The 144,179-nt window shown below is 39.7% G+C and overlaps 1 protein-coding gene across 1 annotated transcript; it reads left to right on the forward strand.

Annotated features, from left to right (window-relative positions):
* The first annotated feature begins 3,386 nt into the window (after positions 1-3,386).
* Positions 3,387-118,060, forward strand: RSPO2 (R-spondin 2). The gene is made up of 5 exons (XM_055800985.1): positions 3,387-3,927; positions 63,719-63,907; positions 73,410-73,553; positions 74,589-74,777; positions 116,931-118,060. Exons 1-5 carry the CDS (start codon positions 3,834-3,836, stop codon positions 117,038-117,040), a joined length of 726 nt encoding a protein of 241 aa, XP_055656960.1. The 5' UTR covers positions 3,387-3,833; the 3' UTR covers positions 117,041-118,060.
* Positions 118,061-144,179: the final 26,119 nt, after the last annotated feature.

The raw sequence follows: 144,179 nt of genomic DNA on the forward strand, positions 1-144,179 counted from the left end.
CCTCACGCAATACTGAGCTTACCTCCAATTGCCATTTGATCCAGGACGTAGGTCTCCATCACCCAAATTCTGTGCTTTCATACCATCTCCTTGACAGCCCATCATGCTTAGAAAGAGCTCTTGATAAATACTTAAAAAAAAGAGTTAATCATATTCCTTTAAAGTTGTCATAGTCCTACCAAAGTCTTGAAGATGCCACTCCAGCTCAGCCGCCTGCCTGTTACAGAACAAGTGTCTGTCTGCAGATGTTCCTGTTGGCTGTTCCTTGATGCAAATTGCATGAAGATATCACAAGGAAGTAGCTATGTTGTGTACTTACGTGGCATGATAGGATGCTAACCCATGGCTAGTCCTGCTAGGTATTATGTGGCTGCGTGTGGGTGGTCTAGCCTGCCTGGCTCAAATGGGACATGAAAAATCCCAGCCAGCTCCTGAATCATTGACTGCAGGCTTCCTCTGCAGAGCTGGCTCCCACCTGGGCTACTGCCTCCCCCATTGCATACAGGAAGAACTCAGTGCTGAGGCTTAGTCCTGCTCTTAAAGTCTAGGAATTTCACTTGGAGATACTTTCCTCGTATTTATTTTCCAGGTCTGAGAGACCTTCAGAGGAGCCCAGTCTAAAGAAGGGTGACAGGCAATCCTTCCTTATGAAATGGCAAAATGTCCAAGATCTGTTTCCCCTGAAACCCAGTACAACATTTTGAGAGACCTCAGCCATCTTCAGTGTCAGTAGGGCACCTTTCTGAAAGTTCATTTATACTTTTATATATTTCAGACACATCCAGAAATGGAGTTATATTATTAGGGAGGTCCTGATATGACTGTTTACACAAAGGACTCCAAGACTCATCTCCAGATAACAGTTGTAGACTCAAAGTCCCATGGATATGGGTTTGCAGACCTGAAAACAGTAAAGGAGGTCAGCTCCTGGAGTCCTCCCAAAGGTTTAGTTAGCACCTGGGTTTGAATTCCTCTTCCTCTTGTAGTCTGATCTCTCTCTCCCTTCCATTGCAGCTTGAGAGGATCTGTAGGCTGGTGGTACACTTTTTATGTCTGCATCAGAAAATTGTAACCATGTACTCTTAAGGATGCTGCCTGTGCAAAAAGGCTCAGTCTCAGCTACAACCTGTCACATGAAGTTAGAGTGGATATGGGGACTACACATCTTGGAGAACTTCACTTGCCAGTAAATGCCCTCCACTAAAATAAATTATAGTCTCTGTCGCAACAAGTTTTATATATATATATATCTCCTCTGAAAAGTTTCACTGTGTCAGCAGATTGAGGAAGAGAAAACCCACAAACCACATATATACATGCCTTATTTTCTGCACTCTTTCCCATAGCATCCACTCCAAATCCACCTGGTGACCACTGGCACTGAGCTAGACTGACCTTGACTGACCTAGTTCTTAGGCCTGTGTTAATTAGTTGACAGGTCACGTGTCTGTAATTCTTAGATTATGACAACACTGAAAGGTACAAGTGCTCTGGGTAGCACAGTGGGATCTCATACACTGTAACCCCATAATGACAATTATAATAAAGTTCTGATATCAGAAGATATTCTTATATTCTGTAATGTAACTTTTAAAAGTCTTTAAATTTTATACTAGTGATCAGACTAGTATAGTACTACTACTGTACAGCAGGTAAGTGTGAAGAAGGGCAGCCCAGGGATTACAGCACTTGGAAAACTCAGGTCCAAGTTTTGACACTGTCTCATACACTCCTTTTGATTCCAGGAAAATTATTTAGCCTCTTCGTAACTGAGCCTTCTGTCTGGAAACTGAGGATACTGATGCTTTTCTGCTTCAGAGGAATATGATAACAATAAATACAGCCAAAATTCTGAGGTCTCAGGATGGTATGGTAAATGCCATACACTCAGACTTCATTTAGCTGTGGTCAAATTGTTCCAGGCCATGGATGAAAAGCCAGCTTGAGTCTAACACGATTTGTTAGCTCAAGCATAGCATCACATGAATGCAGTTACGCTCTTTTTAGGCTCAGCTGTGCTCTGGAAAGGGTACATCTGCTTTTGTGAGAACCTAGCTGGCTCCATCCCCAGGCAGCTCAGGTATTTCAACAACACATGCCCACAAACAGAATGGTTGAGGGGGAGAAAGGAGGAAAAACACCCAGCACAGAGCCAGCCTGGATCCAGTGGGGTTTATGGGACCTGGCTTTGTGCCAGACCCACGCTACCTGCCCAGCTTCTGCACCTGCTCCGGGATGCCCTGGGTCCTGTGGGACTCTAGGTTGGGTACAACGCGTCCAGCACCGCAAACAGGGAGCCCCAGGCTGTCAGTACCTGCAGCGCTGGGGAACAGGCTGTGAGTGAGGAGCAGAGAAATCGAGTGACTCCGTGGGGTCAGTGTAGCTGATGCTACGAGGAGTTAACATTCTGGCTCAGGGCTAAATTCACCTGGAACCTCTTGAGTGCTCCCTTGTTTCAGCCTCACTTATCGGTGCTGTTGGGGTTCCCACTTTACCAGGTCTACGATGGTTTTGCCCAGTGGAGACGTGGCTTGGAACAGCTGCAAACCACTCGCTGAAGTTGTGCCTTAGGACTTCAGTTGCCCTCTTCCCAGGACGACGAAAGTGGCGCTTCAGGGAAGAGGCTTTGGAGCACGCGAGATCAGATTTTAGGAAGGCAGAAAGAAAGGAGGGGGAAATTAATGGATCGAGGTCTTCAAACCAGCGATGGAAAAAAGAAATACCGTTAATTATCGAACCCGACGGGAACTAAAAGAAAAAAAAAAAAAAAAAAAAAAAGAAGAGGGAGAGGGAGAGAAGCGCGGTGGACGAGGTTTCCCAAGGCTATAGGCAGTGCAGGGAAACGACGAGGGGACTTTGCGGGGAGAGGGAGAAGCCCGCCGAGGCAGAGCCTGCCGGCAAAAGCCTCGGCGGCTGCCGCGCCGGGGGGCGCGGGGCCGGCGGGCGTTAGGGCCCGGCGGGGGTGCCGGCGCGGCTGCGGGCGGCGCTATGGCCGGGCGGCGGCACCTCTCGTCCCGCAGCACCACCTACGGCCGCGGTCCCGCGCCGCCGCGCATCCCCACCGGGCCCGCACGGCCCCGCCGCCCGCGCCCCCTGCCCGCCGCATAAAAGGAGCGGGCGGAGGCGGGCGGCTGGTGGAGCCCGGCGCGGACACCGCCTGCATGTGGCCGGGAGCCCGAGCCCCGGCGGCCACCGCCGGCCCGCGCCCGCCCGCGGGTGGCTGCTCCCGGGCGCGGAGCCGCTCTCCGGACCCGGCGGCGGGGCGGGATGGCGGCGGGGCCGCGCCGCGGAAGGTAGGGGGGGCGGCTTCGCCCCGCCGTGCCCGCGACCTGAGCGCGTGTGGGCGGGGTGCGCCCCTGCGCCGGGATAAATAGCGCTTTCCCCCCGCCTGACAGCCCGTCCCCGGGGCGCACGGGGGTGCCGAGCGGCAGCGCTCTCCCGCCGCCTGCGGGGGAAAGTTGGGGCTCTGGCTGGCTGCGCTCGGGGCGCCCCGCTCCTGCCCCGGCCTGGGTTTTCCATTTTTCTCTTTTTGTTTCTCGGGGAGAGCCGGAGAAGGGGGAGGACCAGGAAAGCCAGAGGCCAGGCTTTCTCCCCGCCGCCCCGTCTCCCTCTCCCTGCAGCGCCGGGGGGATGCTGGAAACGGCTGTGAGTTCGCAGCGCCCGAGAAGGGCGGCGAGAGGCGTGTGAGCTCCTGCCGCTCCCCGCGGCAGCCGCTGCCCCGCGGCGCCCCGCCGGCCCCCTCTTCCCCCGGGGCCGCTCGCAGCCCCGCACACAGCCGGCCTCTGCCGCCCCTCGCTGCCGCCGGCGGGGGCTGCCCACCCCAGCGGCCCAGGATGCAGTTTCGCCTCTTCTCCTTTGCCTTGATCATCCTGAACTGCATGGATTACGGCCACTGCCAAACCGGCCGCTGGAGACGCAGCAAGAGAGGTGAGCAGCGCCGGCCGCTCGGCCGGGACGCCCGCCCGGGGCAGCGAGCGGGAGCGCCGGCGGGGCAGGCGGGCGCTGCGGCGGGCTGCGTGCCCGCCCCCTCCCCGCGGGCGGCGGGGCAGCGCCCCGGCAGGTGTGGCGTCCCCCGCTCCGCGCCCGCGGGCTCCGGGCCGGCACACGTGGGGCGGCGGCGAGCCTAGGGGGCGCGGGGCCGGGCCGGCGTGGCGACCGCTCCGCGGGGCTGCCCGCCCGCCGCCCTGCTGCTGGGGAGGGCCGGGCCGGCGGCGGGAGCAGCGGCGCGGGCGTGAGCTCCGGCGGGCAGGCACCGGGAGCAGCGGCGCGGCCGCCCGCCACCCGCGCGGGACAGCAGGGGACGTCGAGCGGCCGGTGCGAGCCCGCGGCCGTGCCCTCCTGCCCGCGGCGCCGGCACAGCCAGGGCTCCCGCCGGGAGCCGCCCGCCGCAGGACGTGCCCCGCCGGCCCGTCGGCCGCAGCAAGCGGTGGCATCGCCGACTATCGCCGTCGTACCTCGCCAGCCGGCTTGCAGCAGCCGGGGGGTCGCCGTTACCCGCGTTGTCCGGGCTCCCGTGTGCGTGGGGCGGGCTTTGCGGCTGCCTCCCGTGGGCCGTCCCCGCCGGGGCCGTGGGACCGCAGTTCCGAGGCGGAGGGGCGGCATCGCCCCCTCTCTCCGGCGGGGCTGGGGGCTCGGCCCGCGGGGCAGCCGCAGCGGCGGGGCCAGCCGCGCCTGCCCCAGCCCCGGGGGGCTGCTGTGCTGCTGCCTCCCGCTGCAAGCGTGCATATCCCTGCGAGGAAAAGGGGGGAATTAAAAAACAAACAACAAAACCAAAAAGAGAAACGATGCGTTAGGGTTTAAGCTGTTCTGCTGAAACGCTGGTGTCGGGATTACCAGAGTTCAGGAGTCGGAGCGGTGAAATGTGCCAGTACAGCACCCATGTGGCCGAAAAGCTTACTGCAGCTCTTCCCTGGCTGTCAGCGCTGCCTGGGGGGGTTCTCTTTTTTTTTTTTTTGTTCCCCCCCCCCGGGTGGAAGTACACCTTCGGTATAAAACGTTTTTATTATCCGCATATTCTGGGTTACTTTGCTATCCCTTTTCCTATTATTTTCTCGGCCGTGTCTTATCTTACCTTTTCTAAAGTTCGCTCAAAATCAGGTGGGTCAGCTGCTGAAAAATTCCTGTTTCTGAAAGAATTGCCCTTCCAGTGCAATTATTTGGAAGGAGAGGGAGCCAGCATCTCCAGTGTTAAGCTGCTACAAATAGTAATAAAGCTGTGAAAGTAAAATAGTTTGCACACTCATGCATATGTCACCTTCACAGTAGGTACGAATAAAATTGTAAAGCAACTTAGTTTTGATGGTTTTCCAACAGATGGTTTCCAGAATTTAATTTTTGTGTGTGTGGCTAAAACGATAGCAGACCTTTAAAGTGACCAGACTATCTGTGCTAACAAAGGGTATACTGTGTCTTTAATTAAATGTGGAACTACTTAGAGTGCTGGCTAGACAGCGGAGGGTGATAGTGGTATTTCTGCTTTACAACAGAGCTTAAGGATTGCATTGTGGGAGTACTGAAATGAATAGACATCTAACTCGAGTTGTGTGAATTGTCCTCCTACAAAAACTTAAGCTGGTTTTAATTGATCTCATGTTCGCTGATTGATCTTAGACCATTTGTTGTGCTTGTTGAACAGTTGGCTTTTCCAAAGGAGATTGATTTAAATTAGTTTTTAGTTTAGTTATTGGATAAATACCGTCAGTATTGACAGTTGACTTACTGGCACTGTTTTGTGCTATCACCTAAGGGTTTGGTTTTGCACTTTGAAGAATGCAGTCTTTTTCTGTTAATAAGTCTAAAGAAGTACGCATAGCCAGTTCTAAGCACTGAAAGCAAAAGCTAAGAACGTATTCAAACTATAATAGACGCTTGCCATGACACATGCAGTCTGAAGTAATGCTTTCATACAGGACTTAAAATTCCAATAATTTCACAATTTTTCCATATCCCATCTGCAAATAATCAGGCATTCACTGTGGGGTACTGGCAGTTAAAATTTCTCTGGCATTCTGTTTTGTCTGTTACATGATCTCAGATGCTCCATAATATCATTTTCTTAATGAAATAAAATTTTTGGCATAGGCTAAGTCTCCTGTGCGGTAGAAATCAATTGCATTCAGTCTGGAATTACGGGCAAATATCATGCGTAGCTGTGTGTGTGTGGTTTTTTTTTTTTTTGTAAAGCAGCTAAATGCACAATAAACTTTAAGTATATATGCCTGTATTGGAGTTTGCATGGATTTGTAGCTGATGGAAAATGCTCTACTACACAAGAGCTTAGTAGATTTGGGACGACATTCCCAGATTTCTTCATTACCTTCCTACTTCCAACTTCTTCCCAAACCAAGGCATGCAATATTGCAGTAGGAGTGAAATGAAAAAAAAATAAGGTTTAGAATGTGGTCCCTACCTGGCACTGACTTGTGTTTTGTTAGTCAATGTTACTTCATTAAGAATTCTTTGGTAAAAGCATTATGATCAACAGATTATTCTAATTCCACTGCTGCTTTTAGTTACTTTTGCAGCTCATTAGAATATTGCTTTGCCTAGTTGGCTCGGAGCAGAACCTTACTTCCCTTGAAACACCCCAGCAAATTCTCCCTCTGGAAGTCTCTGTCCTGAGCAAGTAATTATGATTATTTGCCTTTCCTGCAGAAGCTATTCTAAAATGTGTTTAAGGGCTATATAGCTTAAAGGTCAGTGGTGTAATCTCACAGCTGGTTTAGCCTAATACCAAAGCACCTCCTTTCCCTTTCTTATTTATTTGATTTTTCATTTATCTTGGATACCCACTTGTTAATTTCAATGAAAAAAGAAATTAATTCTTCTCTTTAGCAGCCAGTATGAACAGTTTCATGTCTTAGCATTTCACTGAATATCACGGGACACATGAAAGACCAGTCACTTTTTTCCCTTGTCTTTGAGACATAAGAAGCTTTTCCCAAAGAGTACCACAAATCAAAGTGGGAGTACGTAGAAATGAAATCTGTCAGCATTGACAGAAAAGAATACAGGGTTCTTCATTGTAAAGAGCTGTCAAAAATCAGAAATTCCCTGAGGAAGAAAAGCCAATGTGACAGCAGTGCCTGCATTGATGGGAAGACTCAACTGTAGTGCAGAGAGGCTCTCTGGGGCTGGTGAGACCAATGCTGGCATAATGAGAGACGTGAATGGGACATGTTCACACTGGGAAACTGGAAGTTACCTATATCCAAGAACTCAAAAACTGTGGGTGTCAAATACTTTTTTTTCTTAGCTCACATTCAAGGAGTATCGTAAGAGCTAAGCTGCACATGCATCTCCTGGATGCTCGCACTCTGTGTTAGGCATACATAAAGGAAGGGGTTATATCTGTAGCAATAAGTGAATAGTAACTGCCAGTGTGATGACAGAAAACCCACAGTTGGAAATAGGAAGAGTGCCGGTGGAAGGGAATCTCTGCGAGTGCTTCTGAGAGCTCAGCATAGCTCTGTGTATGGTGTTCATAGAAGTGTGTGTATATATGGAGGAACACAGTAGTGGGAATCAAAATTATGTCAATTAAAGCTGCATCATATTAATGTTTAATGGGAGTCTTGACCACAAACCAGCTATTAATATAGGAAGCAGTCATATGGTTTTTCAACTAGAAGAAAAACCTGTTCAGATATTGGGGATTGTGATTTAGCTTTCCTAATTAAATACCTGAAATAAGGATAATCTTGGAGCCTGTCTCAGCTGGTTTTTGTGGTCAGGCTTTGGGAAAGAGTGATGATTTGAACATTAGGGAAAAGGAACCTGTGCTGGAAATAATTGATTGAAGTAAATACCACATCTGCTTTTACAAGGACTGTACTAACTTCAAAAGAGTAATTTACTATCTAAAAAGTGCCATACTACAAAGAAGATCTTAATTGTCCAACAGTACCCAAATATTTTACCTATTCTATCCTCCTCTCTCTGAACTTGAAACATGTTTTACATTTGGAGGAGGGTTAACTTTTTTCTGCAGGTTAAGGCTTGAAATCTTAGGAGGAAGCTGTACTTTGAGACACAAGTTTTCCTCAGGTGTTACAAATTCTGTTACAAGATTTTAATGTAAAAGAACTGAGACATGTTAACACTTTCGGGAGTGATTTCCCAGATCAGTAGTAAAGCTTTGGAGGGTAGCTTCTGCTCCTCAGCCCCTTACTGCTTAGGGTAGCTAGTTAATAAACATTATTTCTATACACATCCTTACTAAAGCAGTAAGAATATCCTAACACTGTAACCACTGAAAAGTCAAAACTTTAAAACTCTGGGCTACTTATGCCCTATCATCTGGTAAGGCTGGGAAAGTTTCTTAAACTAAAATGGCAGCAGAAGTCAAAACTTCTCTGTGAATGACTGAATACCGAACTAGCTAATAATGCAGTGTTACTGGGCGTAATCCATGCTCAAGTGGCTGTTGAAGATTTGCAGAAGAGATGCTCAAAATGCCAAGAGCAGGTTTCACCATGAAAACAGACACCTAAGTTTGGGTGCTTGATTCAGTTTCCCAAAGTAGGTTTCTAGTGCTGTTTGTGATGCGTAAAAGATACCCTTCTGGCCCTGGCATGTACATGACCTTCCTGAGCAACTGGAGGCCAGGCAGGGTACCCTGGAGCAAGTCATATGCATCTGACATCCTTAGGTGTCCCAAGGCCTGTTACAGTGGAGACTGAAAATGGGGAGCATGTGCTGGCACAGTGTTGCTGTATTTATGCTTTTCCTTGCCTGTGTCCATCCCCTTTAGCTTCCTTTACAGGTTGCTTGGGATTAGGATACTGGGCTAGATGAGTGTGTCTGGTCAGACGTTGAAGTCTATGCCTATACGCTTTTGCATTAAAACCTGCAGGAAGTTTTATGCGGTGATGAAGAACTTAGATTTGTATGCTTAATAAACTTGGCTTAACTTTGTTTTCTCTTTTTTTTGGGAAGGGGTATGTAAGTTTTTCAAGGTTTGGCTGAAACCTGTTACTAGAGCAGCTCAAAATGCATAACAAATACCAAAAGTGAGTCTGTATATTTATATCGGGAAGCTAAGATAACAGCCAGAATGCAGTTTCTCACTTCACTATGTCATTTACAATATACAGGCCAGCATAATTACTATGATAAAGTATGTTAGCATGGTGTTGTTTACATAAGCTGCTTTTAATGAGCAATATGACATTATTTAAAAGCTGGAAGATGGTAAGAGGTGTTCATTATCAAAATTGAAGGCATAAAGAAATAAAGGTTTTTCTGTAAGCTGTTTATGTGTTTTCTTTCTCTCACTGATTCTGCCAAGACCCTGACTATCCCATGGAGGTCTGCATTTTATTTCTGATCCTCTAGCTATTTTTTTTAATACCTAGAAACCTTACCTCACCATAGATTAGAGGGCACTATCTAGTCAAACCTGCAGACCATCACAGGCTGCAAATTTTACCTGCTACACTGTACATCAAACTCAGAAGTTTATAGCAGACTATAACATCCCTTTCAAAAAATGCTCCCTTGATTATAAACTCCAGGGGTGGGATTCATGTGACTACATATAATTGTCTGCAACATGAATGTCTGGATTTTCTTCTATAATTGATGCAGTGCTAGTTGATACAATCCATAGAGGTGCTGGCACAATTTAACTCATCCTACGGTAGGCACCTGTCTGATCAGATAAAGTATACTCCAAACTTGGGAAATATAAAATAAGATGACTCTGTTACCTCTATCTAGAATTGTGGTGTAGTCCAGATGTGTGCATCTTCATTGTTAGCTCCTGAAGTAAGCTGAAATCACCCGCAAATGAGAAGGGTTCCACCATATCCAATTTTCTCATCTATATTAAGCTTATGTGTTGGTGCAGCTCTTAACTTTAACAGATATGGTTCCTGAAAGTTATATTTTTTCTTGTGTTACAGATTTATTTAGTTTCAGGTATTTTAAAATACTAAATTAAATTCCTCATGCATGCCCTCTCATTTAACCTCAAAATTTTGTTCAGGTGTGGTTGGAGAACCTTCTGTATTTGTCTAGGCTCCAAGTATTTGCTAATCCTGTTCTTAATGAAAAGCATGACTTCATACATGTTGGCTGCTGATAATGCACAAATATAACAGCTTTATCCTTTCATTATGGGCTGCTTCAGACATGAAAATTAGGTGCTGCCATAGTTTGTGTACTCCTTGTCTTTGTTGTACTTATTTAGCAGATGGAACGCTTAGGAAAATGTCAGGTGCTGCAAAATCACTTTGTGCATGCAGGGTAGATCTATCACTTTTGGGGATGGTAGTGTTGGATTTAAAGCCTGTTCCCAGGTAATATTTTGTGTAGGGCATGGAATAGGCTTGTGGTATGACTTTCTTGATACTTGAATGCTAATCTAACTTAAGAAGTGGTCAGGTCTATCTTGCTTCTGAGCACCATTAGGCAGATGCAGAGTTTGGGTCATACAGCTATTTCTTCTATCCTACAGGATGGCTTTGTCCAGCTAGCTCCATGCAGAAAGGCCACCTATTGACCAGGGTTTGCTGTTATACTTGCTGAACTTTGTATATCTGTGGGCAGTAAGGTAACTTGTAAGCCTGACTTGAAACCCAGCTGCATCATGCTATTCTCTCTACGTCTGGCTGTTCCAGCTTTCACAGTGTTTACCATGAGGTGAACCATCCTGTCCATTTTCATCAATACTTTTTCAAAACTCTGAGGAGAAATGAAGTTGGAAGGGATCAGGGTGGCAGTCTCTCCAGTGTATGCCCCAAAGAGGCAGGTGACGGTGCAACAATGTCAGACACAGGAGAGGCAAGAGTGAAAAAGTGAATCTGACAGACACTCTCTAATAAACGTCATCTTTCCAGTGCAGTTTCTGCAGTGGAGATGGAAGGTGGGAAGGAAGGATTACAGGAAACTGATGTTTGCACATAATCCTATCACAAAATACTTCACGGATTTGAAAGTCGATGTTCTGAGTGTGGAGATGACAACTGTAACTCCTCTAAAATGATGGAGTATCATGATACTTCCCCTGTAGATTTTCCTCTGAGACTACAAGAATTTGAGACTTTAATTGTTGTCCTTACTTTGAGATTGCTCCATCTTAGCACCTTGATTTCGAAGCTATGCACATCTCTGACCTTTCTCTATCAAACTGTGGTCCATAGAGCAGGTGCTATAATTTTCTGGATGTCTACAAGTCACGCTGCGTCATCCTTGTGTTTGTACTGAAGCACTCTTAAATGCAACACTCCAATGAATTTGTATAGCTTTGCTTTAATCTTACTCTATTTTGATGCAATTGTTTGTTGCTTAAATGAAAAGTTATAATTTCAAATTTCTTTTTAGTTGGTACCATGCAAACGATTGATGATTAAATTTCCTGAGCTTTCCTCTTGGTTATGGACTTCAATGTACAAGCTGTGAAGAGGAAAAGGATGTAGAAAAAGGACTAAAATTGTAGCATGGGGCAGAAAGGTGATTTATTTTTTTTTTAAAGGGAAAGCAGAGAAGCAACTAGTATTGTAGACAGTTTGATTATGTGGCGAAGGAGAGTTTTTTAATATCCCATCTGCCAAAATCTGGTGAGCAGTGCAATAAGTGTTCATACTCTTTTTTTACTGTAATAGGAGAAATATCTTTTGATAGCAGGTAGTTGCAAATCTTGGCATCCAGTAATGAATCAGTTATATATTTCTTTTCGAAATACCTATTTCAGTAGAGGCAAGTACTTGATCTATCTGTAACTGTTCTTTTATGAGGGAATAGAATTTATACCCTCTGCTCTCATTCCTTTTTTGTTTTTATGGGATGTTTGTATGACTGTGACAAGGAAAGTGTAAGTAAATACAGGTAATATTTAGGTGAGGCATGCAGTTCTGTAATTATGTTTCAAAATAAACACTTAATTGAATTATGAATGTTAATTGAAAAGGGTAATAGCAAATCTTATATATGGATACCAGAACCAAAATATTGTGAAAATCCTTCTAATATGATTTTCTGTTTTTAAAAATTTTTTTGCTCTCTAGGATTTAAAAAAATCAAGATAATTTAGAGCATATGGTTTAGCAATTATGAATCTCCAATTTACCTCGTGGAAACTTTTGTCTATTTTTTTTGAGAATTGTCAAGATTTTCTTCATCTTGATGACAAACAGAGCCAAACATAGATGTAGTGGGACGGAGGAAGGGACCTAGAAGATTGGTAGTGTTTGTGATGCCAGCTTTTAGGAATTGCCTAAATTGGTGGGGTTTTGTAGTCACTGAGCAGTTGCATGAACAATAACTCCCAAGTAGACCATGTGCAGCAATTAAGACAATATCTGTGCCTTTTTATATATTGGGAGAAACTTGTACTACTTTACACTGCAAAGGGACAACAGTATTTGTGTTAGAGAACTGCAGTGGTGTGACAAAATATAAACTTCCTGCTCCACACTCATTATTTTCTTTTTTGAGCTGAAATGCTGGCTGAAATATGTTACACACAAATATACACTCTGCACAAATGTATGGTCTTTTCAGCCGTATGGCTGCCACCTTTGAAATACCAAAAAAACCCCAAACTATCCACATCAGAGAAATGGCTGTTGTGCATGCACAGATTAAACTGCACATGTATAGTAGTGCTGACAACACCCAGCGCGTCCATACTAAGAGTTGCTGGGCAAGTTGGAAACCACTGAAACAGCAACTATGCTTCTCAAAGATAGGTGTTACTGATTTGCTCTTGCTTCTTTCTTGGATTGCTCAAAAAACCCCACCCCAAATAATTAGTAGATATGATATGTTTTCATTATAAACCTACTAATTTACCTAGTGATTCCACTGACAAGCACGTATCTATGACTCTTTTGAATGGGAATTAAAAGTTTCATCTTTCACTTTATCTATACTGAGATGGTACTTAAGGATCCCAACTGAGGTGAGACCCTGTAGCACTGGCCCTGCATAGACAATAACATCTAAACTAAGGCTGCCAGACCAGAATCTGTTCCAGATTTCCATCCACTGGCAGAAGAATTCTTTGCCTTTTCATTCCAGCTAGTTCAGACCTGGTTTAGGTCTCATTTTACACAGTGCATGCTAATAATGTGATGGACACAGATTCAGTTTTGACTCAGCAAGAGCAGCTGTGCGTCAGCAGGATCACTGCAGTGCACTCAAGGTGCGTTAGGTTATGTTCACAGCACGACACCACAGCAGCTACTTGGTTTTAGTTTGCTTAAAGCTATTGACAATTATTGCAGAATACTTGTGATCTGAGATGCTTCACTCTTGCAAGGGCCTAAACCCAAAGAACATTTTGTAAAAGGTTTGCTTATTTATCTACCACTGAATTACATGTTTTAATACTTTCATCAGGAGCATTCTCAGGAGGTAGTTTTATGTCTAAAAATTGGTCTCCTGTCCTCTCCAAAATAATTAATCTTTTCTCCCCTACTTTTTTGAATGATCACTTGTGAGGAAAGTTGACTTTCTGAGGGACATCTGAGGGAAGGCACCTTTTGGAGTAGGGTTGCTGTGTGCTTTTGCTCTTGTGAACTACTGCTGTGGCAACAGCTGATGACAGGACAGTTCTTCAGCTTGGGGTCTTTGCCTGGGACATCAAAAATATACCTGGCCTGCATGTGTGTGTCGTGGTTGATTTTGAAGATGTTCAGCAAATACAGATTGCAGGTTGGCGGATGGCCTGTTTTGTCTCTGTTGCCTACCTGACACGGTTCGGTGCTGGGAGGTCTGCCTTCCTGGTAAAAGGGTACCTTCAGCAAGTCAGAAGGATTGTTTTTGTTAGTCTTTTCACATGTAAAACTTTTGATTAATATGTGAATGGCAAGGGTAATAGGAAAGAAATCCTTCTTTTATGTAAACGTCAAGCAGCGTTCCAGTGTGAAGTGCTAATATTATGACAGTATGGGAGTTAATAATGGAACCATCGGAATGAAATGGTGCTTCCAGACAGGTGCTTTGGCTTCCAGCTGTATTTCTTACAGCACTACTCCAGTATGCTGGAGTGTTGCAACTTTGATGGTGCTGAGATCACAGTACGTCATGGTTCCTCTTTTTAGCTGATGAAACTGCAGAATTACAAGTGCTTATCATAACTCTTCTATTCAAACTCACATTTTGCTGAACTTTACCTGTTGCCCACAGTATTCAAAGTTTTTTTTTTGGGAACTGAGTTTTAGGAAACATTTGTAGCTGTAGTTGGGAAGTAAAATGAGAAATATCCCTGACATTTTTGTAGTGTTTAAAATAATAATTTTTTTCTTTAAAGCTTTGATTCAGGTTCACTGTGTTTTGTTTATGGTTTTTTTAATATAGCTTGTTGTAGAAACAGGAAACTATGAACTGCTTCAATGCAATACGTGTTCTGTGAAATTGAGAAGCAAATCTGAAAAATCTTTATTTAGTTGAGCAGAACCTGTAGGTCACCTAGTGCTACACAGTGTGTATTTCTACCACTGAACAGGTGTGTAGTAGTAGAAATACATACTTTTTTTGAAGGGTTCAAGTAAACAAAACTGACAGGATAGGAGAGGAAGAGGAGGCACAGAATAACCTTGTGATTAACAGTTTGGGACAAAGTTGGGTATCTGATCTTCAGTGTTAGTTCTCAGACTTGTCTGCAGTCACTGGATTATGTAGCTTCTCTGCATTGAGGGCATGTACTAGCACAAAAAAAAAAAAAGTATTTCTTTCATTTCAGATAGCGGAGTTCAACCTTACCTCTATCTATCTCAGCAAGAAAGTAAAAAAATTTCCTGTTATTTTCCCATATTTGTGCCGCACATGCTCTATCAGTTGCTCTTTTGCATGATCTCTGTCACCCAATACAGAGACTTCTATATTGTGTGAAAGGGAATCTAGTTTTGTTCAGCTTTGGATACAATAAGAGAAAGATACTGTCTGTTCTGCTAAAAATGTCATGCCTCTTCTGCCAGCAGTATTCTGGAAATCACTCCCCGTCCAGGGAAACCTCAATAGACTGGAGGAATCAAAAGGAACCTCACTGATGTTCAACAAGAAGTGCAAAGTCCTGCACCTGGGAAAGAACAACCCAGTGCACCAATATATGCTGGGGACCACCCAGCTGGAAAGCAGCTAGGTAGAAAAGGCTCTGGGGGTCATGGGTCCTTATGTTGAACATGAGCCAGCAACGTGTCTCTGCTGCAAGAAAAGCTGATGGTGTTTGGGGCTCCATTAGGAGGGTTGTTGCCAGCAGGTGAGCCCTCCCCTCTAGTCAGCATGGGGGAGGCCACGCTTGGGTTATTGTGTCCATCTCTGGGCTCCTCAGTACAAGACATGGACATACTGGAGAGAGGTCAATGAAGGGCCCCAAAGTTCATTAAAGGACTGGAGCATCTCTCCTGTGAGGGAAGACCGAGAGAGCTGGGACTGTTCAGCCTGGAGAAGGCTCGGGGGGGATCTCCTCAATGCAGTTGAAGGGAGGGTGCAGAGAGGACAGAGCCAGGCTCTTTTTGGTGGTGCCCAGTGACAGGACACGAGGCAACGGGCACAAACTAAAGTATAGGAGGTTCCCTCTGAACATCAGGAAACGTGGTTTTTTTTATAGTGAGGGTGACTGAGCACTGGCACAAGTTGCACAGAGAGGTTGTGGAGTCTCCCATCTTGGAGATACTCAAAAGCCATCTGGACATGGTCCTGGGAAACTGCATCTAGCTGGCCCTGCTTGAACAAGCTAGTTGGACCAGATGACCTCCAGAGGTCCCTTTCCAGCCTCAACCATTCTGTGAAAGGTTTGGAAATGTATCAGATACCTAGCTTGTGCTTGCTTGGTTTTTAGGAATAGTCTGCTGTGGGGAAGAAACATAGTGTCCATTCCCTTTAGGAATCCTTGAGATACGTGACTGAATCATGTGCAGCTGCAATCACCTTAACTTGTTGGAGTGCTGAGATCAACCCACAGGAGCTTACTGGTATTTAGCAGTGACACAGGACTTCCCAGCTCTGTCACTTCCCCTTGACAAGACTCCCAGCCTAACAGAGGTCTTGAAATAGCACCTGCTCCACCTCTTACTTCCCTCCTCTCTCCTATTCACACTTCCATGCAAAAAATAGCTGACGATGCAGTGAAAATGAAAGTTAAGAGGTAAAATCAAGGGGAAGATGGAAAACTAGGTTTGTCTGGGTGATCTGAGCCATTTAAAGTTATCATAAAAATAAGGTTCTATATCATGCTATTTTTGCATCATATGAGTTCCTTGCTGCCCCATATTTTTTTTCTTTATAAATATTTACAAATACCAGGGAGTGCATTGTGAATGTAATGATTAAGATACTAGACCTAACTGGTCTCACTAATTTTGGTGTAAATCTAGGGGTAATGTCAATCTGTTTCAGATATAGTATATGTTTCTGAAGTGATGTTTGCTCTGGTGTATTGTCTCATGCAATATTACTGTAAGATCCTACAGAAGGACTGTAAGCCAGGCACTTCTTTTTTTTTAAGAGCTGTAGTTCACTTTGCTAATGCTGTATTTACAAACTCTTTGTCGTTACTTCTAGTTCTTTCCATCAGACTCCTCAAAAATCTTCCTGCTTCCAACTTGTATTTCAGTTATTGTAACATTAGCAGTGGCATCAATACGTAGGGTTTTTTCCAGCTTTTGGAAAAAGTTTGAAATGTGACTCTATTAAACCTGAATCTGAAGACAGACTTGGTTTCATATTATTTTCTCTTAATAGCTTTCCAAGCAGCTGCTAGGTGAAACTACTGCATATTGAGCCTAGTGTAATATGAGGCTCATTGGGTAAAATAACATTAGTCTGTGCTACTTAAACACACTCTGGAAGGCTTAAGGAGGAAAGGAAGGAAAATATTTGAAGAGATCAACTGGATGTGGTCGAATACAAGTAATGTCACCTGAGAAGGATTAGAATTTGCCAAAGCTTGACCTGAACGAAGACCTCCATTTAAGGCTTGTGTTCCTACAAGATCAGCTGCGGTAGTTTTTCCATGCACAGTTTTCTACCGGCAGTCATATAGTGAAAGAGTCCAATGATTTACTTGGCTTCTGTGTCTCAGCTGCAGTAAAGTTGTTTTTTTTTTAAAAAAAATAATAAAAAAAATCCCACTTTAACATTCCTTCTACTTATTAGCTGCAGCTGGCTTTTTCTAATTACTAAAGTCTTAACATTTTTTTCATCTACTTTCTGTTGCCCTTATCCTAACTGTGGGCTCAGTGTGTGCACTCTAGCTGATAAACAGCTACACGTGTAGTTTATACACTTAGATGTGGACAGCTTCAAAAAATACACGCATTGACTCTTCAAAATCCAGAAGACCCAGTGGAGTGGTTAGTAGCAATGGTACTTTATCCACCATGGCCTTTGTTTTCTGATGATGTGGGGTTAGCAAACACAGTGCCCTCATATTCTTAATAACACGCCTACTGTGATGGTGTCTTTGAAAATCACTTATTCTTCTGTTTTGTGATTGCATTTTGGAGTGCTTGGGGCACTTTCCCATGCACCTCTCTGGAGTAAGGTGTGTCTCCTATAGGTGTAGGAATAGAAGAGTCCTGGAGTTATAGGGTTATAAAGGCCTGAGTTCTTCCATAAGGTGAAAGAGAATGAGGACTGGGAATACTTGGCACCTCTAAAAAAACAAGTCACAAGTGACTTTTTACTCAAGCCTGACAAAGAATTGTAATAGGGGTAGAAGCAAATGAAATGATCAATTCAATTGTGTCCACATCACGTGACTCGGTGGATGTTCACCACAGCAGGTTACTATGGCCATTCCTGCTAGATGTAAGGTTTGACCATTTCAGGGCAAAGTACGAAATACTTTTATATGGAAATAAAGAAAAAAATATGCTTATTAAGTTTAGAGTTTTCCAGAGGAACTACTTCATGTGATACATCACAGACTGGGAATACTCATAATGCAGGGATGAATTTGCCTTCACCACAAGGGTTTCTTACACCTTTCTCTAAAGCGTTATTGACTGCTGCTGAAGGGAGCAGTGCTTTTGCTCAGTATATCGATTTCCATGTAAAACTTTCTTTACAAAGCTTCTTTTTCTACAAAAAAAGGTAATTGATTATAGATTTTCCTGAGGTTCAGCTTCTGGGCTTGAGCTTTCTTCTTAAAAATACCTCAAGTCACAGTTAAGCTTAGCAGATATGTAATGAGAAAAAGCACACCATAAAATGCAGTATTATGGAGGAACAGCACGTCTCTTGAGACTTGTACTGAAATGATTCAATGTCAGAACTATTTAGTGTTATCCTTCTCTTGCATTTACATCTCACACCGCTAACTTAGGAAACTGTGACTAAGCATTTTGTTTAGCCACAAACACAGCTGACTTGTTTTTCATCGCTGCTTGTTGCCATGTTAATTTGTTTCTTGATTTTGTCATTCATGCTTAGTTGTAACAGAAACGCTATCTCCTCTCTACTTGTAGAAACCATGTAGAGATACCCATGATATTCTACTATATGGAGTAATTTCTCTTTTGTTGATGTATGTTTAGCCAAGGAGAAATCTGATTAGCTGAATGCTCTTGATAGTATTCAAGTACATCCTAGAGCTTTGCATTTGCTGTTTGATGTTCCATTTTACAGCTTTACTTAAATGCTCTGCAGGGATTGTGGTTTAGTGGTGAAAGCATGAAATTTGAATCCAAGGTGCCTGGTTCGCTTACGAAGAGAGCTGGTCAGTATGTTTAAAACCAGATCCTTCTACCCTACCACCCCCATAATAGGTTTTTACATGTGTCTGCAAATAAGTTTTGTCCCCCCCTCTCTTTTTTTTCTTAAATAAATGTTGAGCACTCACAGCTTAAGCAGGCATTGCAAGTCTTTCTTACACTCTGGGCCTCGGTTCCTCTCGTGCAGAGGGCAGTGTTCTATCATTGTGCGGTTTAAATTATACCAGTGATTTGCATGGCTAAGAGGTCCTAGAGTGTTAATCTCTAAGAATGTATGGGGTTATTATGAAGCGTAATAAGCACATAAATAAGTTTCCTGTCTCCAAGTTTATTGACTGAGCACACACCTGCATGTAAAACATTGCATCCATGCCAGTGATCTAAGATTTAGAGTGTCGGCTGTACCTGATGTGAAGTCTTCTGTGTTCTCATGTGTGTCAGAGGAGATAGCAATACCTTGTGACTGCATCACTGCTCTGTAGTGTGCAGAAATTACTGCTGTTTTTTTTCATTACAAGATACATGTCTGAAAAAATGCTTAAATGGGTTTTTATTCTGACATGTTTTCTTAACATTCAGATGCAATGGATGGAGCTCTTCCTTCGTATGCAAGTATTTACAGTAGGCTAAATTAATTACTGTAAGAACAAATTATATATGCATTAAAAATGTTTTATTTCATACCAAAATAAGATAATGATATCAGATTTTGAAAATTACAAGAGGCTTGAGGCACCTCAGACTTGAGCTGTGAAATTAAGATGTTTGAGAGACCTGTATTTAAAGATACTTAGCTGAACACCTAACTGACTTTGACTGATCTGAAAATGGAACCATAGCTTTAAAAATGTAAGGCATTCCCAAAATTAAGAAATGCATATTTCTTGTATTAAGGATATTTTGAAAAAGTGTATAGCATATTTTTCTTTACCTCCTCAGAGCTGCCAGTATCTTTCTTTTAATGCCAGCCACTTATTATTCAAATTACAAACCTAATCTATGTAATGTGAGCCAAGTGGCTTTTAGTTTTTTATAAACATAATGATGTGGGTTTTTTAAGACTGTATTTGCATTCCCACAAAATAACAAAACAAACAAAAAATCAATAGCTCCTTGCTAAATAATAAGTTTAATTTCTGCTTGAAATGTGCTGAATGCTAAGCACCCAAAGTGCATAGGTAAATGTAATAATTTTTTTTTTAATCTATCTTCTTTATGAGGGAACTCTGATTTGGTTTTTAAAAAAGGCCTATAACCATTAAGTGTCATTCTTTCAGGATGAGACCCAGCCTGCTGTGACTTAGGTAGATCTGAAATAGAGAAGCTGTTTCATTTAATTCCATTTTAATGGTATTCCAGCAAGATGTGGAGAAAAGGCTATACATATATAAACAGCAAATATGCTTCATCTGTTCTAATTCAAGATTTCTAATTCTCATCCATCATCATCATTGTTTGATGTCTCAAACTCTGATGCCTTGGGCTGAGAACAAGGAGGATGACAGAAGATTTGGTGGATGTTTTGAATGTGGTAAGTACATGCAGGATGTAAAGCACAGGGCTGTTGGATTGAATTAAAGTGACATCCTGCAGCTAAGTGTATATTTTTGTAGCGTGGAGTTGTCTTTTCCATACATCTTTCTGTAACTCGGATGCGTTCATATGTGGTAATATATGCATATTTCTAGAGTTAGAATTTTCCAATCTGGTGTTTCTCCACTATGCTCAAAGACAACCTATTCTGCTCTTCTACCTTCCTCATTTCTAAGTGGATTCCTTTGCTCCTCCTACTCTGTCATCTGCAGCTTTGGCATAATTTTTAGCATGTAGTCTTCCTTCATGTTTTTCCCAAGTGTATATAAGCTCTTTTGTCTTGCCTGCAATTATGACCTTATTGCTGAAACTTCCACACTTACCGGGAATATCACATACTTCCTCTTCCCCAACCTCCAAAATAACGTCTTTATTAAAAATGGTTTTATTGGTTGGTTTTTTTTTGGAAGAAAACTTTGTAGGACATTTTGAAGTCTTTTAAAATGTAGTAATTTGAGTTTTTTAAAGAACTGCATGATTTATGGTTTTGCAATGATCATGTTCAGTTTTATTAAAGATTTAGAACAGGATGACTGCAATAATGAGCTGTCTCAGGGTACAGAAGACCTATTTTCACTTCCCGACTCTCAGCCTGTGTGACCATGGTGAAGTTGTTCAGTCCTCCTCCTGTCTCTACCTTCTTAATCTGGAAAATGGGACTACACGGTTGCTCCTGGCATAGAGCTGTAACAGCACTACAATGCTGAAGACTGCACATCTGAAAGAAGAAATAAATTAAATTCTGTTATTGTTTATCCAATATGTTATTTGGAAGCTTTCTCCATAAATGGAAACATGATGGTCAAAGCCTCATGCCTGGACTTCAGAGCTGTACACTTCTATTTGTTTAATGTAAGTTCTTCAGGACAAAGATATGAGGAGAATTTGGCCCTATGGAATGAATGGCTCAACCTCTGTTGACTTGAGTGGAACGAGAATATCACCACTGGTTTACAAGTGCCAGGTGAAACCCTGTGACAGTTGGATAACAAACTTTGCTTAACCAGTGATTTTCCCAGGCTCTGGTAGGACTGTGTTCCTTTGCTTATATGCCCAGTACTTTCCATGTCTTAGGTAGATTATAATGAGGCCCTAGGTACCTTAGAAGTAGCTGTGGTGAGTTGGAAAACAGGCTGTTTCCAGCACAGAGCCGTACTTGTTACTAATGCTCGATAAAAGTAAGAGAATAGGATTTCCTTTAGGTTTCTGAATTTTATTTATGCAGCGCAGTCTTAGCATGTGAAATCTTATGGGCATGAATGAGATTAAGTAACATACAGTCTTGTTAGCATTGTTTCAGACTGGCAATAAACAAAGTGTGCCCTTTCCAGTCTCTCGGCAGATAAATGCTTCACATTTTATTAGAACAATTTGGCTCCTGACATGAACTGTAGGCCCATTAATCCTGTAATATAGTGAATAAGATTGGAAAAATACAGGATGTAAATATGTTCTGCATTATGCACTTTAATACCAACCAGATATATAGTGTGCATTCTAGAACATGGTAGTTGGAATGTACTAGGCAACTAGCAAATTGTTGACAAGTCTCATCTGCTATTGGTTTATGTTGGGGTTAAGAGCAAAAAGCCTTAAGAAATTTCAACTGTTTGACATTATATGTTGATGCCTATCACATCTTGCTGGACAGAGCTTAAATAGATAGGGCCAGTGGCTTTATTACCTTCAGCTTGGTATTCTTCATTGAATCCAGAAACAAGACAACTTAAAGAATATGTGAAGAGTTTGTCAGCAAGCCTTACAAAAGAAAGACTCCTCTAATTATGAGAATGGTTACATTTTTACATTGGGTATAATAATAATAAAAAATTAATTCTAGTCAATGAAGCAGTAAATCCAAGCTCTTCTATTTATACCGTGATGTTTTAATTTGTGACTGGTTTTCCTTCTGAAATTTAATCTGAGAGTTACTCACATCACTTAAGAAGTGGGAAAAAATAAAATCCTATTGATACTATAGCATGTTCTACAAGAATCTTAGAAGTCCTAATCATAATGGTCTCAGTGGCCATACGTTCAGTAAATTACTTTGTTAGTTACTCAATGGGGAAAACTGACCTCCAAAAACTGAGCTCCGAACTGGAATATATACTCTAGCAAATAGCCTGTGTATCTTCTCTGTAGCCCATCTGTAGGGGACATCCATGTGGAAAGGAAGCCTGAAGACCTTTGAATACAGATTTTACAGATTTAAATTTCCCATGTGATCTTTTCTTCTTGGATTGTCAAGATGCTAGGCTTCTGCTTGAAATTTGTGAAGGACAGAAGATTGATCAAGGACCTTCATTATGTATGATGTTTCAAAATTTTTTGAAGTCTGGAATTCCAGAAATGGACCCACAGTGTACTGCAAAGTTTCATATTACGTTGAAAGCCAGCACATTTTTTTGGTAAAGTTTTCCTTTCTTCCCCATGGAGTTTGTCCTGATGGTATTTCAGTGTGTTGGCTTCCAAGTTGGACTTTCAATATGTTTGTGTAAGTGAAAGGACCATCCCTTTGTAAGTGGAGGAGACATTCTTTTGTGACCACCTAGTTAATGCTTAATTAATTACTTAATAAGGCTGCAAAATTCTGACATTGCATTAGTGTATTGCCATATTGCTTCCTTCCTCTTCTTAGAAGACAGTATAGCAGAAATTTCAGATCTTCAATAATGGCACTTGTAAGAACATGTTCAGTTCCATGGCACCAGCAACTGAGTGGTAAAAGAGGCAGTGAAAGAGAATTTGTAGCCTTACTTTGTCCCATTCTTAAGCCTCACATCTTTCCTTTAGGACTGAGATCACTATGCTTCCACAGCACAGAGATGGTAATGTGGAAAAAAGAGCAAAGGAACCAGTGTATTAATTGGAGAAAAACAAAGAAGTGTTTTCCATTGGTGGGGGAGGATAGGCAGAGAAAGAGGAAAAAACCCTCCTTTTCATGAAAAGCAGACATCTTTCATAGAAAGTATCATTTAGTAAAAAGAAAAATAATTGCCAAACAAGACGTCAGTGTAGAAGCTTACAAACAGCCATAGAAAACAGTACTGAATTCCTTGGTAAGGGATTTTGGGGTGCAGTTTTCATTGGGTCTGACTAAGTGCATTGTGATCTTTTTGGAATGAGACTTCATGGAAATATACTAACAGCCTGTGCACAGATTCAGAAAACATTCCTGCATTTGAAGTGGTTTAGCAAAATTCATTTATCCATTAAATCAAGAATTGTGTTTAGGCTGCAGGACCTGATGGCCCACATAATGTGCACCGGGCTCCTAGCAGTCATATGTAAACTGTCTAATCACTCTCAGCTGTGTTATAACAAATAATTGGAAACTTAATATCTACCAGCAGTGGTACCTGTGTCTGTAACAGTAGTAGACATTCCTCTTACAGTTCCTTAAAAAAAAGACAAGATCCCTCAGAAAAAGTTGTTCAGTTTTCTTTAAATTATTATTTATTTTACTGCTACCTTTAAAAGCTGCTGTTACAGCTTGGCTGCCTGTTCTCCATGTTACATTGTTTTCTTTGAACAAAAGCCAGTCATTTTTTGGCAAGTACTTTGACATTTGAACAACTGTCTTAGGGAGAGATGCATTTATGTGTTGGTTGATACATTGATGATTTTAACAGGTTGCTGATGCAGTGGAGGACGGTCCAGAAACATTCCTTTATACAGAGGTCCTTGCTGTGAACCGTGCATTGTGAATCCCAAGGCATTGTACAGTGGGCAACTCTCTTGTCCACTGTGTTGACTTTCATATAGGTTAAAAGACCAGCAAACCCGTCTGCAGTAGCACTTGAAATTACTCCTTGCTCACTTTGTGTGCATAGGATGCAAAAAATGAAAAAAATTGCACCCTATGTTCTGTAGAAAGATCGTTTCTGTTTTTGTAATGTTACGCAATCTATTGGAATTTTCCAGATACTGAACATGAGGAACCCAAATCTGCTGAAATGCATTCCAAGACCTGGGAGAGTACCCTGAGGGGAGGGTTGTGGTGGTAGATAATATAGCTGTGCAGTCCTTTCAAAAACGGAAAGGACATGTTTATGTGAAAAATTTTGAATAGTTGAAGCAGAGTTGTAATGAGATCTCTTGAAAACTATCATTATGTACACTTTCATTTTAACTGAAATATGAAATGAGAATTTTTAATTTTTTTTCTAAATGGCCATGTCTAAGCAGATGTAACTATTTTGGTGTTCTATAGTTAGCCCAGTAATTTTGCTGATGATTACTTGGCAAAGAAGCCAACAAGATGAGAATATAGAGAGTACAGTGACTCATCTGAGAACATTTGCTGTGTGTTACATTTGATTGTTAATTCTTGGTGTATAATTGCTGTATGAAGTATTCCAGGTTTTCTAACTACAGAAAGGAGATAGTGTAAGAGCTGGTTTTCAAAGGAAAGCCTTTTCTTGGGTTCACATAGAGATGGTCCTTCTCATTCCCATTCAGAATAAAGCCAACAAGGCCAAAATAGGAAGGAAAAAAGCTGCAATCGTGTAGCTGTAAAGATGCAGGTGATAGTACCTGCTTGATAAAGCATTTAACTGGGAACCTTACATTCAGCTAATTCTAACTTCAGTGTTGTTTGTAATTTTTAACAGGTGCTTGTAAGTATTACCTGCAACATCTTCCAGGACGCGATCACCACCTCTTGGTGTCCTCCTGAGCTGAACCAGGCTGGTGATGGGCTCAGTGAGACACAGGTCTGCTCATCAAAGAACCTCGCACATCCTTAGCTTTGTGGCCTTGTAACACTACACAGGCCAAAGGCTAGCACGTGAGAAGAACAGGCAGTCGTAAATGGACGGGCCTTTCTTCCCTCCCGTTTTCTTCAATGTGTTGACTTCTAATGGCCAGCATGTGCGTGAGATATTGTATTTGTGGACTCTTAGATTTCCTTAAAACTCATGGCAAAAGCTCACACTTTTTGGTGTTAATGTCACCATGTTAAATTGTATGCGGTGGTCACACGGACTTGAAAGAGTTGAAGTTTTCAGGAAGAGGAGTCAGTTCCTTTACTCTCATTTGTGTCTTTGAAAAATCTTTCATCTTAACTACTTGAGAAGCTTACTGAACCTGGTGGTTTTTGCATTTTAACTGCATGTCACTGCAGTAGAGGGATGAGTAAAGATAAATGGGTTTTCCTGTGTTGCTTTCTTTTAGTTACTCTGTGCTGTGAAGTTTTTGACTGACAATCGATATATGTGCAAGTGTAAGGCAGCTATATTTTTCTAAATATCTCTTAAGCTTTACTTCCTTGCTGTTCGTTATTTGGGTAGGATGCTTTGCAAGAAGATAGTCCCTTGAATGTGCTCCCTGGTCCTTGCCTCTTGGGATATTTTATCATAGCTATGATCTTGAAGTAAGGCATATGCAAGGGATTTTATAAGTTCATTATGAATTCAGGAAGCACGTGTAAGGCTCAGGATGAATTGCTTTGATCAGGAAGTCCAATAGAGCATAAATAGAGAAAGGAAGGTGAGAAAAGGTGGTCCTGGTCTAAGAGGGCAGCGTGTGACACCAAGAGGAAGGAATAGTGAAGGTGGCAGTTTTTATTATGGAAGGAAGAGGAGCTGAGTTGATTAACTTCATGTGTGGGATTATTTTTTAAAATATTTGTTTATAGAATTAAATGTAAATTCCTTACTTGAGAATATTGTGGTTACGTATGGTTATGCATATGTGACAGAAGATAGCAACGTATACATTTAAAAAGAAAAAAGAAAAGACAAGCCATTCAAAATGTTGGGAGATTTACAGGTAGAAACGCCTCTTCGTTGACCTTAACAACTGCTAAATTGTGTCCCTGGCTTATTTAGTGTCAAAATTATTCACCTTTCATCATATTAATGTTCTATTTGTTACCGTTTGCTGAAATACAGCTCTTGACATTGTTTCAGTTTTAGATGCTGATGACAAAGTTTGTGCATCTTATAAATTGCATGCAATGTGTAGAACCCTTATTAATTGGTGGTGGAAGTTACAATCCATATTTTAAATAAGTAGCATAATACAGCCATTCAGAATTACACCACAAAAAAGAGAGAGGTTTAATGGATTCCATATGTCTGCTTTTAGAACTGGTTGAGAAAAACTTTGCTATACCACATAATGGTAAACCATCAGTGCTATAATGTCTTTGGGGTCTTTTAAGAGCCTTCTTTATAGACACTCTTCTGACAAAGATTGATTCATTAATGGATTCAAGCCAGCAGTATTATGGTTTATATTGTTACAATAAGTAGGCATCAGTGTTGGTTACATTGTCACTTTAAATTCCTGAAAACTGAAAAGCAATATTATCCCTGCTCTTGAGGAAAAACTGATTTTGAACAACAGGCAGCTTTTCAAGTACATCACTGGCATTTTAAAGCACTTGTTTCAATGTATACCTTAGTTTATACTCTTTCAGAATGAAGAATGAAAGAGTAGATGTATATAGGAAAACAGGGATATAGGATGCAGTCTTCCTGCACCAGTGATAATTTTTTATACAAAAATGTTAATAACTAGTTTAAAAAAGCTTTTTCATGGCCAAACATTTAAATAAAGCAGCTCTATTAATAATTTTTAAGAAACTAGTGTTTAAGTAGTAATGGGTAGTTAGCCTAGGGCCATATTATGCAAGCGGTCTGATTGCCTGCTTCACCCCCCCAAAAAACCCAAACCCCAAAAACCAAAAAAACACCCAACAAAAAACACCAAACACCCCCCCCCCCAAAAAAAAAAAAAACCAACACCCAAACAAAAACCAACCCAACAAAACAAAAAAACCCACTTATACTTGGGAGTATTTCCAAACCCAGTGACTCTACATGCATGCTGCCTGGCCAAGCCACTCCTTTCATAGTGAAAATCAGATCACTGTATAAGCGTTCCTGTGGGGAGCACGTTAAAGAAATCTGTAGCAATCCCTCCTTCGTTTCCACCCCTTAGGCACAGGCTGGTGAGGAATGTGCATACTTGTATCATGTTGGAGGATGCGCTGCTTCCCCATTCAGGCCTAACTGGGTCTGCTGCTGTGGATCAAAACCACAAAGCAGCACTGAGACATCTGCAAGAGGGGGGACAGAAATTATCGTCAGACCCTGAGCTGGGAGTTCTGGACACTTGCATAAGCATACCCTAGTAAGACAAGCATGTTTTGGTAGAAAATATAGACTATGACTCCATTAAAAGTGCATAGGCAGGTTTCTAATCTTCTGGGTTTTCATTATATGTCTTAAAATGACTTGTGCTTTCCAGTAAAGTGTGTATAAATCTGTGTGTTTTAGTGTGTGAGCACATATAGGGGAATTACTACATACTGTTGAAGTTCTTACTATGTTCTCTCTAGGTCTTTTAGGTTTTATTTCCTTTAAATAAAAAATTCTAGAAAAAGAATACAGAAATGATCTTTTGCAAGACTTAGAAAAAAATAAATTTCAACCTTTCTATTACTTTCATTCACATTTTTTTTCGTATTGAAATTCCATGAACTATTTAGATTTGCTTAAAAAGGTAGACTGACCTTGAAAGAAGCTGTTTTACTACATGTAGGTGACTCCCTCAAAGTCATATTCAGAGCAGGCAGTTCTTCTGTTTAAACGAACAGACCCATGTTCAGGTGCGTTTCCCACTTCCATAGTCCACATGGATAGTCACACTTCATCTCGGGATTGTTGCCTGTGTCTAGGTGTGGTGGGCTGACCTCGGCTGGCTGCCAGATGCCCACCCAACCACTCATTCCTCCTCCTCCTTGACAAGATGGGGGTGGGGAAATGAGATGAAAAAGCTCACAGGTTGAGATAAAGACAGGGAGATCACTTACCAAACTTAATGTTCTTTTGCTATATGGGAGTAATAGCAGTGGGATCCATTTTTAAGTCTGGGAGAGACAGAGAAGGTATATGGACCATCCTCTCGAGTGGTATTGCAGCATTACCTCATGATAATGAAGTAAAACTTTTTCTTCAAAACTTATCAGAATTGTTGATATTTCTATAAAGCAAAATCTTAAAAGTTATCCATGTAAAACAGTTCATGCATTTCAAGGCTGTTAACACAAACTGACTGCAAACTTAGACAGACACTTCTATTTTTCCTTTATGGTTGTGGTGGCTTGATTTTGGGTTTTTTTTTGCTTGTTTGTTGTTCCCCCCCCCCCCCCCCCCCCCTTAAGAAAAAAAAAAGAAATCCAGAAAGAAATCCTATTTTTTCCTATTTTTTGCTCTTTATTTATCACAGGAACCTGTGACTTGAGTATTTGGGATCACATTATCCCACATCTTAAAGTGTTGGCAATGCTGCCTTTTGGAGGCTCTGCTCTTTGGCACCAGCCCTTTTCTGAATGGCAACTGGAACTAATTAATCTACCAGGGCTCGTCTACCAATGCATTTCACCAGAAAACCAGATTGCTGCTGGAAGGAAGGGAACGATATAACTGTCAGAGAAGGAAAGGAGAGCTCTCATCTCATGGCAGTTTGTTTTTAAGTCCTCACCTCTGTTTTCCTAAAAGGCTGATAATTAATTAATTTAGTTGCTCATCAGCCCACATTTTTTCATAAAGAGGTAGTTACTGTGGAAGCAAACATCCGTTCGTTATTTCAGATGTTGGGATTTAATACATGCTGGCAGTTACCTTCTGCACATATGTAATACATTCTAGCTTTTTATAAGGCTGTTGGTTACAAATAGCTTTGAAATAACTACCATGCCTTCCAGCTATAAAATCCCATAATAATTATTCATTATATCACCATCATTTTTATTATGCTAAAAGGGATTCCTCCACACCCCCTCCCACAGCAGAATAATGTTGTAGAAGGGATTTCATTTGCCTGCATTAATTCAGGATTGTTCACCACCGCAGCACAGCTATATCGTCTTTGTTTTAGGGGAAACTGAATGGAGTGAGACAGCCGCTTCATGAAACTCCAGTAATTGGATTCATGTTTAAATAATGTGTGGGCAAAAAGACCCTTCAGCTTCCTAGCTTAATTCTTTTTATTATCTGCATGTAATCTGAGTAGGTTCTAACTAGGAGTTCTCTAAGAATTAGGCTAGCTGGCTTTATAGCTATAATTTAGGCATAGTTATACATACCTCTGACAATTCCCGCTTCCTGTTACATATTCAGAACATAAAAGACAAGGATGTTGAGATGGTAATTAATTTCTGAAAATGAATTCTGATTCTTTTAACCCCTTTCCCCCCAAATTTTAAAAGTACTTCTGGGGCTTAGGGCCATTTATTTTTGTTTTGTTTTGGTTTTTTCTCTTTTACATTTAAGACTACCAGAAAAAGTCTGATCTTTAACTTAATTTTAATGTGGTATATGCTGTTATAATATCCAACTGCTTAAACATATTTTAGGCTTTAAAATGCGCGCAGTTAAACTGCTTTGGTTCCAGGGCATCTGATTTAGATACTTGTGCATTCACTTCTTAAATAAAGTGAAAGCATATTGTCATACAAGATTTCTTTTTTTTATTCCTTCATTATCTGATCCTTATGCATTTGAACTTGGGCTTCTGTGACAAAGACACAGTTGTTTGTCTGCTGATTGGATTTCACAAAAAGCTGGTGTTCAGAGTGCCTCATTTCCTATAACATAACAGTACAGTAACGCTAAATGCACATATGTACCAAAAAGCATTAAACCCCAGAAAATCCCCTTAAATCTCAAAGCTGGAAATTCAACCACTGAAAGGTAATTGTACTGAAATTTAAGCCAAAAGTAATTTTCTTACGTGGTTAAGGAGTTTTAAGTGTAATGAATAAACTGTCATAAAAGGGGTCTTTAGTAGCAACTTCAAAGAGATGGTATGTATTCATGTGCATTGAATGATCATAATTCCCAGTCAAATGTACAGTGAAAAGATGTTTTCAAACATCTTGTGAAATGATAGGCAAAATATCCTTCATTTTACTTCAGCTTCTCAATCCTTTCTGTTAGATATTTATGTAAATGATATATTTTTGGAGCTGTTACCTAGTGAACAGGTATTACTGGCGAGCATCTGCCTGCCTACCCCAGAAGTGTAACGCCCTTGCCTCATGCAGGTTGTTACAGCAAATGGAGTACAAGAATGTCACAGATTAAAGTTCTGAGAGGGACCCATTTTGCTTAGCTTTCGCTGTCTGAAGGTTGGATGCGGTCTGGCTTAGCCAGTAATCAGTGAAACAAAATGGGCATCTCAGTAGGAATGTTCAGCCCGTATAGCTTTTACGTTCTTCTGTAGTCAGTGGGAGAGGATGAGCATCTCCAGAGGGTAAATTACCTTATCCCAGTGGGTTGCCCTAAGAGTGAATCCTCGAGGTTTTAGCTGGTGAAGTTAAGTGAGGTGAATCCATCCCTGGCTTGCGAAATATCATAGCTTGTTACTAGGGCATACTTATTTGTGACTTGAGAATGATCCAGGATGTCTGTGGTGGAAATGAAATCATGTTTATTATGAACTTTAGTAAGGCAGAGCATTTATTTTACTGTAGTTGAACAAAATGTTTTGAACTGTGAATTTGTGAAAAGAAATACTTTTGTCAAGACTCAGAGTCCTTGCAGGTTGGCTTCTGTCTGGGAAGTTCTGGTAGAGTCTGAGGAAGTTTCATTGAATTTTTTGAGACAGTGTTCCATTATGGGATGATAGCAGAAGGGATTATGGTAGCAAAAGGCTTTTAAGATGAAACTTAAAAGACTTCTGACAAGTATTTTACCTTGTACAACATGCACAAGGCCTTTCTTAATTCCTGTATTTTCGGAAACTTGACTTCACAAAAGTATATTGTAGTCAATGCATCCTGGAAACCGTTGTGTGTGCAAAGTTAGCACTGTTCCCGTGGGTGACATCCCTGTTCTTGCAACTGCCAATGAGCTGATTGAAATGCTTACCAAATAAAGAAGTCTGCTTGTCTCCAATTCTGTTAAAGCAGCTTAGAAGCTGAAAATTTTTCAGCAGTGTTCATGGAGAATATTGCCATGGTATGTTAAATTTCAAGATTGCCTAGAAAGCACTTTAGGATGTTCTGCCAAGCTTGTAATGTTGGTATGTTCACTTGCACAGCAACATTAACCTCTCCATAGTATTCTGTATGTGTAAATAGGTTATATGTTTTCTCCGGTTCCAGTCTGGCTCTGCATAGTTACCATCCTGAGCATTTTTTTGGTGGGGGTGGGTGGGGTGGGTGGAGTGGTGGTTTGGCTTTTAAATTGTTTTGCTTTTTGGCACTGGTGTTTGACTGGCTTCTGCCTTCTGTTTAATTCCTAGATATTTTTTTCTTTGCATTGTAGTTAATGATCTTTATCTCTAATACTTATGTTTGTGGTGATGTGTTTGTTTTAGAGTTTCCATAGTGTGCTATCATTTGTTCTTTGTATCATGTCATATGTTCACTTACTGACTAAGAGAGCAAAGAGGAATAAGAAGAAAAAAACAAACCAGAAAGTATATGTATTTTTTTTCCAACATTTGTAGTCAACACAAAATACATTGTGGAAATCACAGTTGTTTCAACAGACTCTCAAAGCTGAGACCTGGGTAAAGTTTATAGTTTCAATAGGACTCAAGGGAACATACATTTTCTGCCAACTCTAAAAAGACTTGAAAATGTGTCGAAATCTTATATGTATTGTGTTTGTTTTGTCAGCATAGGCAAGTGCTTCTGTGTGGCCCCTGCATTTCTTTATATTCTCTACAGCTGAACTTGTAGGTGGGTTTTATGTCTCCGGTGTCGATCAAAGGGAGTTTGTAAAGTGCTTTTTAAAAGTGCTTTAAGAGTTGGTCTGACTCATGTTTCATCGGTTTTAAGAATTTATTGAAAATATGTCCAGCAAATTAATTTTTATTTCTGTAAGGAGCTTGAATTCAGTTTCTTGAGTGTTAGATTCCCCCCTGCCACTCTCACCCACCCCCTACTGCAAAAAATAGGATATTCCTATGATATTAATGTATAACTTAAGTAGAAAATAGAGAATTCCCATTTTATGTTCTGATTCCTTTTAACTGAGTGTGTAATTTTTCTCGTGGTAAAGTTACTGGCCATGTGCAGCTGAAAATACTTGCATGCACCTGTACATTAAGGTAGGATTTTTAGAGTGGTATGTATGGTGTTGTAACAACTTGTAACACCTCATTAGATTAATTACTTCATTTGTGCTTGTTTTTATTTTTTTCTTTTTTCTTTTTTTTTCTTCTTTTTTTTTTTTTTCTGTAAGTCTTTTTATTCCAGTTCCACAAACGCATGTAATTACTGTTAGACCAGACTCAGTACAGCTAGGGAAGGGTTAGGGCATTCTGCTGGACTGCTTCAGTTGGCAAGTACCCATTCTCTCCTTGCTATTTGATGTTAAGTGAAAGAACAGTGTTTGATCTCTGGGACATGGCTTGACTGAATGATTTATTGTCCCAGGAGTGCTTGTTTGATGCCATATATTGTTTAGGCTGCCCTACAATCTCACTTGGAAAGCTACTTTCCATACTCATGTTCCCAAACAAATGCAGATTTCTACAGATGTAACTGATTTTTAAATATCTAGGCAAACCAGGCTGGTTTCAAGACCGCTGGAAGTCAGGACTATCAATATACTTTCCATTTTGACCATGGTGCAGCTGTTTTCATACAATTGCTTAGCAAGGCGGGTTATGCTAGTGATGGATCCCTATCCCTACAAGCGGAGCTGAGCAGAGCGCAGCCTTGTCTCTCCAAGATGGTGCCGCCTTCAGAAAGGTTCTGTTCTTAGTCTGTGAAAATACTCTGCACAATCAGTATGTAAAGATGGGACATCTCACAAAAACATACTTGCAACTGCATCACATTTGTAAGCAGATGTTATTTTGTGGTTTATAAAGTTTAACTTTTTTTTTTCTCCAGCTGTATGCCAGAATCTTGCATTTGCGCGCTTTCTGGATACGGTCAGAAGTCGATGTATCAGTTTAGCAAAAAATGGTCTGTTCTCTCGTGTATTTGTGCCTAGTGTTGCCAAATACACTTGGATACATTTGGATGAGTTTTTTCACTTTTGGATGTATTTTTTGTTTGTTTTGACACGTGATATGTTGAGATTGCATGTGCAAGAGCAGCAGCCAGAAGGAGATGAGACTAATCCTTAGTTTCAAAGACTAAATTAATATAGTAATTGCTTTTAGAATCTCCAAACTGCTTTGTTACTAAAGTCATATGTTTAACTCTTTCCCTATTTCAATAATTACATTTTTATTTAATCATCATCTCCATTTGGGACCGGGGAAATTTGAGAAAGAAGTGATTTGGGGTATTGCAGTAGGAGCTGATGTCAGTCTGAGCTGATGTCAGTCTGGGCTGATGCCTGCTTTTTTTTTTTTTTTTTTCATTTTTTTGGTGTCTTTAGTCATACTGAGTCATAGTCTTTTCTTTTCTTAGAAGAGCACTTCTCTGATAGCAAATAGTGGAGCTGTTCAGCTACAGAGATTGAGAGTATGTGTGTGTGCATAGCTTTCCTTTCTGGGCATTGCTTTCTCAAATTTATATTAATTCCAGTTTCGAAGGACAGCTACTTTTCCTCACACTCTTGTATTGCATTGTCAAAACGTTTGTACCAGCAGATGGAGAACAATTAAAAAAAGGCAAATCGACTAGATGATCCCTCCTCTTTATGAAAGGTTACGTTTTCAGAGGTTTTCAGAATATACAACTTCATGTTTCTTGTTCTAAATCTCACTTCAGCCTATCTGGTTAATTTCTGTTGGCTGGAAAGTGCAGAAAAGGGCTTTGGGAGAGATTTCCCGAGCTGCAGGAACTTTTGAGGAGAAACTGATGAATGGGCAGAGATGTTACAGCTGCCCAGGAGGACTCACAGTAGCACTTACTGTGCATGAAAGACCCTGGTAACTCCCTGCCTTTCCAGCTGTGTGCCATCATGGGCATCTTCCCCACAGGGGTGAAAAACCTCCAAGATTTCTCCAAGCTCTGCTAAGTGTGATCTATCCTTTTGTGTACATCAAACTGATGATTCCAACTGCTAAGCTAGAGAAAAGGTTTGGGATTAGCATGTTTGCGGTTCATAGTTTCAGTCTTTCTGCTTTGGTTCCAGAAAGCTTCCCTCCCCACCCCTCCCTTCTATTTTGAGGACTTTACAGGTAAAATACCACAAGGGATCTAATGGTTAGGTTTTTATTTAGCCTGGTCCAGTCTTAACCACTGGGCATGTGAACTAGGTCAGTTTGGGGTTTGTTCTTGGGAGACAGCAGCAACAGCAGCTCAGGGCAACCTTGAGCTGTCTTGGAGGCTGACCTTTTCCATTCCTGTCTCTTTTCCCCCTCTGATAAACAGCAGCTTGCAGTTCTGCTGACTCTTCTTTCTTCCACGCTTGAAGAAAACTGCAGTGCTCAGGTTTCTCCAAGGCCGTGACGTTGCCGGTGGCAGATGCTCCCAGCCCAGCTGTGAGAGCGGCAGCTGGCTGTGCTGTGCTGGCTGGTTTGTCTCCTCCAGGGAAAAGGCACTTAGCCAGATTCAGCTTGTTAACTTCCAGCTGGATCTTACTAGCTAGTCTGTCCCAACAGTGTGCAGAACTGGCAGCTGACATCTAGGAGGTAAGCATGGAACTGCGAACTGTTAGAGAACAGAAGAAATTTGAAGCATGTCTTAAAGTATTGACTGGACTCTTACAGCACGCAGAAGTCATCGAGTAATCAGTTGTCAGTTCTGCATCTCAGCTGGGTTAGGTAGGACCTGAAATCAGTCTGCACTGTGAAAGGAAATACTAGAAAACTCCTTTGCTGTCTTTACCTTGGTGTTTATTTTCTCTTCCCTTTCCTATGAAAGCTTTGTTCTACATCCACTCCTCTGCACACCACCTTCCCCGAGAACCTTTCCTTGAAGCCTGAGGAAGTGGTTTAGCATTGGATACAGACGCACGCACACAGACACACACAAGCGTAACATCCCATCGTTAGAGAAGGAGTGTGACTTCCTGTACACAGCGGGATTGATGGGGGTGGGAATGGCACAGTTGCTTAAAATGCAAACAGCAGAAAGGCAAATCCCCAATATATATAAAATCTCTATAATTTAAATGACTAAATCACCTGATGATAGAAAATATTCCACTGGTTCAGTACAGTCTAAATGCATAACCTGCAGCCTTTCAGACAACTTGGACTGCAAAGACAAGAAAGAATGGGGCAATGGGTAGTGAAAAAAGGTAGTAGGAATGGCTTTAAACATCTTACTACTCAGAACTAATGGCCATTATACCGTTAATTAGGAATAAAGAGGGGGAACCTAGCTGCAGCTTACAAAATTTCTTTGTTGAAATGTAACCTAGGCTTCCTTGTTTCTGTATCTCTGCTTCTCATTGCTAATATGCATCTTGTACAGTAAAGAACTGATGTAAAGAGCTCAAGTCAAATGCATCCTGGCCTGGAGTAAGGTTCCTTGTGGAACTATTTCCTCTGATGGAAGAGCTGGAATAACATGAAAATGATGTGAATGTGATGGACTAATTTTCCTTTTTGAAGGTTTTCTTTTCTATACTTCCCCCATACATGTTCTTCCCCTGTAAAACTGTGTTGCATGCTGATCTCCTTATGAACTTGTGGAAATTCCTTTTGTGTGCTCTTCATGTTCTTACATGCCCTAAGACCAGCCCAGCTTGTGGCCTTCTGGGGTAAAAAGTTGATGTGACCTGCTTCTCTGCTACAGAACACATTTAATTAGATACTTGGGCATGAATACTTGAGCATCTTGGTTCCAGAGGTGTTCCTAATCCTCTTTGCACCTAATCAGTGAATGTCAGCCTTTCCACAGGGGTCCATGCTATGCTAGGTGGTTGTGCAGGGGCTGCAGGAGGACCTGGTAAGCCATCATTTGGCTGGAAGTTTCCTTTACAAGGAAAGGAAAAGTATAAGCTGATGGTGGTACAACAAAGAGTGTTCTGGTGGGCCAGTCGGAAGCCTTAGAGATCTTTTTCCCTGTAGCAAACTCGAGTGGTACCTGTGACACCAGTAGGAGCAAACGTGTGAGAAAGACCACATTCATATTTAAATAGAAAGGGAAAGGGAGATACCAGAGTGATCCTGCATGAACCTAAAATAGTGTTTCAGCCTACACATTACCAACCAAAGCACTTCTTGCTTCTTCGCCAGCTATTTAAAGAGAAGTCCATTCTTGAAAAGAAGTGGCACTGAAAGTACCATGTCTTTATCTGAGACCCCATCTGAGCCTCGTGGTTGCGCAGATTTCTAACAGCACAGCTTGGACTGGAAGTTATGACAAGCTTTTCTTTCTCTCCTAATCACTACATTCTACAAAAAGGCTGCCCCAGTAAACACATATTGTTCTGTATTCCTTTTCTCTTGTGTTTTTTAATATGATAAACTAAGTTTTACCCTTATGTAACCTTGTATGCCTACAAAATTTTATTTAGATATCCATGTTCCTAAAAATAATACATGAATGAAGTGTTCCAAGCAGCAAACCGCAGCTTCCTGAGGTAGTGGTGGCTGTAGTGCAGTTTCTAGTTCAAAGATTTTGTTTTATACGATATAACATTGCAGAGTCTACATCCAGTTTTACAGCATTGCTTTGCTGTGCACTGTTTGTTTGTGTTCCTTTAATGATACTTGGATGCTAAGCATGTGTCATTAGTTGGCTAATATAACAGAAGATTGCTAAGGCATATGTTTTATAGTATGTGTGCCCACTCCACTGCTTAACGGGGCTGTTTAACCTATACGTTGTTTCTAGCCTGCAATGATCAAAATACCGCTCACTCATTTTTGTCATATATTTTATCACTTATGTACTGAAAGTGCACTTACTTTTGCAGAATATATTTAAGACTGAAAGTTTGGGTTTAGTACTCTGACTCTTGGTACAAATTGTTTTCCTGGTGTCTAAAGCCCTGCTTGCTCAAATGGATAAAAAAGGATCTGGCTGAGATTCAGTTGCCAAACGTGTTTAGAAAAGGCATCGTAAATGATAAATAATGAATTTCAAGTTCATTTGTCTGGGACAAATCCAAGCATAATATGTGTTATATTCCAAAATTAATTCAGCAAAATAGGGTGGGGGAAGTAGAGGGGGGGAAGAGTCAAATAGTCATTTGGCAATACCAAAGTACTTAATTCTCTGATGAAGTTCTTGATATTCTAAAACATTTCCATCTTTTGGACAGAAACCATACACAACTCTAATTACTGGCAATAAAACTAAGGGTTTAAGAGCTATGAAAGTTACAGTTGGAGGAAACTATAATTAAGGCTGGCAAGACTCTGTTTCCTTAAGGAAACAGAGCTCAGACAGCTTTTAAAAGGAGATGGTAATTATTTTTCCCATTGAACTTCTCTGTATTGATAAATTCGTGCTCTCTAGTCTTCAACCAGTAAGTTAAGCAGCAAAGTATATCCTAAGTAACTCCTTAATTTGTGTTTCCTAATGTGCTGTTTCAGCTCTAAGATGATTTATCTAGTAATAGTTACCGTTTCTTCTAATTGTAAATCAGGATTCTTCAATTCTATATCTTATATCTTTTGCTGAGAAAGAGAGGTGTAGGACAAAGTAAAATTAAATGGATATGGTTAAAAGATAAGCTGGTTCTAAAATACTGCGCTATGTATCACTGCCTCATGGCCTGTCTGCTTCCAGTCAGCCAGGGAGACTCTGTCACTACCGAATACAATAGCAGAAGATAAAGTAATGAAATAAATGTGGGTGTGCATTAGTATTGCCAGTCAGCAGATCATTACATGCAGCCAAGTCTAGACAATCTTGGAATTACTGCAGAAACCACTGGTGTATAAATCCCTCCTAGTCTGGTGGGCTTCCCTGGGGCAGAATTTTGTAGCCAGGAAAGATGCTGTGGAGGCTGAAGCTGGGAGTGGTGTTTGCTGCAGCTCCTGGGCTCTGGGGCTCTCACTTTACTGTGATGTTCCAGTGGTGTCGGGGCTTTGGCTGCCCAGGTAGCTTCCCAGGCACTGTGGGGAGAGCAGGCTGGTGTGTCTTGGTGCCAGTCACCAGGTTGTTCCCTTTAGCCCAATAAATACTTTGAAAGGGCATAAGTACCTGGGGAGCCCTGGGGATGCTGGTTCCAAAGTACCTGTGTTCTTGCTCCTGGTGCAATGAAATACTCTTGTCAGGTGGGCAGAACCAGAACTTGGTTTATCTTTGAAATATTTATTCCTACTTCATTCTACACTGGAATGAAAACTGATTTTGAAACAGGAAGACATTCTGTGAAGTAGGATTATATTTTCTGCATATCCTTTTGAATGAGAACCATTTTTGTACCATAGAATTTTTGAATTATTTAGGTAGATTATGTAGTTAGGGAACAGAATACTTTAAAAATCTGTGTTTACAAAAAAACATCACACTAGTGGTGTGGAAGTACAGCATAACATATAAAATTCCATTCTATTTTATATAATTTTCTAATAAACTCCCTTCTTCACAATTATTATTGAATTGGCAGATTAGTTGTTGGTTGAAGAGTCAAGCATTTGTGGGGGTTTTATTTGACTTTTGATGAGGCTCTAGCATATAACCAGTTCATTTAGTAAGTGAATGAGTTTATCTTTGAGTCAACTTCATCAGAAACTGGTTGTCCCCTGTTAGAACTGCCTGCAGATAAATTCGTTGCTGCAGTGCTGTGAAAAGGATGTATGGTCACAGCTCAGTGTCCAGATAGAGATGGGTGACAAGTGGTGTCCCTCAGGGGTCTGTATTGAGACCTGTGCTGTTTAATATCTTCATCAATGACATAGACAATGAGATCAAGGGCACCCTCAGCAAGTTTGCAGATGACACAAAGCTGAGTGGTGCCCTCGATGTGCCTGAGGGATGGGATGCCATCCAGAGGGACCTGCACAAGCTTGAGAAATGGGCCCATGTGAACCTCATGAGGTTCAGCAAGGCCCAGTACAAAGTCCTGCACCCTGGGCTGGGGCAACCCCCAGTATCAGTACAGGCTGGGAGATTGACAGCATCCCTGAGGAGAAGGACTGGGTGGGTACTGGTGGATGAAAAGCTGGACATAAGCCAGCAATGCATACTCACAGCCCAGAAAACCAATGGTGTCCTGGGCTGCATCAAAGCAAGTGTGGCCAGCAGGTCGAGGGAGGTGATTCTGGCCCTTAGCTCTGCTCTCATGAGACTCCCTCTTGGAATGCTGTGTACAGCTGTGAAGCTTTCAGCACAGGAAAGACATGGACCTGTTGGAGCGAGTCCAGAGGAGGGCCAGAAAGATGATCAGAGAGCTGGAGCACCTTCCATTATGAAGACGGGGTGAGAGAGTTGGGGTTGTTCAGTCTGGAGAAGAGAAGGGTCTAGGGAGACCTTTAGAGGCTTTCCAGTACCCAAAGGGGCCTATAAGAAAAATGGGGACAAGCTTTTTAGCAGGGTTTGTTGTGATGGGGTTAGACGAGTTTAAATGGGGGTAGATTCAGATTAGATAAAAGGAACAATTTTTTTACAAGGGTGGTGAAACACTGGAACAGGTGGCCCAGAGAGGTGGCAGGTGCCCCATTCCTGGAAACATTCAAGGTCAGGCTGCACAGGGCTCTGAGCAACCTGAATGAGTTGAAGATGTCCCTGCTCATTGCAGGGGCTTTGAACTGGATGACCTTTAAAGGTCCCTTTCAACCCGAACAACTTTATGCTTCTATGAATGTGTTCATGCATCCTTCTGTTTGTTTTTCCACATATGAATTAAGTAATCTTTAAAAGCTAATTTAAAATGAATATGTTTTACAGTGCTTGCAACGAAGCAGAGCTAAGCATAGCACAATGTTTTTGAGCAGGTATATGGCACAATTATGTTTTCCTTGTCATCTTTGGAGATGAAGGAGGCAGCTGTTCAACAAGGACCATAGTGGGAAGTTAGGGAAATCTGTGTGTTTTGGCACCTGGGATTCTTTTTCAGTTTCTAATTTTTACATTTAAACAACCCTAAAAAGGTACACAAAATGTTAACACACAAAGTGTTAAAAATACTTTCCAGGTCACAGATCTGGACTGGTGGTGTTATGGTTCCTGCTAATATTTCTGAAGTTGGAAACCTGTCAGTGTTTCCGTTTGGAGAGAGGGAGCTATAACTGTCTATAAAAATATGTTCCCAGCCAAAGCATGCGATGTGAGGTCGTTGCTGAAAAGCAATTAAAGTCTGGCAGCTTTGAAATTAGAGGCACATCAACAGGACTGGGAAATCTGCTGCTTTCTGACTGTGCTGCACTCCTAGAAGTCAGGAAATGTACAACGATAGGTGTCTGGTGGCTGTTTGGGGTCTGCTTTTATGGGTCGCCCTGCACAGAATTAGGTCTGGATGGATGATTTTGGTTTGTGTAGATGTCTTTGCCATTAGATTTTGTTGTGCTCTGGATGTAATTTCATAAATTGTGCTCTCGGTGGATATTTTAACACCTTCTGTCCATTTCCTAAGTCTTTTGTGCGATTGGTCCTTTTCCTCTGGTTCACCACAACTTTAAGTAGCTCCAGCACACTCTTCCAATTTACGACGTCTTCCTGACTCGCCAGCTAGACTCCACACATAGCCTTGGTGCTCCGGGAAGGAAGACTTGGCATCAAGTGAGTTTTGGGTTAATGAAAGCCTGGAGTGGGAAGTTATGAAAATCAGATGGTTATAGTAATTGTAAGAGGCTATACACCAAGTTTAATAGCTCCACGGGGAATGGTGATATATGAGGAGTGTAGGAGGAGAGAATGGGTATAGGAAGGTGTCTTGCTGTATTTATCTATATCCCTCTTCCCCCTCTCCTTTCATTCCCTCGTTGCAAGATATTTTGTATCTTTTTGCCAGAATCCTAGTCTGACCTCACTGCCCTGCATTACCCAGCAATCCCCCCGAAAAGCTTGCAGAGAGGGGAAGCTGTTTCCAACATCCAGTCTTTGGCTGCAATGAAATATGTAAGCCTGATAATCACATGTGATTATCTCTCTTGCATTTTCCATGGTGATTCTAAATCTTCTACTTTAATTTTTATCTTGATCAGATACATATCTGTTCTATTTCATGTTCAGGCAGATGTAAGGCAAGGTTTTTTTAGTGGAAAACAGCCGCAGACTTAACATGACCTTGTATTTTCATGCGGCCCAAGCTCAGGGTCAGAGTCAGGTGGGCCAGTGCTGGTGCTCAGGTGGGAGGGAGCAGCTGGAGGCAGGTGGTCTGTAAAGGGCTGGCTGTAATCACAGACCTGCCGTCGCTGGCTGCCTGTAAGGACCAGCAGCGGAGGCAGCTGTTGCGAGCCAGGGGTCTACAGCTCCACGCGGCGGTTACTGGCAGTCGCTGTACATACAGGGCTTGGTGCTCCCATCCTTCCCCTTCGTGGAGGTGATGCCAGGTCCTTGATCTTAGCGAGCTGGATCATGCTGTCTTGTCCCATGATCCCAAATGTAAGGAGACCCTGATGTTACTTATTAGGCATGAGGACACTAAAATTGAGGAGCTGCCTCATGGTTAGGGTTGTGCTATATCTGGATGATTGTAATATTAGCTGCTGAAAACCAGTGTTTAGGAAACAGTTAATAGTACTGCATTGAGACATGGTGATTATATTTTGAATTAAATCAAAAGATAAAGTAATCTTGAAAATATAAAAAAATATTTTTTTAAGATAAAGTCTTTTCTCTAGGACTGTCTTGCATGCATTCTCTGTCATTCAGGATTCATAGAGTTAAAAGGTGCTTGTTTGTTATGTTGGCTTTGCAAAGCCAGCATTGTGACAAAAAATGCTTTAGATTCCGCTTGCATATTTAAAGAATAATGAAAAAAAAATTGCACTGGAAACCTAAATTCTGCCTTTATTTTACAACTCCTTTTAATTATGAAGGCCATGTTTTTTAAGTGGTTTAATAGAAAGCATATTGAGTACAAAATCTCTGAGGGAGATATAAGCACCTTCCATGACATGATTTAATTAGTTGTTTTCTAGGGATGGTTTTGGCAGAGAATATGTATGCATGTATATATGTGTGCATGTACACATTTACATGTGTGCAGCTCATAACTTGAGCAAATTTTGTTCTGGAAACCCTTGAGGCACAAGTGTGGAACACCACAATGTTGGTTTTACAGTTATGTTTTGGAGAGGAGCTGTACTTTGAAGAATATTCCAGCTTTTATTCCATTTTTAAAAAATGTACTTCAGGTTAGGATAGCCTGTTTTCTGTATGCTTCACAATGTCAGAAAATAATAATAGACAGAAAAATCCACCATAGAGATTATGTGAGTAATTTGAAGTTTCAGTTTAAGTAGTTAAGTATTTAAATATAAATTTAAATATCTATGTGTTTAATGATGTTTTTTTCAGATGCAAAGTGTCATAACTTCCTATAAATTTGCTTCTTGTGGTAGAGATGAAAAAGTGCTTATGATTCTCAGCTGCAGATTTTTGTGTCACAAATACCTCCTAAAAATCTTAAGGAATTACAAACTCAAGTAAATGTGAGATGCAAAGTGAAAGATGCATTTAAATATTTTGCTTTGTTCCTGTGCAATAACTGTGAAGAAAACAGGTGTACTAGTGGATCATTTGCATGTACTCTCCTTCTCAGTGCATGAGCTTACCTTAGTATACACAATGAAGTAAATTTGTTCTTGGTTATTTTTGCTTCTCATGTTACAGTCCAGACCTGTCCACACCAAGGCTTCTTTTTACATATAATTATGTGAATGAAGATTTTAATTTTTTTTTTTTTTTGAGACTCTAGTATGTGACTTTGGACATATACATATGCGAGCATGATTACACTGCTGATTTTTAGGGGGCTGTTGTTAGATGACATTATGGCTAGGATATTCTTTACTCAGGTGATGCGTTTGGGCTCTCCAGCGTCTTTCCTAATAGTCCAGTTCTTGAAAACCTTTTGCCTACCTGTTTTCTTTTATCTAAGAAAATTAACTGTATGCTAGCCAAAACCAGGACATTAAAGAAAACACATATCATCTGCTTCCAGGTGGAAAATATATTTTGTTTCTTCCAGTTAATTAGTTCTAGTAAAAAATCTAGTAATGGGATTGTAATCATGATGTGATATAGCAGGCTGAGTTAAAGACCATAGTTGCACCAAGGCTGTAGTGCACAGTCCTTCCTTTCTGAAAAATTATCAACCAATATTTATCATTCAGAAAACTGTACAAGGAGACTCAAAATGGGAGTGGTACTGGAGGAAGTGATGCTTTGATGTTAGCCAGCACTCTTGGATCCCCCCTACCTTCTAGAGTCCTAACCCATGGGATTCCTCCGAGTAGTTCTTTGAAGAGGCCAAAGTTAGCTCTCCTGAAGTCCAGGGTTACAATCCTACTTATTGCCCTGCTTCCTCCATGCGGGATACTGAACTCCATCATCTCATGGTCACTGCAGCCAAGGCTGCCCCTAACATTCACATCCCCAAACAGCCCTTCTCTGTTTGTGTGTACAAGGGCCAGCATTGCTGGACTATGTCTGTTCTGAGATAGTGAAGTGCCGTTATCTCAGCTTTAAGAATGAGGAATTCAAAGCAAGAAAACTAAGTTATTTGCCCAAGTAATGAAAACAACTGTGGCTGAATTATTCCTTGAACCTAGGTGTGTCTTATCCTAAGCTGAGGGCTCCCTTGAGTAGTTCATTCCTCCTCTGAGGTACAGCCTTTATAATAAAGGCAATAAAAAATAAATTTATCTACTTAGCGTATCCTATTTTTTTTTTAAGACCTGGAAGGACTGTTATATTACCGATTATTATTACCTTTTACTCAGTTGCACATAGTTTAAAGGCCCAAACTGACACAAAGCACTTCAGTTCACAAGTTACTACTAACTATGTGTCACAGACTACAGCAGCTGCAAAACACCCCAGTTCTTTGGAAAGGCAAGACATTAACTAAATGAAAATTGCCCAGGCAGTCCCAGCAGGTAAACTGTGCCACATGCTGCAAGTCTGTGCTGATTTAATGGAAGAAAATTCCTTTCTGAATGTAATCCAATAACCAGCTTGACTCTGAATATATGGTGGCCATATACAAACTAGGCACGAGTTTTGATCTAGTGTGTTACTTGCCCCTAGTTATGGACAGTCCCTGATCATTCAGAGGAAGAAAAATTTTCCCTCATTCTTGGGAAGCTATACCTGCCAGTTGCATGTTAAAGTCAGTTAGCTTGTCAGGTGATGACTGGCTGGGCCCTGAAGTATGAAGCTATATGTCCTAAGAGGCATGAGGCTACTGAGGGCAGCCTGGGCATTTGTGTCCTGGCTGGGATCAGGAGAGACACACTGGCCATGTTTACGGTAGCAAGAAATGAGGTCCAGTGAGGTGCATCTGTATAATTAAACAACTAGTTCTGGGGACCTAGTGCTCATGCTTTACTAGGGGCTAGCTACTACTTTAAGGGCTTTAGTTTGGCCTAGCTCTGATCTGGTCCCATGAACTGGATTCATACTGTTTGCTGAAGACTGTTAGGTGTACGCTTGGTGCATATGTTCCAGTTCTGGTTAATTTGGAGGAAATGGAGCTCCAGGACTGCTCTGGAATGTAAAGCAGTCATCCATTTTCCCCTGAAATTGATGTCAGGTGAATCAGTCTGTAGTTCCCTGTTTGGTACATAGGCTGTCCTCTGAGCTGTTGGGCTTTCCTCAGTCTTCAAGCATTTATTAAACAAAACCTAAAATATTTTTAGAGGGACATATTAAGTTAATGCACTTAGCAATTGACTAGCAGTGGTAGTTGCCTATTTTTTTTTAAAAAATTTTTTTGGCAAATGGTCTTGCATAGCTTCCTTTTGTATGGATGGCAAACTTTTGATTACAGCTGTGTTAGCTCATTGGGTGGATACATCCTGCTTTATTCCAAACCTGACATGTAACTGTTAGGCTCTTTTGCTTTCTCTATCTGTTATTTTACATGTTAGAAATATGGTTTGTTATTCTGGTGTCTATTCACTGTTGAGTTTTGGGATTTGAAAGTTTAGAGGGGTGGGGTTGTTTTTTTTGGTTGGGTATTTTTCATCCCTTTAGGTTATTTGCCAATTATCTCAATTTTTTAACTTTCATTATTTGCTATTTATGTCTTGGTTTTCCATCCTTTGAAGCTATGCTTTAATACCACTTCCACATAAGTTGGTGTTTGGTTTTTTTTAGTCAGAATGATCTTTTTGCCCTACATTTGTTTTTGTTTTGTTATTTGTGGTACTATGGCTTGTTATTCATCCAGTACAATATCCTTGAACAACTCTTCCCAACATCTAATTTTTGTTTCCAGTCAATTATGCTAAGTAATTTAAGCTTGGCAGATTTGGCCCTTACAATGTTTCAATTAATCTTGTACGGTGGAAATGTGTCCAGTCCAAAACTCACAGGTACATTGTCAACTGCTGATTTTTGATCAGTGTTTACCTACTTTTTGTCATAAAAGTGAATCTAACCTTGAATTACCCCATAATAAGCACACTAAGGTAGTGCTCTTTATAAATACAAAAAGACCCCACTTTATTAAAGAAACTCTAGATAACATTCTTTAAAAGCTCATATCAGACATATGTCAGATTTCTTCAATACCAAAGTTTCCTGGGATGCTATTTTTTTTTCTGGTAGCTGATGGCTAAGGAAGAACTGATCCTGTTGTCTTGGGAGGGCTGGAAGTCTACCAGTACTAATGTTTTAGTTTTGTGAGTGAGCTTTATAGGCTGTGGAGTTGCTGTTCTTCTGTGTGTGTGAGACTCTAAAGGGTAATTGCTTGTCTGATGCAGAATATTGCCCCCATCACTGCTTATCAGAGTCTCACCTCCTGGAACGAGAGGGTGTAGGTGGGATTTTCAGCATTTGAATTTACAGCCTTTTCTCCTCAGCCTTGGTAATACAAAGCAGTTATCCCTATCCGAATTCTCATTTTAGGAGTGTGATAATAAAATCTCTGTTCTAATGTCAGACTAGGGGAGGGTGGCTGGTCCTGGCGGGAGGTCCTCTGCTCACAGGAGCAGGAAGTTGCCACCTGTCCTTCCGGAACATCTCTGCTCTTTTCTAAATAAAGGTATCTCTGGGGGGAACTTTAGGGCTTTTTGGACAATGGTGGATGTTGTGTTGTGCTTTCCTGAATTTCCTCTCATTTCAGATGAGCTGCATTGCTATCTATAGGTCTTTTCTTCTGATGCCTTTTTTTTTTTTTTTTTCTCTTAGGATGGCTCACTTTTTGTGGGAAAGGATACTTCTAGCTGTGAAGATATCCTTTACGTTCCCTTATTTGCAATTACAGCAGATTTCCAAAATGCTTTATTTCTATTTCATTCATTGAAACTTGTTGCCTTCCTTCATGGGATCTCCAGTGGAAAGACAAAACTACACATCCAGAAATATTTCCATATCCTTGTGTGCTTTGTTTCCTGTTCCTCCTCCATCAGAAGTGCATTGCACATTATGTAGCTCAGGCTGTCTCCTTCAAGCAAGAAGTGAAATCTTGATACTGATATACAGGTCACAGGACCACAGGGTAAGCGGGTCTGGAAGAAACCTTCCAGACAGGAGATTTGACCTCCCTTACCAATCTCCCGCTCAAAGCTGGGTCAGGTGTGAGGCCAGACCAGGTTAGCGTGGGGCTTTAACCAGTTGGGGCTTGAAATGGCTGTGCCTTCCTTTACCTCTTCAAAACTGTTGTGATGCCACCTGGAGTCCTGGACTTACTGAAAGTGGGTGGCTGTTGGAGTAGCCACAGCATCTGTCTAGCCTTGCATTTCCCTCCTGGGCCAGGGGAAAACAGTGTCTTCTCTCTGCCTAGTGCTTCAATGGAGTTGAAATGGATTCAGCCCCAGTACCCTACCTGGGACCTTGTAAGCTCTATGGGTTTTCTAGCGCAAACATAATAAACAGCTACTCTGACAGCTGCTGTAGCCGAGGAAATGTAGTGCTGTGTCTGCACAGTACTCAGGTGAGTTGACTTGTCATATCTACCTGGAGACTACCAGCTTAGTCCTCTGCAATACTGTGGGGACCAATTTTACTTCTGTGTGGTCGAGGCTTCATTCTCAACCTAATGCCTAACCTGAAATTCAGGTTGCCTACATCAGGCTCAGGCATCTGGCAAATCTGCTTGTACAGACCCCCGCTGTAGCTTTGCTCAGAACCAGCTTTTGCTCAGTGTAAGAACCTGTATAACATTTCTGCTGCAAAACTTATGAGACTGTGAATATAACCTTAAATGCATTTTAAATTTTCCCTCTCAGCTCCTTATATCTGAGGCCATTAAATCTTCCAGACTATTCCCAACTATCTGAACCTTACAATTCTTCATTCTTAGAGGCTACTGCTTTCTGTACCTTCCAGTTTAATAATATTCTTTAAAAAAAAACAAACAAAAACCCAAACACAAAAGACTCCTCCATTTACATGCTGTTCAATATTTTTGAAGTCTGGTATTTATGAAACACTAACCAGTGTGTTGTTCACTGCTTTATAAAGTGGAGAAATAGGGCATGTTCTTCACTGTTACAGATTTACAGTCACAGTCAAATATTTATTTGTTTAGCATTTCCTTTACATGCCAGTTCCTGTTGTACAATAAAATGTGATGGTAAACAATAGTTGAGCAGTAGTCGTTAGTTTTGTGGTGCCTGATAAGGCAATGGAAATAACTATATATTCTTTGCCTCTTTTACTTTGTTGAAATTGCTGTACAGATTGTCTAGCTTCAGAGTCCAGATTTGATATCTATCACTTTTAAAAAATGTTTAATTTAATCCTCCAGGAAGTGAAAAGAAAGACTTGATCTCCTTCTCTAACTACTTTTTGTTCTCTTCCTCAATCTTTCCTACCTTTTTAGGAATTGTTCAGTGAAAGTATGAGAAAGCAAAGTGAAATATGCATCATGCATAAAGTCTTCTTGTATGTCATTGTACTTTGTGTCTTAAGCAGAGTGTTCTGGATCTTCACCTCTTTAGCTTTAGTGTTTCCAATAATGTTTTGTCTTCAGCAGTTTGGGTGGATCTGGGTTTGGAACTGTGTTTTTGTTGGAATGCTTCTACGTTGGATCCCTGCAGTTTTCAGTGCTTGGAAAAGTTATAACTTAAAATAGAAGACAAAGTAAACATGCCATCAAAGGGGAAAAAATTAAATCTCTGTTTATTCACCTGCATGCTAGAGATGAATCTTATTCACAGCAGCTAGCTGAAATATTCTAGATATCAAAAGGCTTGGAAAAAAATGAATTTGTTTAAATGCCTGAGACTTTGTTCCAATAGGATTTGTGTCCCAGATGTTGATTTGCAGCAGCAATATGATGGATGAAACTTGCTGTTGAATAGGCCATCAGATAGTGGCACACAGAATATGAACATGAGGAAAATACATTTCTCCACAATTTTGTAATTAAGAAATAGGCTGTGAGAGCCTGTGCATTTCTGGATTACTGTAGCACCGGAACCTGAAACAGGAAGGTCTGAAACTCATGTTCAAGTGACTTTTAACCACCTAAGAGGTAGAAATACACTGCCTTGTGAACTCCACTGACCAGGCCTCCCCCCAGCATGCTGTTATGAGGAAGGTAAAGGAGTCACTGTTTTTTATTTTTGTTTCTTTTAGCAGCTTGCACATTAACAACATATATAAAAAGTTGGTCCAAGGTATAGTAAGTCTCTGTAAGGAGCATGACTATTTCTTCTGTATTAGAAGTGGAGCTAACAGCTTATGTGTGAGTGTCTGCTCATGCTTCCCAACACAGTTTATTTTTAATGGAAAGCAAATAAACTTCCTACTTGAAATAAGCTAGGGAACATGAGTGTTGTCACATACTGTATTCCTTGCTTCCTTCTTCCTACAACTAAGCCCAGAAGAAGCTCCTCCTGTGCCTCATATATAGGTGAGATATAGGAGATAGAAGTGAAAAAAAAAAGATAAAGCCTCAACTGAGGAATGTGATTTTAAAATGTCTGTTTGGGAGGATACTGCGATTGGCTTGAAAATTCCCGATTCCTTCCACAGAGGCTTTAAGGACAGCTCTGAGCATGTACAGAGCTGCTGGTGCCGAGTAGCAAGGCTGCACGGTACTCACGCTCTCTTACACTTCACCGCCTGCAGGCTAGCTGCCACTGGTGGGTGGCAGAGTGGTGGCCTGGTGGGGGGGCAGCTGGAGATGTCCCTTCACTGAAACCAGCCTGCTGTGCCACTAAGGCAAAAGAGCCCTGCCACTGCACGAAGGGCATGCTGGAGGGAGCTGGATGTTGGGGTAGATCCTAGGGGCAGAGCAGACTGGGGGTCTGATCTCTGTCCTATCAATTGATTTATGCCGTTTTCATCAGACGTAATTTATCTGTGCTGTTACCAAAGGCAGGGACTTGCGGTGCTTTGCTTCCACGTCTGAATTGCTGGGGTTTGCGGTACAACCCAGAATTTTTTTCTTTTTAAGTAGGAATTTTGGGGGATTTCTATATCTTGTATATCTATATACAAGTCTATATTTTACTCTATAGACTTGTAAGAAGCTGAAAGTGTGATTAATGTAAAATCTAAATAAATGAAATTGGACGACAAGTTATCCTTCAAAAGTATTGCATGTTAAAAACCCTCTCAGATTTTATAGTTGGAGTTTCTTGAGGTTTCATTACATGAAGGTACTGGCATTTAATCAAATTATCTGGGGCTTATAAAGTATCCTAAATCATAAAAACATCTGATAGAAGTTTATTTAAAGCTTATATCGTGGATATTTTTACAGAAACTGAAGATGCTAGATAAGATAAAGAATTTTGAAATTTGGAGTAGACAAAACTGCCCACAGCTGTGCAAACAGTGCAGCGATGGGCATGTATTGGCCATGTTTCAGTACTGCTAGACTACAGGGTGCCTAAAAAAGCGTAACTCTAGTGACTCATAAGCAGGTGAAACAGAGGTCATCTTGGAGGGACTCTTCTCAGCGTGATAACAACTGATGAAGCCACTTACAAATCAACAATTTGAATGGATTAAAGGAAATGGCTGGTCCATTTGTTGGTGTAATGCAATTTCTTACTATAGCTGAAATGGATTGGCCTATAAATTAAAACTCAGAAGTGGGATTGGCAACATGCACATGAATTTGCATCACGTAAGATGTTTGAACACCAAATCTAAATGTTGGGGGGAGTGGTGGTGGTGGGGGGGGCTAGGCTTCAAGATACCGAACCTGTGAATGGTATTTGTGAACCAGTTGGTTGGTAACGCTTGGTTGTTGGTTTCTTTTTTCTGAATGGGCTATGTAGCTGGTCTGTATGCATGAACACAAGGGAAAAGGACTTTTTTTACTATATTTTATTTTATTTTACCTTTTATTGTGTCTGCATGCACTCTGTGGCTGAGGTGCTTGAACCTTTTATCCCCAGTGCTTAGTCTCTGAGTGTTGAATTACACTCTGCCAGTAAGAGCAGGAAGACCTAGGGTAAAACTGGTGAAAGTCTGAACAGCAAATAGCAATAAACCCCAATATTCCTAGGACATTTGAACAGGGAGTGGGGCACTTTCTATTTTTGTACTTTAATTTTAGGATGGCAGGTGATGGAGTGTAGAGAAATTATAGAGGACTGTATGAGAAGTTTATTTGTGAAGAGTTGTGAGAGAGGAGGAAGAAGCAGAGAGAAGAGAAAGAAAGTGCGCCCTGGATGAGGAGAGACTAGGAGAAGGCAGCAGAGGGACTGGCATGAGGCATATGTTGGTATGGTAAAAGACCTTGTTGCAGCCGGATAGTTTGGAGAGTGCTGTGACAATTGGTACCCCCCTGTGAGGCCCTTCAGATTATGAGACTGAGTGTAATGAGTGGTGACAGCAGTGATGGCTGTGCTGAGGGATGTTTGAAGTTTTGAACAGTGACAGCGGTGCCCAATATAGCAGAGACAGGTGGGGATAGCCTGTGATCCAGATCACATTGAGATAGGTGGGAAGAGCCTGGGGATCTGGATCAGACACCAGTAAAGGTGAGCCATTGGGATCAAAGAGAAGGAGGCCTGACTGCCGTGAAGCTGAGACTGAGGGTAACGGGCGATAGCGGCAGAGTACACAGCCAGATGTGGCAGCAGCCCGCAGTGGCGGCGGGTCCAGAGCGTGTCCGGCCGGACAGTGGTGATGGCTGTGCTGGGGGAACGCGCGGGAGCAGCACGGTGCCGCGGGTGGCTCACACTGTTGCTGCTGCTGCTTGGCCTGGTGGTATTCTTGCCAGTGTTTATGTGCTTGTTGAAGGTGTATCCAGTCATAGAAGAAATGAATGACCACAAGGATATTGAGAAGCTTGTTGGAACACGAAGTAATGTATTAGTGCTGTTTTCTAGATCTGCTGCTGTTGAAAGCTCACTCAGGTTACTGTCTGATGTGGCCCAGGAGGTGAAAGGGCAAGGTACTATAAGTTCATCAGAACCTCACTCTGAAGAAAACAAAATCCTAGATGTCAAGAAAGCAGATAAGAAAGGTGATCAGCCCCCAGAAGCTGAAAATCTCAAGATAAAATGGAAGAAGGGGTATGTGTATGAGTTCAGGGACAAGTCTTGACTGTATGAAAAGTTTATTTGTCAAAAAGTTGTGATGATTGTTAAAAGCATATGCACGAAATGCTAAGAAGAAAAAAAGAGTTCAGGGACAAGTTGTACAGACTGTATGAAAAGTTTATTTGTAAAAAGGTTGTGATGATTGTTAAAAACATAAGGTATGAAATGTTAAAAAGGAAAAGAAAAAAGAAAAAAAAAGGGAATTGTAGAGGAATTATAGAGGACTGTATGAAAAGTTTATTTGTAAAAAGTTTGTGATGATTAGTAAAAACATGAGGTATGAAATATTAAAAAGAAAAAAAAGGGGGGGAATTTAGAGGAATGAAGCTGGGTTAATTAACATTGATAATATACAGCTGTGAGCTGGCTTCAGGGGCGGTGGGTTGGCTGATGTAGATAAGGTGCAGCTGTGGCTGGTTCCTACTAAGTGGTTGGGCAGCCAATGAAGGGAGAGCAGTCAAGGAAGAGAGAGGAGGAAGAAGCAAAGAGAAGAGAGAGCATGTGTGCTCTGGATGAGGAGAGACTAGGAGAAGGCAGCAGAGGGACTGGTGTGAGGAGTATGTTGGTATGTGATGGTAAAAGACCTTGTTGCAGCTTGATAGTTTTGAGAGTGCTGTGACAATGGAGTGGTGTTTGTTACCTGCAACAGGTGTTCCGTGTTTTTTTTTCCATCTGATAGCCAGAGAAGACTTCCTATGCATAAAATGTAAACTGTTGACAGCACTGGATTTTTGGACTAGAAGGATGAATACTGCCACTGGGGAACGTTGGGGAAATGGAAGAGGTCTGAGCAACCAGACTGAGGAAACATTGCTGCCCCATTTTCAGGGAGAGAGGATATGCCTCCCAAGGCTCTGAACAGAGAGAAGTTGTGGAAGAGGATTCACGTCAGAAGGAGGAAACAGCATTCAGTAGTGTTGAAGGCAAGTGAGGACTGGTAGGCTGTGAACAACAGACAGAAGAGGACAAGGGGAGTTAAATGTTACCAGCTGACAGCAGGTATCCAGAAAATAAACTATGAGAAATGCCTTTAAAAGCTCCAGATGGTTGAATGAAGAAAGATGGCTGAGATACCTCTTTGACTGGCAGTTCAGCCCAGCTGTAAAGAAAGTCAGTAATGTTCTCAAAATATCTAAGCAACCAAGGCATCCTGAGACCAGCATACATGTAATTTTATCAATAAAGTAGGCTTCTGAATTGGGTAGTCAGTATATTTTGCTGATAATGCTTGTAGTCACTAAATATTGCAAAATATCTCAACATTTAGGTGATTTCTTGAGACTTGCCAGGGTGCTGAAGGAGAATAATATCTAACTGATTTTCACAGTGATTGTCCCTACCATGGTGGTAGGGCAAACAGTGCAGAAAATTCTGAAATTATTCAGCTGGATAGCCATGCCTTTAAAGTAAAATATTTTGATTTGGAGGTAGAACTCTCTTTTGAATATAGAAGGAATCAAGACAAGTCTTCTGATGCCTAGACTAGAATAATCAGAAGGACATTATATCAATAATAAGAGAATGAAAGGAGCTGAAAATGAGAGTAGCTTAAGCATAAAATTATGATATTTAAAATATAATTAAGACCTCCAAAGGAAGTGGAAAAAATGGTTTCATAATAAGCAGGCAAAATTGTTCTTTTACGAGCGTAAATTTAGTGAGATTTACACCAAATTCATTGCAGTGAAAAGCTACCCTACAAGTTAGTCTATCTTCAGAGGAGGAGTGGGGAACTTGGGCTTTCTGAGTTGTGGACAACTTCAGAGAAAATGACCCTGAATGGTTGAGGCCCATTGTCTTGAGAAAGATAGGAATGGGTGGCAAGGCTATGTTCTGTGGCTGAGGACTAGACTGAGGTGGACAGGGGGATTCCTGGGTCAGGGAAACCTGAGCAAGAGCTGAGAAACCCACCAGGAGCCTGCAGCTCTCATGAGCAAGGCTGACATGGCTTAGGCCTTGCCAGGAGCAACCACAGGAGATAGAAATGGCTGTGGGGAGTGCTATGACCAGGGAATGGTGCATCAGCCAGGCATGGTGCCGCAGTTTGTGCAAGGAGGGCTGTGCACCCTGCTTGTAGGCCTGCAGCTCAGAAGAGTGCTCCAGTTGTCTGCCAGGATAGTAGGCACTTGCCTCAGAGTTAAAGTCAGTGTGTCTACAGAGAAAGCCCCTGTGAGAAAGGAAAACTTCCCCTTGGTTGAGGAGGACCATGTTAGAGATCACTTGAGCAAACTTGACACACACAAGTCCATCGGCCCTAGAGGAATGCACCCTCAAGTGCTGAAGGAGCTGGCAGATGTTATTGTCAAGTTACTCTCCATCATATTTGAAAGGTCATGGAGAACAGAAGAGGTGCCTGAAGACTGGAGGAAAGCCAGTGTCACTCCAGTCTTCAAAAAGGGCAAGAAGGAGGACTCGGGGAAACTACAGGCCAGTCATCCTCACCTACATCCCTGAAAGGTGAGGGAACAGCTCATCCTGGAGGCCATCTTGAAGCACGAGGAGGAAAAGAAGGTTATCAGGAGTAATCAACCTGAATTCACCAAGGGGAAATTATGCCTGACCAACCTGATAGCCTTCTATGATGGAGTTAGTGGCTGAGTAGATGAGGGGAGAGCAGTGGATATTGTCTACCTAGACCTCAGCAAAGCTGTTGACACAGATCAGGCTGAATGGCAGAGCACAGAGAGTTGTGATCAATGCTGCAGAGTCTAGTTGGAGAGCTGTAGCTAGCGGTGTTCCCCCGTGGTTCAGTGCTGGGTCTGGTCTTGTTCAACTTACTCATCAATGACATGGATGAAGGGACAGAGCATACCCTCAACAAGTTTGCCAATGATACAAAACTGGGAGAACTGGCTGATTCACCAGAAGGCTGTACTGCCATTCATCGAGGCCTGGACAGGCTGGAGAGAGTTGGGCAGGAAGAAACCTCATGAAGTTCAACAAAGACAAGTGTAAGGTCCTGCACATAGGGAGGAACAACCTCATGCACCAGCACAGGCTGGGGCCTGGCCTGCTGGAAGGCAGCTCTGCGGAGAAGAACCTGGGAGTCCTGGTGGACAGCGAGTTGCTCGTGGGCCAGCAGTGTGCCCTGGTGGCCAAGAAGGCCAAGGGGATCCTGGGGTTTGTTAGGAGAAGTGTGGCCAGCAGGTCGAGGGAGGTGATCCTCTCCCTCTGCTCTGCCTTGGCGAGGCAGCATCTGGAGTGCTGTGCCCAGTTCTGGGCTTCCCAGTTCAAGAGAGACAGGGAGCTACTGGAGAGGGTCCAGCAGAGGGCTACAAAGATGATTTGGGGACTGGAGTGCCTCCCTTATGAGGAAAGGCTGAGAGAGCTGGGCTGACTTAGCATGGAGACGACTGAGAAGGGATCTTATCAAGTATCTTAAGGGGATGGGGCCAGGCTCTTTTCAGTAGTGCCAAGTGACAGGGCAAGGGGCAGTGGGCACAAACTGAAGCACAAGAAGTTCCTTCTGGACATGAGGAAGAACTTGTTTACCTTGAGGGTGACAGAGCACTGAAACAGTCTTCCCAGAGAGGCTGTGGAGTCTCCTTCTCTGGAGACATTCAAAATCCACCTGGATGTGAGTGCGCAGCTTGCTTTAGGTAAACCTACTTTAGCAGGGGGTTGGACTGGATGATTTTCAGAGGTCACATCCAACCCTGACCACTGTGATTCTGTGATCTCCTGTGTAACGCCAAAAAATGGCTGCTTCCTACCCACAGCAGCGTGGTACTTGGTGAAATGTTGTTTTTGTTGTAAAAAAAAAATAAAAAATTTACATAACCCATGAATGTTTTGGGAGAGTAACATCTAGGAAAAGTAGAGACATTATATCAGTTCTGCATTTGGCACTGGTACAATCACTTTTCTATTGCTGAGGTCTTTTTTTGGTGTCCATAAGCCTGCTGATAAAATGGTAAGGGATTGATCAAAGGACTGGATACTTTGCCTTGCGGTGAGACATTCTGGAATCTTGTTCTGTTTATCTTACCCATGAGAAGGCTAAGACTTGACCTGATCAGAGTGTCTGCATTGGGGGAAAAAAACATTGCAGAACTGTTAACAATCTGGCAGGCAAAGATATAAAAAGGTCCAGTGGTTGCTATTTGAAGTTTAAAATTCCACTGCAGATTTTCAACAGTGAGAGTGATTAGTCCCTATGATATCTTCACAAAAGGTTGTGGTGGTTTCCTTACCACTGACAACTTAAAAATCAAGATTGAATGGTTTCTTAAATGATATGCTTTAGTAAAGCACAAGTTCTGTGGCTTCTTTGTACAGGGCATTGGGCTAATTGTTCATAAAAATCCCCTTTGACTTTGTGTCTCTTAATTCTCTTAAAGACAATGACTAGAGACAAGCTAGTAAATGTTTTTCTTTCCTTTTTTTTTTTTTGTTATTCAAGTTTTCTGTTCAAAACTTACTTCTGATTTTACACAGCTTTAGTGAAAAATAGGTATCTTTCTTGGACATCTTCTGTTCATAGCCCATCAGATGTGTTTTAAGTATAATGAGCTTGCAGTCTTACAATGTTAATACATTGGTATACAGTGTAATATTGGTGTATCTGTAAAGCTGTATTCCTTGTTCCATTCTTTGGTACCCTAAAAACGTATGCCAAGCATGAGTGTGTTTTAGTTGGTTTTATTGAGATGTGTGGGATTTCTTTATAGCATTAATTGAATTCAGGATTATGAAACATAGTCTTTCTTCAGTAAGTGCAGGTTGTAGTAGTCTTTTAGTTGCTTCCTTCCTCTGAGTCCTCTCTGCACACCTCCTGTTGACAGTGAGAAGTGTCTTGGAGACATTCCTGCTAGATCTGAACTAAAATCCAATACCAGCATTTAGGTGGCTGCAGTACCAGTTATGGCAGGAGAGCCATTAAGCTGGCCATTGTACCACTAAGCCCAGTTTCTGACTTTAGAGTGTTCAAAAAACCAAAGACTGCCAAATAGTGACACGATGACCAGGCAGCAAGTGATATTAGGAATGTAATGAGCATGTTAGCCTGGCCTTCTAAAAATATAATGTTTAGGTAATAATTGTTTCTACCGCTTGTTTCTCTGCCAGACCCGTCTCTTTCTCCAGTTGATTTTGGATTCATTTGTCCATTTCAACCTGTTTTTTACAGAAGTGTAGAAATACCAGGTTCTTGTGGTGAGCTCAAGCACCAGGTTCAAAAGAGGTTTGTGACACCTAACGAGTGGATATACAAGGAAGACGTAAATTAGTAGCAGTTGTTGTGGTATGGGCTGTAATCAAGAAAATCAAATCCTTTTAGTTCTCTTGCTTACTGAACAATCTGTATTCTTGTGGGAAACATGCTAGATTCATTTTGTACTGTTAAGTCTCTTGTGTTTTCAAATAGTCATAACAATTCACTTAAAACTGCTTCAGCAATATGGCTTAAATACATTTGATCCAGACAAGAGTTAAAGTAATTAGCTGACATTTGATTTTAGTTGATATGGATCCAAACCATGAAACTTTGAACACCCTTAGAGTTCAGAAGTGTTTCTTTCAGTGTTTGGGTACTGGTCTGTGTTCTCAAGTAACCTTTTCAAAATTGGCAAATTTAATCCCAGATTTAAAACAGAGCAACATAGGGAATCAAGTCTGAAAATGCTTTTTCTTTAAATATAGAGATGCTCTAGAGTGTAGTTGTAGAAGTGGCAAGCAGAAGGAATAGAAAATGCATTACCCATATAAAGGTGTGTGTTTGTGTCTTTGTGCGGTGTTCACACCCGCGTACATACTTCTGTGGCTGCACAAAACATTGCTCCTGCTGCAAGGACCTTACAATCTTAACAGACAGGCAGGGAAATCATGCACTTTGAGACCCAGAGGATGGTGCTAACTTAGAGCATGTGTGCATTTGCAGTTTTATGATGTGACGACAGCAGCGCTCTGACACTGGTTAACATTTGCGGGCCTTGTGGAAGGAACAAGTTTCCATAGGGATTTGGCTGCCATAGGGATCTGGCTAAAGGAAACCTGCCCGCCTGGCACACAGAGTTGAGGAGGGTGTTCCAGGCAGGGTTGAAATAGATATGAGTAACGTGATGTCTTACATTGCGTGTGGTGCGGCTGGTAACTTGGAATGTGATTGACCATGTTTTGTAAGCTTGTTATTTTTTCTTTCTGTCTAATAGAGACGGAAAAAGAAGTTATGAAGAAATTCAAAGGGAAGTGTGTAGATGTTTCTGCTGAACATAGAGGCATTCATTTCTTCCTTCAAAAAGCAATTATATGAGAATTGAAAAAGCTGTATGTGATAAGAATACATGGTATTTGCTATGTTAAGAAACCAAGATGGAAAGGGAAGACTTAGGGGCAGGGCAGATTTTGTAGGATTTAATTATAACCTGTGAATATAGGGGAGAACATACACAGGGGAGCCTGCGTACAAAGAGAGAAAGTTAAGTTGGTATCTTCAAGATGGCATGCCTATGTGACACCAAAACCAGTGCTACGGTATTTGATTTGTTAAAGTATATGTTCAGTGTTCAAGTAATTTAGCAGTAGAGCATCTCATGATTTTCCCTGCTTTGGGATAAGTTGAACTGACAGATCACAGAAGTCAGATGCTTCCCATGAAGCTCTGAAAAGAATATAAGCAATGACAAAGTAGAAGAGTACCGATTCTGTGGTATACACTTCATAACAACTTACTGTCTGCAAAATACCTGGAAATTATTCAGTTTGGTGCCTAAGCAGCACAATGGGAAGTTTTCAGATTCATTCATAATGTTTACTCTCTGTATTACAGTGTAGTAATCGTATTATCTCCCCCTTACTATTGTATAATTCTTCAGTGATCTCTTTTTTTTTTATTTAATGTGGTAAAGAAAGAAAATAAAAATATATGATGCTTTTATAGATTTTTTTTTTAAACTTAACAACTAGGAGAGCAAGAAGGAGTCATCACTTTGTGACCATTAACTACGTGACCATCTCAAATGCTGTTGTCACAGTTCAATGTGTGAGTTAAATAATCATTTAAGTAAAAATACATGTGTCGCATCTACAGTACCTCATATTTGAGTATTTCAGAGCAGTTTACAAGTTTTGATGAACTGAATCTCATAGTGTTCCTATAAGAGGGAAAAAATTACAGGCATAGAATCTATAAGTCATTTGTTAAGACTGCTCAGGAGATAAAGGAGAGTCTAGATGTCATGGTTTGGGAAACCTACAGAGAAGTTAAGATTTTGGGATAAATATGTACAACTTAAAAATTTACTATATTAATGAACTCTTTCATATATCTTGTCTTGACTTTAAGCTGTGAAAGATGTGCCATCCATCTCCTAAACAAAGGATAGCACAGGATAATGGAGGATCATTTTCTGCTGTTAGCTCCTTTTCATGTGAGAGTATGTTAGGAAAGAGCTATGGCTGAAGCCCAGAGAAGTAAACATAATTAAATTTTTTCTGCAAAACAAAGGGTTATCAACAAAGACATCTTACCAGAAATAGAAAAAAGAGGAATTTGAGGAGACTAGCATGTGGGAAGTTGTAGATAAAGGAAAGTTGGACAGTAGAGTCAAACTGAGACACATTTTGTAACCAAGAAGTCTGAATGTTAATGGGGGTCAATGAGGGAAGGTGGACATGAGACCTATGCGGACACTACAAATGTATCTGCTCCAGAGCCTAGTCCCTGCTCCCCAAGCCACACTATTGAAAATTGTACAATGGCTTAGATTGGAAAAGACCTTTAAAAGCATCAAGTCCAACCATTAACCCAACACTGCCAAGTCCACCTCTAAACCATGTCCCTAAGTGCCACTTCTACACGTCTTTCAAATACCTCCAGGCATTGTGACTGAGCCACTTCTCTGGGCAGCCTGTTCCAGTGATTGACAACTCTTTTGGTGAAGAATTTTTTCCTAATATACAATTTAAACCTCCCCTGGCACAACTTCAGGCCATTTCCTCTTGTCCTGTCACTTGTTACTTGGGTGAAGAGACTGACATCCACCTTGCTAAAACCTCCTTTCAGGTAGTTGTAGAGAGCAATAAAGTCCTCCCTGACCCTCTTTTTCTCCAGACTAAACAACCCCAGTTCCCTCAGCTGCTCCTCACCAGACTTGTGCTCTGCACCCTTCACCAGCTTCGTTGTCCTTCTCTGGACATGCTCCAGTATCTCAATTCTTTCTTGAAGTGAGTGGCCCAAAACTCAACGCAGTATTCAAGGTCTGGCCTCACCAGTGCTGAGTACAGGGCGACACTCACTTCGCTAGTCCCTCAGCCTTTGTCACTATTCTTCCCCCAGCATCCAGCCAAGGATGGAGATTCTCCTTAGCCCTCCCTTTGTTGCTAATGTATTTATAGAAACATTTTTTGTTGTTCTTTATAACAGTAGCAAGATTAAGTTCTAGCTGGGCTTTGGCCCTTCTGATTTTCTCCCTGCATAACCTCATGACATCCTTGTAGCCCTCCTGAGTTGCCTGCCCCTTCTTCCAAAGGTCATAAACTCTTCTGTTTTTCCTAAGCTCCAGCCAAAGCTCTCTGTTCAGCCAGTCCCATCTTCTCCCCTGCCAGTTCATCTTTTGGTACATGGGGACAGCCTACTCCTGTGCCTTTAAGACTACCTTCTTGAAGAACGTCCAGCTTTCCTGGACCCCTTGGCCTTTCAGAGCTCTCTCCCAAGGGGCTCTACCAAACAGTCAGCTAAACAACACAAAGTCTGTTCTCTGGATGTCCAAGGTAGCAGCTCTGCTGAACCCCCTCCTTACTTCTCCAAGAATTGAAAACTCTTATCATTTCATGATCACTATGCCCAAGATGACCTCCAACCACCATATGACCCCCAAATCCTTCTCTGTTCACAGACAGCAGGTCCAGCAGAGCATCTCCCCTGGCTGGCTCCCTGACCAGCTGTGTCAGGCAATTATCTTCCACACGTTCCAGGAACCTCCTAGACTGTTTCCTCTCTGCTGTGTTGTATTTCCATCAGACAGCTGAAGTCCTCCGTAAGATCAAGGGCTAACTATTGTGAGATTTCTCCCAGCTGCTTATAGAATATTTTGTCTGCCTCTTCATCCTGGTTGGGTAGTCTGTAACAAACTCATACTGTGGTATCTGCCTTGTTGGCCCTCCCCCTGATTCTTACCCATAAATGCTCAACCCTATCATCACCATCATGAAGCTTTAGACAAAACACTTTCTAATGTACAGGGCTACCCCACTGCACCCCATTCCTTGCCTGTTCCTTCTGAAGAGTTTATAGCCATCCATTGCAGCATGCCAGTTGTGAACAATCTCATTGTGTTTCTGTGATGGCAACTATGTCATAGTTTTCCTGCTGCACAATGGCTTCCAGCTCCTGTTTGTTGGCCATGCAGCATGCATTGGTGTAGATGCACTGCAGCTGAGCTGTTGATCCTACCACCTTTTTGTGGGGAGAAGCCCTAATTCCTATGTGACCATTCTCGGGGTCTTCCGAGGTTTCTAAACGCATCAATAACGCTTGCATTTTTGCTGCTGCATGGATCACCATCCCCTACCTCCACTGAGATGGCAGATCAAAGGACCTTGCCAGCACACCATCCCTCAAACACTGGTGTGCTGCTCTCAGATTTACCTCTAGTGAGCCTAGTTTTATCCCTTTCTTCCTTCAAATCTCATTAAAGCTCTTTCAATGAGCCCTGCTAATTCCTGTGCAAAGATCCTTTTCCTGCTTTGAGAGGTATACCCTGTCTGTTGCTAGCAGAACTGTTGTCCTGTAGCCATCAGCTATACCCATATATATATATATATCCTTTAGCTATATGCATATATATATATTTCCATATATACAGAAGCCTTTAGCTATATCCGTGTTGTTCAGCAATTGGCCTGGCTCTAAGTCATAATCATATACATGCTGTATATGAGATGCTGACTTCAGCTGATTCAAACTCCAGACCCCACTTTGAGTGGTGAATAAATTCAGGCATCTTGCATCATTACTTTTGCTTTGTTCCTGTTAGTTCTTTTGTTGTAGTACAGGCTTCTCTGAGGAGCCTTGAACAAGCTGGAGGTACAGATTTACTAAGAATGAGATGCAAGGAGACTAAAAGAGGATTCAGAAGTCTACAGGATTGCCCACCATGTGTTAAGCAACAACTGCTTTGGAGTACGTGGTCACTTATTATTTGATGTGGTTACAGATATGCAATCCCTGCCAACAGTGAGATGAGGGATGCATCCAGGCCTAGCTCATCATCTGTTTGTTTCTCTTCTTGTATGTCTTTGAAGATGGGGATTGTGAATAAGAATAGTTGCAGGATGAACTGTAGGAAAAATTATATCTGAGGTCTTGTGGGAAACAGGAGATGGGAATCAGTTTAGGGAGTATAAGGCGGTTGGTCTGGTAAGATGTGTCATTGCAAAAAGGTTAACAGAGAGCCAAAGAATCGGACATATACCATAGAAGGTAAGGATGCTCTTCCCATCTCACCATGTGAGCCTGGTGCCGGAGGATGCCAGCACTCAGAAAGCGTCCCACTGACTGAGCTGTGCACACCAGATCACTGAGCTTCTCCTCCTGCCTGCCACCCACTAGGATTATTCTGACTGGAGTTTGGATGCTGTTGTGCTGAACTTGGTTTGGCATGGGGGGGGAACGGGAGCAGAAAGGGAGTGGAAATGTGGTGTGCAGATGTGTGAAGGTGAGAGTAAAGCTTATCAGCTACTAGTTCCAGAGGGTGGTGGGCTTTTCCTTTTTTCTTTTCCTGGCTCTGCTGGTAAAGCCATCCATTGAACAATCTCTATTATCCATCCATACGAGATGAAGGTACAAGAGTACTATGTTAGGGTGTGAATACTTTTAAATATTTTAAAATATAACAATTAAGCACAGTCTTTGTCCTTATGGCTAGCTGCTATCAGAATGGCCTCTATTAAAAACCTCTTGAGACCCCAAAGACTCTTTCCTTCTGTTGCATAATACTTTTTCTTTTGTTTCCAGTAAATCAGGTTTGAACTGGCAAATTTCTGTCAAGTCCTGTAGCCAATTTAATATTTAAACCAGACCTGTCAAGTTATGCTGGTTCCAGGAATGTCTTGAGCCATCCTCCCTCTGGTAACCTGCTGTGCTGACTCAGCCCTGAGAAGGAGTTGACAGCCCATGGGGACAGGGGAGTGTTCTGCAACTGCATGAAAGGCAGGTTAATAAAAGCTTATAAGGACAAACAGTGATGGAGCTAAGGTTTGTGTTACAGTTATCACCCAAGTAATTTAAAAGAAAAAAGAGGGATATTTTCTTTCTCTATACCCCAGAGAATAGAATTGCAGGCACAGCAGTTGGTGAACTTAAAATATTAATGTGCACTAAAAGCCCTCCTTTGGTAATTGTTTTCAGTCCGTTTTGGGCAAAAACTTGTAAAAAAAGTCTCTTAGAACTTTGAACTGCGATTTTTTTTTAAAAATAATTGTCTTGGCATTTGTATTAGAAAGACCAAGAAGAGACTGCAAGACAACAGCTGTTCTAGGACCCTGAGAGCTATGGGACAGCACACATTGCTAGTGCTGTACCTGTTCTGTGGAGAATTCTCTACTTTTAATATTACTGTCTCCAGAAGCCAGAATTTTCATTAGTGTGGTTGCTGGATTTCCATGGACATATCAGTCCACGTGCATATATCAGGGTGCTGATGTTCTTATATTTTGTTGCTGTTGTGTGCTTACATCCTCAGCTTCCAATTAGAATTCAGCACCTGGGTTTCATTTATGTTATACTGGTGAACTTTGTATAACTTGATCCCTGCTTGCCTGTACCTTTATGTTAAATGTGTGCAAATTCATTGAATTGCCCTACATACAATTAAAAACGTAGAGAATGCATTTCTTTTTATTTCCTTGCCAGAGTAGATGTATGAGAGTGAATGCACTTTCAGAACCTTCCCTTTATAACTATGTTATCATTCAGTAGAGAAGTAACACTTTAGAGGGGAGAGGACCTCCAGCCAAAATAATTTCCAAATCATCTGAAAAGTGTAATTTATCTTCTTATTTTGCAGCTAGCTATGGACCAAATCCAATTTGCAAAGGCTGTTTGTCCTGTTCAAAGGATAATGGGTGCATCAGATGCCAACACAAGTTATTCTTCTTCCTACGAAGAGAAGGAATGAGACAATACGGTGAATGCTTGCATTCCTGCCCATCGGGGTACTATGGACTCCGAACGCCAGATATGAACAGATGTTCAAGTGAGTTTTTTTTGCACCTTTACATTCACTTTTGTAGGAAGGCCATAATTCATGCTTGGTTTTTAAGATGATGTGTTGTGGAACATGGTGGTATTTTCACAGATGTCTCAAGGTCATCATAAGACGTCTTTGCTAAGGAACATCCCAGCTCATTCCAAGATATGTAACATTCAAGCAGATTGAATAGTTAATGCATTAACCCAGTTTTTAGTGTTGTTATTATTTTTATTGTTATTATTGCTTTAGTTAGAAGGGAAATTTAGCCAAGAACAATGATTTAAGAAGATACTCCAGTTTCACTAAACAAATTCCCACTATATGAAAATAAAAAGGATTTAGCATTAATTTAACAGTGCCTCGTGTAGGTACTAGTCAGTATATGCCCTAATATATGGGTGGGCTTCTTGTCATGCTTTTTGTTCCCACACAAATTTCAGGTGACCAGACACCTCACACCAGACATGCTTTAATATGTAAGTGTCGCTATTTTAATAAAACACATGTACTATTAAAAGCAAACAAACAACCTTTCACTTTTAGTACTGCATTTTATTTGGAAATTTACAACCTGCTAATGTGCAACAAGATTCCCTGTTTGCATGTTTGTGCCTAGAAGCACAACAGTTAAAATCAATGAGTGCTCTGATATCTCCACACATTATTTCACCACTGTCTGGCAGTTGTGCCGATTCATACTGATTTTTCCATATGCTCATATGTGGAGTATTACCCATATGGATTATTAATCATTGCAATTACCTCTAATTCGTATTTCTGGGATGGGGTGTGTGTGTCATGGTCTAACCAGAATTAGGTCACCGAACCTAAGAACCCAAAGTGAGAAATAGCTTTTCTTTGCTTCCTAGAATGATCAAGCGTCTGTGAATTGCACGGCACTCTGCCCCTAAGGGCTGTGGCATGTCACGGAGGCACACCACCTTGTGAGGGAGTGGGTGCTGGCCTTCACATCACACATAACCGTGAGACCTGTGTGAGGTCACTCCGCGGTGGTGTGAGCTGGAGGAGGAGCACTCACGGCCCCTGCTTGGATCTGTCCCAGCCCATGCAGTGACGTCCCGCCTCTTTCTGCCCATTCCCTGCGTGGGCTCCATGGATATGGTATTCTTCACGTTGTGTTCCCAACTGCTGTGCAATATTGCCAAGTGCCACCTAATCTATACCAGGTGGCTAGGTTTTGATGAAAAATTAAATGAGACCAGTGTATGGTTTATGTATACATTCTGTAGCGTAATTTAAGGGTCTTGGCCTTAATTTTCATAACATGTTTGTGAATTCAGCAATGTGTTCACTTTAAACCTTTCAAAACTGGGCTGTAAAAACTTGCCTATGTAAAAATGTTTTTGAATATAGTTACAGCTTTGGGAAATAGGTGAATTTATCTATATCAGCCTGCACTATGCTTCTGAGATAGGAAAAGTAGTCTACTGTCAGTCCTTTACTTTCTTAAAAAGAAAAGAAGTTATTTGCAGAAGGTGGATGGTGAATTCAATATAGCTTTTTTTTTTTTTCTTCATTTTTACCATTTACAGAAAGCAACCTTTTTCCATGAATTACAGGATTGGTTTCAAGAAGCATAAATGCAACTAGTGTCCAACCCATATTGGCATGTGTTGAGTGCTGGATATTTAACTCGCCCTCATACCTTTGATAGTCTCCTCCTGTGACAATAATGATGCCGTTGCATTTACAGACCAGTCCTGGTTCCCCTCCAATGATTTTTGTATTGTATATTTTTATTTTAGTCTAACTGCCAACTGGTGTTATTTATAAATCACATCTTCATTTTTTTTCTTGGTTTGGTGATCTTGCATGGCACATACATTGCGTTGTGGATACACAGATATTTTGTGGATTGAAATTGAGTTAAAATCAACATTCTTAAAAAATTGAATAGGTTTCTTCCTACTTGATGTTAGATACTTTTAGGTACATTTAGTTACAGACTTAATTGCTCAGATAGTATTATTTCAGCTAAAAATAATAACAATTCTGGCTATGTTAAAATTCTTCTGGGAGTTACGGGGCTTGAATTACATAAGTTGAAATGATTTCTGCCCTATTAATGTCTTTATAGCCACAAAAGCTGTTTAACATTTTATTACTAGAACACTTGCCCATTTTTGTTAGAGAGGAGATATAGAACATATTTTATATGGAAAATGTTGACATTGTTTTAAAAGCCAAACATAGTGCCAAATGTAACACAATAAATACTGCAGCCAAGTACAGCAACCCTAAAATGATGGAAATTTTGAATTTCAAGACTAATTTTCTTTTTAACATGTAAGCAGTATGTGTCTTGAATTTGCTAAGTGGTTCTAGACTGTTTTTCTAGTAACAGTGAATCATGTAATTTGAGACTGTTTGTCTTTAGAAACCGATGTAGAGTTTCCTGCTGAAGATGACTTTCACCTTGAACACTGCAGTACGAGAATGCAGTACATTTGGATATGAAATTGGAAAGTGTTGAGTCTTCTGTAGAAGGATGCCCAAGAGAAGAGCTGCGCTTTTTTAGTTTTCCAAGAAATTTTAATAATTAATGACTTTGAACGGAACTGCTCCAACAAGAAATAATCTAATGAGAAAAAATACAAAATTGAATTAAAGGGTGAGATTAAATCTGTCACCTGGGTGGTTGCTTTAACATTGGTCTGATTAATGGATCAGCCTTTCTTCAACCTTTCAGCTTGGTCTGTATCCATAGTAACCTCTACAATTTTAGGGGGAGGCAGCACTCAGAGTTTAGAAATTACAGCTCCCTTCAGCTATGGTTGGCTACTCCATTTGTTTAAGTTCACCTTCTTACTCACAAAAGGGCCTGACATTGCTAAAATTGTAATTTCCCCTTCCATGGGCCTCCAGTGAAAACAAGATAAAGGGAAGCTTTTAAACAAATTAAGCATTTATTAAACACATGTAGCTAATTCACTGTATTAAGAAAGGTAATAATTTTTTTAGCTTTGTAAAAAAATAGGAAGACGTTACTAATATAACGTCTTGACTATTTTTAATGCAGTATAGCAAAGCATATGACCTGAGACTCTAGTAGTCAGTAGATTTGGAACAGTCTGTCAGGAGGTTCAATTACCAAAGGGGCAACACTATTTGCTTTAAATAAAATAACTTTTCTGCCTTTTTAGAAATACTTTTCATTATTTCTGTGTTTGTTTTCTTCAAATATGGGTTTATCTTTTAAAAACAAGTGTAATATAGCATTTCGGATTTTGAAAATGAAGTTGGATGGCCAGAAATTGAGGTCTACTATAATTATTTTAAAGGCATTTTTTTTCCTTATCTCTTCCACTCTTTTCCTCCTTCAAATGGATTTAGGTTTTTTATTTTATTTGGATAATTTTTTCTTTTGGCTTTACTGTATATTTTGCAGTAAAAGTTTTGTTCCATCTGTCTGGCAGCAAAAATCATCACAGTGCTTTTAACTAAGATTTATTAAATCTGTAGTCAATTTAGATTTAATAAGGCAATTATATATTTGTAAAGTACTAATTGAAAACACTGTGGTTTGGCATTTATTTAAAAGGTCTCAACTAATAATGAATCAAGATTAGAACACACTGGAAATATATTGCTATGTTTATTAAGTGAATTTAATTTTAAAAATATCCTCACTGTAGTATTATATAATTAGGATGTTGTATTCCAGGCATTGTTCTCCATGAAATGGTAGACCTGTGGTAAACTTCAGGACCTGTTATGGCCAAATGACTGTGTGTATCACTCTCTAGCACTCATGTTCAGCCCCTGCCAAAGTTGTAGCTTAAAAATTTTTAATATAATGATGGTAATGATAATAATAAACCTGCAACTACCTAAGTCACCTCTGCTTAGGAGGTTAAATAGCTAGCTATTAGCTATTATAGATATTCTATAGCGATATTATAGATATAGGTATTACCTTGTAGGCTAAAGCTCTTTCGCTTCTGATTTTCCTCCTCTCCTTGCTGTCTCCTCAGTGACTTTCCTGAAAATTTTAGTCTCTCTTCTCTTTCTGTTGGTTGTTCAGCTGAAACTCCATCCACTGTAAGAATTACTCACATCATAGCTTTCTTCAGCATCTTGCCTCTGTCTCCTGCTCTTGTTAGCTGTCACAGCCTTTGTCCATCATGTGCCCTTGTGTCCTCAATGTGAGTTATAAAATGTGTAGTTTGTCTGGATTTTTGAAGTCTCTCCCACCTCAGGCAATTCTAGAGAGGATTAGCACAGAAGGTGGTGCTGGTCAGTGACAGATTGGTGTGGAGCACCCATGGACATGTCAGGATGGCAGCATGAAGTGAAATCTGTAGCACCAATGCTGTTTTACTGAGCAGCAGAGGGATGGGAGCAGGAGTTGGAAGGAGTGAGTGTCATGGGCATAGGGACAATCTGGGGATAGGTAACGTTACAAGATCCTGGGGTAGAAGAGGCAGAGATATCTGAGGCAAGAAGAGTAGGGAGCTGTGAGTCAGAGCTTGGTATGAAAGATCAAAGTATTAGGTACTTTGGACCAAGCAACAGTTGTCACTCCCCAGGATAACCAACCTCACAAGTTACAGGCTTGGAAGCTCCTCTGGCATGATGCCTCTATGGAAACATGAATTTGACCTTCAAAAGGAAAACACCAACTGTGGTGAATCATCATGTATTACTTTGACTTCTTAAACACACAGGAATCCCTCAAGGACCCAATTTCAGGGCAAAGACTACCAAGCCTTTCAATTTAGAAATGCCCTGTTTCCTTCCCCAGCGTCAGTCTGTAGCTTCTCTTTGCAAAATATGTTCATTTTCTCTCCATCTTGATGGTGTTCAATACAGGTCAGTACAGTTCTTTTTCTTACGCTGGTGGTTACTGGTTTCCACTCATGCAGATCCCTTCACATGTTCTCACTTTCCTTTGCCATACTCAACTGCTCTTCACTGCTGTCTGTGCTTCATGCAGAGCAGAACTTGCTGTGAATCGTCATTATTAACATTACTAGGAGCTGACCGGCTGTCTTTTCCACTATGTGTACTACAGAATGTCTTTGTTAAGAAGGGAGTTATGGATGGATAGCTAATCACATTGATTATGTTTAGAAAGGGACAACGTGTCAATGGAAAATCTATAGAATATGGATCTTTCGTAAAGATGGCAAAAAAGGCCCATGTAAAATTTTCAAGATTATACATATCCATAAAAATATTTTACAAATTAGTAACTACTTTTTACAGTTGTGGTAGACAACTTTTGACCTTAAAATTAATCATGTTGCACTTAGTATGAGAAACTAATATAAAAAACCCTCTTCCTGTTAAGGTATGTTAAACTACGAACCACATGCATCTCAATATGAAGCACTTTATTTTTTATTTTGAGCTTCAAAGGCATTATATTTCCCTACAATTCAGCTTGTTCTGCAAAACCTTATGAGCTGGTGATAAATTTACTAGAGAAGGATAGTAATTGATTTGGTAACATTATGCTCTGTGTAATTACAGTACAGAAAGAAGCTGTTTACAGGAACACATACTTTTTTTTTTTTTTTTTTAACAATAACAGGCATATGCGCCTGACTCTGAATTTAATTCAATATCTGAATCTGTATTTTGAACCCTGGGCTTTTGATTCCTTCTCTAAAATGTGAGTCTGTCAATTCTTTAGTGGTTATTTTAAAAGAAGAATGAGTGGGAGTGGCTTATCATGACTGTCAGGAAGCCAAAGCAGGTCACAAAAGTCTTTTAATATCACTGTGGTTCATCTGCTTATAATGTTAGTCTAATTTAAGCATGATTTGTAATCCGGGCTTTCTCCTTCCAGAGTTCTTTAATGCACCATTTATGTAATTTTCTATAAATATTGTAGGTTTCATCCACATCAGTCAGATTTGGTTTTTTATGATATTCAGATAAATGGCAGAGGAACAATTGGGTCAATATAAATGAGATTATAAAGCCTAAATACAAATGCTTTATTGCTGGCTAGCTAAATGCATTTCTTACAGATCAGATCGGTTGCTCTAACCTTGAATGAAACATGGCTCAGAGCTATTCCTCTTTTGAAAAATCTGGTGTGTGTACAGAAACACTTCAGAAGAAAATTATTTCTGAAGTGCCATGGAGCGCTAGAGTTCACCAAAAATTAAAGGGGACTTTGACTCCTAAGTCCTGTACATAACTTACCTTTTGCCACTCTGTTTCAGTAAGCAAAATCAAAGATGTTTTAAATTTCTGTCTTTGGATTCTTTTCTGACATTAGCCTTTTTAAAGAGAGATATTTTGATACTTTTTCTTTTTCTGCTTTGTAGAATCAAAGAACATGGTCCTTCAGTTTGGTAGTTTTCCTGGCCATTGACTGAGGAGTGGCACAGTATTAGCTCATGGAGTTGTTTGTGTCTTGGGCATAATCTGTTACTGCTCTTAAGCATGGAGGCACTTTTACATACTGTAGTCCACCCTGTGCTCTATTTAAATGTCAGTCATTCAAGCTCTTACTCTCCTGTCAGCCTAAATTAAGAGATCGCACTCTAAATTAAGAGAAAGCCAATAGACTTTACATTGCAGAAGTCATATGTCTTGTCCCATATATCAACATTACAGAGCTGTCAAAGGGATACATTTTCGTTTTGCTTTGTTTTGTCTGAACATTGAAGATACTTGAGCAAAGCACTTGTGTCTAGTTTGAGGGCAGCTTAGCTACACCAGACAAAGACTTCTTTTCCACCCTTTCCCCTGGGAGGTGAAGTCTTGGAGCTGTGAATTTTTAACCACTTCTGTGACAGCCTGTGATTGAAAATAGACTTCTAGAAAGTTAGCTTTTCTGACTTCTAGAGTACTGCTTTTCTTTAGTTTTTCAGTTTAGTTTATTTCAATTTTATAAAAAGATCTGTGCAAGGCTTCACTGCAACTGCACTTTCATGATTTGAAACAGAGTGTATGGAGGATGTCAAAAAGGAGTTGTCACTCCCAGCTGATCTTCAACTACAGTGTGATCTCTATAACCTAGTTAAATTATCAGTATGATTAGCACCCAGTAACCCCAAGCATTGTTCTGAATATCAGTCTGGTAAATCAAAGTTTCAATTTCAGAATTCTTAAAGAATTCCTAACATTCAGTATTTTCCCCTGAATTGCATCTAATAAAGATTAAATAATAGACATTTCATGTTTGAAGTAATTCATCTTCATAGGAAAAAATTGAAAATAAACTGCCTTGGTGGAAATCTCCACCCAAGACCCCCCACTAATGCCTCCAGAATATATTTCTCATGACAATGACTCTACTATGAAACAAAAGAAAACTGGCATAAAAGAGAAAGCAAAAACTACAAATAGGATGGGAATTTTGAAGTATGATCAAGAAACTGAAAGAAGGTTGATTAATTCATTTAATGTTTAAATATGGGGTAATTACGTATGTACTGTTAGATAGTGATAGTTTTATGGAGGATATCCCCCGTGTAAGGTGAGGCAGGCTTTTGCCTGCTAAGCATGTTTATATGTTATCAAAAGGCAACTTGTACCGAAAGTTTTTCATTTAATCCCTCTTCCACCCCCAAAAATTAAAATGGAATAAAATTTAAACATGTTGCTTCCCAGCACGTTTTGAAAGCAATAGTTAGAACATTATTTCAAATATATACTTGCATCACTTGGATGTGAGGGAGAGTCACGTGATACTAATTTTTCTTTTAATGTTCTGTTCTGCAACCCATCATTGGACTATATGGTTTGGAAAAACCTTGATGTCTTTTTGAACTGTCTTGTGTGGGTGGACAAGAGGCAAATGGTTTTTTTTCTGAACATTTAAACCCACTGGATGTTTGATTCAAGCATTGCAATTAATAAAATACCTGAAGTCCACCTTGAATGTACCAAACCAGATTTGCAATTAACTATTGCGCTACATCTCCAGAGCAGCTCACCTTACTGCTTTGCCTTGCAGACACATTAATCTGGGGAAGTGATTTTGCAGGGTCCTTGTCTAGGCATTGATCTCCTGTTCTTTGGAGATTGGTTCAACCCTCATGAAAAAGTAATTGTCATTCTTGGGAAGTTCCTGTAAACTAAATGTGGATAAGAAGCCCAACTTGTGCTGCTTGTATGAAGACAAGTGCTGGATACAGGGGTTGGTAGCATGCAGGTTCTGTGTGGCTGTGTCTAGAGCCTGCAGAGCTTACCTTTGGCAGTGCAAGACTTCAAACTGATGTTCACATTCCTTCTAACCAAAGAAAGGTGTACCAACATTGGATTATTTTTTTTTTTTTTCTTTTCATGCCATCCACCTAATTTATTTTCCAATGCCACAAGAAATCTGATCTAAAAAGCCTCATGTTTCATTAAGTGCTAAAAAAGAATAATTATCCACCACCACCCAGTTTAAGTGTTATGGTACAGCTGATTTTGGCCTGCTGAAATTCAAGAACAAATATTAAACTCTGGTTTATAAAGATTGGCTAAATTTGAAGTGTTGTTAGTGGGTATTTACCAATAGCCATTTTAGAAGTCCTTATGGCTTTTGATTTTTTTTTTCTTTAGAAAAAAATGAAGAATAAATAAATGACATAAGTGACCAAAAAAGATTAGTATATTGTTGCATGCCATGAATAACAAATGTTTCCTGCTGTGACTTCAGATAGCTGAAGACAGGATACAGCTAACGTAGTTTATATAAGTTACGTTAGCTGAAGTATTAGATTTTTAAAAACTAATTTTGAAATGTTCCTTACTGTTACAAATGTAATGACTTTTACTTTTTAACATTTGGAATATTTTTCCCTGGAGTTCATTTCCAAGTTGCCAAGTTTTAGTATGGAATAGGATGTTTCTGAAAGGTCTGCTTCTGAGTCTGTAATCTCTCGTGGACAATATTTCCCTTAAATATTCAGAGAAATTCAATATTTCAAAAGGCAATAGTATTATTTTTTTCTTGGCTATTGATTATAGCTTTATGTCTTTTAGTCATTTAATATTGGTTATTTTTTATGGATCAGAGAAACTGAGGCTTTTTGCATGGGAGCACAGGCATATGTGTAGTTACAGACATCAAATATAATACATGAAAGCATTCATTCAGCTATTTATAGGGTAAACTCATGGGAAAATAATGTATCCTGCTTTCAATGACAAATAGTAAACTGAAGACAGTACCTATAATACATGCATACTTCCCAAAATAATTTCTTGATTCTAAGTTTCCTCAAAATTACTTAAACACAAAAATAATTTATATTGAACTTTTTCCTCCAAAAAGATGTAAATAACTCAAATGTCACTTAATGGGAAGTTTTATCTACAGTTTTGATTTAAAAAAAATAGGACTAAAAGGAGGTAGGGGGAAATGTCATAAATAATTACAGATAACTGTAATTTCTCTTATACAGCAGATAGATTTCAGGATGACAGTATTCCTCATTATAGCATTTCTGTTTTATTGCTTTACAAGTCCTTTCCTTTGTAGTCTTACCCTAACTTAACTGTCTCATTGTCCCTTATGGTCCTTTTGATTCAGGATGCAGAATAGAAAACTGCGACTCCTGCTTTAGCAGAGACTTTTGTACCAAATGCAAAACTGGCTTTTACTCGCACAGAGGCCGCTGCTTCCGAGGATGCCCCCCTGGATTTGCGGCCTTGGAAGAGCTTATGGAATGTGTGGGTGAGTCTTCTAGTACAGCAATGCTGCTGAAGCATTCTTTTGCAGGTGGCTGGGTTCAAATATGGCTCTATTTTTAAGCTGATGCTTGGTGATTTCTATCTAGCAATATCCACTAATGAATTGTGTCTGGATTTCTTTACTATTACTACTACTACTACCACCAATAATAATAATAATAATAATAATAATGTTTTCTTTCAAACTTTGAAATATTGCATTATTGGGAATGTTACCCTGTTCTGCATCAGAAAGGTCTGTCCTCTTAACTGTAAGTCACCTTGTATGAGGATTTATAAATCAGAATTTGTCAGATTTCAGGAAGGCCAGTTTTTTCATTAGAACTTTAAGTCAGTGATGCATTTGTAGCATTCTTGCCCTCTTAAAACAACACTCTCATTTTGCCTTTTACCAAGCCCAGAACCCAGAGGCAGGGCAGACTGAGTTCCTGTAACATCCGGGCTTCAAATTCACTTTTAGTTTCTCTGCAACTCCCCCCTTTTCCACTAGGAAGTAACAAATAGAAATCACAAAATAAGTGGGGTTTAGTAGAAATTTACTTTATAACTCTAAGCCAGCATTGGCAGTTCTCACAATATTTCCTGAGTCTCACAATTTGGTGTTTTATCTTGAAGCCTGGTAATCGTGTCAGAACAGACTCTTTCCTTCAAGAATATTCTTTGCATTTCATTATGGAGAGGACCTGGAAATATGAACTTGCAAATCCAGGTGTCAACCAAATAATTAAAAAGAGGAAAAATGTAATCAATCTCATGATTTTAGGAGGATTTTTGAATACTTGGGACTGACCTGATGTCTGTACATATGGATAGATAGTCTGACGGTTTTACGCTGCGGCTGGTGCTGGCTAAAAAGATTCTTCCAGGTTCTATAAGAGATTTTAATTTTGTTTCAGAGTTTTTGCCTATTAACAGTAAAACTTTCATGTGGTGCATTCTAATTAAAAAACAAACAAACAAACAAACAAACAAAAACAACAGAAGAATTGCTCACTGGTGTTTTCTTTTGCTTTATCAGAAGGCTGTGAAGTGGGTCAGTGGAGTGAGTGGGGAACTTGCAGCAGAAATAACAAAACATGTGGATTTAAGTGGGGCCTGGAAACGAGAACAAGACAAATTGTGAAGAAGCCAGCAAAAGACACGATACTGTGCCCAACCATTGCAGAATCCAGACGGTGTAAAATGGCCGTAAGGCATTGTCCAGGAGGTAAGTGTAATCCATGCCACAAAAGTCTTTATTTTTCTAACTTGAAAAAAGAGCTATTTCATCCCAGCTGAAGGGGAAATCCTCTCTCTGCTCTGCCAGCCAAGGCTAAAAAACAGCAGTACTATGACAGTCCTAATTTGTGCAGCAGGATGCCAGGAAAGGCTCACCGTGGGAACGATCGGTCTCTCAGTAGACTGTGAAACTGTGTTTTTGTGGGTGTACTGAGGCTTTTTCAAAGAGGTGCCTCATGGAAGAACCATACCAGTTTGAGCTTCAGTATGAAGATGATAGTGATGGTGGAATAACTAATTGCTCTGTGCATGGCAGGTAAGATTATAATTCTAAACCTCCCGGCAGGCAGAGCACCCAGTGCTGGTTTGATGGGTATTTAAATTAAATGAAGTTAGTTACACATGGCATTGTTAGCTGGAACTATCAGCTGGAATGTGTTACTTGTTCTGAATATTGCAGATCATGGCCAGACTATGATAGATGTGATACAGGCAGAATAGTGGAAGATAGATATCAAGCTTTTCAGAATGAGACTAGCTTATAGCAATTACCACGAGTAGATAAAAGAAAAAATCACATTTTTTAATCATGGTGTTCTAAGACTTAACTGTCAATACTGATTTGAAAAAAGAAATGTAGTTTCAAATTTGTTTTCAGTTTTGTAGACCCCAAAGTGGGGACACGTCACTGGTAGAGAGGAGGTTTTGCTACCTTTTAAATTGGAATGATTAAACTTTTAGTTGTGCAGACTGAACACTTACAGAGCTTTCAGGATTTGTAGGAGAGGTGAGTGATCAACAGGTAATAAAGATGACATTCATTTCAGAATCATAGGATTAACAAAAAAATCAGGTTTGAAGGAACTTCAAGAGATCTCTGGTTGAACCTCCTGCGTCAAGCTGGGTCAACCATGAGATCAGACATAAAAAGGTGTAAAGAGTTGCAGAGTACTGAGTAAAGCCATAACCTGATGAATAAGCTAAAGGTGAAATAATCTTAGAATAAGTAAATGAATAAGTTTGCTCTGTGTTCTGGTATTGTTGAATATGTCTTGAACATACTGCCCAGTATGTGTGAAAAGTTTACATAGTTTTAACTTACAGATTAAATCTGTGCAAGCTTCATTTTTGTCTCTAGGACCCTGATACAATCTGGAAAACAATATCTGTTGTCCAAAAGCTGTTATCCAGGTTAATGGAGTCTCTTTGTCCCTGTCCCACTCCCTATACTCATACACGCATGCACACATAGTGCATAGTCATAGTGGAACTGGGGTGCATTGTACAGCACAGTTAATATGCACCCTAAATAAAATTCTCAAAGGCATTGAGGGGTAGAACCTACAAAATTAGCAGCTCTACAGGAAATAATAAGAAAAGGTTACAATCAAGGCTGATTTGGGTTGACATGGTATGTGTGTCATGGTATCTTTGAGTGGAATTCAGCCGCATCTACATCAAGGTAGCTACACTTGCTAGTGCTTGCAGCCCACTGAGGTGGATGAGCTGTTCCAATTCCTTCTAACAAGCTCTGAAGCCAAAACAGGGTTAGTGATCAGATCAACTGGGGAAATGTTTTACTGCTAAAATGGAAGGAAGGTAAAAGAGCCTGTATGAAGTTCTACAAATTGTCCAATCAGTATTTTCTGTTCTTGCCATTCAGATGCATGAAATGTAGCTTGCAGTGGAAAATTTAGAAAAATTGTGGAATATTTTCAATTTAACTCCCTTGTGGTAGAGATTTAGTCACTTATGTACCCAATGCATATAAAGGTGGGTATTTCATGGGTGCAATGTCCAGCTTCCATATAAACTCCTGGCAAGTAGAAATTTACAAGTTTGGATTTAGTATTGATAATTTAGTTAGGATACAAATTATTCAAATTGTTGTAAACAGTTTGAGAAGTGTGCTTAAGTGGACCACACTGTTTGTGAATGCTGTAGTATGCGCATGTAACTGTGGTAATCTGGAACTATTGAACATTCATACCTTTTTGTAGCAGATTCTCTTAGGTTCTTTCAAATTTTCTTGTCCAGCAATTTCGGTCACAGATTAAAGATTTACCTCCCACATTTCGTCTTTCTGAAGGCACAGTGGTGGGCTTTCCTAAGAGTTAGGAAATTTATTGCCGAGTCTGTATCAAGATCTTTGATATAGCTCTATCCTCTGCATTTTTATGTATCAAGAAAGTTGTTGATGCAAATACAAATTCAGTGTGAAAGGCTTGTAATACTCTTTCATAACCATGGGCTCCAGTAAATCCTAAAGATTACAGTCCTTTCCTGTTCTGCAATGCTGTGGAATTCCCTGCCTGTGTTTTCAGAGATAAAAATAAATACGTACAAAACTGCGGGTTTGAACTCTCCACACTGAATGCTGATACTTAATACTGTTTCTGTGCCATCATATAAAATACCTGCTGAAGTATAAACTCTCCCTCTCCTAAGAAACTCTGGGAGGGAGTATGTTAGTGGCATTTTAAGTGCCTAAGTTAAGTCTTCCCCAGGCCTGGTTATCTCTGCAGGTGAGGAAGCACCAGAGATCGTTCTGTTTGAAACTCCTGCTTTGTAGTATGTTTTAATTATATACAAGGCTGGTCTGAGATCCCATTTGATTTAGTTAGCAGGCTGTCCCGTTACACACTCAAAATGCTTTGTTGCTTATTTTTCCCTGTGAAGTAGCAGAGGCAGAGACACTGGTTACACGGAAGCTCAAACCAAGCAGGTCCTGGTGGCTAAGGAAGAGAGTCTGTATTTTAAAAAATATGGTGTTTTCCTAATGTTAGAAATTTTGTAATTGAATTTTTAAACTGAGGAAATAAGAGAAAAATTAAAGGTTAGCACTACCAGAGGACTGAAGAACCATAATCCCTGTAAATGTCAGCTGAGAGGCTGTTAATAAATCCTTTCTTCCTAATGTTCTCAGTACATAAACTCAAACAAATGTGTAGGATAAGTATTGGATTATATAGCTAAGATGGTTGTAGATTGTGATGGATTAAACTGAGCACAGGAAGTAAGGATATTTTTGGTAGAACAGGGTCAAATAAAGTGCTTTTGACACATGCGTTCTACTTCTGTACATTCTACAGTTATTATTTATGGTCGGTACTACAGGAAAACTTCAGAAACAGATTTTTACGTGTTTACAGAAGTGAGTTAAATTCAGTTTTCCCACTAAGTACTTCAGTTTCATATTTATTGGGGATTGAGATGTTACCCATCTGGCCATATGGCTGTGGTACAAATCTTGATGTTGATGAAGAAGAATTCTTTATCGCTTTCCCAGTATTTGCGGAGCTGTAGAGATACAAGCTGGAATGCAAGTGAAAGATGATTTCACTTCTTTCCTACTGAAGCCAGCAACGTAAGAGGATACTCTACTTGATTTCAAATATGTTACTCAGTGATATTTTCTTATTGTCAGAACTAATTGATTTAACTGTTATTACCAGATGGGAATGTCACATTTGTGTATCTGTTCATGTTATGTATGTTACCCTGTGGCTTGGGTGTAGCATGACTCATACTATGAGAGGTTAGACTTAGAAAAAGATGGCTTGGATCATTCAGGCCACCTCCTACTCGTGCTGGTCTCTTCTTGGTAAGCAATTTTCTCCTCTTCAGCTCAAAAAGAAAGTAAGAATAATAAAAAAATGTGATTACATTACAAGTAATAGGGAAATTAGCAGGCAGAAATGTTCTATGGAATGATAAATCTTGCTGTCTTGAACTTTTCCCATATATTGATTTTACATACTCTGTTTTAACCTTATTTTTACATACTTCCCATGCTCACCTCAGTAATTACTCCTCTTTTGTTTGTACCCTTGAGGAACTTGCAGATTGCTCCTGTGTTTCATATGAAGTATTACAGAGGCAAGCAAAGCATCTCTTTACTTCTTTTAGTCTGCCACCAGGCTGCAGTTCTTCAAGCTGTCCGATACATGAATATTACTTCATGTCAAACTCTATTTTTCTAGTACAAATCACGATGCCATTTATGACTGCTTATTTCAGACATGAAGAAAGAGAGATGAAGATGACACGATGTCTGCATTAATTTCCTGAGCTCAAAAAGGGGGAAGGCAGCAGGATGGGTCATGAGGCTACAGTGGGAGGGAGTTCTTGCCTTGACATGGGTGTGTAATTGGATGGACTTAGTGCTGGTTTATCGCCTTTTTATCTTTTTTTTTTTTTTTTTTTTTTTTTTTTACAATGCAGTGATCTCTCTTCTTTCTGTTATTAAAATATAATTTAAGACTTCTGGAAGAGCAACAGTAAAATGACCCAATCAGACTTTCTCTCCTTACACTGCAGGTACACATCATTATTAATATTCAGAAATTATAACGGAAAAAAAAAAGATAAAAGAATATATACTTAAATACAGAAAGGTAATAAAAGTGCAAAGCTTAAAAATGCATGTTAACTGAGTAGTGTGAGGTTTTTTAGTTTGATAAACTACTAGTGATGTTGCAAACAGGGAATTAAAGATCCCGGTCTGCCAAAAATATTTAAGGAAGGATAGACAGTATTTTGAATAAAACTATACATAAACTTTGATGAAGACACTACCAGGTATAGTTATCTCTAGTAGGTAAGTATTTTTCCCTTCTTTAAAATGACATATTTAATCTGAGAGTGAATGTTTTAAAATTTCTGGCTTTAACTTGACAATCTGCAGTAAAAAGGGTCAAAAATGTTCTTATGTCGTCCCCTCGCTCCCCCCAGAAATTTGGTACTACCTACATTTGTTTTCTTTTGAAACCTGTCAAAGGAAAACTGGATTTCTGTCTAAATATAAACAAAGATTTATTTAGAAGAGGTTAACTGAGGAATGTTTTAGTTGTGCAACAAACAAAATCATAGAATTATTGAATAATACAGGTGGAAGGGACTTAGGGAGGTTTTACAGTCCAACCTCCTGCTCAGAGTAGGGTCAGCCAAGGTGGTCCAGGGCTATATCCAGTCTGGTCTTGACAATCTCCAAGTACGGAGGTTGCACAACCTTTCTACACAAACATGTTGCAGTGCCTCATGGTGAAAAAGTTTTTCTTTATATCCAAAGTGAATTACTTTTGTTTCAATTTGTCTGATGCCTCTCATCTTCCTGGCATGCATCATCATGCAGAGTCTGACTCTGTGTTCTTGATGACCTCCTCGTAGGTACTGGAAAGCTCACCAAAGCCTTGTGTTCTTCAGGCTCAAAAAACACAGTTCCTTTGGTCTCCCTTCATAGAGTGAGTGCTCCAGTTCCCAGCTACAGTGGTGGCTCTGTGCTAAACTGCCAGTATCTTTCTTGAACTGGGGTACCCAAAGCTGCATATAGTATTCCAGATGTGGTCTGAAGAATGTCAAATAAAGGGACATGATCACTTCTCTTAACGTGATGTCAGTTAACAGGTCATCAGATTGAGGGAAGTGATCATTGCTGCCAGGGCACACAGCTGGCTCATGTTTAGTTTAGGTTTCAGCAGGACCCCTCAGGTCCTTCCCAGCAGAGCCACTCTCCAGCCAGTCAGCGCCCAGCCCACATTTTTTCCAGGGAGTACTGCCTTCCCAGATGGAGGAGTTTGCACTTGTCCTTGTTGAATGTCATGAGGTTCCTTTCAGCTACAATGAGCCTCTTCTTGGTAAGTATGAAATAATAATGATAAAAAAAAAAAAAAGGAAGCCCCCCCAAAATGTAGCACCAGAACTCAGTGAGTGATCTCCGTGATCAGACAGATGATTATTTTTGTGCTTTTTGACTACCTCTACACTATAGTGCCCAATGTTGAAAAGTTTGTAAGCCAGGATTTTGAGACCTTCATTTATATGTTGCACTTGTACTCAGTCTCAGTGCACAATACCGACAAACACTGTCTGCCCTTTGAGAGTCAATGCTATCGCTTTCTCTAGGTGGGTCTCAGTAAACCATATTTTATGTCTGCTGTTGGTCATGTTATGTTAGCACAAGAACAGATAGCCTAAGTGGCTAAGACTGGTCCAGAAACAGCAAGAACTGTTGTCTTCTCCATGAGGACAGTCAAGCACTTAACTACATTGGTCCAGTAGACTATGCAGTCACCATCCTTGGAAATTTCCAGGACCTGACTCGACAAAGCCCTGGACAATCTGATCTGAATGGTCTTGATCCTACTGAGAGCAAGAAGTTGGACTGGGGACCAACCTGCATGATTCTGTGGCTGTGAACAGCAGAACATGCCGTGAGTTTAGGCTGAAAGAACACTGTTATCCCTGTTTGTGCTTTGCAAAATTTTTGATATCTTCTATTTCCAATTAGAGAGAAGCTGGAATGACTGGTCATAGGGAAAAGGAACAAAACAAGTCTTCACTGTGTTTGCTATAGTGTTGAGATCTCTTAATTTGTCCTATTTTATTGAAGTTGAAATACTTTGCAGAGTATATCTAATGTTTTGACTGTAATGCTAGTTGTTGTTCCATGCATTTCTGAGTTTAGCTATAATCAGAATGAAAACTTCATTGGAAGTGCTGATTTGTTAATTTACTTTATTATTATTTGACCTAATCACTTAATTGTCTTTGGCTAAATGCTGCATGCAGACCAAAATAGGATCTAAAAGATGCATAGCACAATGTACCTTTATTTTAAGTTAATGCACTAAGGCAGTCTAAGAAAACATTGAAAGACCAGCAGAGGAACTAGAGAGATGCAGATATAGAACTGTATTAAAGTTGCTTTGACTTTTCCTATCTTAAAGAAAAGTCCAGCCTAACTTGTTGGCATTTTTAGTAACATCAGGATTTCGTTCCATTGTTAGTTAAGTCATGATGTAGATGTATTCAGCAAGTTATAGATAAAAGAAAATGACCCTACTTAGAAAAGATTACCTTATAAATTGAGGCAATCTAAGAGGGGTGGTAGCAAACAGGAAACATTGTCATTTTGGGAAAGATGACAAAATTAAGATCTTACTGCTTTGATTAGTGTTGCATGACTCTAGAAGACACTGTAATACTAAATTCTAGGGTTTACAAGTCTTATCAGCATTTCAAATGAGACTGTAGTACATAGAATTTCCAACAATATACTGTCATTGCCTACTGCAGATCTCTCTTAATTTTGCAGTAGCATTGGATCAAATTACTTTTTTTTGCTAAAGGTAGAAACTGCATTAAGTGGAGCTCCAGTGAGTACTGGCTCTGCTAGAATATTGGTATCACCAAGCAGGCCTGCCTCCGTGATGTGTTTTGTGAGCACAAATACACTCTGAGCAAGAAGGCTTGGCCTTAGTTTGTCTGAAAATATAACCCATCATTTTCAGTTACAAAGCATGGCTCAAAGCTTCTGAAAGAGAAAAGGAAAAACCATTTCAGCATCAGCAGAGAGCTTACAAGAAGTAAACTCTACCAAAGACACTTATTTGCACAGTGCAGGTTGGGAAAGCAGCAGTAAAAAGCAAATATTTTTGTGAGTATTTTAGTTGATGGCCATTCTGCACATTTTGTGAAGGAGCTAGCAAGTGGGAACAAGGGACAAGATGAACATCATTTGGAGGACTTCCAGAAAACAAAACCTGTTTTATAGCGTGGCTTAACTCTCAGAGCCTGGCATGCTGGTCAGTACATTTCTTCAGGAAACAAGTTTTTGTCAGATGTAGAATCTGCTTGTCTGGATTGTCAACATCTTCCTACAGAGAATGTTGTGCTCAGAGTGTGTCCTGGTTTCAGCTGGGATAGTGAATTTGCTTCTCGGTAGCTGGTAGAGTGCTGTGTTTTGGATTTAGTATGAGAATAATGTTGAAATAGCGCTGACGATTTAGTTGCCACTAAGCAGTGCTTGTTCTACATCAAGGACTTTTCCGTTCCCCATGCTCTGCTGGTGAGCAGGTGCACCAGAAGCTGGGAGGGAGCAGAGCCAGGACAGCTGACCCAAATGAGCCACAGGGATATTCCATACCACAGAACTCATGTTCACTGTATAAACTGGGGAGAGTTGGCTGAGGGGGGTGCTGATCACTGCTGGGGGACCAGCTGGGCATTTGTCAGTGGGTGGTGAGCAATTGAATTGTGCACAACTGTTTTTTTTCCCCTTGGGTTTTGTTCTTCTCTCTCCCTCTCCTCTTCATTACATTTATTATTGTTATCACTATTATTATTTTTACTCTATTTCCATTATTAAACTTTTCTTATCTCAACCCACAGGTTTTACCTTTATCCAGTTCTCCTCCCCATCCCACTGGGGAGGCAGGGAGGGGAAGTGAGCCAGAAGCTGCATGGGACTTAGTTGCTGGTTGGCATTAAACCATGACAGAGTATTAAATTATTTTTTTTTCTACCCTTTAGCTGATCACATTCAGAAGGGACTGCTGCAGGTGAAAACTAATAGTAAAGGAAATCTAAACCCTAAGGAAAAAAAACCATAATACTGATAATTTCAGTGAAAGTGCCTGCAACTGGACTTTAAATATTTGAAATTACGGCACATAGGCAAGAGGTATAGCTTTATTAACAGTAGTCAATAAGTTTGTCCCAGCTTCCAAAAGAGCACAAACGTCATAATCTCTATTTGGTAATAATAATAATAATAAAATCAAAATTGAATCATAAGAAATTCAGGTTGGAAAGGAACGCAGAAGGTCATCTAGTCCAGCCTCCTGCTCAGATCAGGTCAGCTGTGAGAAAACCAGGATTAGCCATTACTCTGACAGTTCTGAGATTAAATATTTTCCTTTTTTTAGTCGCAGCTCTGTTCTTCATATGCTTATTCGTGAGATGATGAATTATAAATTATAGTAAAAATAGTGTTCTTTTTATTTGTTTCAAAGTGAAAAATATAGAAATGCACAGCAAATTTGTAATTACATTTTCATGACATTTGCATTCATTGACACTTAGATGTGTATACCTGTATTTGAGCTCTTCTATACCTGATGCCTCTTAAATTTGCAGATGCAAGCTATGCAGTGTACCTCTCAGCTAATACTATAAAGTGACTGAAATACGGAAAGAAAATATGATTTTCCTTTTCTGCATTAAAATATACTGTTTTATATTATTTTTTTCTTAGAAACATAAAACCTATACTGATATTTCTTGTGGGTTTTTCTTTTTTTCTCTTGTGCAGCAGGGATAGGAAAATTAGGAATCTGTTGATGGAGAAGTGTTCTTGTCCATACTTTCATATCAAAGCAGTAAAGAAAATTAAGGTGTGGTAATGATGAAACATCAGCAGATATGTTCTTTCCTTAAGGCTGATGAATAACAGATCTGTTAGCTCCTGAAAACCCAGTATGACATGTTGATATTCACAGCTCTAGGACAGAGATACAGAAAGATTAATATAAATATAACTTTTCATGTATTGTGATTTGTGTGTTATTTGGTTGTATGACTGAGGAAATATATGATTGAACAAATCTATGAAATCCTGTTCTGAAAATTCCCTTGCACACAAAACGTTTCAGGTGAATTTGTGTTGCAGCACTTGAAAGCAACCCTTGAACTGAGCAACAAATACCCTGAATACATGCAGAAAAGAAAATGCCTGCATGTGTGAGCTAAGAGATTAAATAACCCTATTACACATGTATTTGATTCATATTCATTAAAATGAGCTCAAGTATAAACTTAACATGACTTAAAAAATTGCTATTATTTTTCTATTATGTTGTTGGAAGCAATCCATTCCTTTATTATTTTGTAAAGGGAAAATACAATCTGATTAGACTTGCATCTGAAAAGTAGTTAGAAATAGTTTTTTATAAGCTATATAAACTTGAACATCAGCTTGAGTAGCAGTTATGTTTAATTCTAAAACCAAGTACTACCTGCCAAGGACCAGCATCCAGGTTCCTTTTGTAGATTTTACAGGAATAACTTCACTGATATTACATTATGTCACATTCTTGATGGTCTAGATGGCTCTCAAAGCTCTGTGAGCAAGATATGGCTTGTCAATTCACCGTCCTCTGTTCTCTGTGCGTTTGAAATAAGGTCAGTTAAATTAAGCGGCTAAGAAATAAAGTGCTCTGAAAAATATCAACTTATTGAATATAACCCTTCCAAGATTTAGGTAATTTAGGTAACTGTTCAGTATTTGAGTTAGTATTTTTGTTAAAACTTGTATGGCGGATCTTGCATGGTTGTTGAGGCAGCTTGATATTAAATCACAATGATCCTACAAAATTTTTTGCTGTTTTAGCCCAGATAAATATTACTATGGGTTACAATTGCAATTATTAAAATTTGTGGGTTTGTTTGAATGTGATTAAATAATACATTATTTGTATTGAAACCTGAAACTTAAGCTTAGAGAGATAAAAGTAGCCTAAACTTCCTTGGAGTGCTGTTTGTAGTGAAGCATGGTTTTGGTGTTCTTATTTAACTGACGGGTCAGGTTTTTAAAGGTTTTAAGAGGCTTAGTTCTCTTTGACTTAAGCAGAATTTTAAAATGCATGGTTCTTTTTAAGACTAGAAATAAAATCCGATTCAAGCGACCTTTAGAGGGTACCTTTCACAACATTAGCAAAACATTTGTGGGAAAGAGTTGTCATCTGAGTTCTGGTTTATTCTTCCTTGTTCAGTACCACTGCCCAAAGCATATCTGGTAATGGACTATATGTACCTGAGTGCAAAGTTTTAGCTCTGTGTATCTTTTCAGAACAATCAGCCTGTGGAATTTTATGTATTGTTCTATCATATTGCAGCATGATGTATTTTCAACGGATTATCAGGCAGTTACTGACTGTACAAGAGCCAGCTCAAGTGCATTTTTCCCTTCCTTCTGAAAATAAATTATCCTTCAGTCCTGCTTTTTGGTTAAAGTAATAGAAAATATTTTCTTGGGAAGACTTTCCCAATCATTAAAAGGTTGTATGCACAATGTATTTATTGCCATTATTATATCTAAGACCATATAAGTACTTTAAACATGTGTGCTTCCTTAAGTATATTGTATTTCAGAAGTAGCATGAGTATCATGTCATGCAGTATCTTCTGTGGGAGTTATCTGTTTTTAATGAATAACCAAGTTTACCAGAGTGTAAATCCTCATAAATGACCAGAGTGTGAGTTAGAACTGTCCCATGGCAATTACACAGTTCAGGGTTGTTTAAAAATGCTGAAGCAGAGCCAGCTGCTAATCCATGTGGAAATACAAATGCTAAAAAGAGTTGTAGCTGATCCAAGTGCGCAGATTGAATTTGTCCATAAAAGGTACTTAACAAATTTAACTGTGCACGCCTCTATGAAGTAACTCCTGTTGGTTTTTATCTTCTGCTCATTCTGAAACTATAGTCCACCTGTAGGAGGAAAAGCCATATACTTACTCATTTCTGATTTTCAACCAGAGAGCTATTTTTATGCATTATAGTTGCAGCCATATCAGTCACGGCAGAGAAACCAGCACTCACCTACCTGAAATTATATTTTCCTCCCCGAGGATCCATCAGTAAGGCACAGTTCTATGGGCATCCTCTCCCAAGGCACAGGGCTGGCTATGGCAGGTCTGGATAGCCATCTGCTTCAGCTGTGACGTGACTAGAGAGCAATCAGCCTCACTCGTTTTTAAAGATTCACTAAGGCTTTCCTTGCACAGAAGTCTCTTCTTAAGTAATAAACATATTAGGTTATACAGATGCTACTTGTTTTCACAACACTGATACAAAGCCACATCCTGGCATACTCCTGGCGGAATTTTTGGTTGGATGTTTCTGATACTCCTCATATTTTGTACAGTTCATCTCTCAGATACATACACAACGTGTATTACCAATGGTATTGTTTAGATGTTAGAAGTTATTCTATAAACAATTACAACTGTGACTTAAGTAGAAAGACCTCACCATACTATAATATTTAGAAAATATGCTGTATCTGTATGCAATATTTAGATTCTATCTGCCTTATTATCCTTAAGGATGCCATAAGAAAATACATGTGACTGAATTGTTGGGGTTTGGTCTGCAGGACTGGCTTGGTGATCTCTAACCAGCTGTGACTGAAAAAAAAAAAGAGATTCTTTGGATGCATACGTGATTACCAACAGTTAAATTATCAGTTTAAGTGGATAAAGCTTTTCAGCTGAGGCATAACTGGGTGCATACTCCTTCCACAGTACCACTGCAAAGTCAGTTATTTAGGTATGCATCACCCTCTGATGTGCAGCAGGCTAGCAGTGTACATGTAGCTAGTTGCAGCTGCTTGGCTGTTAAGCCAGGAACTCATTACACTGCTGTAACTTGATTGATTGTGATGGCCTGTCTGTACCCTTTATAACGGCTTTTTTCTTCTGGAGAATCATTTGGAATGCTCTGTGGCCTGCTTGCTTGGCAAATAGTGGCAATCTAAGGTAGTCTTGAGTCAGAAGCCTCATGGATTCAGGCTTAATTCAGCAGAAGATGTTGGCTCCTATCCTGCAACCAGACAGGGCAAATCTGGAGAGTAAAGAAACCAGCAGAGAGGAGGAGGAGAGAGGAAAGAACCTGAGAAATAGATGGTTATGGCTTCCTGTTCTTTGGCTTTTTAGACAGAAAAAAAATCATGTAGGTACATTTGAGTCCTAATTAGTGGCTTTGTTAGCTGACTGCAAAAAGGTAAAGCCGCTCCACACATGCTGCTTCACTGACTGGTTTCCAATGCCTTTTAAAATCTGATACACAATGGGCACATCTACAGTGATGTGTAATTCAGAGGCTCCCAAGCTGGTGCTACATAAGGTAGCTCAAGAAATGGAAACAGTGTAAAATGTCAGCACAATGCTGTGCAAGAGTTGGTTACCCTTGCTGAGAGACAGGATTTATTATATCTGCACAGTGCTGTGCAGATATAAAGTTTTCAGGCTATAAGGTACTACATTTGTGACAAAGAACTGTGATTTGCTGTATGGGTGCATAGCTCATGAGTGCTAACTTGGGAGACTCATTCTCTTGTGAGGTTTATTCCTGTCAAATAATTATCACAGAGGGTCTTGCAAAAATTCTGGAAAGGGACACTGCTCAATTCATAAATGCAGCAGTTTCCAGTACTCTGCTATGGGCCAAATTCAATTAACTTGGACCAGCTGGCTACAGGAGTCAAGGGGGAATGCCAACCGGGAGTAGGTGGGGAAGCAATCTCCCCAGCTGCTCTCACTTGATCAAGTCACCGCCAGTGTTAGAACTAGGCTGGAGTCAACTGCACTGATTTTTAAGGATGTGCTGTGGAAATCCTTCATAGAGAGCTTCTAAGATATGTCTGTATCTTTATCTTTCATGAGGAGGGGAGTAGAGGAAAAGATCTGCTAATGTTTTTATTGTTGCTTGGTTTCGCTTGGGTGTTTTTTCACCCAGAGCTTTCTCAGATACCTTGAGATAATTTTACCTCAGATTGGAAAGCTTGGAAACCACTGATTCCCATAGTACTTTTTGCTTTCCACTTCAGAGGTGGCTGAAAAGAACATCCTCTTGAACACTTTGAATTCCAGGTTCATTCTGAAGAATTACAAGCATGACTGCAGGTAACGTTTGAAAGGAGTGGGAATGTGAGTAGAGAAAAAGAGCAATTCAAAGCAAGAACTTATCATGATGAACAGAGCATCCCTACTCTGCATTGATTTTATATGGTATCATAACCTCATATTAAAAATGGGTAATTAAATAATTTTCTGGGCACAGTCTTAGAAATGAATTAGACTAAAATGAGTAGTAACATGTAAAACAGCAATGCAATACCTCAGGTAACTCAGTACCGTACCTGCGTCAGTATAACATTCTGCACCAAACGATCAAACATAGAAGCAGAATTAATTATGATGGCCATACCAGTGCACCAATGTTTGGTTCCCAAAGGGACTCCTTTGTGCAATAAGTCCTCTCTCTTAAACATACTCTTTTGTCTGTCTAAGCTGGCATGGCTTAGATTCTGAAGAGGCCCCAAAAGTCTAATGTAAAGTCCTCTGCTGAATTAGGATCTTACATCATCTTTGCCACTTAATGTGAGAGTTTATCAGTTTATGTTTCTTTATATGGTGTAAATCAGGAAGAAGGCTATTGGAGTTCAAATGAAAGCTGAATTTATACAGTCTTACATATCACCTCCAAACCTGACACTTTAATCTTATGTTTTGCACATCTATTTACTGTGTATAAATATTGCAGATACAGTAGCAAACAGCTCATCTTTTAAGACTATTCCTTTGAATCTTTCTTCTTGTAGAACCTGATCAGCTTGGCTCTTCATATATTTGTCCATTTTGAGCCTTTTAACTCAAATTATAGTTTATTCATTTCCTATGAGCATTCCTTGGCTTTCTTAGCTGATCAGACACATAAGTCTGATGACTTCTGTGAACCTGCTACCAAGTCAGACTGCTGGAGAGCAGAGAAGCATGCAGGTATCTAGTTGCAAAGAGCAGCAGCAGCAGGACACCATTAAGAGCAGGTGCTTTACAGCACATCAGATTTGTTAAGAACTTTGTTTAAGAAGTTCAAGCAAGGGGCATGACTTCCAAGCACTTATGTTTGAGTTGCACTATCGTGTAGGATCAAGATCACAGGTATTTCCAATGACATTAATATTCCATGATAACACCATGGCACACATTATAGTGAACTCCTGATGGAAATGACAGCTGGCTTTTAAATTATACTGCTTGTTTGTCAGATACAAATGTGAACATCTTGAATGGGTTGCCAACTGTACTTATACAAGGAGTTCAGCACAGCAGAAAGAGTACTGCAAAAACTGTCAAACTTTTTTGCTTAATTCATTGGTTTTGAAGTTGCACAATGAAACCTTAGCTGTTGACTAAATGCAAGTGCCAAGCAGCTTTTGATCAGATCTAGCATAGCTGTCTTGAAGCAAGATTGCCTTTACCTTTAATACTATAGTATCTTCAATAGTGACAAAAGAGCTATATTTATCTGCTAAATGAAATGACAAATGCCTAAAGGGCTTCTAAAACAAAGCTAGTTAAAAACTACCACAAAGATGGTTAAATTCCAGGTTTGTATTTTTGCTCTGAAGTTATGGACCAGATTACTTTGTTACCTTTTGATTTACCATCTGTTTCTTGTAACATCTAAACTAGAAAAAACAACTTTTGTGAGGCTTAGTGAAGGAAACCCGCAATTTGGCCAAATATAGAGAATAAATTTTAAGCATTGCAAAAGATTGCATAGGAGAGATGCACTAAAAATCAGTTCGCAAGTCTGCTCTATAGCACTAGGAGTGATATGTGAGTGGGACTAATTGAGTGTATTTACAAGAGAAGAAAAGAGATTGTATTTGATAGCTGATGGCTGAAGAAATTTCTGGGTCATAAAAACTCCACAAATACAATATATCTACTGAGCAAGTCTTGTGTCAGGCTTCAGGTCATTGGTCTGGTTGGGCAACCATAATGGCTGGTGGAAGGTTTCTAGCTAAAAGAAAGTACCATGGCAGAATACAGGGAGCTAAGTCCTGAAGCAAAAGGAGGTTGGTTTCAAAACCATTATGGATTGTGTCGGCTTTATAATACAAAATACTGACATTCTGATGTAATGGTCAGAATCAATTTTTTGTAACCATTGAAGGTGATTACATACATATTCTGTGCAGGATTTATGAATAGATGCTATCAGCTGTAATTCAGAGCACTCGGTACATGATTATTCTGCCACCAGACTTTCCTAATCATCTCTGCAACCCAGTGCCAGCTTGAGCGTAGGCTGCAGTAATACCTCTTTTGAGAGCAGGGGAAACCAGTGAATCATGTGTTCTAGACATATAAATGGAAAAATCCTGGGAGATAAGGTTCATTTTTTCTTGCAGCTGTGGCAAGGAAAAGGAGAAGAGGGATTTATCATTTGTACAAAAGTCAGTAATAGAGATGGCCCAGAAAACAGCCAAGTGTATTGTGAGAGGTTTTATAACATGCTGAGTATTTCTTTCAACTGCAGTTTTGTTATTAAAAAAGTAATTGTCCTTAAAACTTCAAACTCTGAAGAAAGTTGATTCATATGTCTTTTCCAGAATAATGTTTTTTTTCAGGTGGAGTATGTTGTGAAAGAATAACGTATTACTTTTACTTTTCTTCCAACCATCTGAATTATTTTTTCAGGGAGATAACAGAAATTCCATTTCTTTGGAGGGGAGTGTCTGTCCTTCCATCCTGTGCCCCGTCCCTCTGTCCGCCCCACTTCTTTGTTACAGTGTTATAGGTTTACAGTATCTCAAACTGTGACTCAGTCATACATCATTCACATCCACGTTCTTTGGGTGAGGTGCTTATCTGAAGTATGTCAGTGTTCTATAGATGAGTTCCTGTTGATCTCTTATAGCATTGATGAGCATGAGTTCTTGATAGTTATTGCCAAAAGTTAGGAGCTCCATCAAAGCTAGCAAAGTTTCATTGTTTGATTGGTTTAAATAAGAAACAAATCTGGCTGTTCTGTAATTACTTGTTCCACAAAGTAACAGGATCTCAGAGCTTAAAATAGGAGCCAGAATGTAACTAGAGTCCTTCTCTTTCCATTGAGCAGTTTTGGAACCTCTCTGTAATTCAGGAAAGGTTATCCTAAAAGAAATGATAAAAAACAACAACAAACAAAACCAACCAAATATACACTTTCCCCAACCAGTTCAGTATGGAGTAATAATTTAAATAGCATTGCTGGACTTGGAGTTATAACTGGCTGCATCACTGCCTGCACTTCAAAGCTTGGAGGAACATGTTGCAAAAGAACCACTTAAAATTTATTCCTTTTTCAGACAATTGTCTAAGTCAGCATCTCTGTATCATCTTTCAGGGCTATTAAAAGAGGGTATTAAAAGAGGGTGTGGATCTATTGATAGGGTGTGTTTTATTTTACTATGTGAACCAAAATTTCATCTAATTATACAATTAACTGTGTAAACGCTCTAGTGTGTGTTGTAAAGACCTCATGTCAGCTCATTAGCAATTGAATTGTCGACCTTTCATACCACTTATACTAATTTTTCTGTTTTTATTCTAAGTTAATAATAAACAAGAGAACAGGGGAAGGTCTTTTTACAGAGAATGGAACAGTGTGATGCGGAAACTTAGGGCTTCTCCCTCAACCGAAAATGACTGATTTTGGAAATACACTTTTTCAGGAAATGAAACTCTGATACTATCAGCATGGCAATGCTTCAGCTGCCAAAGAAAAGACACAAATGCCCTGAAACCTGAAAAAGAGTATTTGTCCACTGTGGACACTTGGAGAAAGCTCAAGTACTTCCTTCACCATAACTCTTTGAACTGTGGATGTTACCATGCATCACTTGCAGGAATTGTTATAAAAAAGCTTTACCTTATTACTTCCTAAGATGAACAAGTGAAAAGAATAAAGTAGTCATGAGGACATTAATGGGAGTTCTCTGTGTTGCTTTCTTGTGTGATTTTTGTCACCAGTTTCCTGATTTCTAGAAGCTCAGCTGCTGGAATCACCACATAATAACAGTTTTCATGTTTTAGCTGTTTTTCCAGTCTTTGTAGCTGCAGGCAAAAGTCTGAAACACAGACACCCTGAATGTTTCAACACTACAAATTAAATAAAAGCCACTGGAAATTAATTATTGCTTTAAAATCCAGTGGGTTTAAATTTTACTTTTGACTGGCTCATGAGTTTTTACTCACTGTGGCTGTCAAACTTGTACCTGACATCCAACCCCAGAAGGAACATATTTAAAGGTGCTGGTTTAGAGTTTTCAATGTTTGTTAAGATGCTGCGTCTCATTTAGGTGTTCATGTGAAAACTCCGATGTATTGCTGTATGAAAACACGTGGCATATAATTTGTGAAGAAGATAATGTTGTCATGTAGGACTATAGATTTGGCATATTTCCAAAGAGCTTACTTTAATGGTATTTACTTAAAACCTAGTCAGCAGCAAAAAACTCAAGTGTTATTAGTGAAGGAACACGTTGATACAATGATCTAGCATGCTAATTTGAGATTAGAAATTCATATGCTAGTTTAGGCTCTGAAAAATGAGCTAACACAATGTGTTGTGACCAAGCAAAATAATAGCTAGTAATTTACTTTCCTGGTTCCTGTCAGCAGTTTCATTTGTGTTGAATAGGTATAATTGTGTGTCCTCAAAGAGAATACACTAAACTCAGTTATGGTATAGTCAGATTTCCAAATCCTTTAAGCACAGCAATTTCCTGCTACAGATAAAAACGCTTCAGTCTTTAGTTATATTTACATTCTGCTAGTAGTAAGTAGATTTCTTTTAAGAATGTGTTACTTGTGGTCTTATAAGTTGAGTTGATTGAAGTTATTCTATTGCATTAGTGTTCATATGAATATGGTATTCAGCTGAGCTGAATTTAAAATAAAAAAGCATTCTGAAAGGTTGTTGACAGTAGTGATGCCACCACGCTACCACACGTATTAGATTTTGAAAGCAAGTGCTTTCTGATTGTTTAACAGTCCAGAACAGCTGCAAGGGGAGAGTGTGGGAGATTTCAATCCTAAGCCATTTTGCAGACGATGAAGTGATACTAGTTACTGCTATTAGCCATATGACTCAGTAGGAACTCAGAGAAAAATTGTTTACACTTGGCAGAAGTTAATGCTAAACAAGCTCCATAACCTCGTTTTTGCTAGCAAATGTATTTTCCTGTTAAAAAGGAGCTAAAATGTACTTATGGTGTTCTTACACTTCTGAAGATAAGTGCAAGAGGTACTTTTTTCCAGCTTGGCAGTTTTGGAGTGTTTTTCTGCCAAATTAAAAAAAAAAATAATAGAACTAGATCTTCCTTGCTTGAAGCTTCATACAGTGTTTATTACAGTCTAGCTTTATTCTGACAGAAAAATAGCAGAAAATTGAGTATTTAATCATACATATATATATAAAGTTAAAATTTGGACGCATTTTTGTTTGAGTCACTGTCGCTCAAGAGCCACATTTATTTTTCTGCTTTGATTTTTATAACTCAACACATTTGGCTAAGATATGGGAACTTAGATTTTTTGTGTGCTTAATTCTTCCTAAATAGGTTTGACATCTGTCATGTTTTTTGTTTATACCTAAAGCTTACCGTGTTACCCACAAAAGCTAATAGGCCACATTAGAGAGATTGGGACAATAGTGGTTTGTTTGTATATAATACAAATATTAACATGTATGCGTATATTCATAGACATAAAAGAGTTTGTATGCTGCCAGACTTGATAGTATTTCCTAAATCCAGAAGATACTTGGAGCTAGAATAATTTGAATCTTTAGCTATTTGTACTTCTTTTAATACACGATTGTTGTTCACACTTTCAAAAATTTGTTCCATAATGATTTTGTTATTAGCAGGCCTGGCTGAGTGCTAAGCAGTTTTGAACATTTGCTGCTGCAGAGTATTCTTTCAGAAGGATGAGTGTGTTTTAAGAGATTCCTCTGGCTTTTTTCAAAATGCCTTCCTGAATTCTAGTTGGACTTGCTGTTCTGAATCCCTTGGGGGTTTGTGAAAACGTCTGTCGTAAAGTTAGTTTATTTCTATCCAAAGTAATGGTGGTGTAGAGCATGCTGTGGGATTTTTGCAGTTTTGTATTTCTCCATACTAAAAATAAAGATTGTAAAATGCTAGATTACACATAGTCCCATAGAATCATGTTTTTCTTTTTTCTTTTTTTTTTTTTTTCCAGAAGCAGTGACCTAATTTATGAAGTATTTCCAATTATGGTGCAGTTACACTTATTAGCCCAAATGAGACAAAATAATCTAGTGGTCCACACGTGCTGAACCTCCTCAAGAAGCCCTCCCTGACTTTGGTTTAGAAATGGAGTTTGAAAGAGTTTGGCAATAAAACATTTTTTTGCGCTGTTCTCAGAATTGCCTGATATCAGTGAAAATACACTTGATTTTATCAGTGAAAATATACTCAATTTATTTTCAACTATTTAAAGCCTTATTTTCAAGAGAGCTAAATCAAAGGATGGAATAATGAAAGGCAGGGTGAAGGACAGGGATTTCTTTATTGTAACTACCTGTGAATTACTTACTAGTTTGGAATAATGACAGTGCGGTATGTCTTTGAATACGGTCAAGATATTAAACCACATCCCTAGAACCCTAACCATGACTTCAACAATATTTAGCTTGCTGTATCATTCCAAAAATTCTTCACCATCATTTAATTTACCTTGCCCTTAAAATGGGATGTGAAATCTCTCCTTGAAATCATGCCATAAGAATAATCTTTCTTTTAGTCTTTTGGAGCTTCCAGTACTGGCTAAAAGTGGGAATTGCAGGACCATATGAAAATATTCAAATTGTGGCTAATGGATTGTGTTTTGTTTTGTACGATTATATTGTTATTGTACGGTGTGTAATTGTGTTACTTGATATACAGCTATTTTTCTAAATGTCAAGATGTGGCTAGTAAATAACCTTAAAACTCCATTTCATGGTTGCTACATGAAATGAGTTTCAATGGAATAATGCAGTTTGGAGAGGAGACATAGCCGTTGCACACGCTGTGCATTTTTGTTGAGACATTTCTACTTCAGGGGTGGTATTTTTTTTTCTTTTACTTAGCCCTCTAACACAGGCACAAAAAAATTGGTATGTTTGTTTAAGTCACTTGAGGAGAAAAAAGTCTGATAGTATTTCATAATACTCTGTTCAAATCTTATGCATAATTTGTCAGTGCTGTATTGAGATATGATGTGGTGTTCATGTTTGATGGAGCGACTACACTCAGGATGCTCATACAAAGACAGATCTGCTCTTGCACATGTGCTTGCATAATGTATATTGAATATTGCAACTCCAGGTACACTTTGAACTGTATTATCTTCACCTTTTTTCAAGGTTTCTGAGTTTCAAAATTTCAAGGTTGCTGAGCTTAGCAGACATGCACAATGCTATCAGTTTTCTGCCTTCCCATAAAATAATTGCAATGCTTTATTTTAAAACTAGTGTATTAAATAATTACTTCATTTTGAAGGTGATTATAAAAAGCATCACGTAACATGAATTCACCAAAATGTCTACATCTCATTCCCTCTGCCTTTGGTTATGCCTAATGACTAGCAGGCTCCTAGCACATTTCAAAACTATTTCCGGACATCTTCAGTTCCCCTGCATGCATTCTTCTTCCTTCTGTCTCTGACACAATTCTCTGTTTAAGTATATTCTTCCACACTCCCCTGGTTTTCTTCTGCTTCCCATGCTTGCATTTTATTTTTTTTTAATAACCAGAGGTTTCCACTCTGTATGCCTCTTCTATTTATTCATCAATGCTATAATTCAATCTTTCAATTTTGCAAGCTGTCTTTCATTCTGTGTGAAATAATTTAATTGGTGTAATTAATGTAGAGTGAGTATTCTTTTTATCAGCCTAGATAATTTTGATGTTTGGTGATAATACCATATTGTATTTAATAGGCAATAGAAGTATATGAAATATATTTATATAACATTTAAGTAAGAAATCTCAACATATTTATGTATTTGAGGAAGCAATGTGCCATTACAGCAAAGGCTAATGATGTCCTAGGCTACATTATGAGGAGTGTTGCCAGCAGGTTGAGGGAGGTCCTTCCCCTCTACTCAGAACTGGGGAGGCCACACCCGGGTTACTGTGTCCATCTCTGGGCTCCTCAGTACAAGAGAGACATGGACATACTGGAGAGAGGTCAATGAAGGGCCATGAATATGATTAAAGGGACTGGAGCATCTCTCCTGTGAGGAAAAGCTGAGGGAGCTGGGATTGTTCAACCTGGAGAAGGTTCTCCATTAATAAGAGAAAAACAAGCGATGCAACATGTACTTTGGTGCTATGTAGTTTAGAGCACCTGATGTTTTAGCCCAGGTATAGACATTGCCATGCTGGGGAGGGGCAATTTATATGACTAAATGAGTGATGGGAAGGTGTACACCTCACTGGAACATTGAGTGAGATTGTGGAAAATTTCTGAAACCTGTAGAGCATTATAGAAAAAAAAAAATTAGTGAGAACTTATCTAAAGGTATAGTAATGCCAGCAAAATATCTGCAGCTTATTTGATGTATCTGAAGGTGGAATATCACTCTTTGTTATGCTGTGGATGCTCTTTCCGTACAGCTGATACACTAGCACCATTTTTCTCTTTTTTACTTTCCTAAAAGACTTCCTCTATTTTATAATCACTCTATTAATCTCTGTCTCTCTGATACAATAATGATGATAATAATCATAATCATAATAATAGTGATAATGATCATCATAATAATACAATAGACTGTAGAACTTAAAAAGATTCATTCTGGCTTGAAATGTCAATAAAGCTCCAAAACCATTGGCCACTTCTACTTTGTTTTCTGAGTCACCCTATATATTAATCTGCTCAAAATAACATTTACAGCTGAAAGTTTGCAGTTTTGGGGGGTGGGGGGGGTGGGGCATTGACAGGAAGATGCTGTGCTTAAAATTCTCTTTTAAAATGCTTATTGAACCCACCATCATCTTCTGTGTGTAGTTTCTTATTGCAAAAATCCCAGATGATTTGGCAGCGTTATATTCAGCTGCACATCTGCAACAAACTTATCATTTGCATTAGCACAACAGCTGGCTGAATAAGCTTGCCTCAACACAGAATATTAACAGATGCTTTTCTCTTTTCTGACCCATTTAAAGCACAGGGAAAATAATTTTTTGTTTCCTTTCCCAAAGATGATAAGAGCTCTTACTTCAGTGTGTTGTCTCATGTAGTTTGCTTACAAAAGAAGGAATCGTAACTAGAATTTTATCAGAAATTAGTGTCTGCACATTCTTTCATCTTTTGTAACTACTGTTATGGGCCAGTCTTTCAAAAGTGTGAGTAATTGGAAGCCATATGCAAAAACATGCAATCACTTTCTACAGCAGCAAACCTAGGATAACTGAAATGCAGGCATTACGTGCCTGTTTTGTAAGGCATTTAAATTAGAGGTGGAGTGATGCACACATTTTTGAATGGCATACTGTGAAGCTACAAGTTTTTCAGTGGCAGCTCTGCATGACTACATGATACTGTAGGTTGGCACTGCAAAAGCAGTAGGTTCGTGTCCTGTCATGTCAGGAATGGACCTGATGTGCAGGGCCATAAGTTAACAAATATCCTGTTTTATCATGGAAGCACCGTTGTTACGATCACGTGTAACTTTATTCTTTCTTCCACTCCCTGTTAGTCTCATCTCATACAGCAGTTCAGATTTTCCTTTATCGTTTCTGGTCTCTTGTCTCAGGCAGTATGTGAGACTTGCAGGTTCAATGCATGTCTCATGCTTTTCCCCTTGACAAGCGTACATTTTGTGCATTTTCGGTGTCGTGCCGATTCTGCTGTTAGTTCTGTGCAGAAGAAGTTTGACCTGATCTATGATCAGCTGAAAAATTATGAGCCAAAACGCCATAGCTGCATGATCCTAACTAACTTTGCAGGGTTAGGATCACGAAAAGGCAAGGAAGTTAGAGAGTGGCAGAAGGGCAGACAGTGGGGCTTTTACTTACAAGGGTTCTGCCAGAAGACATTCCCCAGCAAAATCCTGTTTGCAGGCTCTTCTGCTGTAAGTGCCTCCGTATGGCCATGGACGTGCCAGACTTCATGTGTGGTAGTGAAGTTTCTTGTGAAAAGGAACATGTATTTCTGTCCTATGCTTATAGCCTTAACAACATGTGAGTTTTGGGCTACCGTTACAGTAGTGGTTTTGGTGGGATCGTTGGTTGACTCAGAGCAACTGCTTTCATGTTTTTGTATTCTGGTACTACCAGCCGCCTATCTCAGCCTGTAACATTGCGCACACAGGCTTTCAAGGATTTGTGAAATTTGAGGGTCAGCGCATTGTTCAAGACATGGCTAGTGTGGAATGAACAAAATTCTGCCAGAGATAGTAACTTATATCTGATCTGTTGTTTGAAAGCTCAGTTATGTTCCCAAGCAGTAATTCTTGCATGTAAGAAGAGAATAAATCAGTTCTTCTAAGATAACCATATTTTCATTGCCAGATGAAATTTCAGAACAGAATCACTTATCAAAACATTGTTCTTGAGAAATGATGAGATCAGGCCAGCTGAGTTCTTCATTATGTAAATTATGGATTGAAATAGATCCCATCTATTATAATTTAGAAAAGAAAGAATACCTTTTTCCCACTTTGTAACATACTGTATTGTTCAGTGTAAGTTTTAGCTTCTGTTCTTGGCCTGTTCATAGGTCTGCAGCCCATTACAGTGGTGCCTGTTAGAGCAAATACTGTGAAAGTTTTGCCAGTTTTTCTATGATAAACCATGTTTTCCAGGAATTCATACTTAATCATAAAAAAAATCACCGTTGAGACTTGGCATGGAAAGTCTTGATTCACAAGGATTTCACTTGTATATTTAACCAGATTTTGAAAAATAAATCAGTCATCTCATTTGTTAAGTCAGAGGTATTTCAAAATAAAGTATTGTTTAAGGTTCATAGAATTGTATTTGTTGGAAACAAATAATATTATGATCACTTAATCTAAATAGACACGTTTCCTGACAATGAATAATCGCTTTGTTGCTTTTACCTCACAAGCCACTCTTAAATGTTTCTGTGTGTTTTGTCTGTTGGGTAGATCCATGCAGAAACTGGTAAGTAGTTTAAAATGGTCAGATTATTTTCAGTATTCTAGAAATATTCAAATGGATAAGGCATTTTCCTTTGCAAAGCTAACTGTGTATCAATGAAAAATTAACTGTATAAATAACTCTTTAACTTATAGTATGTTGTTGATATTACATCCTAACAGGCATTTTAAAACTTATTTTTTCTATATGGCATGCTTATTTTATAGGTGGCAGGAATATTTCATTTAGTTAATTACATGTAAAAAACCTATTAAATCCTATTTACATGTAAAAACCCTATTAATCCTGTAAATCATCCTACTTTGTGATTCCCACATAGGGTGTTTCCATAGTTCTGATAGAAACAAACTGTAACAGTGGCAATTTCTATCTAATAATCCAGACTGTTGTGCAGATTTTAGTGTCTGCGTAGACAGGCAAACCAGGGATAATTTTGTACTACAAACATACCTGCATTACAAACATACCTGCATATTAGTACTTCGTTGCCTTTTGAAATCAGGTCTGAGGAACAAGCCATTATGTAAAGTTTATTTACACAGAAACTGGCAATAACAGAAATCGTATGTTCGAAGTCTGTATGTGTGGAAGGAAGTTTAAAGAAGAGTAACTGGGTAGCATTAGGCAGTAAGTAATTATTCAGCTACACAGAAGGAAACTGAAAGATGTTAAGCATAACTGGAAGGAGTCTCCTGAAGTCAGAAAATGACAAGAAGAATACGCTACCTTCCAGTCTGAGTTAGAGAGAAGGAAAGTGGCTACAATAGTGGACTAATTGTCTCAGTAGAGAAAATAAACAGTTGAGTGGATACTTGTAACTAATTTGGTAAGTATGTCACACCAGAATGACCCAGTTGTCACCCACTATTAATCTCATAGGACAGTTTAAATCAACACATGGATCAGATTGTGATGAAGGCACTGGCCAAGAAATGATTATTTGCTAACATGATGAAATAATTAGCATTCAGCAGAGATCAACTACACTTCAGTGCGAGAAGCTGATAATCACTTAGCTGAGCTTGGTTCAAATAAATAGTTCCTTCCAGCATTAAAAACAATATCAGCCAGCCCAAGTACGTAGCCAAAGTTATACATTTTTATCCTGGTTTTGGCTGGGATAGAGTTAATTTTTTTCCTAGTAGCTGGTAGAGTGCTGTGCTTTGACTTTAGGATGAGAATAGTGCTGAGAACACAGTGATGTAGCTGCTGCTGAGCAGTGCTTGCACAAAGACAAGGGCTTTTCAGCTTCTCATACTGCCCTGCCAGCAGAGAGGCTGGGAGGCCAAGAAGCTGGATGGGGACAGTGAGGTCAGCTGAACCAAACTGGCCAAAGGGATATGCCAGACCATAGATGTCTTGCTGGAAAATAAAACTGGGGGGAACTGGCTGGCAGGTGGCAGCCACTGCTTGGGAACTGCCTGAGCATTGGTCAGTGGGTGGTAAGCAATTTGCCTTTTCCATCACTTGTTTTGTATATACTACTGCTATTCTTCTTCTTCTTCTTCTTCTTCTTCTTCTTCTTCTTCTTCTTCTTCTTCTTCTTCTTCTTCTTCTTCTTCCTACTACTACTACTACTACTACTACTTTTATTTCCCCTTCCTTTTCTGTCCTATTAAGCTGTCTTTGTCTCAGCCTATGAGTTTTACCTTTTTTCCGGTTCTGTCCCCCATCCCACTTGGGTGGGAGTGAGCAAACAGCTGTGTGGTGTTGAGCTGCCTGCTGGGTTAAACCACAACTTGCATGTCTGGGTTTTAGGTCCATGTATTCCAATGCATCTAAAATCAGAACTGTAAAAATTGTTCAGCTTGAAAAACAGCTGATAATTTGGGGTTAGTGAAGTTGAAAGGTTTCGGATAAATGTTTCTTTCATCATCTCTTGCTCTTTTACACAGAATATACAGGTGGGAATGTACCATTCTTGGGGTAAATACTAATAGACACAAGTCAGAAATGTGCCAGGAAACCTGCTAGTGTTCAGGTGTTCAAACCTGTGCTCTGGCTCTTTTTATTTTATTCATAAGCTGTAGCCGTTGCAGCTGGCCACCAGTTCAGCAAAGACAGGTTTGTGCTACTGTACACACTGTACTGCACTGCAGGATGGGCTCTCTATGACCACCAGCCTCACTATCTACTGGTGGAAATAACTCCGGCCCACAAAGTTTTATTAACATCAGGCACTTCTAAGCAACAAGATCAATAGATCTTGAACAATTTCAGTTATGCAGTGTCTTTAAGCTAATACTGTCACAAAATAATGAAACCAAGATCTCATATCGATCAGAAGCTCACCCCAAGTAGCCATAAGAATGTGATGGTGTGGAGCAAGAATACCATATACATTTATATTTTTCATATGGTTAATTAAACCCATAGAATCATTCTGTACATACTAAGGTTTTATTGGTATTAGAATAAAGAATTTATTTAAAAAAAAATAACAACCCTGATAATTACTTCTCTCTGTGCTTCTAATCAACAGTCTTTGATGTACATCTGTTCTTTAAGTACATCTGTAACTTCTAGTCAGGAAAAGCCTTTTATGGCAAGTAGCCTTTAAGCTACATGCTGTGTTTATTTCATATATTCTTTTTCCTTTTCTTCTTAAGAAAGCATCCACACATTTTTCTTCAATTTTATCGGTGAGTATATACTTTAAAATGGTTTATGCAAGAAAAAAAGTTAGTTTTCAATTTAGTTTAGACTGTTTGTTTAAACTGATGGTGGAGATTATATTGCTGTCTTTGTTGCAGATGTATATCAGAAGAGACCTTAATATGTCCACTCCACATGAATTATTAGACACCACGTTACGCTGCTTCTTATATCATGTGATGCCAAGGCTGTATCCAGCTGCTGCATATGTGAGGGGGGAAGGCAGCTCCTTGCTCTGCTGAGAGCATCTGCAGCAGCAGGCTGGCATAACAGAGATGCTGCAGACCGTTCGTTCCCCTAGAAAATCAATGTGTCTTACCTCTGGGAGGGAGTCCTGGTTTTGACTGGGATAGAGTTAATTCGCTTCTCAATAGCTGGTGTAATGCTGAGTTTTGGATTTGGTATGAGAATGATGTTGATAGCACTGGTGTTTTAGTTGTTGCTAAGTGATGTTTATACTAACTCAAGGACTTTTCAGTTTCTCAGTTATTGCTGGTGAGAGGGCTGGAGGGGCACAAGAAACTGGGAGGGAGCAGAGCCAGGACAGATGACCCAAACTAGCCACAGGGATATTCCATACAGTAGAACATCACGCCCAGTGCATAAACTGGAGGGAGCTGGCTGGGGCTGGCCGATCGCTGCTGGGGGACTGGCTGGGCATCGGTCAGCGGGGGGTGAGGGACTGTGTTGGCATCACTTGGTTTTTTTTTCTCTTTGGGGTTTTATTCCTCTCTCCCTCTCTCTCCTATTCATTACAATTGTTGTTGTTGCTATTATTATATGTTTTATCTTATTTTATTTCAATTATTAAACTGTTTTTTCATCAACTTATGAGTTTTACCTTTTCCCAAATCTCTTCCCTATCCCTCTGGGGGCAGGGAGTGAGCAAGCAGCTGCATGGTACTTAGATGCCAGCTGGGGTTAAAGCACAGCAGGGGAGAAAAAGTCTTGACGTTGTTGTTATTGGGTGCTAAATATAAAAAGCCCATGGTTTTAAATACAAAATGTTTCAACGCTGATGTACTTATGGTTGAAATACATACTCATCATTCAGTCTGTTTAATCATGTGAAACAGCTCATGTGGATAAATTTATTGTCAAGTTCTTACTTCAGTTTAGTAAAATAATTTTCAAACCAGTCTTTGTTCAGTTGTGCATGGTTGCTATCTGTGAAGCCAGCACTGCACCAGTGTAGGTGTTCCTGCAGCTGTGCCGGGGAAGGAGCATGTGTGTGTTCCTCATCCAGCCCTGCACAGACTGCCTGGCAGCCTTCAGCGCCAAGGGCGGCAGCCTCAGCCTGCCCGCAGGCATGGGTTTGTACTTCGGTGGATTAGCAATTGTTAATACAGCCTCTTCTGCCCGCAGAGCTGTGGCTGGTGGTGGGCACTGAGGAACAGCCAGGGCGAAAATGTCCTCAGCTGCTCCATCTGGATCCAGAAAAGGGGCATTCCCCATAACTGCAGTAATACTGGATTCATTCTGGAAATACATTGTATTCAGACTTCTTGTGGCTCTTCCTAGAGATACATTTTCATGGTGAAGGTGAATAACAAGTCTAGGCTCTGTGGCACTCCTCATAGATCACATTTTGTTATTTGCTTATTGCAGCTTTTGATGTGAAATTCGTTAGAGGCATCCAGTTAAGTCCAGCCCAGGTTGGGGTTGTTTTTGTGGAGGTTTTTTTGTCATACCATCAGCAGATAAGTTTATCCAACCAGAATTCTTTTCAAAGTAAAATTTCTTTGTGAGAGGACTAAGCCTGCACATTCATATGTGGAAAGCTTCTGCAAAGTCAGTTCCTTTTGGATTATATATTTGCAGCTGTAGAAATGAAGCAAAAAGAAGTGTCACTGAAGTCATGGCCAGGACTAACTACCATACTCAAAAATGTTCAGACATGGGACTTTCATAGCTATCTAAAGCTTTCTTATCTTTCCCACAAAAATAAAATTGAAGCACATGCTGGTTGGATGTTTAAGAGAAAGTGATGATGGCCATAATACAGTTCTGTAAGCATTGCTATTTCTTTCAGTCAATTATATAAACATTTTTGTAAAAAAGAAAAAACCTGAGGATAATGGTAAAAAATACTCTAGAGCAGACCTAAACATAATCCAGGTTGCTTTGTAAAGGTCCCCTTCAAACACAATTGATTTTCATTCAGGTAAATGTAAAGTTATCCTGGAGGATCAAAGAGTTATAGAACAAGGAGTGCATGCCTGCAGGATGAGGAATGGCTTCTGAAAAGCAATGTTGCTCAGCAGAAATAACATGAGTCCACTACAATAAAGAGAGGAAAATATCAAATACAATTCTTGGTTCTATAACCTTGGTAGTAAGGAAAAAGCATGATTAATCAGTTTTATCCTACGTATGAGCAGAACTCAACAGGTTTTGAGAGTCAAAAACTTTGAGGGCTACAAAGGAAACTTTATAGAAAGGTGCACAAAGACTACCATATGTTCAATTTCTCAGAAAGATGGTGAGCAAAAATTTATCTACCACACGTGAAGAGAAAAGTCTGATCTAGGATAGAAAGGCATAATGAGAAATAATAAATGGATATTAAAACTTAAGTTAGGAATTGGGCAGCTATTTCTGGTGGTGGAATGATTAACTGCTGGGACAATTACCAGAGGAAGTGGTGGATCCTCTGTCTCCTCTTGTCTTCAGATCTAGACCGGATGCATTTCACTAGCAAGCTATTAACCTCAACAGCATATGAGAATAATGTTTGATTTCTCATGTTTATGTACGAGATCTCACTGGAGGTTCTCTTTGACCCCACTTCTCCTTTGCAATCACTGCGTCATCTTAAGTTTTAAGGAATAAAACATGTTTTCAATTATATTACTATAAACTGCAAGCATTCTTAAAGAGACGTGCATGATCTCATTTTCCTATTGATGTATTTATTATTTAGTTTACAGACTTTGAAAAGGTATGCAGGTTCGAGACAATCTTGTGCAGTGAACTTCAGATAAGAACTGGTTCAGCTGGCTTCAAGGCAAACAAGGCACTTAAAGTTATTAAGTCTAATAATAAACTTGGAGAAATCACAGGTTTTTTGGCTTGTGGTTTGTCCTTACTATACTTTTATGTGCCTCTGCAGTACAATTTAATATAAGACACGTTATATCTAATGCTGCTATTACATGCAGACTTGAATTTATTTGGAGAAGTTGTAGAGCATAATTTAAAGAAAGTACAGCATAAATAATTTGTTTTACATGAATTTCAGTTTTAAATAAGCATAACTTTGAAACATCTCGTTTGTTTTCTTCCAATATGACTGTCTCACTGTGAAAATCTCCAAGCATATCAAATTTAATTTTCTGCTTTTGACTGTTTTGCCCTACATTCTGATTAGCAATTTAAAAAGGGGAAAAAATGCCTATCAATAATTCAATATCTGGGGAAAAAAATAAAAGAAAGTTATTAAATACTTTACAGCCCATTCACTGAAACCCACTAATTATCATATTTTTTAAAGGCTCATTACACCTTGAACAATTTTTTTTTTTCTGGGGAACGAGAAATTAATGAGTGGTATATACCAGTTTAGTGCCTTGGGGTAAAAAAATGTTAGGTGGTCCCACAGTCTGTTTATGCATTATTTTGGAGAAAGCCAAAAATAAATACTTTTAAGCTCAATTTATCTTAGGTCCTTGATCCTGATTTACTGATATTTCCCGCTGTCCTAAGCCAGCTCATGTTCAAACCTCAAGTACCAGTTGGTCAAAAAAATTCGGTTAATGCTTCACAGCAATGTGGGGACATTTAAAGAGCTGCTTGTGTGGGGTTTGTGGGGATGGGGGTGTAAAGTTTTTCCTGTGCATGAATTTTGCAGAGACTTGAGCCAAACATTGCTCAAACACTCAGAAAAAAAAAGTCCAGGAGGAAGTCTGAAGAAAAAAGTCTGAATAGCCTATGGTCATACAACTTGTTTTTCTTTCATAAAGAAAGTCTGCCAGGCAGCCTGAAACAGTCAGTGTCTGATACTTCAGTCTGAATAAGTCTCCTTTAAAACCAAAGAAATTACAGATTCTCTATGTGCTGAAGAACGTATGTAGTTGTGTATCAATTTGAATACCAGTTTTCGGTTAGGGAGGGAACCGTGTTTTTCCCTAGAGTGCTTAAACTCACTCCCCTTAGTCCAGCTGTTCCTTTCCACAGATGTCTCCACGGCATGTTTGCAGTGGGAAAAAAATAGCATCAGCATCCTCCCACGGAGGCAGCAGGCAGGCTCAGGTGCAGCATGACCATGTTACAGACAGACCATCATCCTGATGTCTTTTTTGCTTCCTTGCAGAACTCCTCATGCACTCCTTTCCCGAAGACAATAGTGGAGCTTTGAAAACTGGTCCAGACCAGTTAACAGGACTCAGCTGGGTGATTTTATGTTCCTGACTTCATTGTAAAGTAGACTCCATATAAACACTAAACTTGCAAAAAAGTTCTGTGGGCCATAAAGCTATTTCTAAAGTTGTGACAGTGGTTTGGTGATACTAGCACACACAAAAAAGCTTTAGCAAGCTGAAGCACCCTATCAGGTACTGTACATATCTGTTTTTTATAAATGGCTGTGTAGTATAAATTTTAATATCTGTGAGAAACTGGTGTGTGACTATTGGGAAACAAGTAAGATTTAGGGTGAAAAGTGCCCTATCTCCAGCTTCTGATAGTGAATAAACTTCCTGTAGCCATATGATGTTGAATTAACCGGTTACACATAAATCAGCCTGGCATGCATGTGAGCTTGTAGGCAGTCTTGGGAAAGTGCTTCTCTTTAAGTCAGCAAGAAAGCTGTAATACATTTAGGGATAAAGCCATGTAACTCAGGACATTTTTAAATCCTGAGTGGCCACAGCTCAAAGACAGTGACTATCTCTATAGTACTTAATTAGATGTGCTGGGGTGCTATCTGGCACTGCATGGAGTGGCATGGGTCAGTCAACACCCGTAATGGCTCTGTTCAGAGCTCCCCAGCCAGGGACATGCCTGCAGGAGCAGCCCTGGGCTATGCTGTCTTCCTCAGAAGGGCAGGGGCTGCTCCAAGTCAAAACACAACAGACAAGTGAGGTATAGTATTTAGGAATGTTCTCTAACACTGTTTAATGTAGTCATGGAGGTGTAGCATTAGTATGGAGAAAGCTGTGGCCATAGGGAAGTCCTCGAAGCTAAATTTAGGATAAAGAACGTGTTACGCTGCATCAGCAAAGAAGGAATATCAGAAAAGATAATATCCTAACTACAAGACCAAGACAGCAACTCCATCGTGACCATGTTACAGATAGTAAGAGCTGTAATGGATGGAGTGAAGCTCTGATTGTGGGTTTGGTGATGAAAACAAGTGTGTGTGCTTCAACTTGCTGCACCGGAGAAATGTCTGAGGAGAAGGGAAAAGTGTGTACAGATACACCAATGTAGTTATGGGCAAACAGAGGGTAATGACCAAATCTAGGTAGACAATATGAAATACCTGCTGTTTCAGCACCTTCTGGAGTATAAACCAAATGAATATCAGCGAGCAACGCATGTGCAGCAGTTAATCTGGCACACCATTCCTGATGAGCAGACTGATGTAATAATTTTACATCATGTAATTAGAAATGATACATTCATCTTCATTTATAGGAGAAGGGAAAAGTGTGTACAGATACACCAATGTAGTTATGGGCAAACAGAGGGTAATGACCAAATCTAGGTAGACAATATGAAATACCTGCTGTTTCAGCACCTTCTGGAGTATAAACCAAATGAATATCAGCGAGCAACGCATGTGCAGCAGTTAATCTGGCACACCATTCCTGATGAGCAGACTGATGTAATAATTTTACATCATGTAATTAGAAATGATACATTCATCTTCATTTATAGCGGTTATTCAGTAGGAGGCTTCCTGCTGGATTGTACCTTAATCCATTATCAGGTGTTCATTTTAGACTTTTTTCTTACTGACTCTCAATAGGATTACCTGTGCATTACTTGAAGAGAGGCAGAAGTGATAAGTAAAACTATTTTTTGAGCTTGTTTCAGTTTAAAAAAAAGAAAAGAAAAAAAAAAGGAAAAAAAAAAGGGTCCTTGAACAGCATTATTCCTCAGTTCTTGACCAGAATCCCTAAAGGGAATTTAAAAAGACATATAAACATTTACATGTCATATAAAAACCCCTTCACAACTAAATACTATTTCACAGAAGGAAAAAAAAATCTCTACAAAGATATCTTCCCAGTATAATCTCTCCCTCTGTAAGAAACTCTTAATTGAACAAAATGCAATTTCCAGAATGAAATTAAACCTTGCAGGTGCCTCAAGTAAATGTTGTCTCAACAGAATTTATTATCTATTCCCTATATGATGAAGTAAAAAAATATATTAATTAAATCAGCTAGAAAAAGGAGAAATGGATGAAAAATAATCTGTTTTGAAACAGTGGACAGAGGGAGTTTTAAGTCAGATTAGTGTCCAATCAAACCTAGAGGAATTCAGAGCCAATTAGTTCTTAGCCATAATTGTTGCCTATAGAGTTGAAATGTATTTACACATGTATGTATACACCTGACTGTGTATAAATATTGATTTATTATTTTAACATTTGCTTTATATTGCACTGTGAAAGGAAGGAAAATAAACCTAAACCTTTCCTTGGAAATATTTTGCTTGGTTCTGCCTGCAAAGCATCTGATCTGACATGGTGTTGACTAAGATAAGAATAGTGAGTACCGTGCATGCAACTGATATTCATATGATATGAATTCTGAGCTAAATCTACAGTAGATAAACATTTTGGCTGCCATGGAGATCCTCCTGTTTTCACACAACTGTGACTGAAAGGACAATGGGACCCAGCATTTAGCATCTATCCCAGGGGTCCTCAAACTGTGGCCCGCGGGCTGGATACGGCCCCTCAGGATCCTCAATCCGGCCCCCGGTATTTACAGACCCCCCCGCCGGGGGTTGGGGGGGGGAAACCAAGCAGCCGCAGATGACTGCCTGCCACTGCATCTGCGCGCCGGCCCCCTGGTTAAAAAGTTTGAGGACCCCTGATCTATACTATTCAGTCAAACTAGGTCTTCTGTCAGAGTTTTCTGAGAGTTTCCATGTCACCTTGAGTTTGCTGGTTTTCCTCTTCCCCCAGTATGCTTTCTTTTGCTTTCTTTCCCTTAGCCTTATGTGTGATTTTTTATTTTTTCACTTTTTATATTCATTAACGAATAGAAAGTCTTATGTTCTAGGCAGATTAATGGTTACTTTTACAAAGAAAAAATAGTATTCTTTGAAATGATGGAAGTGGAAGCCAGTTTTCGGTTAATATCTCACTACTATCTACTGAATACTTTGGAAAACTGCATTGTGGGAAATGCATTGAGTTTCAGCAATGTAAGATGACTCTTTTCCCAGTGAATTTGCCCTAAAGTTGAAGAAAAAATCCACTGAACTCTCAATAGGCTGTGACATGTAAATTCCATTCTTTGTGGAGGAATCAGTATTTCTTAAACAGATGACAATGCCTGATGGTACTCGGTATTTTCCAGAAGGAAAGAACATCAGATTTGAGTATTGTTTAGTTTGTATTCAGGCCAGATGAAAAGCAGTAGATGTGTACTCTGGGAGAAAAAGAGTACCTCACTTTATTTATTCTTGCCCTAAATATTAACATCTATAATTTCTTAGTGAATGTGTCAAAACAAAAGAAGCTAGTGGGATTAATGTACAGAAACGTGAGATAATTTGATCTTTCTTTCAGTTGAGGAATTATTTTTTTTTATTCTTTTAAATTAGCTTTCATCTCTGTAGCTGTGTTGGTTTGGATATAATTTACCCAAAGTTTACCCAAAGTTTACCCAAAATTGTGAAATTATTAAGTTGAAAATTGAAAATGAGCTATCAGGATTCTGGCTGCCAGGAACTGAATAAGATACCATGCAGGCTAGCTCTGCACTACCAGTGCTTTTGTAATGATCTGTGTAGAAATTATGAGGTTTACTCAAGACAGAAATTTCCATGATTTTCAGCAGGGAATCATGACATCAAATAGGCAAGAATGTGTGAAAAACATCAAACTGTGCTTTTACATGAGGGAACTCATTTTCTTAGTTTATTATTTATTTCAGTAGACCGGCAGTACATGTAATTTATACCATTAGCTATTAGTATTGCACCAAAAAGTACATAAGAAGACTATTAAACTTGCAAACTCAAGTACTTCAAAGCTGAAGGAAGTACTTTCATTTGCTCCTTCTTTGTATCAGTGGTGATAACATCTACAGTTATGGTAATTTTTTCCTATTTTCATTCAGTAATCGTTCTAAGACCTAATTTGCTAACATTATTCAGCTCTTCCAAATGAAAAAAGAATGATAACATAATTCATGACTTTGCTATGGTGTTCATTGTTACTGTGTTTCAGTGCTCTGCAAACATTAATTAACCCACCTTTACAAATTGTGGGATTTGAATAGAAAATGGAATAGAAATTTTGGGATTGGGGATGGTGTCATGGGCAGTTGATGTACTTTATGTGATCATACCATCCCTTCTGGTGTCTCCAGAGGCAAAAATGTATTTGCAGGACTTCTTCAAATTACATCAGAAATTCACCCAGGAAAGCGAGGAGCTAGTTTCTGACACTTGACCCTTCCTGTCCCATCTCCTCAATCTTCTTACTTCTTTTCCAGTGTCACAGTCCGAGTCCCAGTATCTTTCACTCCCTGAACAAAAAGGTTATTTTATTTCAGCTGATTTCCCCCAAGTCATATTCCTCCTGTAGCACACATTAAGCATATCCAATTTCAACCTAAGTTTGATGGTGTTTGAAAAAACAACAGCAAACTAGCTTAGGAAAGCTGTCATGAATCCATTCAGTAGCAGGTGACATTGGTAGAGATGCCCACGGTGTGTGGTTTGCTAAGTTATTAAAGCTCTGTGTCCTCTTTTTGTGGGCCACTTGTCAGTGCTGGTTTGAAAATCATGCTTTAGGAAGAGGTTGACTTTGTAGCAGTGGGTGTTTTTTTTTTCTTTCGTTGAGTGTGTGTTTACAAGATTTCTCATCAATTTGTGCATTTCTCTGGCAGTTGCGGTATCCAAAATTTTTAACCTGACTGAAAGCCCCAGGAAATAAATTACCTCTGAGGAATAATTTATGAACTGAATCCTTTGCTTGCTTGCTAGTTGGATTTTTGAAGTCTGGATTTTTGTTTATGTGCAGTTTGATACGTGGTTCAAATGGAGAGTAAATGATGAGACAACCGCAGGTCTGTGCAGGACAGAAGTTGTCCAGAAGCTTACAACTGCCATCTTTCTCTTGAGTTGAGCTGACTGGTTAATCATTGAGTATCCCTATCATCTTTCCACCGCTATCATTAGTTCCCTGGTGTCTGCCATCCTTCAGTGATACAAGGGCTGTGGTAACTTCTCTAGCTCACCGTGCAGATGAGGTGCTGCCACACGCGGGGTCCATGCTAGAACTGCAGCCATAGCAGAATGATGTACAGGTGTGCAATTACTTAGCTCCTAACAGGACAAAGGGTATATTTAGCAAAGTCTGCTGTTATCCCAGGACACCATTGTGCCTTTGCTGCTAGCAGTGAAAATTCTGTGTATGAAAATCCACGGAAGGGGAGCAGGCAGACAGCTGTAAGTCCTGTTATTCCGTAATCATCAGGAGAGGAGAAAAATGTTTTAAATAAAGAAAGGAGCATTAAGCATTCTGGTATCTCTAAAATAGTAATGTGTATGTTAGAATGCTGAAAACTTGTGAGGGAATTACACTATGAAATAAAGCTGCAGATGTCACTTTTTCCCCTGCCTTTTTTTAACGTTTCAAATGTAAGTCCTTGCTGCCCTCACGTGGATGTGTCCTGGATTTTCTCCATCTGCTGAAAGCAGCAACGGACAGAGATTTTGTTAGAAGAGCAGTACATACAACAGCATCTATACAGCAGATTAAGAACAAATCAGATACTGAACTGATGCTGTCTATCTGAGACAAGGATCTCGAGCAATGTGGCTGGGAGTCCCTGTGAATTCATTTGCTGCATTTTAGTTCCGGAGAGCCAGGAGTGCCCTGAGCATTAGCGATCTGCTGCCAAAACTGTGTCTGGAGAAAGCTGCCTTTGCAGCTAACAGAAGGTGATGAAGGCACCTTTTGAACCAGGTAATGTGTGTCCTGAATTAACAGGCGGGTCCATCCAGCAGGAACCTGTGGTATTTGCAAACATGTTTCAGCTCAGGGTATGAGACAGACCAGAGAACTGAGCACAAGTCTCTAATATACCAGCATAGAGCAACTGTAGGAGAAACACTGATAAAATGCTACAGAAGCAACAAAAAAGGAAGAAAAGTAATCCAGCAAGAGCCTAGTTAAATAATTTTCATAGCTGTTACTCTCTGATGTACAGACAATTGCCGTGTATATTAGCATAAATGTTTTTTTTCAGGAATTCATGTTGGAATTGCATCATTACCTATATGTTATTGTACCATTACCCATATGTTATCTAACCCTTAGAAGCTGTGGCACATTGTTAGCTAATGATAATGTTTAATTGCATAGTATTGCAATAGTATTGCCCATCTACCTACCAGAACCAAGTAGTCCAAATAAAAGTTTAATGAATAATACTGGAAAGATACCAACGATTGGGATAAGTTGCTTAGAAAATGAGGACTTACTCATTGGTAATTTATAAATCAAATAGCAAAACTGAATGTTATAACATTGCAATAAAGGGTTTGAATGAATGGGTTTGCCAGTCTTACTTCTGTAAAATAACCTGTGCAGAAATAGGAGATACAGAACGATAGATAAGTTTTAAGGCTTTTATTTGCTAGATAATTGAACACAAAATCCACCTAAGTTTCAGATCTTTCTTAGGTCCTGTATATTTCAGTGTATACACATGACTTTACAGAGTATTTAACAAATTCTGTAAATTGAGTTCAGAGCTGACTGATAATAAAAATTGAGGAGCCCTGTTTTAGACAGTCAGAGATAAAAAATGCTTTTCAAGGAAAAGTTAGTTAGTTGGCTAGTTAGTATGCAAGGGAAAATAAAATAAAAATAAAAATATGAGTACATAACCTGAACAGTGCTCAGGTATCCTGCTATTTGCATTAATTATTTCTATTTGCTCCCATTGCTGTTAAAACCAAAGGATTTACAAAATAGATTGTAGTCGTAAAATAAAGACTGAAGATGAGGCCTGATGTGGAAGCCTGTATCTTGGAAAGGAGAAGCAAGGCACACGGCTGTCTACCAGATAACAAGCAGGCGAGCTATCATTAAGAAGGGTGCAGTGTTGCTCAAAGAGCGGTGCTGGCTGTGGAACCCAGGTGGCTGCGCTGGACAACTTGCTCGCTTGGGTGTTTTTTTCTGATCAGGAGGTGTTTATAGGCTAGGTGGATCAGACACTCTCTCAGATACTCATAGAATCAGAGAATCACAGAATGGTTTGGGTTGGAAGGGACCTTAAAAATCTGGTTCCACCCTCCCTGCCAAGGGCAGGGACACCTTCCACTAGACCAGGTTGCTCAAAGTCCCATGCAGCCTGGCCTTGAACATGGATGGGGCATCCACAGCTTCTCTGGGCAACTTTTTCTACTGTCTCACCACCCTCACAGTATTTCTTCCTAATGTCTAATTTAAATCTACACCCTTTCAGTTTAAAACCATTCCCCCTTGTCCTATCATTTCAAGCCCTTGTAAAAAGTCCCTCTGCAGCTTTCTTGTATTCAGTTCTGTCCTGTCCAGTAATACTATAATCTGTTACTGATAGGAGAGACAGAGTGCTTTTGCACTCCCTTCTCATTTGCTTCAGCCAGTAATTGCCTTCTGTGTGGAACAGCAAGTTCTGGACTATAATACACTGCTGCTAAAAGTCCACTCCTTTTCAACTGCCTCAGCAAAGCCAAGCGTGGCAGGGCCCTGCCGCTTTCCATGGAGAGAGGGGCTTGGGGTCAAGGGCTCTCGCTCTCGGGAGCAGTAAGCATGGCGAGGTGTGAGGTGGCCATGCATGGCTCCTTGAGGACGAGGTTCTCCACACCTGACCCATGGCACAGAGAAGAGGGGAGCCACTGCCATTCCAGCCCCAGGGGAGTGCCTTCTCCATCGGCTGTCCTTGCTCCACTGCCCTCCAGTTGGGGAACTGAGAGTCTGGCTCCTGCATCATCTTTGAGGATCTACTTTCCGTATCATAAACATAATTTCTTCAAAAGACATCTGTAGCAAAATATTCAGAAGTTACTTCTGTTCACTGTGCTTCTGCTGACAAAATAAGTGCTATAATTGAAATATGCATTTAATAAAAGTTATCATGTGTAGGGACTTCAGCAGCATACTTCGTTTGAACTCCCTAGTCTTTATTCATTTTTCTTGCTAATCCCTAATCTGTGTTGCATGCTAGTAACGATATGGGAACCAATGGTTGGCCAAGAAATACCTTCTATATTCAGTTTTCTGCTTAGAATGACAGTTGGGATTTGGGGCTCCTAGCATCGTTAGCCATCTGGATTTTCTCAGTGTGGTTTAATACTGTCCTGAAAGTAATGAAACGTTGTGTACTACAGGGCACTTTGAAATAAAATGAGCAGCCAAAGAGCTCACTAACAGGAGAACAAATTTTCAGGTATCAACAGCTCTGTGGTACTGCCTCCACAGAGGCTGCTGCTCCATGGCACATATCAAAGAAGGTAATTTGCCTTTGGTGTGCCTTGCGGCAAAAGCAGGTACAGGGATGATTGCTGCAGAGCAGCAGCAGCACCGTAATGTGTTTGCTGCACAATGACATCTCAAATCACTGAAATCTAGTCCAGTTCATCTCTCTTTTAAGTATATTGTATGGAGAGCGTGCTGGCAATTTGATTTGATGAGTGTGTTAAAGGAGCTACTTTGTAAGGCTTAGACAATGATACCAAGTGGGTTGTGTGTAATTTTTTCTGTGCATCTGAAAGTTTTCAGAGGAAAAATAATAGGATCTTCCCCTACCTTAAACTTACAGTAAGCATTTGCTCTAGTTCTCTGGAGGAGGTCGTAGAGAAAAATAGACAAGGCACTGACTGAAGTTTATATTTCTTTTTAGTAATTGGCCTCTACAGTGAGAAACCTCAGAAAGTAAAATCACTGAGCAAACAGGATAGCAAAACTCCAATAAAGCTCTAATTGATTCTGCTGATCTTCTGACCGGCAGCGTTGGTCCCTCATTTCAATTTCTTTCCCCTTCATCTATTCCTTCCTTAATAAATATTTTGAAGATTTAGGTTAAAAATGTTATACTTCATAATATACCAACCAGTAGAATCACAGGAAAAAAAAAATGATATGGAAATGTCTATAATTCAAACCATCTTGCAATGCCACTTTGTGTCAAGTATTCCTTCCCTCTGACCTCATTAGGTGTGCCTAGTCGTTAGATACAGTGTTACTAAACAGTTTTAACTTAAAAGCTGCTTTGATTAATGATTGGTTGAACTGAGGTTTTACTATGTAGGATTAACTAGATTTAAAAATGGCAAAATGCCATGGTAGCATTAACGCCAGACTTTAATGAGAAGCAGAAGTAAACTCCAAGGTCCCTTATGATTTTAATATGGACTAAACTTGTGTGCTCATTACCTTAATGTCCTGTCCTATTTTATATACAAAATTCCAATATTTCCTAGAGAATAGTAGCCTAGACAGCATGTTACAAACATGCAATCTGAAGTATATAACCCTATATTTTTAATGAATCATGAATTTTCATAATTTTAGAATCAGAGTTTTTCAGTGCTGTTATCAAATGGAGAAAAATGCTTCATACTGGTTTAGACCTTTTTATTTAAAAAACAATATGGAAGTAAGACAAAGCCAGACTGGTAAACATTTCTCCCAATTAATAATGTATTGACAATGTAGATGAAAAATGGATTTTCACATTTTTATGTCATCTGCTCCTTGAATTTTCTTTTACTGTCTTCTCAAGTTCATTTAGTTCTCCTGAAAGGTTAAAAAGTTGGCACCTCTAGAGACTAATAACCTTATTTTTTTTATCATTGATCACATATTTCAGTACATGATACAGCCAAGAAAACCCAGATCATTCTCACTCCAGACAGTGTTTGGTCATCTCCTTAAATCCTACCAGACTGGTTAGGGTTTAAGCATATACTTAAAAGTTAATGCATTGCTGCACGAGGGCCTTTGTATCTAGCATTTTCTCAGTCTATAGTACCTTTGCTGAGATAATTAAAGGTCACCGATTTATTATTATAACTGAACAGGAAAAAAAATTCCCGTCGAAGGAGACTGAGAATTTGGTTTTCTGCATTGATCCTTATTTCTCTGTTTTGGTTATTTTTCAGTCAACTTCCAATAGTAAGAAGCATGTAATGAAATTTTTGTTTCTGCACGATACTACGCTGTGAGATTTAGGCACAGGGTGCTAATAAGCAGTAGCAACAGTTCTTTGCAGTGGCGGCACTATTTCTGCCAAAGCATGTAGGACAACATCCAACCAAATAATTGGGCTGTAATGCCTGGTTTCTCATTGAAATCATGGATATATTGGACTTGACTTAAATAGGATTACTCACTCAAACAAATTTACGCAAGGATCTAAGGCACGTATCCAGCTTTCAGTGAGTTAGGAGTCGACGTACCCATTTGGCTCTGGACCCCAGGCACTTGCATAATGTTGCTTGCGTGAGTTACCCTGCTGAAAGTGAGACCTACATCAACATGGTTAATCATACCCGCAAAACTGTGCCTGTGGGTAAGCGATGACAGTCGGGGATCCTGCTTCCTCTGGCATCCCATTGAAAGCTTCTGTTTCCACTGACGATCAAAGCTCATTAGCCAGCATTACCTTTGCAGTCCCCATCAATAATTTTACATGTCATGGAGTTTTTTGACTACAGTCTAACATCACTTCTGCATTCTTTACTTAGTTGACTCATTGATTTATTTTTTTTTTAGGGAGAAGGCCAACAAAAACAAAAGACAAGAAAAAGAAGAAAAAGAATTTGATGGAAAGGGCTCAGAAGCAGCACAGCATCTTTTTAGCGACAGATAAAACAAGCCAGTAAAGACTTGATTTTCTTTAATATATTTTTTTTGCAAAGTGCACAAAAGCTGCTATATGCTCCTGCCCATGGATGCACTACGATTCAGCTGCTTTGACAGTATTGGTGGCAAATAACTTGTGAAAAAGAAAGCCCACAAAGTTGTTTGTTTTATTTATATATTTTTTTATTTTATTTTTTCCTCTAATTTTTGACCTGAAGACTTCAAGGTCAGGAGTGCACTGAGTTGAATCGGTGGAAGTGGTGCTGAAGTGCGTCAAAGATTTTGTTCTGAGTGCCTGGTCAACACGTTGACATGGAAGGGAAGCAGGAAAGAAACCTGTCTATCAGCATTAGGCGGACTTGTGCATATTTAAATAAATAAAAAAAAGGAAGTCTTGGAGGTGTAGGTACTATTACATTTATGGCCTTTGTTTCCTATATTTGTACATTTCAAGAGTAAATGGATATGACTTACCTACTTCATGTTAATGTACATTGTTCTCAGCACCTGCTACATTGAAACTGTTGTATAATAAAATGGCTTTAAGACAATATACTGCAGGAATTACTGCTTAGACTTATAGCACAACAGACTCTGTGTACATATTACTCTCTCTACATATAAATTAACGTATTTACTGTACATCTATGCATTTTTATGTATACTTTATACATGTTTAAATTTATGTCCTGTTGGTTTTAGTAATATACCTTAAAATAATCCAGTAAATGTTTACTTTTTCCTATTTTTTAATTATCTTCTCAAATTTCTCAATAGTTACAACTGGACTTATTTTCTCATTTGTAAAGCACATTCAGATGGCTAAACTACCTTGTACTGACCCTTGCAATGGCGTGTCAGCTCTGAAGTATACTTGCCAGACTAGTAAACCACAAATCTTTTCTGCTATTCTGTGCTTCTATCTCAGCCCCAATGTACTTTGTCTCAGAAAAAGAAGTGTAACTTTTTTTTAAGATGAGGCACAATGTCAAGAGATGTTTTGAGTGTCAGGAGAGAAATTACATGGAAAGTTCTTGGTATCTAAGATTGTATGTGTAAGTTTTTGTCAAATATAATGCACAATGTTTTATTTCTGTTAGTCCTGATCTAGTCAGATAGAGCAAACAAATACCTGAATAGGGGAGAAACAAAAGAAAAAGCTGTGTGAGTCCATTCGTTCAAAAGTATAGCAAACACCAGTGCCCCAGTATTGCCAGTTATTTGTAGAAGTTTAGCAAATTTAATCTGCATTTGGTGTTTGGTTGGGGGCTTTTGGAGGGGTGGGGTGGGTGGGGTGGGGAGGGGTAGAGAGAATTTGCTGTGTAGGAAGTCAAAATGGCTCAGGATGTGTAATTTGGTAATCTAGCATTATTTGGCTTACATTCAAGGAGATTTCTGCTGGGAAAAACCCACACTAAAATGGCTGTCATTTATGCTGTCACTTAGAGAGGTTATTCCAGTTCTAGGACTTGAATACGACCTACACAACACAAGGAAAAGGTAAACCAGACCCTAGACCCTACAAAACTCTTTTTGATGTATACTTTAGAAAAATCCCATCCATTTCAGTTTCGGTTTTATGGGTTATATGCTTTACAAACTAGGGCAATAAAGCATCTATAAGCACTAATATATCCATATTTAGCTAGGACAAGTGTTGCTACAAAAATGTGCAGTAGTTAGGCATGTATGAATGTTCCATGAAAGCACTGTGGACTTCCACTTAACCATGAGGCTGTCACCATCTTTCATTTAGAATATGTTCATATTTACCTAGAACATAATAATGTTAAGGACAGTAAGATTGTTCTGATCCTGGGCTTCTATTTTCAGTGTTAAATGCTCAAAGGAAAAAGTAAAAGGACAGTAAGAACTATAGCTGCCTGTTTGCTTATTGGTTATGGAATTCGGCTGTAACTGCAGTAAATGCCCTCATACAATCCTTTTAGTAGTGGTTACAAATATTGTATTAGGCATGTCGTGGAAAGAATGCTACAAAATACAATAAAATGATGTCACAAGTTTCTGAGCAAAATATTTTTGGTCCTTTCTAATTCAAAGAGTATTATTTCAGAATAGCATACACATAGAAGAATCGGAGAAGGTGTATGGATGCAGATTTTCTCCCACTGGATTAAACAATGTGAGGGTTTTCCAAATAGCAATTTTGCTGATACTTACAACATGTTTGAAAAGGCACTGTATATTAGATATATATTCATTTCTCTGGTCCTATTCACCTTAATTTTCAGTTTCCTTGAGAGTGCAGAGAGAGGGCACTAAGTGGCAAGTGCCCTTTGTGTAGTTTCTTTTTTGTCCTAGACATCTGGTTTTATCCTGCCTTTGCATGGTGAATCCTATCAATGTATTCATAGCACTGGGGATTTTGTAAGACCGTACTTCTGAGGTTAGAAAGGACTGTTCCATGAACTTTGGGAAATGGTTCTTCACTGAGAGGGTGGTGGGTCACTGGAACAGGCTACCCCGGGGAACTGGTCATGGCACCAAGCCTGTCAGAGTTCCAGGAGTGTCTGGACAATGCTTTTAGTCTTATGGTCGAGTTTTAGGTAGTCCTGCAAGGAGCAGGGAGTTGGACTCAATGATCCTTCTGGGTCCCTTCCAACTTTAGATATTCTATGATTCTATGACCTTGAAAGATCACTTAGGTCCCATCTGTGCTTCAAACAAGGCTTACTGTGAAGTTACATCAAATCTGCCTGAGGTGGAGGATTTCACAGCCTCTGTAGTTGTCATTTTTGACCATCTTCACAAGCATTTTTTTAATTGTTGCCGTTTGTGTACATTGCCCCTTGTCCTTTTGCTGTGCACTTCTGAGAAGAGTTGAGCTGAGCCCTGCCTGTAAGCCCTGACCAGGCAGCTGAAGACTACGACTCGGTTTGGCTTTAGTGTCCTCCAGGTGAATCACCCACAGTGTCTTTGGCCTCTCTTTGGATGTTTTGTGCTCCAGCCCCCTATTTGAGTGACCCTCCAGTGCGACTGACTTACTCCATTCCTCTCTCACCCTGAGTACCACGAACCAGGCACAGCACCCCAGCGGTGGCCTCCTGAGTGTGGAGTAGAGGAGGTCCAAACTCTCCTGGACTACGCCCTTTTGGGAATTCTCACAATGGTGGGTTTCATACTTCTGCTGGGATGCTTGGAGAACTGGGTACAGCTCTGGGAGAGGACCGGCTTATGCTAATGCTTCAGGATCTTCAAACATACACTGTTTCTTGGTAAAGTGAACATCAGGTTTTCAAAGCTGGATATCATGAAAACACTCTGCCTCTTATTTCCTTCAAATTTGATCAGAAGCAGGCTGGTAAAGGTCTTATGTCTTTTCTGAAAAGCAGCTGACCAGGCACAGATGCCACCTTTTTTTCCCTTTCAGAGCTGTCATTAATTTTTGAATCTAATAATTTCTGTCAGTGAAAGGATTCAAATCAGTGGAGCTTCTGTGTTCACAAGGTTTTTATGCTCCTAGTTTAATCGTTAGCTCTTGGAAACCTGTTTAAAACTAGAAAAGATTCAAGCTGATAGGGTAAAGAACTTTCCATGCTGTAATCATTAGTTAAAAAATGTTACATTGCTACGATGTGCAAAAAGTTCTTTTTGGAAAACATACATTCCTTTATATCTTATGCACTTGTCCCAGAAGAGACAATTGCATAGCCCCAGCCTGCATTTAGGCTCTCTCTGTTCTCAGTATGGCTTACCTTATCCTGACCTCCTAGAATCTCTCTCTTTGAATGAAAAAAAAACAAACCACCCCACTCCACCCCCATCACCCTCCCCCCCCCAAAAAACCCCCAAACCCAGGTGCAAGTTTAAAGCAATTATTTTGTGGCTGACTGGTCTTTACTGCATCTCAGCTGTTCTTGCTAGTAAGAAATTATGGTTACGTGTCTCTTTTCTTATTCCGGGGGGGAAAAAATCTTGCGTTCCACATTATGGCAATGCAAGCCTTCCATATTACAAATGTCACTGTTAGGAAACTGTTCTCTTCTTACACCTATATGCTTAACATAAAGATGTCTATGAAAGAAAATTGAATACTTGTAGAACTTATATGATGTGTCTCCCTTTATCAGTATGAGATTTTATTACAGAAATCTGCAGAGCAGAAAAAAAACTGAAGTAGATTTTCATTTGAGTTAACTAAAAATAAAGCAAAAATCAATTAAATGCCATGTTAACATTATTTTTTCTTTTCTTTCTTTTTTTTTTTTTTGTGGAAATAAATGGTATTACTAAAATCTTGATTGAAAGATTGAAAGCTTATGAATTGAGAAGACTTTTCCAGACAGATTAAGATCAAAGTTAGTGCTTCAACTTTGTTATGCTGGCGAAATAGAATATACAATAAATTAACTGGATACTACTGGCACAGATGTCATGCTTTTTTAAGTGGGTGATGCTGCTAAGACCGATACTACCACTTTACTAGAGGGTATTTATTTTTTCATTCAAACCGGACATCTCTTTTCTTTCACCAACAAAATGTATTTGTCTCTTAACACTAGTTCACTTTCACTTTCCAATGGTGTAAGCAGCATAAATTCCAGTAAACTTTGGACTGATGTTATTTTGGACTGACACCAACAAGAACAAAATGTACCCTTCTGAAAGTGTAACCCACAAACAACTCTCATCTTCCTGTTTAGTTCTTTACCAAGAGCTCTGTGCTGAACCTGGCATCATTTCTTTCATAAGAAGTCTCTGTCCAGGAGTGAGGAAAGGACATCAACTTCAGAAGTATTAGAGCAGCCTGATCTACAGGACATCTGAGAGAAGGCCAGGCCAGTGCCTGAAGTGCAGTTTCTCTCAGGAGTAAAAATGCCACAAGGAAATTATGTCTAGAAAGAGCATCCTAAATGAGCCCAGCCTTTAGCCCATTATCTAATCCTTCTAGACTTCAACTGATTTATTTTAAATGCAAACTAGTTCTGTTTATGTCTAATGAACATACATCTTCAACCCCAGTGAAGCTAGATCTTTGCTTGAACTGGCCAATAATGTATCTGTGGCCATGCCAGCTGGGAAAGAGCTGATCAGCCTCTTCGCAGTTTGCAGATTTTGTCTTCAGTGACACTCATGTCTTGTTAATTTTAATTGAGCAATACCACTGAAACTAACAGTTCATAGACCACAAATGAATAAACACTGAAAATGAGGCTGACTGTTTTTTCCCCAGACACTTTTCAAAATAGAAATGCAGCTTAAGACAGCAAAAGCAAACAGAGAATATATCTTGGCTTGCAACTATGTCTTAGCTTTCTTGTCAGATTTTAAGGGAGCTTTATGGGAAAGATAAAGTCCCTCTCCCCCAAAGTCCTCTTTTTATCAGAAACTTTGGTGAGACATTGTTTGCTTTCTCTCTCTGAGTGGACTTTATAGACACTAAGGCCCTCAACTGCAGGGGAGCTCCTCATATTTGTTCCAGAATTGTTTCAGCTTTTTATTTAGTTGCTATCTAGTGATACTGACACCAAAAAAAATCTCAGGGACATGGAGTGCAGCCACAGAATTTCTCTGTCACAGTTTGGTACTCTTCTTTTGGGCTTGTGTTCCTTGATATGCTGTGGCCTGGCTTTGGCAGGACCAGTGAACAGACCTTCTACCACAAATGCCTTCTAGTCTGCTTATTCTCTTGGCTAGGGCATATGCATTGAAACTCTAAGGCTGAACCTAGTAATTTATTTTGTAATCAGATATTTTGCCTCTAGAGGGTTAAAGAGAAATTCAAGGGCTATGAACAGGTGATGTGAGGAATAGGCAAGTATGTATCCTCTCACATCCATACTCTAAAAGAGGAATAGGTATGTATATAGGCAAGTGTAATGGCCATCCCTAATCCAATAATTGCAGATGCTCAGGAAATACGAGGTGATTGGGCTCAGCTAATGGCTTATGTTCTTACCTTACACAGTATTGCCTATTGCCACTATTGGATGCAGCATTTTGAGTTACTGTTTTGACCCATTTGAGCCTCTTTTTAGGATTTTATAGAAAAGTATATAGTGTTTGTTGCTCTACTTAGATAGTTTAGATAACAGTTTTCCTGCTTTAATTTTTTTTTTCTTTTTTGGCCTCAGCATTCATTCAGCATGAATTTGTAAATTCAAATTGGTTCAATCCCAGTTCAATGGGGTTGTTCAAAATCAAAGTCTTTGATCAGTTCTGTTGGGATAGTTGATAAAGACAGTCAGTGGCTTTGGCAGGGAAGGTGCAAGGTTCTTGTCACCTAAAGGTATATTTGACTTCGAACTAAAACCGTGAAGAATTTTCCAGTTTATGACAAGTTAATAGTTCATAGGAGACTGGCAACAGTAAGAACGAATGTTGAAGAAATATTTTCAGTCTGAATTTTGTATGCGTTTATGATAATGATGCATGAATGCTGAATGATAGTTTTTTAAAGATCTGTACTGACATGACCAAAAATTTATTTCTTCTGATTATAAAGAAGAATATAAGAATATATATATAAAAAATAAAGCCTCAGGGCTGCAGTTCTGCAATGGTGATTAGTCGAATAAGGCAATCATTCTTCATTCTCACTCTTATTTTGTAATTATTTTTCCTTCATGCAAACAGTGCAGCACAAGGATTTGGGGGTTTTGCCTACTCTTTCTTCCCCTTCCCTCCTGCTCCCTGGTGCTCCCTATACCATAACTTAAGGAATTCCCATGTACAGTAATATGCAGATGCTTTGCAATATGTAGCTGACTTGCAGACGTTTTGGCATTTATTTCCGAGTTGCACTGCCAACCACTCTGAAGAAATTCCAGATGTTATTCAGAGAGAGAAAGTAGGTAGCACATGCATTCTGTAGAAATGTATTAATTCTTACGATTTCTCTGATGAGCTGAACATTTTGAGGTGTGATGTAAAAAGAAAGGGCAAATGCATTATGTAGGAAGCCTTCAAATCCACTTCTTAGAAAAGTGAGATCTTCAACCATACTGCCACTGAAGAATATTGGTGTGTTTTTAAGCAGAAAGCTAGCATTGTTGGGCTTAATAAACCAAGGAGACGAAGAACTCAGCTATACGATAGAATTTCCTGCCACAAGTAACCTTACCATAAACATAAATTACCCTTTCCCTATTAAAATGGCTAATTAACAGATATAAATATATATGAAAGTTTCTTGAGCAAATACAGATTATTTTAGGCTGATGGACTCTTTGCTAACAATGAAGATGTGGTGTGCCTTTCAGCCTGGACTATTGTATCACCAAGGCATTATTCAAGATCAGTCTTGGAATTCAGCATACATTTCTTTAGATCTGGAGTCGGACTTGGAATCTAGAACAGGATAATTTCAATTCCTAAGCAGAACTTCTTCTGTGGAATACAGAAGGTTATACAACGTAATTCCTGAAATTTATGTTTTCCTCCACCGCTTTAGTCTTAAAAAGAGCAAGCCATTCATTCTCTCCACATCCAGCTTCTGACAGCAGTGCCTTCCTTCAGCTTGCTCCCACCTGCCTAATTATTCCAGCAGCAAAACTGTCCACCAGCTGTAGCCCGTTTTGAATGCCTCATTTGCCAAGCAGAAGTCACTGTCCTTTCCTGTAGAAAATTTTATGCCACTCCTGCCGCCTACAAGTAATTTATAGAGTGCAGCAGTCCTGAGGCTGATTGACAGCAACGAGGTCTTTTGCGTACACAGTAGTGTGTGTACTTTTTGTCTTCTGGGGAGCTCAACAAGGACGAGTTGATTAGCCAGACTGAAATGTCTGGGGAAACCTGGAGTGAGTGAGATTCTAAATTCAACTGTGGTGGTGTTGGTTTTAATGAATTTCTTTCTCAGTTATAAGTTCTATTCAATGCTAGACACATGTAACTTCTGCTCTGTTGGTTATGGGCTATTCTAGTTCTCTTCTATCACACTAATGTGAAAGTCCTCTTATTCTGATTTTTGCTATCTGTTGTTTGCAAAAATGCTTTTGCTAAGCATTCACTGAAGAGAGAATTGATTTGAAAGTTGCTTTGATGAAAGATCTCACTCAGGACTACACTGTTTTCAACATGACAGCTACACATTTTCCACATGGCAACTGCTATGCAAAGTGCACTTGGATCAGCAAATCATTTAAAAACTCTCAAAATTATACAGTTGCTGCTGTATGAATTAAGAATACATGCCCAAGTGAGACAATAGAAAATCCACCTCAGCATGTATACAATCCTGACTTGTTGGAGCTTTGCTTAGCCTGGCAACAACACTTTTGCCATCTGTTGGACACAGAAATGCAACTGTGAGCCAAGCCATTTGTAAGGGAAAAGAGACACCTGAAAGGCATACCTGGTAGCTCTGCATGTATTTATTGTGCTGAAGGACTAGATGGGCATCTGGTCAGAGAGCAAGGCAGTGCACAGCCAGTAACTGATTTTTAATTCTTGTATAAATGTATCTGTACAGTTGGGATGGTACTGCTGAGGACTGACTCACAAGCTTTAACTTAACTGTGGCAGCCAGGCACTGTGGAGGTTCCACTGATCTCCACAGCCAGCCAGGGATATCACCAGCCTTTCTCCTACGGTATGCTTGTTGAGAGCCATTCATATTCATCTAAATTGAAATAGATGGAAATGTATCTGCATTTAGGAGTTTATAAATTGTGGCAGCCCAGAAACAAGCCTTCTACCATGTAACATACTTCTATGTGGCATTAATCTTCCAAACGGAGCTGAGACAGACATCTAGGTGCAGGTCCTTCATTAGATCTTGCAGCTGAACCTGTAGATCTTGCTGAGGTGAAGCTATCAGACACCATGTGTTCAACTTGTTTGTGAGCTCCCAGAGAGCCCACAGAAACCAGTGAATCACTGTGAGTTTAAGCAGGCACAAATCTGTAAAAATACAGCCTTGTCTGGAGTCTAAAACCATTTTTTTTTTGAGAAAATTCATAATGTTATTCAATTAGATGCAGAAAATGACAAAACCAAACACATTCCAAAAATTCTCTGCCCAAGCTGAAGAATGGTATAATCATAAGACAGCAAGTACCCTAGTCTTATACTTTTTGGAAGTTAATGTTGGGTATAATCAGAAACACAGGCTCACAAATGTTGTCGGTGAAGTCTCTCCATGGGTTGATACTATTCAGCTTCAGACCCTCAAAGCAAAGTACGGCTGAAAAGTATGTTGTACTTAACATCTTTAATAACTGTTTAAGAGTAACAGTAATAAGGACAGACATGATAATATGTATACATTGAACTAAACAATGGGAGTTGCACAGGACACAGATCTTTAGAGGAAAGAAGGCCATCTGACAGGCTGTGACCAGCTGTATCTGTACAGTTGTTCAAAACTGTGCCATATGGGGTAGCATATGACACATTTAGGTAAGTAGTTGAAGATCTGATACTTGGATGAATCTGGGCAGTATTTTCTTTTGAAATAGGAACACAAAAATGCTATTTAATTTCGGAAAGCTGGCCTTGTCTATAAGACATCTTCTTTACATCTTCCCATTCAGCGTGTAGATGAACCTGTTGCTTTCTGGGGCAATAAATGTTTTTCTGGTCCTCATGGAAAAGTATAATTGCGATGGCTGTGTTTCACGAGTGGGGGACAGCAACTGAAAAACTAGCATAAGCTTAATGAACCCTCAAAATTCTGAAAATGATCTCATTTCTTCCGAGAGTAGTATTTTAACCAGACCTGGTATCTCTGTATCATGGGAAAGATAGAAAGCATGTATGCAAATATGAACTTCTCAACAGCATGGGAAGCCATTGGCTTGGACCCAACATCTTACATATTCAATGCCAGTTCAATACCAGTTATGCAAATTCCTATTTAGAAATCTGTAAGCTTCATAATTTTTATTTAGCATTTATAAAGAAAATGCCAGGCCTCTAATTTTTGCTCTTTTGCTTGAAAAAAAAAGAAGAAAACATTATTTCAACCATGAGTTATTTCAGTCAATGATTCAAAGAGAAATGATTACAAATTGCTAACCAGAATTGGGGTACAATTGGTATCTGTCAACTGGAAAAAATACTTTTTAAATAAAAAGCCCAAACTTAAATGTCTACATTACACACAAATTACAAGTTCAAAAGATTCTTTTGGTGAAAAGTATTTGGTAGTGTGAAGCATGAGTACGTTGTGAATATCTGAGCTATCAGAAATTCAGTGCTATTTTCACAATACCTTGTCAAATGTGACCATTTTGTTTTTCAGCACACACTAACTTTTTCTGAATTTATTTTTGGCATATAGGCATAAGTGGCCACAAGTTACAGGTTTTAGGTCTCCGGGGGAGACAGAGGTGGCCGGTGTGGGGACATCATGAACTACCCTGTGATGGTCACAGCTGTTTCCATCCGGCTCTGAAACAAGTGTCAACAGTGGGAAAAACCATCCCTGATCAAAACTTTAGCCAAACCCAGAAGCCCTCAGTGCTGCTAATAAAAAAATATTTTAGAAGGACAATGGCAACTGCTGGATCTGGATCTGGAGATGTGCTCTTGGAGCAGGAGACATTTTATGTTGAAGGGTTTACGGACATGTTAATGGGCCTGTGAATGACCTGCGCTGGTGCAGGTACACCTCTGAGGGACTGCAGCTGTGGGTGATTGATGCTGGGGCAGTGACATGCCTGGGGGACTGCAGCTTGCCATCTCAATGTGTAGGTTTTGATGAATTTAGTGAAATGCACGGCAAAAAAAAGGAAAATAGAGACTGAGAACAGAGGAGGATAGGAGTTTATATTAAGGGTTTTGTGTGTGGGGGTGCTTGTTCTTTTTCTCAATACCAAACTTGGTAAGTAAAGGTTTGTGTTTGTTGGCACTCCAGCAAAATCCCCCAAACCTAGACTGCTTTGTTTAAAACTGTACAGGTTGAAGTAGACTGCTAAAGCTGATAGTGCTGAGGTCTCAATTTCATCTGCAAAATTCTTCTTTATGTATATATATTTGTTTTTCAATATTCCTGAAAACTGTTTTTCAAATTTGTTGAGTCCTTGTGAGAAACGCTGAAGGCAGTCTGTTGAGAAACATTAGTGCCCATCAGATGAAAAATTATTTATAAACCTCTTGTGGTTGTGTACCAGCCTGGGAGAGTTTTCAGGACTGGTCCTGCAGTGCATGGTCTCTCACTTAGGATCAAAGAAACAGAAATATATATTAAAAAGGCTGTATCAGGAGAAAAAAGACAGGTTGAGCTAACACTGTGGTGCTATAGAGAGAATCATGATTTCAAATTAATTCAGCACAACTGCAGTTTTAATTTAAAGTCTCAATACCCTCAGATGTTTGGCATGAGAAATAGTGCCAAGCTGAGGGAACTGCTAACAACATTCAGGTTAGGGAAGTAATAAAAAGGTCCTGAACTTCAGACAAGAAAACTTTTTTTTTTTTTTTTCCAATCTGAAAACCCCTATAAAGATACCTTTATAAGGAGACAGTAAAGGAAATGAACTGTGTTGGGTTTGTTGTTGGCAGCTTAACTTTTTTTTTTTTTTTTGATTCTTTGCTTCCTTGAAATTGTATCAGAGGTTGTGTACAAATATTTCCAGGTGATTTACTGTCTAAAATAATGCATTTGGCGAGAGTGCTACAGAAACAAATGAGTTTCAATCTCTGATTGGAAATGTAACAGCAGTCCTTAAAAAAAAAAAAAAGGATTAACGTGCTTTTAATAAGGAACTCATTTAGTGGTTCCATTTCATTGTCTCATACTTTGTGTCAAGTGGTAGCTAGTAATATTTTTTGCAGACAGTAACGCAGACCTAGAATAGAAACAGATGCTTCACTTCAGAAAAACTGGTGTTCTCAAATGCCCTTATGTTACAAGATAGCTGATGTTATCCTTCTGCCTCTTAGGTAAGAGTCAATTCAAATTCATTTAACCTATAAGCCTGGGTTTTTAAAGGGGCCTTGGCTGAACATGCTGTACTCGAGGCATATGCAACAGCAGGAGCCAGTCCAAATCAGTGCTGCTGCGGTCAGCGAGCAGTCGCTTGAACAGACGAGCTGATACTGCAGGTTTTGCTGGTTCAACAAGTAGGAATTACTGTAACATGTCGCAGCTGTGGGATATTGCTCTTCTCAAGAATAAGTCGCTCAGCTGTGCACTGAGGCCACCGTGTTCTGCACAGAACCCCCCTTTGCACAGAGCTGACATTTTATTTAACAGTCTACACTAGAAAGCAACTAGAGAGAGGTGTGTTGTTAGAGGGAAACATATGAGGGAAAGTGGTTTTCCCATCAAGAAGATTTTCTACAATTGGCTTGCTTCCTCAGCTCTGTGGGTGAGATTTTGAAAAATACGGGGCCTAAAACTTCATGTGGCTGTGTCCCAAGCATTGTTCTGCAGCACTCTTCCAATTGCTCGCTTGACTCCTGGGTGTGGATGACTGACTTGATGTGAGCATTCTGATTAAAAACTAGTGAAAAGACAGGAATTTCTTGATGTTAAGGAATAGTAACATCATACACCTAGTGCTGCAGCCATTCTCTTGCCTTCTACTACTTCTGTAGGGAACCCTTCAGAGATCCTGAGCCTAGTGCCTTTGAGGGAGAGACACACATTCAACTCTAGCTGGAGAGCTGTCAGAGAATGCCCGTATCTACATGACACTTTCTTGTCATGGACTTGCAAAGAGAAAGCACAGAGCCAAAATTGTCCTCAGTGCTAAAACAAATGAAAGGATCACTGGCAGAAATACCTTCAGGAGAAAAAGCCAAAGCAAGACTTCTAGTCATGCTGCTACCTGCCCACACAATGCTAAACTGGAGTGCAAGCTTGCATGTCTGTGAAGAGGAAGCAGATGGTCATCAAAATGTGCCAGGCAGTACTTTTCATGACTGAATCTCCACCTCTCTCCTCCATGAAATCTGGAGATCTGGACAGGATGAAACTTAACGAAGCAGCCAGGTATGTTTGAGCAGACCGCCACTTGGGCACCAGTGCTGTACACACTGTACAGGAGGAGTTCAGCCACTCTGGAAGTGCTGCAGAGGCAATCCTCTGCTCTTGTTCAGTTCTGCACAGAAGACACCAAAATGATGTTCTTCTAGCTATGAGCTGCCTGCTGCCACACTTCGTAAAACTGGGATCCTTCCTTAGGATCAATGCCATATATTCAAGGTCTGAGAATTTAAAAATTTCAAGTTTCTGCATGAAATCCTGAATCACATCTCCTGTTTGTTGCCTTTACACATTTTCCCTGACTTGCTGTCTGCTCATAAAATCCTCCTACCCCATGCTGTCCTTTAATTCAAGCTTTCTGCACAAAAGAAGTGGAAATATTCAGACATTGCACCACAAAAATGTTTAAAATAGTGGAAGATACCAAGAGTGGAACTAAATAGGAAAGATACATTAGCTCAAAGATATATTAATAGATTTAATGTTAAATAAAGCTGAACCTTCAAGAGGTGAATATTTGCATCAAGCCATAAAGATGGCTGAAATTGTACAAAGATTTGAGGAAGTATGGAGTGTTTTGCTGAACAGAGTTCTGCAATGCAAGTGCTAAAATTTGCATCAAATTTTATGTGACTGTGTATCATAAAACTGAATAAAAGCCAAAGAAGATGTTTTGCTTTGCTGTGTAAATTGGAAGTCAAAGCAGCACTCGGAGGGCTAAACTGACTGTTGTTTGCCCTCCATGCCTGTAATAAATGTTGCCAAGTGAATAACAGCACTTCATTTCTTTCTAGCTTTTCCAGGCCTTTCTGGACAAAACCCTTGAAAGAAAAGCCACCCCAAAGGAGAAGGAGGGAAACAGCATTCCAAAACTCTGAGCAGAAATATTTTCATCCTTGTTAGCATGAAAACTAAGAGCAGTCCAACATGTTCTTGGGCTTTTTACCATTTCCCTTAGCAACTGAAGAACTACAGCCCATATGAAGAAGGGAACTGTCACCCATAGAGAGAGGCTGACAGGTCTTCAAAGAAAAGTGAAAAGGGCACAGACGATTCAGCTCCATCCCTACAGAAGGCCACAGACTATACAGGGACTTTGGTTGAGGATGCGACTGGAGAGGGGCGTGATACAGTTGGTGCAGCAGCAAAAAGCTGTGCTGGAGCCCCTTCTGTCACAAATGTCAAATATTGCCTCCAAGAAATGTGGAGAACGGTTAATTTTTAATAATAGTCCTTGCCACAACATTCTCCTCTGTTGCCTTCAGAGAGATGAAGGGGACTGCTTTGAGCACATCAGCCTCCTAGGATTTTCTGAACACCCCTTGGTCTGACTGTGCCTCAGTTCTTCTGATCTTAATTTTTACCATAACTTTGCTTAATTACTACTCTTTTGTTTCAAGAGTAATATGTTGCCTGCTGGTTTTGTATTACTGCAATAGTATCCCATTGCTGAAAAGTTTAATATTTTGCTATTATTTTCCAGTTTGAGCAAGCAGATTTCCATACAGTATGTTCCTTATGCATAACCATCTCTGCTTAGGTAGGAATAAAAAATATTCAGTTTTTTTGAATGCCTAGGATTTCTTCCTTAGTATCAAGCCCTGTTAAAAATACTGCTGTATCCACCTATAATACAAGGTTCTTAATTAGAAATCTATTATCTTTTAATAATATATTATCGTCTACCCATTAATAGTTCCATTGGTTTTCTGACCATTGCACAAAAAGAGAAAATGTTCCACTACATTGCCTGAATGTCCAACAGAAAGCTTCATAAACTGGCTATTACAGAGCAGGAACTGTGCTGTAATATGTAATGTAACTATTCATGGTCATCTTAACTGTAAACGTAGATTTTGCCAGCATTGTACATTGGGCTAAGGAATAAAATAGTGTCAGGCAATTTCCTGGCCACACCTAACTGTGAACATCATTAGGATCTAGGATTCTGTGTATGTTAGTCTATATGACTAGTCAACTTGACAGCTGTTATATCCTAGCAAGGGATGTTTTGTACAGGGCACCTCCTCGCCACATGGTTTTATTCAAGCATAGATGGAAGATACAGTGATAAACTGTCTTCTGTATACTGATTCATGCACTCGTAGGTGCTTGATGAGAGACAAAGCTTACCAAGCTTTCTTTTCCTGGAATATCATCAAGGTTGCCTAAAGCTTCTGGTCTGTGGTTTGTGTCCACACCATGTAGACTTTGGGCTTTAATGCCAGTTCTGAGTTACTCTTGAAATACTGTGTTACTAGATGTGGTCCTGTCCCGTTCACCTCCAGTTCACTGCCCTGCTTTTCTGAACAGCCTTTCATCATACGCTTTTCTGGATCAACTGCCCTCCAGCCCCATTATGCTTATTTGCTGTTACCTTCCACAGGATTAAATATGGACTATCAACACTGTGGAGTAAAAGATTACCGCTAGTCTTTCAGGCTTAGTCAAAAGGAGTCAATTACTTTATCATCTTCATTCCATCTGTAATCTCTAAACACTCTGTCGCTGTTCGGCAGGCTATAGTAGAACATTATTATCTAACAACTATTATGTTCATGTATGACTTCTTGCTAACAGCTCAACAGTTTTGCATCAGAAGAAGATTAACAGATTAAATTTCACAAAGAACCCACATCACACAAATCTTCAAAAGATTTCTCACAGGAACAAGAACCAAAATAAACACTTTTGAAAATAAGGCAGTTGATCAAAATTGACCACTGCTTCCTTTGAAAGTAATCAAATGAAGATTTGTGGGTAAAAGGCATCCTCTGGAGGCAGTGAGATTGTTTGATATTTTTTATGAAAATGTATCTATTAATGAAGAATTTAAAGTACTTCATTCTGCCTAAATTCAGATCAGAAAAGGCCCTTCATATGCAAGTAATAATGAATACAGAACACTTTTCCCTTGTTCATCCCCTTATAGAAGATAATGTAAAGACAGCAGCTACATACACCAAGGGTGGTTTAGGCTTTCGATTTCTTGCTAATTCAGATTCAGTTTATGCACAAAACAAAGGATGGTTTCTACTTCTATCATATTAAACATTACCTGGCTAATCAGGTACTATTTTATTGAAGAAAAATGGTGTGCAGCTTGAATAGAAATGAAAAATTTTGCTGTCATAGCTTTTAGAAACAGAACAGTGTCTCATTTCTAAAACTACTCTGATGCAGATCTACAAAGGAAAACTCAAATCCACCAAATCTAGAAAAGTTCTCAAAGAAATCTTAACAGGTTTTGGCTTATTGCCTGAATAACACTTCTATTTTTTAAAAAATGACAAAAAAGATCCAAGATACCTTGTCTAAGGAAAAATCTAAGGAACCATCCAAGAAACCACAATTTGTGTGTTATACATTTTTTTTTATGCTGTGGATTAGAGTAAGAATAATTTTAATAAAAAGGAACCTGACTCTTCAGGTTTATCTCCCAACAAAATCGGAACAGTAATACGTGTGTATGTAGGTTTAACATTCTCATGCAGAATTAGAAATAGTGAGTTATTATGGGAAGCCATTCTCTTGGCATTTCCACCTTGGCCAGAGCCAGGAATAAGAATTATTGCATAGATACTGCACAAATCTTGTTTTCCTTCGGTTTTCTACAGATAGTTTTAAGAAACATGCAGATTTGAAAAGAGGATTTGTTTCTGATGGGAAATGGCCCTGCAGAGTATGAATAAACGAGCTGCGAATCTCGGGAGCGCTCAGGCGCCCGGCGGCGGAGCGCGAGTGCCGCCCCGAGGCCGCGGAGAGGCGGCGCTGCTGCCGCCGCTGCCGCTGCTGCTGCCGCTGCCGCCGCTGCCGCCGCTGCCGCTGCTGCTGCCGCTGCCGCCGCTGCTGCTGCCGCTGCCGCCGCTGCCGCCGCTGCCGCTGCTGCTGCCGCTGCTGCTGCCGCTGCGGCCTCTGGTCTTGCTGCCGCTGCCGCGCCGCTGCGGTACACCGGGCTATCCTGATGCCCGCGGGTCCCCAGGGTATCGTGTTTACGGAGGCCTTCTCATCCCTTACCATCCCAGCGTTCGCTGTATGTGGGTGATGAAGAAAAGTTCGTGGCTCTTAAACGTTCCACGTACCTCCATCTTATCAGGTAATGAAAGAAAACAGTGTTGCAATTCATACAGCAGCATTTCTGCAGGGTGGGGAGAAGGATCCTTTACAGCAGCATATGAAGCTACATCATTCTTTATGAAGCATGAAACGCTTCATATCAGAAGAAGAAAAATAATATATCTTTTGTAAACTGTGACTTCCTGATTTCTAAACTGTTTCTTGCCAAAACGTAGTGGCACAGCAAAAACTTCAGACTAACAAAACATCCACTGAAGGTTCCTTACAATCCACGTTTACAAATATATCTCTGCACTTCACCTAAATTAATAAAGACTTAATACACTAGATGTTAGGCCTTGTTTCTAAATGATATTTCTTAGCTGAACAATGTAAAAATATGTGTGCAAATACTTCTACAAAACAGTGATGAGAAAGAGCTGACTATATACAGCTATAAGAAAACCTAAATCATAGGTGGAATCATAGAATCATTTAGGTTGGAAAAGACCTTTAAGATATCGAGCCCAACCATTAACCCAGCACTGCTAAGTCCACCACTAAACCATATTCCTAAGCACGTCATCTAAATATGGCACTTTTTAAAGAATGAATGCAATCCTGAAAGGAAGCAATATTTCATGAGGATATTTTCCAATACTTTGTGTGATTTATTTTTTTAGAGCCCTGCAGAGAGCACTAGGAAATTTTGATTGGGCAATATCGCACATTTGACATATTTTTGTATTTCTGCCTCAGGATTAAGGCATATATACTCCTCTGGATGTGAGTTATTTTTTTCCTATATATCGTACAGTGATAATACCTTTTTCATGGAGACTGACATGAGTCTTTCTCTGATGTGTAGTCTTTTAATTGAAGAAATGATCAGAACAGTGCATAGATTTGATTATGTTTCAAAAAGCATTAACAGTTGGACTAGATGGTCATTGTAGGTCCTTTCTGACTGAAATAGTCTATTCTATTCTAGTCTAAAAGGAAAAGAAAACCTGTCTGAAAGACTGGACCGAGACAAGTATTGTTCTACTGTTAAGGAATATGATATATAACATGATAGTTTTTTAATCTCAGTTCAGATTAGATTCAAAGAGGTGATCCATTTGCAGTTCCAGCTGATTTTTCTTCCAATAGTATAGCCAAATGAGAGCTGGCACGGTAAGATTAATCTTATATAGTATGCTCACATCTTCTCTAGAAGTACTGTTATGACTTTATCCTGTACACTCAGAGCTTAAAAAAACTGAGATCCTTCTCTGCCCTGCTGATGTTGCCTGTGGTCTTTATATGCACATATATTGTGGGTGCAATAGTTAAAAGAAATGAGTACAAGGATTTGGAAGGGAAAGTAATTTTTTTATGGATGAAATTAATGGAAAATATAAACCTTATCTTCAAATCTTGCCCATCGTTTATACCATAATTACATGTAGGCCTATGATGAGACATTTCATTATCAAAAGTCAAAAGGAGTGTTTTTGTCATGCTTAAAGAACTGCAGTTAATATTTTTTGCCTGCTCTACACTGTGGGGAAAAAACCCCTACAGTTAAACACAGCATGTTTGCAAAAATCAAATATAAATTAAGTATAGCATCTCTTCCTTTCTTGAAGTGTTTTCAGTTCAGCTATGTGGCTTTAACACAAGTTACCATCATGTGTTCCTGAAGAAATACTGCTTATACTGCTTCTGGAGTATCCAGGACTTGGCACTTGCAAGATACATATGTTTTATTTAAAAAAAGAGAAGAGTAATACACCAGTTAGAAGTGTTGGCAAGAGCGTTTACTTTGTAGTTGTACCTTGTTTCTCACTTGTTACTCTCAATTGGCCACAGATTTTTGTGATTATGTGAGTTTTAGAAATCTTTTAAATTTTCAGTGAATTCCCAAAATGAAAATGGACTGAAAGATTTAATCTTTTAATTTGCAAAAGAAGGGAGGTAGATTTGGAAACAATCACAGAACCATGGAATAGCTGAGATTGAAAGGGATCTTGAGAGATCCTCTAGTACAACTACTGGCTTAAAACAGGGTCAGCTAGAGCAGAGTGCTCTAGGTTGTGTCCTAAAACAGGGTCAGCTAGAGCAGGGTGCTCTAGGTTGTGTCCAGTCAGGTTTTGAATATCTCCAAGCAGCAAGAACCCACAACCTTCTGTTGGAAGAGGTTGCTGACTGTATCCCACCACCTTTATGATAAAAAACTTTTTCTAAGTTTAAATGGAATTTTCTTTATTTCAGTTTTTTTCTGCATTGCCTGTTGCCCTTTCACTGCATGCCACTCAAGTCAGCTCTTACCTTTATTGCCTCTCATGAGGTATTTATTTATATTTGTAAGATCCTCCTGAGTCTTCTCTCCTCCAAGCTAAACAGCCCAGGCTCTCTCAGCCTCTTCTCGTACAGCAGATGCTCCAGTCATATTCACGGCCTTTCACTGGACTCACACCAGTATGTTCATTTGTTCCTTTGCTGAGGAGTCCAGTGCTCTGGATGTGACTCACAAGTGCTGGGTAGAGGGGCAGGATCATCTCCTTCAACCTGCTGTTGATTCTTTTCCTGAAGCAGATCAGGATGCTGTTGGCCTCCTTTGCTGCAAAGGCACATTACTGGCTCCTGTTCAGAAAGCTGGCCACCCTTACTAAAGTCAAGATAAAAAACAACCACTGCTGTCCCTTTGTTCATAGAACCACTCATTGTAGAAAGCTATCAGGCTGATCAAGCACGATTTCCATGTCATAAATCCATGTTGACTTCTCCCCATTATTTTAGTGTCCTTAACACATCTGGCAACAGTTTTAGGGGTTATTTGCTCCATCACCTTCCCAGTAATTGAGGTAGGGCTGAGCAGCTTGTAATTCCCCAGATACTCTTTCTTGCTGTTCTTAAAGGTAGGTGTGACATTTCCTTTCTTCCAGGAATGACATGTACTTTCTTCCAGTCCTCAGAAACCTCCCTCAGTTTCTTCCATTAGTGTATCCTATCACATCTCATGGACTTACATACATCCCATTTGTTTAAATGTTGCCTAATCTACTCTTCATCCATGGGTAAGTCTTCCTTGCTCCAGACTCTCCCATAGGCCTCAGGGGCCTGGTATTCCTGAAGACTGGGCCTACCAGTGAAGATCAAGGCAAAGGAGGCACTGAGCACTTTGTCCTTCCCCATGTCCTTTGTCACCAGGACCCCTATTCCGTTCAAAAGTGGGCCTATGTTTCTCCTAGTCATATCTTCATTTTGCTACTGATATATCTGTAGAAGCCTTTCTCATGGCTTTTCACATACCTTACCAGATTTAAATCCAGATGGATTTGTCTTTTCTACCCCTGCAGGCTTGGAGTGATTTTAGATTCCTCCTGTGTCACCAGTTCTTCCTTCCACTTCCTGTATGATTTCCTTTTGTCTGACTTTTGTCAGAACCTTCTTGTTCATCCATGCAGGACTCCCTCAGACTGCCTTTGCTTGATCTCCTGCAGATGAGGATGATCCAGTCTTAAGCCTGGAAGTGGCAATCCTTGAAAATCAGCCAGCTCTCCTGGACTGCTCTTCTCTCCAGGGCAGTATCGCATGGGATGTCTTCCAGCAGATCCCTGAAGAGGCTAAAGTCTGCTTTCCTGAAATCCAGGGCTGTGAACCTACTATATTACATTGTGTGATCCTGCTTTGTACCTTGATCTCTATGGAAACAAAACAAACTTGGAACAGAGGGTAGATGTGTCTCATGTTGGTTACTGGATAAGTGTATGGTACCAAACAAATAATATTTCTTTTTTTTTTTTTTTTTTTTTTTTTTTTGTCAGATCTTTCTATCTTACAACACTTGATTCATCTACAGTTCAACTACTTTTGTTCTAGCTAATAAGAGTACAAAAATAAAAGATTACATCCATGGTAATTGATAGATGAAGGAAACACCTTTTATATAATTTTCCATCCTCATTTACTTCAATCTCAATTCCATTTCAAAAGACAAAACCGCAACACAGACATAAAAGGAAAAAAACCCCATTGCCGTTCTCTTCAAAGTGCAGAGTTTAATCTTGGCAGCCTGACACTGAAAGCTGCCTACAGAAAGCTGAAGTTGATGCTTTTTCCTCACCTTCTGCCCTCTTGACTTTTGCCAAATCCTGCAGTTTGTTCATACTTCTGACTCAGGGTGAGTCCAGAGGAGACATATTATATATACTAGATAAACCTGTCCTCTCAACTTAGGCCAGAGCAGGGGGATTTGGCTGCTCTAAGTAACTGACAATAATTATGATATGGAATGATGTACCAATAGACAAGAGGAAGCACTGATTAGGGTTGTTTCCCTCTTGCTTGGCCAGGCATGTATAAATGTACTTAAGGACATAGGAAAGAGCCAGAGGAGAGTTAAAACCCCCTGTCTTTCTGTCTTTCCTCTCTTTGTGCATGTCAAGGACATAAGAAAGTCAACAGAGAAAGTCTGGCTTCAGAATAAATCTTTGTTTACGGATGCTTCTTTCATATTTTCCCTTTCAAAATCTTATATAAAGCTGAGGAAAGAATGTAATTTCTCCCATCCCATGCCAGAGACAGAAATAATCAAAAGTCAGAACTCCGGGAGATGAGGAGCCTCAGAACAGCTGGCCAAGGAGATTGTTAACAAAGTCATAGAAAAACAAGAGGTTTTTCAGAGCTATGGAAATTTGCTATGGTGGTGAGGAAGAGCCAAAGACATGGGGAGCACGAGGCCAAGTAACTATGAGAGAAGAGTCAGACAACCTGGTTCTAAGGAAGCAAGAGTCTCTGGCAGCCGTCAAGAGAAGGAGAGTACACTTAAATGTTAAGATTCAGAATCAAAATCAGGATTTCTTTAGGGGTCTGGATAAAATATCCAGATGTTCCAAATACACTGTCTGCTTTAGAGACAAGCTCAGATATGACCTGGGTGAGAGGATACTGGTCAAATTTGGAAATACTTATAGCCATACAGTTCTTGGGATGTGATGTTTCCAGAGAGAAACAATTGGCTGATGAATAGCACCAAGATGTAAAATTGAAGGACGTTGCTGATCCCTCTTCTAAGCCCAGAAGGAAACATTTTCTAAAAATGGACGGCATATTTCCTGCGCATTTTGTTCCATGTCTCATGCCAAGCAAATAAACATCTGTAGATATCCTGGTGTGATGGGTTGACCTTGTCTGGATGCCAGGTGCCCACCAAGCTGCTCTATCACTCCCCTCCTCAGCAGAACAGGGTGAGGGGAGAAAATAAGATGGAAAAAAAACCTTGTGGGTCAAGATAAAGGCAGTTTAATAAAACAATAGCAAAGGTGATGTGCATGGATGTAAAGGAAAAAAAAATATGTTATTCTCTACTTCCTCTCGGCACGTGATGTTCAGCCACTTTCCAGGAAGCAGGGCTTCAGTACATGTAGTAGCTGCTACAGAAGACAAACGTCGTAAATAGCAAATGCCCCCTGTTTCTTCTTTCTCTTAGCTTTTATATCTGAGCAGAAGTCATATGGTGTGGAATGTCCCATAGGTCACTTTGGGTCAGCTGTCCTGGCTGTGTCCCCTCCCAAGATCCTGCCCAGCCCCAGCCTACTGGCGAGAAAATGGGAGAAAACCTGGAGAGGCAGCCTTGATGCTGTGCAGCACTACTCAGCAGTAGCCCAAACTCTGGTGTGGTATCGCCCCCTTGTTAGCTACCAACACAGACACAGCGCTCTGAGGGCTGCAGACCCAACACAACTGGATAGATTCATCATCTCAAGGAACTGGACTAAGTTACAAGAGAACCCTTAATCCATCTCCCCATTAGAAAGTACATCCATGACCATCTCTTCCCCCTTTTTGTTATTACACACTGACAAGGGAAACGCTTCCTAGCTCTGCAGGAAGGGTGGCTGGGACAAATGAGAGACAGGTCAGACTCTGAAATAATATCTTTCCAGTAGTTACTGGCAGGTGAGAGTCTCAGAGCACTCAGCCTGCAGGAAGACATGCATTAGAAGTCAGACAGGGTCTTTATCCCTGTGATGCTGCCAGGAATACAGGGGACAAATTTCATAGGGTAACAGTGGGAAACACAACCTGACTTTGTAACTGGTGAAGATGGAATAGGAAAGGAGGCAGGTGTCCTGCAGACTATTTATGCTAAAGGCTAAAATCGTGTCCAAGGTCATCAGAGAAAGGAAACAAAGACCTCCAGCTCTTGTTATTCACCAAAATTATAGCATGCTCCTGCAGTCTGGGAAGTGACCTGACTCTCTCCTGCAAACTGGCCGTAAAATCATTGACAGGTTTGTAGAACATTGGGTATTGTGCTGTTTCAGCTCTCTTGCACAGGCAGTTCTCTGATATAGCCCAGAAACCCTGAAGCAGGGAGTCGGGTACCACAGGGCAAGGGAAGCTCTTTTCCTGCAGCAGGCAGCAGCCCCGATACCTTACTTTGCCAGAGCTCTTCTATGGCAGTTGCACGCTGTCATACTGCCACTTACAGAAACACTCATGCCTGCTAAATGCAAAATAATACACTGCTGGAACTTACCAGGAAAGAGACAAGTTTTATGGTGAGAGTAGGATTATTTGAGGTCATTGGAGTAGGTATGTGTGAAAACTCTTGAGCCCAGCAGGCTAGAGAGTCTTCACAAAGCCAAGTAAGGAAGACACTGTGGCAGACATAGCCTCGTTGACAGCTTGAAGATAAGTGCTTTCAAAAGATTACCTCACTGCTAGAACACAGCTTGTATTGGTGTGTACTCTGCTATTATTACCAGATTTTATTTGCAAATGTTTTCTCAATGATGTAGCTACATGTAGAGGAGGCAGCATCTTAGCCAAAGGCAACTGAAACAAACTGCATTTGTTTTGTCTAATTTTGTTTTCATTTACTTCAATCAGCTTTGCATTCTACTGTGTTTTTATTTAAGAACTGCATCTGGTCTCGCAAAACATTACTAAGATGGGCTTTTCTTGAGGGAAAAATCAAGACAAGCAAGAAAATCTCAGAATAATTGGTAAGAATAGTAGAATTATATTCTAAGCACAAGATGAAGAATAATGTATAATTCCCAATATTAATGAAGTATATTTAAATTGGGTTTGATTGTGTTGTATTACTGGATTTTATATCAGCTTTAGATACAAATCAGTAATGAAACACATGTGCTGGTTAGGGGTGGGATAATTTATATCTGCCAGAATTAGCTGTATGAAAAATAAAACAATATATACTGCATTGTAGCTGTGGTTGCATTCAACGATCTCGGTTTGTGCATTTGCAATAAATCTTCTAAAAACTCTTCAAGGCATAACTTGCTGCTTCTTTCTTTCTTTAAAAAGTAATCTGGTTTCAATTGTAACATTAAAGTGATATTCATCCTTTTAATTTCAACTAAGCTGAGAGCTGACTTCAATTTTTGTGTTTATAGGAGTAAATGAACACAAAATGTGCTCTTCAACAGCCCTTCATGGTATGAAGTGCTATTACTTATATTGGAATACTTGTTAGAAAAACTAATTCTTATATAAACAATATTATACTTCTAATACAATTGGGGGATCAGTCACGCTAGAGCAGAGGCCAAATGAACAAAGGAATAGAGTGACATTTCTAATGCTCCAGACTCAGTGCAAAAGCTGTTGATTTAATACGACTCTCTCACAAGTGATGTAAGACCCGTTTCCAGCAGTGCAGCCTGACTGCTCCACGTGAGGGTTTCTGTGGGTCCTTGCTGATGTGTTGACTTTCAGAGCTCAAATCTCTTGCTGGTCTGCTGGGGTCTGGCTCTTCCGACTTGGGATTGTGTTCAGCTCTGGCAATTTGCTTATTCTTTTTTTGCTCATTTATAAAAGTCAGCAGAAGTTCTCAAGGACATCTCACTTTAATGAGATGTTACTCATAGGAAATCTTTTTTCTTAGGTAATTTGTTTAACAGTGGAAAAAGCTGGAAATGTCACATGCTAAATGAAAAGCATTTGACATTTTTGCACAGTGGTTAAAGGAACAGTTACACATTTTTTCCTCCTATTTTTTCTTATTAATTTTAGTAGAAAATACAAAATTAAGCATTTTTTTTCCTACAAGAGGTTTCTTTCCTGAGATCTGTGAATGACTTAATACCCAAATGGGAAAAAGTTACATTTTTCAGACTACCTTTTCAGACTCTGTAAACACTGGCAGATATAGCATTCAAAACATGAATCTGATGTAAAACATGCAATGATCTTTCCTATTACATGGGTAAAACCTTACTTTTTTTAACGCAAAAACATTGTTTTTCTGGACCATAATATGTAACACTGGAAAAGAGTATATTGTTCCAAAACTTGTTACCCATTGTCAGAATTTCAAACCAGACAACAGAGTAAGTTGAATCAAGCTACTGTTAGTTCTCAATCTGTCTTACCATGAAGTTAGACTTTAGCTAGCTTTTTGGTATTTCTGTTATATATAGATTTCTGTTAAAAAATTCTGTCTATCCATCCATCTGTCCATCCATCCCAGGATGAAGTCTAACAATTTGGTGGAGGAAGCCTGCTGATGAAGGCTGGCTGAAATTCCTGTTCTTTCCCTTTTGACCTCACACTGATATTGTGAGAAAATATGTTCAAGTCTCTGTTATAACCTGGTCTCACCTTCACATGCAAGTTCCTCTATCTTTCCTTTTCCTGTTGGGTCTTTGGAAAGAAACAGGGAGCATATGATGCTGATGTTCAGGGGTAGGAAACTGCAAAAATTCTTCGAAGCCCAGACCATATTTTGAAGCAGCAGTTGTTTGAGATTGTTTGGGCAGTTTCCTCACTCCCTATGCACCAGATAATACTTGGACAAATTGTTCCAGGCTCAGATTTAGTATTAAAGTGAACAGAAACTTTTAATGAGGAAATGAAACTCTCTTCTTTTCTTGGATCACAGTTTTTGAACTCCCAAGGGAAAACTGAAAACAAAATTGTTATGCAAATGAAGGATTAAAGCGATTAAAATATCCAGCACATTTTAAAACTGCTTTAATTGTAGATAGTTGATTACCAGCTGCATGTCTTCAAAATTCTTTGAGCAGTATTATCTTACAAAAAAATACAAAGAGTTGGGAGACAATGGGGAATACATATCCTTACATGCAACACTGACAGCTGTTAATAGCAAGAACTGTTAAATCTCAAGTAACCAACCCGTGCAGTAAACTCCAACATCCCTAGACTGTTAATTCCCTTCATGAAACAAATTTTTTTCCATTTTTTCCAATGCAAAGTTGTATGAACAAGACTATTATTTTTCTACATGGTCTAATAAGAAAATGGCTCATTAAAGAGATCCCAGACATAAAGATAAAACTGGAAGATGCTAATATACTTGACTTATTGAAGATGCTAATATACTTGACTTATTTAAAATACATACAGAATTGGTAGAAAAGTGTATTTTACAGGGTAGCTAACCCCCAAACGGGAAAGAATAAAATTTAGAATGCCTTTTAGACTGACAAAGGGAAAGATCTCTATTAGTGGTACTTTGCATCTATGTATATTCTTTGCATATCCATTAAAAAAAGTGGAAATAAAGAAGAAAACCACAGCAACAGTTTTATGACTACTCATCAAATCACCAAAAATATTTCAGTGTCTCAGTTTCCAGGGCTAAGGCTTTCAGCAGCTGGCTTGGGATCCCTGGATGTACAGTTTTGTCAAATGTGCTTTACAGATCTCGAAGGAGTTAACACTTTTTAAGTCTGTATGGTGCACCCTTAAAACTTACAGTAGATGCTGACCAATATAGCATCTAAGCACATTCTGATCTTCTTAGATACCTCCATGATGCCGATAAACTTTCAGAGACAGACACACATTAATGTAGCCAGGCATTTGGGTTTCTAGACATTTTTTCCAGATTATTGTATTCTGAATTCAGAACAGTACATGAACATGAAATGCACTTAGAAACATTTTCCTTCTCACAACATCCCAACTTCTGAATAATTAGTGATTCTGTAGGTGCCTGCCTAAATAAGATTAAATTTGTACAGCTATGTGAACCTTTCTGTAAATACAGATCTTCAGGCTTTTCTGTATTCCTATTCTTTTAATTTGTTGCTGACAGGTATTAATACTGTGACTGACTTACCACTAGATCATTAAAAGTGTTGTGCTCTTTTTTGGTTTACAGAACAGCAGATCAAGATTTTGATTTAGCATCACTTTTCAGGCCCCAGGACTTCTGCTTGATG

Source organism: Falco peregrinus, chromosome 3, assembly GCF_023634155.1.
Source record: "Falco peregrinus isolate bFalPer1 chromosome 3, bFalPer1.pri, whole genome shotgun sequence".
Taxonomy (NCBI): domain Eukaryota; kingdom Metazoa; phylum Chordata; class Aves; order Falconiformes; family Falconidae; genus Falco; species Falco peregrinus.

Bases quoted from the DNA above. Each gene is read 5' to 3' on its own strand.
- RSPO2 (XM_055800985.1), top strand. From the start codon at position 3,834: ATGCAGTTTCGCCTCTTCTCCTTTGCCTTGATCATCCTGAACTGCATG. The intron at 73,554-74,588 runs GTGAGTCTTCTA...TTGCTTTATCAG, and splicing joins AGAGCTTATGGAATGTGTGG to AAGGCTGTGAAGTGGGTCAG. The intron at 74,778-116,930 runs GTAAGTGTAATC...TTTTTTTTTTAG, and splicing joins CGTAAGGCATTGTCCAGGAG to GGAGAAGGCCAACAAAAACA.